At 41.1% G+C, this 132,426-nt stretch overlaps 3 protein-coding genes and 1 long non-coding RNA gene across 4 annotated transcripts; 2 read left to right on the forward strand and 2 right to left on the reverse strand.

The window, feature by feature from the left end:
• Positions 1–1,809: 1,809 nt before the first annotated feature.
• On the forward strand, positions 1,810–42,346 carry SUSD5 (sushi domain containing 5). The gene is made up of 5 exons (XM_064419351.1): positions 1,810–2,369; positions 10,388–10,565; positions 22,305–22,423; positions 30,634–30,822; positions 39,025–42,346. Exons 1-5 carry the CDS (start codon positions 2,276–2,278, stop codon positions 40,302–40,304), a joined length of 1,860 nt encoding a protein of 619 aa, XP_064275421.1. The 5' UTR covers positions 1,810–2,275; the 3' UTR covers positions 40,305–42,346.
• Positions 42,347–48,518: 6,172 nt separating this feature from the next.
• CRTAP (cartilage associated protein) lies at positions 48,519–69,320 on the reverse strand. The gene is made up of 7 exons (XM_064419355.1): positions 68,762–69,320; positions 65,269–65,418; positions 64,500–64,671; positions 61,919–62,047; positions 60,864–61,009; positions 58,775–58,858; positions 48,519–49,224 (listed from the first exon to the last, which is right to left on the reverse strand). Exons 1-7 carry the CDS (start codon positions 69,206–69,208, stop codon positions 49,165–49,167), a joined length of 1,188 nt encoding a protein of 395 aa, XP_064275425.1. The 5' UTR covers positions 69,209–69,320; the 3' UTR covers positions 48,519–49,164.
• Positions 69,321–72,655: 3,335 nt separating this feature from the next.
• On the reverse strand, positions 72,656–79,264 carry LOC135300129 (uncharacterized). Its single transcript, XR_010362016.1, has 3 exons — positions 78,973–79,264; positions 78,328–78,365; positions 72,656–72,837 (listed from the first exon to the last, which is right to left on the reverse strand). It is a non-coding gene; the product is annotated as an uncharacterized LOC135300129 (long non-coding RNA).
• A 13,037-nt stretch (positions 79,265–92,301) lies between these two features.
• PDIA4 (protein disulfide isomerase family A member 4) lies at positions 92,302–105,727 on the forward strand. Its single transcript, XM_064419356.1, has 10 exons — positions 92,302–92,460; positions 97,835–98,015; positions 99,785–99,990; positions 100,632–100,770; positions 101,278–101,483; positions 102,562–102,720; positions 103,623–103,774; positions 104,156–104,312; positions 104,407–104,640; positions 105,055–105,727. Exons 1-10 carry the CDS (start codon positions 92,358–92,360, stop codon positions 105,468–105,470), a joined length of 1,953 nt encoding a protein of 650 aa, XP_064275426.1. The 5' UTR covers positions 92,302–92,357; the 3' UTR covers positions 105,471–105,727.
• The last annotated feature ends 26,699 nt before the right edge of the window (positions 105,728–132,426 follow it).

The following is a 132,426-nucleotide window of genomic DNA, read 5'->3' on the forward strand; positions in this document are numbered from 1 at the left end:
TGGGATGGCAGGAAGAAGCCAGATCATTCTACAAACTGCTCATGTCTTCAAAAAGGAGCAGATCTTGTGGTCTTGTGGTAATTCTTTAAAATCAGTAAGATGTTCTACTCAAGAATACAAGCTGAGATTTTCCAAGACAGAAGCCAGAGTGGCAACATGCCTTTACTTATATCAACACAAGGAAATGAGCCAATTTTAGCAAAACTAACCCAATAGACCTTAGGAATTTTAGATGGAAATCCAGAAGATAATGCTGTTTACTCCACCTGCTTTGGCCAAACTCATTAGGACAGCAAAGGGCCAGCAAAGTCATCATCCCTATGACAAGTGTCAGGGAAACCTGGAGCTATTGCTGTGGTCATGGTAGGTCTCTGCTAATGTCTGTGAGTCTTGCTGTAATTGCTTACTCAATTTCATGGAATCTCTTTGCTGTCTCTCTAAAAGTGTCCACCACTTTTTAAAATGGTGGACAGAACAATTGGTGTATCAGAGGGTTAAAACTGCCATTAGCTACGTTGCTAGTAAAAGAAATATAAATTCAATGCATGTTACAATTTTCTGTTTCCCTTTCTGTTATGTTGTATGTTCATTCCTGTTACACAGAGCATGGAGTTTTAGTTGAAATGAAATGATTTTTTGTAGTTGTGTTATGCCAACCATCCTATGTTAAGGATGAAGTGAGAAAGAAACTTCTCATCCTTCCAGTTTTGGAGGGGAACCTTACAAGTTAGACTGGCAATGCAATGAAAAAAAACCCAAACCCTGTTACCCTTCCTATTCTCTGGATAAACAGAAAATTCAAAGCTACCTAAAACCTATCTGCAAGTTTTCAGCATGTAGATCCATATGCCAGTTATGGGTATACAGGAGAGGAAGAAGGCTACAATTCTTTTAAGGTCAACAGGATCAGAGCATCATCTTCCCAAATTCATCAAATGTGGGTGTTTTAAAAACTTCTACTGCTATGGTGTTACTTGCTTCCTTGAATATCTCATACAGGAGTTCCTGAGCTTGAGTCATTTATGTGAGACCAAAACCAACCCTGCACAAGTTCATCCTTCTCAGACCATGCCTACCAGCACCTTGCCTTGTAGGACACCAGGGCTGCTGGCAGTGAGAAGGGTCAGCTCCTTATTTCTGCTTCAGGTGGCTCATAGTTTCTTGCCAGACTGAAACATTTCTGCCCAGATTCAAATTTCTAAGGGAAAAAATTTTAAGAAGCTGAAATAAAAGCAAAATAGGATGGGAATATGAAAACAACATTTCTGAGCCCTGCTGAGTTCCAACAGCAACACAAAACTATTCCGTTTATATATTTAGCTAAATCAATCCTGGCATCACCACTAGTATGTTTCCTCTCATTGTGGGGGTTTCTTTTGACTTGTGTTGGGACAAATACAAGACGAATGAGAATGAGGGACAGATGTCAGTTCTGTAAGTGCCAGTGGGAACTGGAAACTCCTTTCATCAGCTGCTTTCAGAGTGTTCAAACCTGACCAAGACCATTTAGCTGGAGCAGGAGCACTGACAGAGACCAGCTGATGGACCCCAGCTTCAACTTGCAGCTCCTTGTGGCCGTCCCAAAGCTGGAATCTGAAATAGGAGGGTTAATCCATCCCAGTGCTTCTCTTCAGGGAGGCTTGGTCGCTGGGGTCCCATGCTTTTGCCATTTCTCCTCAGCCCTCACCGGAGCACCATGTAGCAGCCACTGACCTCAGTGCAGCAAGGCACTGCTGGCTGATTTTCTGCTGAGAGGAAAACGCTCCGCACGCCTGCACCATCCCTCCGGAGATGCACAGAACTCACCGTGTGCCAGCTCCAGCCATGGAGCTGCCCGGCTCCTCTCAGACAGGGATTGCTGCTGCCCGTCGCTCGCCCTTTCCCCCCTTCTCTCTCCCTCCCGGCTTTTGCATTTCCTCCACCGTGATCCATTAGGTATTTACCGGCGGGATAATGTGACTTTTCACACCGGTTCTCTGTGTGCGCTGCCCTGCAGACTGGGCTGGATAAAGCCTCTCCCCAACCCCAGCTGGCTGGACATCTCCCCCCACCTTCCCCTCCCCTTCACACTAGCCAAGCCAAGGATTCCTCTCTCCCTCCCTCTTTCTTTTTCCACCCCTCCCGCCTTCAGTGCAAACCCAAGACGCAGGATCCTGCCGAGAGAAAGTGCTCCTTGAAATCATCACCGCAGACCCCGCTACGAAAGTGCAGAGGAGGAGAAAGAAAAAGCCTCGGCAGCCAACCTCCTGCAGCTGAGGGCTTTGGAAGCAGGGCAATGGCTCCAGGCTCTCAGAGATTCTCTCTCACCTTTCTCCAGGGTGTGGGATCTGTGTTCTTCTTACTTCAGATCATCTCTGTTCAGGCTGATGGTGAGTCTCCCATTCAGTTTGGGCTGGGTTGCTATGGCTGGAATGAGGGCTGTATGTTGAAATGTGTTATTGGAAAAAGGAAAAAAACCCAAACCAACTTTTTTTTTTTCTTTTTTTTTTTTTTTTAATAAGAGGCTTAAATACACACCCCAGTTTGCATTAGGAAATCTCTGATTCAGAGCTTTTTGAGACTTTACAAATATCCTGAGGTTAAGCAGAGAAAGGAAATAAGATCCCAGAAGGCTAAGATTATTTTATTACAACAGAATGACAGGATAGTGAACTTTTCCAGAGGAAATAAGAATAATGAAACAAAGCCAGAACACAACTAAGAAGACTCAGCTATATTTTAGGAGACCTCTCCTTATAATTCAAAGTACCTTTTCTCCAAAGAACTTTCCCATCTCCCCACTTCAGATGTGCCACTTTATACGGGCAGGTACTTGAGGAAGGGAATCCAAGAAGTGAAAGACTTTGAGAATCTCTTCTGTTCAGTGCCACACACGCTGAAAATGACTGCTCACCTTTCTGCACGTGAGCTTCATCTGCACTTCACTGCTGAGGGATGTGATCAGGACCTGGATTTGGCTGAAGCACCAGCTACCAGTTACTCTGAAATGGGATTTTTTACTCACTGATGGTGATCCTGAAAAGCTGCATCACTTGAGAGTTTCCAGTAGCCTAACACCCTTTTAATGATTCAGCTTGTGATAATGATGACCAACTTGTCTAAACCAAAGCACTTACTTTTGAAAAAACTGTATGTTTTCCTGGGAGAGCAATGCTGAATGGTCACATTTTTCCACTTTCACAGCTGCGATAGATTTATGCCCAATCTCAGGATTTTTTAATTCCAATACCCTAATCCTTTACCATTGATGTTTGCTGCATTATTCCAGAGAACAGAACTTAAACATTATAAGGCAATAAAAATCTCTTCTTGTTTATTCTCACAGTATTTTTCCTGTTTAACTTAAATTTCTTTCAGTTGATGACAAAGTATGGCAAAGGAAAGGGAGAAAATGAATCTTGCCTGTATGTTTCTACAGCTTTGAGCAGAATGTATAAATGTATACCACTTATACAACAGAATCCTTTCTTGTAAAGTTTAAGGAGAGTTACATTTCATTAAGCATAAAGGAAAAGAAATATGTCAGACGACTACACTATGTTGCAGTAGGAAAAACTGTGATTCTGTTTGTAGGATGTACTCCTTCCTTAGCAAAATGCTTTCAAAATGAGAAGAGGAGGGGGAGAAGCATATCCATGAAAAAGGACTCTTCACAGAACTTAAGGACACAGGGCAGGAATAATAATTTTCCTTGCTAAGAATGCTTCACCTGAAGATCCCCTTTTTTTTTCAGGGGCACATTCCAATTTTTATTATTTTCATCAAATTAACAAAACTAACTTTTTGATTCCTAAACAGGCATCTTCTAAAAGAGAAAGGGAAAAAATGTCGGAGATCATTTTAAGGCACAGGTCATGACAGATTTTAATTGTCATTCAACAGTTCGTCAAATTTACTTCACGTGTGGTAAAACATTAATAGAATGAAAGGGCAGAATATCTAAAGTACTTTACAGTTGTCAAGAATTATTATAAAAATGTGGTTTGCAATTTTATTTAAATTCTAGGTAGCATTGTGAAAGATGTGTAAGTCTGCTATTAACTTGACCTTCAGTGGGTTCTCCTAATATTAATATTTGAGCACACAACTGTAACGCTGTCCTATAAGCCATCTGGGTTAAAACAGAAAAAACACTGTATGTCAGCTTTAAAATTTACTGCTATGTATTTAAGAAGACCTGAGAGTATGAAACAGGATTAATACTTTCTTTTATAGCAAATTCTTGTCTGATCCAGTCAGAAACCACCTTCTCATTTTTTAAGGTGTGGGTCAAAATGTAACGGTGCTAGTTTCTAGTACATGTAAATGTCACTTAAGTGCCAGTGGACCATTCGTAGTGACACATACATGTTTGTGTATCTGTCATTTTTAACTGAAGGTATCTGACTGTCTTGCAGAGTGCTAAAGGGATTTCGAATATGTCTTGTAAAAAACCTGTGAAATTCAGACTGGCCCCTGTTACAGTCAAACCTCAGAAACTGGTTGCAATGTATTTCCCTAAGGAAGAGTTTCACTTTATTATCTCACAGAAAAATAATGACAGAGAGTAGGCAATAAAATGATGGCCGTTGAGGTCTGGTGAAGGCGTAAAACTTTGGAGCTTAATTCATCTCTTTTGACCATTATTTACCATGGCACATATTGCTGTAGCACAAATAGGCTGCAGAAATACCCAGGCAAATGCAGAAATAAAATATAGCTCCATTTTGCTTTGCAGCTTTTTTTCCCAATTGAAATGTGCTTGCTCAAAGCTGTTCAGGTCCAGGTCAGATGGACAGAAGACTCTCCTAGGGCTTATTCATGCTCTGAGGTACCATGGTGTGCCACTGCCAGTGCAGTTACTGGAGAATAATATGTGTTATTGTGGCAGTTCTTAATTGTATCAGTGCAAATTCGGGGGGTTTAAATTGTTTCCCATTTGCACTGGAATAGGAGAACAAGGACGTGACTTTCTGAATCCTGCACAGGAGTTGCCTCCATTTTTTTTGCCTCCTTGTTTTGTTTTTCCAAGGCTCCTAAAATATCCACACATATGAACCGTAGTTTTCTGCAGAGTACTTGCTCTGAGACAGAGCATGTCAGGAGAGGGTGATGGCGATTAATCTACCGTACCGACACCCCTGAAATGAAAAATGTGCTAATTTCAAAGCAATACTAATTTTTGGCACAAATTGTGCCAAATTGGAGCTGGCCTGTTGGCTAAATGTGGATCACATGAAGCCCTGTTGGTCAAGCCAGTCATCAGCAATGCTCATGTATAGTCTGCAGAGGTTGCAGGTGAAAGGATCCAGAGTCCACAAAGCTGGGCACAGATAGGATCTGAGAGCCATACCTCTCACTAGAAACTGATGACGTCCAAATTGGGAAAACCCTCCTCCTAAAGTATTTCATTTGGCTTGTTTTGCATCTTTTTTTTTTTTTTTTGGTAAGTAAAGGAAAAAATGTATGTTCTTTTCTGCTCTCGACGCTCACATTTCTGTAGCAGGTGTCTACACATTTCATTCTCCTGCTTGCAAAATAACACACATTCATGTGTGAACAATTCCAACTATTTGATCCTAAAGTGTCCAGTAAAATCAAAATTTAGGCTCAAGCTGGGTTTAGCCGGTGGGGAGCTCAAAGATGACATCTTTATTTTGCTATTTTTCTGATGATGCAATATTTTTATTAATTGAATAAGACATCATTCACTATTGTTTCTCACAGAAATAAACTCCACATTTTTGAACACTAAGTAGAACAGGTAATTAGCCAAATCTCAGCCTGCAGTTGTAGAGTTACTGGATCTTCCACCTTTACACTCACAATCAAGATACATCGTTACACATATCCATAGAAATGAAAATTAAATTTCTCTTGAAGTATGGAAGAGACCTTTCTTTCCTCTGCTCTCTTTTACCTCAATTTGAAATTTTTAAAATTCAAGTAAAAATGTATTGGACTCCACATTTGCACATTTTTCACCAAATTTGTTCTGTTGAAACTGATTAAGTTTTATTCTTTGAAATGTCGTGAGGTCAGCACAGTGGGCATGCTTTTTAAAGTGCTTTAATTTTATATTATTTTTGAGAGACATTCTTACTTAAAGGTATATTTGACTATGTAGTTTTATGTTCCTTCTTCAAGCATGATGCAAATTCTGATGAAGACATGGAGAAATTTGAACTCATTTCAGTGGGCTTTGAACTGTGCCTATGCACCTCAGAAGAACTTCTTGTTGTACCTGTTACTGTAAAAAAATACATCAGCTCAACTCTTTTATTGATAACCAATATAATTCTGTTAAACCCATTGATTTTCTCTAAAATATGAAGAAACAGCTTTTGGAATGGTTTTATTTTTGAAGAACATCTTTTTTGCACTTCCATATATATGATTGTAGATGTCTCTTAAGTCCTGAAGCATTATGAGGATCAGTTGTTAGAAGCTGAGTTTAGCAAAATTTGGAGCTGGAAATAAGGTGGAGTAAGAGTAATGAACCATTGGAACAGTTTACTATAAACTGTGCTGTAAATTCTCCATTACTTGGAGGCATCAAATCATGACTGGATGCATGTTGAAAAGACATGCTCTAGTTCAACCATGAATTTTTGGACTTGATGGTGGAATTACAAGGGGAAATCTACAGTCTAGTAAGGCAGGAATTGAACAAGGTAATAAAAATTATTCCTACAAGCCCTGAGATCTACATCTCTGCGGGTATGTTTTTAATTAGAATACAGTGGGTTACTCTTAAGTAAAAACTATATTAATCTATTGCAAAAAGATAACTAAAACCTTCTCAATAAATCAAAATATAATCAATATTTTGTAACAATAGTGATCAGATAATGGCAGAGGTTAGCAATCTAATATAGGCTAGTTATCAAAGAGGAAATCTTTTTTGTTTCAAGCATGAATTTTTCATGTGAACTGTGAATCCCACTGACAAATAGAGGTTGGAAGAATGATGTCTTATTATTTATGCCTCATCATTGAAGTTAAAATCTTTATCACTTTTTTCAAATGGGAATCTAAAAGAATCTTACTGTGACAAGGATCGTTTTCATTCTTAACATGTTAAACTCAACATGTTCAGTAAGCATCCTGAGAAATACTACTTTTCATGGATTTTTAGCTTGATCTTTGAATCAAAGGGACTTGCTTTCTTTAGAAAAGCTTCAGCAAACTGTGTAGAGTTTTGGTAACAAATTTCCACACTCCTGTGGAGGTGGAAGCATTATGGGAAACAAATGTTACAGGGCAGAAAGGAAGTGACAGAGTTGAGAGGGAGCTGAGATATGGTGGCTGCTCAAAGGTACCACAACCAAAGGCATTCTACATTCTTCCTGTAGACATGATCCTTCATCCTGTGTCTTATGGAAATACAGAACAGTCTCACATTTAAAACAGAATGACGATCTCTTAATATTCTCTCAGAGATGAGTGATTTCAACCACTCCAATATAAAAAATGACTGCTATGTCATCAAGTATGAGAGACATTCCTTTTTTAAGAAACATTTAATTACAAGTAGGACCAATAAAAATGTCACAAATAATTCGCCAGGACCCTTAGCTTCCCCTAGACTGAAAATGATATCACTTTTGAGACTCAAAGTGAGAAAAATTCAATATATCCATATCTTGAGTATGTTAGCCATGATGCTGTAAGGTGCAGAATTTAATGTTGCTGTCTTTTTGTTTAAGGGGATTTCCTGTTTTCATGTGGGTTTGTGTTTTTCCTGTTGCTGTGCTATCCTGTGTTCTGTATTTTTGACCTGTCAATGCCCCTCAGTAATGGGACACATCTCAGGATATTGAAGATTCAGCTGTTCCATTGCTCAAGCATCTGATAAGTGAACTTTTCTTGCTATTATATTTTCAAAGTAAGAAATTGGACAAAATCAGAGAGCACATCTTGAAAACTGGGCAGATAGCCACAGAGCTTCTGAAACTTTGAAGAAAATTCACAGGTTGGTCTGGTAAACAGATTGGCCTTCTTTACCCACTTCTAATTAAATTCTGGCTAACCAGAATTTCCTATAAAGTAGTTCACTGTAACTTCCCAACCAGTAAGTCTTTCCTAGCTCACCTTATAATTCACTTGTTTATACAATTTGATCATCCCAGATACCTTTTCAAAGGACAAGACTCTGTGTTGACAGCATCTTCATAGTTTCTAGTAAAAAGTTAGTGTATCTTAAGTACTAGCAAACAACATAACAGTAGTCAAGGGAAGCTGTCTCAGCCTCTGTCTTGGATAGGCTAAAAATGTAACTCTTTAAACATGTAATTCTTGCATAATGGTAAAACAACTCTATTATTAACTAATTGTATCTAGATGGAACTCAAAGCTTGACCATCTTCACTTTTAAGGCTTCTAACTGAAATACTATTAGCTAGAAAATAAGGGTTATACCATGTCAAAGTAGCAGTCACAATTTATTAGATGTTATGCAAACGTGCCCTATATGTCTTTGATGATGCACCTCAATCCTAACAGTCTAATGGTGAAATGTAGAATGTGGACAAGCTTTGGGACAAAGCCTTGTAAATCATTACACTTAATCCCTGTTTTCCTTTAGGTGCAAAAGTTGTTTTGCCACTTAAGAATGGCTGTTCAAAATCATTGTCTCTCTATTTATACTGTCTCCCTCCCTAGGCCATGCACGCTTCACTCTGTCTGTTGAGGCTTTGGAAAAAGGAGCTTAATTAGTGTCACGTGCATTATTTGGGGCATGTTGCAAACAATCCTGATGTTTGTGTACTCAGGGATATAGAGTCTTGCTGCATTCACTACTTTGTGTAAAACCCCCCATTCTAATTACAGTTAATGTTTTTGATTACAGTGGAGAATCCAAAGATAATGTAACCTAGTGGTTATCACACTGACTAGTGTTTCTGGTTGTATTCCTTGGTCAGCTACTGTTAAATGCCTTAGGAAAATTGCTCTGGGTACTCTGAATTTCTGTTCCTTCTCATAGCTGCTTGTCCTGCCTATTTAAATTGCCATTTTCCCAAGTCAGGTTGGCTTCCTGCTGTGCACATGTAGAATTCCCACCAAGGTAGGAGTCTTCATTAGGACCTGTCTACCCTTGTTAGAAAGCTGTCGGGAGCAGACCTACCCTCTATATATTCCCTTCATTTAGGATTAAAATCAGATTTACCAATTTGTTGAAAGAGTATGTGGTGAGAGTGGCACTTGGTACAGAACCAGGCTGAATCAGTCTGAAGAATTCCAAATACTGGTCAGTATCTCATATGAGTGAGAAGCTAGCTACATATCAAACGCTTGGTATGTGCTGCATATAACCACTACCACAATGCATTCATATAACCACTACCACAAATCCCCTTTGGAAATAAGAGATAAATAAGAGTTTCCAGGCATTTAATGAATGAGTGGTGTTTAAAAATTTTCTTCCTGCAACTGCAAGCAATCTCAGCCTGTACCTTTGAAATCTAGAAGGTATTCTGAGGGATGTTATCATCAGAAAAAAAGATTGTTATGTCAACTTAAATGTCAGCTGCAAAGTGTCTCTTTGTTTATTTCTTTTACTGGAGCACTCAGCTAATATGTTTATTCCATAGCCCAGTAACTTCTCAAACTTCATTGCCAAAACCCCAACTGACCTGTTCCTAGTTGCCAAAACCTCTAACTTTCACCCTTTCAGCTTTCCTGGTATTAGATAAATTAAAGTAAAATAAACTGAACTGAAAATAAAAATAAAACCAAAAAAAGTTATGCTAAATATGTTCTCATGCTCATTCAAAAAAAAAAAAAATAAAAAGCCTTCCATTAATAAAAAATTCTGTCTTTCTTTCCAAAAAGACATGATAATGAAGCAGTCTGCATTTAGACACCAGATGTCATGGAATGACATAATTTTGATTTTAGAGAGAAAGTAGAAATCTATTTCTGGCATGGAAGACAGGGCTGCAATACTGGCTTTCAGTTATGGGCTTACATTATGGATGTAGCTGTTATAGAGTAACTATAAAATGTTTACTAATGGATTCCAGTACTAGTAGCCTACAGGAGCTGTTCTTTGAGATTTTGACTTTATGCATGCATATGAGAGAGTATCATGTTTTATCTCTCCAGATCTGAAGCACAGACCTACAGAGGTAAGACAAGGTTCCCCTCTGAGTTAGGAATGACTAGTGGCTTAGCCATTCTTGCTTTTCCTGTGGTGGACAAAATTAAAAGAAAAGCTAACACAAGGATACTTACAGTCCTGATTAAATGAGGCTGTCCAAAAAAAAAAAAAAAAAAAAGGTGGGCCAATAAAATAAACTTAGTAAAAGCATGAAGGCTTTATTTGGTGATAATTTGCAATATTTCTGTTGAATATGTATTGAGTACAATCCCATGATGGATGACATGTCCTTTCTTGGTGTTGCAGGGAAAGTGTTTGCACTCGAGTCCAAGAACAACTCTCAGGGCCTGGATTTAGCCGAAGCTGAGAAAGCTTGTGTTGACCTGAGTGCTCGCTTAGCAACTGCAGAAGAACTGAAAAGGGCTGTTCTGGACTGTTCTTTTGCTGGCTGCACCACAGGATGGCTCGCCAGCGGCTCTGCTGGGTAAGGACAACAGCATAACACTTTCTGGGAAGTATGAATGATGGTTGTCAAGCAAGTTTTCCACCTTGACTAAGGTTTGCTGAAAAACACTGGCCACAATTCAATCACCATGACATACAGCTAAATTGGCCACTCTCCCTCAATAATTAGTTTTTTTACAGCTAATATTGCAGGTACACAATTATTCATCAGTCTCACATTATGATTTCACAGATTTGATGCAATTTCCTCTTCTTCTTTCCCGCTGAATTACATCATTGTGGCTCCTGTTCCCCTGGCCTATAGTGGGGTACTGAGCCCTAAAGAGCCTTGCAGGACACATGTCCTTGCTGAGGACACAGTGCTGTAGTTGGTGTCATTGCTCCCACTGACCCTGTTCTCCAGTCCTTCAGAAGCTCAGCAAACAAAACTTCTCATGGGAACCACGTGTCTGTCTAGGATATCAATGCATGGCTGAGCAGAAAATAGGCATGTTCAAAAGGGCACAGGTGCACTTAGATATGATAACCCACATGTGCTAGAGAGTTTGTTGGGAAGGCCCACCAGGGAACTGGCATTGTCCCTCAATGTGTTTGAGGTAGTCGGGTGACTTGACGTGGCACTAGGCAGAGCTTTTCTTTGCACAAAGCAATGTTGTCTCTGTAGAGATTAATTTAAAGCAGGATTGTAAATGGAGGTGTTGAGGGAATGTCTGATGTCACTGAAGATGGGACCATACAGGAATTGCCCAGAAGGAGTATACAAAATCTATTTTCAATGCTCGATGGGGATAAACTTTTGTTTTATGAAAAAAATGTTTCCAAACTTTAGCATATTATTAGATTTTGGGACAGTTGCCAGTTTTTTAGGTAAGCATTAGTGTTTCTGTATTTTTAGTAATAAAATTTCCAAAGGACAGAAAATTACTACTATTAATGAAATATTATATTTAAACTATTTCAAGGAAAATAAAAACATTTTCTCTGATTATATTCTTTTCCAGGTGAAAAAAATTGTTTGAAAATTTATTTGTATGTACCAAAAAAAAAAAAAATCCAGAAATGACTCAGGATAAAAGATAATGATTAAAATCCCAAAAATCTTTTTCCTAAGGCAGTTGCTGAGATGTCTTGCAGGCTGATGAGCCAGGAAAACAATATAACTGTAAGAAGTCCATGGCAAAGTTGTTCTACAGGGTCTTTTATACAATCTCTATATTCTGGAAGTGAGGAATCATTATGTGCAGCTCATTTTATCTAAGCAATGCCACTAGTTAGTCCAGGGACATCCTCAATTAATTGCTATGGGCACTGGAGCTGTTACTATTAATAGATCAGCTGTGGACTGAATATCTTCAATACCAAAACTGTGATAAAAACAGTGTGATAAAAACATGTAAGCATGGGAAGAAAATGAAAACTTTTCATCCCTTCTAACCTGATGTACTCCTTTCCTCCAACAAACCTGTCCTTAGTATGGAAGTCTCTAAACTATTTCTCAGAAAGAACTTTTTGGGGGCATATCAGCCCACCATTGCTGTGCAGTCACCAGATCTGACCTTCACTGGAAAGATTTATCAGAGAGAAAAGTTCTTCAGAGATGGAATTTTATACCCTGGGGCTATTTTACCCATGGCTGGGCAAGCACCAGAAAGTATGTTGCTTGTTTCATTGAACTGGGTATTTATGGCTCTGGGGAAAAATAGGAATTGTATACCGCCTAAAAAGGCTAATCTGTTTTAACTGTAAGTTAATGCAGCTCTGAAGAAAGAATTGAGCTCTTGAGTGCAAAGTGTGCAAATGGGACAAAGTTGTTTAAGTTGAGCAAGTTCAGCTCCAATATAGAGATTTACAGAGAAATTTAGATGAAAGGGTAAAATGATGCCAAAAGGAGTTCAATGATAATACATGCAGGAGGAACATGCAATCTACTTGAAAATATCTTTTCAAGGTCTGATTTACCTCCCTCAGGCCAGGAAAGATATGAGGATGTATCTATGGACAGCACAAAGAAAACCTTTGTCAGACTGCAGCTGTAATAAAAACAAACAAACAAACATGCAAACAAACGTGCAAGCAAACAAAGAAGTTGCTAGAGTGTTCATGGAATGGGATGAAGAATATGAAAAAAAATATTTGTGTATGTCAGTGTAATAACCTCATTTGGAATATATATGTGCTGTTACTGCATCTTGGGAAAGGTACTAAAAATGTCTCCAAAAAGGACTCAAGAATTATTAAAGTAATGGAAAATCTATTAACAAGGGACTTCAATTATTTTACTAAATTAGTTATTTCTTTTTAAAAATTTTCTGATTCAAAACTTTGGGCATTTACTTGATAACTGGAAACATGACAGCGGGGATAAAGGATAGCTGGTACACAGAAAAACCTCTCCACATCAGTTTTTATAACCCAGGGAAGAGAAATCAGGCTTCACAGCATGTCCACTAGTTAGAGAAATATGGAAAATTATTTCCAAAAGAAAGGACTCTTTGCTGGGCACATCTTGTATATTTATCTTGATGAAGCTCCACATTTTTGAATGATAGGTGACCTCCCCACATCTGCCAGGTCCAGAACTGTTCAGGACTTTGTAAGTTGGATATAAAACCTTGGAATCCTCCCAGCAGCTAACTGGCATCCAATGCAGATCACAGAGCTTTAGTCAAAATCTCTCCCTTATCCTCTTGGACTATGTACATCAGAAAGGAGACAAATAGGAGGAAGCATAATAAAAGTTCCTAATTTCAGGAAGAATGAGGTTTGGTTTATTTACTAGGTGCCTGGAAGTTATCCCAATCTTTCCCCTGAAGAAAAATGGATTAGGCATTGGCAGTAGAAGTAAACACAAACAAATGATGTGATTGAAGTCATTACAGTGTTGCAGATTTTCTGACATGCTTCAGCCTTCCTTTCACCACTTAGATTTAAAACTGAACAGGAGCTCTAGCAGACATGTAAGGACTTTTTCACTGCTAGATCCATTCTCCAGGTTTTGCACAAGTCTGTGATTTGCTCACTTCTGATAGCTATTTATGGTTTTAGTGAGTAATTACAATTCCACTCCAGGTAAATATATCCATCACTGTTGATTATTTTGTCCTTATTGTTATTTTTACAGCCAAATCATAGCCTGGAAACCTGTGGGAGTTTCTCCTGTTGTGGCAGAGGCACGTCACTGAGTCAGTGTGAGCATGTTTATACTGCCTGCTCTCTGGTCTATACCTCTTCTACGGGCAAAGAGGAGCATTTGGACTAAAGAGCCAGCCCAGTCTGGGTGACTGTCAAATTTCTGATGAGTCTCATGTAAATGCATGTCATCCATATTTAAATATGCCCGCTTCAGTCCCTGCAAACTGGGCTAGCCCAAGCAGCAGGTCTTGATGAATATGAATCATTTCAACTGATGCAGAATGGAAATTGCTTAAACAAATAGATCCCTGCCAGTAAATCCAAAGGCACAATAAACTGGGTGGTTTTGTGGTTTGAGAGGCCTGAAACAGAACTTCTTTCACAGGAATAAGGGGATGTTCTTGTCTTTCCCTTGCAGTTGTTCAGGCCAACCCAATTCAGGGTTCAGGGCTCTTCACACAGACATGTCCCTGGCAGTCCAGGGCCTTGGGAACTTTTTGAGAAGAGCCACTGACAAGTAGGTAGGGATAACTTCTCCCAGCAAGCCAGAAGTAAGCCGTTTACAAGTCAGACCTGACATGTGTAACTTATAAAACATTACACATCGTTGCATTTCAGGAAATGAAACGTCGTTAGGCAAGTCTCATTTGTCAGATGAGCCCTAATAGCTATTTATACCAAAAATGACACTCTTATGACTTACTTGCATGTCAGACAAGTGAGTCAGTAAAACCATCAAGTGATCTGCCAGAATATAAATGAAAAAAAGGTGGCAGAGTTCTCTGAAAGGCTCTCACTGCTATCTTTTGAATTCAGATGTCATGCTGGAAGACTTTATGTTGAGTCTTCCAACACTGGGCAGCATGTCCTGTAGTGTCTTTTCTTCTCTTCGGAGGTTTTTGAAATTTAGGAAGTGAACATGACACAATTGGTATTCATATCAACCCTGTGCAAACAGCTATTTATTTTAGAAATTGTTAAACATCCTCAACACCTTGTATTAATATCCCCATAGCAAATTTACTCATTTCCAGTGCTTTTGTAGGATGGAAAAGCTGAAGCTGTCCTATTCCCTATCCTGTTCTTCATTTGCCTGCAAAGACATGGAGCCATGTATCTCTTCTGTAACAGCTTTGAAGCTCTGCATAGAATTTTTCTTCTATGACAGACTTCCTGCAGGGCTGTCAACCTGCTCCTTTATGTGAAATTGCCCTGGGCTGGCTCCTACCCAGCCCCTGGAGAATTTATTCCAGAGGGGATAAGTCTGGAGTGAGCAAGCAGAGTCAGCTAGAATAAGCTCTGCTGTGAGAGTCAGAAGACAGGGTTTCTTTTCTTGCCTGACCACAGACCAGGTGTTTGTTACTAGGAAAATTTTTTTTCTCTATTTTTTCTTCCTTTTGTTAGCTCTTTGGGTTTTGCACTGGCTGCTTTTGAACGTTTCTACAGTGTCAAACATAACAGGGCCTTCCCTGCAAATGACACCAGTGGGAAATGTAATAATAGGCCTCAAATATGACATTTCACAATACTACCTACTTCTTTTTCTGCCTACTGCGTGGGACTTGCCCAGTACCAGACAGTATGGCAATTAAAGTACATTTCCTGGGAAAGAAAAAAAGCAACATCCAAGGAATGAAATAAAGGGTCAGTTGCTAACCCTTGCCAGTCCTCTCATCTGTATTGGTAAAGCCTTGAGCTTGTGGGTCCCTTGAAATTCATCCAGGTGTGCATGCTAAAACAGGCCCACTAGCTCTTTGCAGAGAGGCAGCTCTGGTGATACATCACTTTGGCAAGATCTTGGTTTTATTTCAAGGCTGTGCTCTGCTGATTGGTGATAATGCTCATGAATTTGCTCCCAGATATGTATTTGAGGCAGGTCAAGTAATTCCCTTCAAGAGAAAAATCCAGACATAACTGACAGGACATGGTCCAATTCAAAATGCTGAAGTTGCTTATGAAATTGTCTGAGGAGGTCTTGGACTACAGAATGCCTTCATGTCACAAACTCCTGTCCCACAGCTCACGGCTCGTGTCATGACTTTGTCTTCTTGCTGCTTCTTGTCACTCTTCTCAGTAAGTCTCATGCAAGGTAAAAACAAAGTAATTGTGTTTCAGGAATAGGGATTTCGACATAAAGCTCAGTCAGGAAACTTGAATTTAGAAAACAGGGCATGGCCAGTTTAGTCCAAGGGATAATATCACTGAGAAATGTAGCCATGAAACACTTTCCATCAGCTTTGGGAGGAGAAGCAAATCTTTTCTTAGCACAACTTGGGACAGCAGCATGGACAAAGTATGACAGCTATGTTTCTTGTGAAAGAGACAGCCCAATAATTGCATAACTTTTTTAAAAAATGTATTTTTTGAGGAAAAGTACTGCACAAAAGAGAATGCGTATTTTTTAATGTATTTTCTAGGACAAGCATCCAAAGCACCATCTGCTGAACTGTTAACATCACAGTCCTCAAAGTTGCCATTTACTAAGTGAGATATGACTCTCACTTTTAAATTGTATTTTTACTGGAAGGTGTTTTGTAACGAACTCTAAGGGATTTAGCAAAACTTTAGCAAGCTTTGGCACAAAAGGCATGGGTTTGCTAGTGAAATTAATGAATGCCAGAAGGTTAGAAATCTTTCCTAAGACCAAGGAAAATCAGAATATTGAACAGGAAGGCAAGCCTGATGTTAGAGATGGAGTAACAGAAATGGGGTGCAATGCAACAGTATTTGATGAAGGCTAATAGGAATTTCTGTCTTAAACCAGCTAGAAAGGCACAGCAGGAGAATGAGCTGGGTCACGGAGCACAGGACAGCAGTGGGCTTGTTGTAAAGTGAAATAACTCATGTAAAATTTGTGAGAAAAATAAATGTGATAATCCTAAAAGACATCCAGCAGCAGTTCCAGAGGAGAGAGGGCAGTACTGAAGAGCTTGAATGAGGCACCAGTGAGACCCCACCTGCAATAGTCTAATGCAATTCTTTGCATCCAAGCTCAGGAGGTCTGGGCTCAGACTAGCATTAGACAAAGAAAGCACCACTCCTATCAAAAGGCAATTAAAGGTGATCATTCATTTCTCTGAACCAATGAAGACATAAATGGGATATACTTATTCTTTGCAAGAGGTGCTAATACCAGGATTGTAACTTATCAGACAGTTCTAATGAGGTTGATTTTGTACTTTTCAAAAGAAGTTCACATATTTTGCCTTTTTTTTTAGAATCACTGTAATGCTTTGTTGTATCTGAAAGCTGTGAGAATGGAGCTGTTTTGTAAATTAATAGCATTCATAAAATATTTTTTAACCCTTTGGTAACTAATCAGTAACCACTGTTATGAAAGCCATGGATTAAACAGGAGCCTGTAAAGCGAAATTGTGTAAAACCACCTTTCTAGTGATGCTTGACATGTCATTGAGCACCCAACTAACACCTGATCCAGGCCAGGAAGCAACATGATTCTCCTTTGCATGCACTCAGAATGCTCAAATTATATGTACCTAGTGATATTAGAGTAAAATGGCTACATAAAATCTTTCATACTAGGCTACAGTATGAAAGCCTGCATGAATGGGCCATATTTATTTAATGAACAGAGGCCTTACTATTTCAGTAGTCATATGTACAATTTTAAGCACAAAAGGCTGCATTTTGGTGTATATTTTTAAGAATCTAAAGGATATTGGTTCTGCCTTGGTGAGACCTCTTTTTTGACATTTCCAGTGGCAGTATTGCTGTTGGAATGTCTTCATGTCACACTTAGCAGCTGCTTTCTTTGGGACACATCCAGCCAAAATTAGCCTCTATAGTTCCCGGGCAATGGACTTTCCAAAGCCCACCTGTGCTCCCCTTCATGACTTTTCAAGGAAATTTTCTTCCCTTTGGTAATCATGAACATGTCATTTATATTTTATTCCTCATCAGAGCCAGCTTTGTAATTTACAGTTTCCCAAAATACAGAGGGGAAAGACTAAGAATAAAAATCCCTCGTTTGGCTCCCAGACTACTGTTGGTTTTTTCCTCTTACCTGGTTACTGAAACACAAACAGTAAATCTGACCCTTTTAAAAAAAATTAGAACAACATGTTAAAAGATTTTTATCTTGACTAAGAAAATGATGACGTTTTTAACTTTCTGATGAGGGGAAGGTTTCTTATAGTGTGTTATCAACCACACTTTCACAGTGCCTCAACAAACACATTGTTCCTGATGTTCTTCTGAGCTGAATATATTGCAAGCTCATACTACTATGAATCAATGTCATAAGACCATTCTGACTCAGTTCAGTGAATTTATTGACTAAGACTACAAAACCTAAAATCAACTGGTGGATAAAGTAGCAACTACAAAAAATGTCCCACCTACTGTTTTCTGTGCTGATGGATCACATTTTATCATATAAACTCAGCTGTCAAATCCATATGTTTTAACTTGGGCTCACTGAAACATTTTCAGTATTACAAAATTGCCTTGTAATTTTCTTACAAAGCAAAATTATCAATGGATACTACTATTTAAAAAATTATAATTTATATTAAAATAGTATGTCTTTATTAAAAATTAATTTATTATACATACATACATAAATACATAAAATTTATTACATTAACTATAATTACAACAGTTCAGGCCTACAATTATCATATATTTATTAATATGTATTGTATTGTGGCATATTATGACATATTGTAAAATAAGTACTATTCATGCCCGCTTTTCTGCTATTTCCATCTTTGAGAGTGGAGCAAAATATATCAGTTACTCATCCATTACATAATGCATCAGAAAAAGATTTAAGCAGCACAAGAGAAAGCAGAAGGCTTCTGGGAAGTCTGGTTCATACCTTACTGTGCCACATACCAGAATTTCTCCGTGTGTGTGCACATGATATCTGCAATATCTGAAGCATGGCACAGGAAAGCAATGATCAGATTGGCCAAGCTCTGATCTTTTTCCAAGGTGGGTACAGAAGAAGGACTGTTAATCATTCTTAGTTGGATGAATCGTGTTGCACAGCAGGAGTTAAGTTCAGGTTCGACACAGTGAAGAATCCCTGGTTTCCTGTTTTCTCTTTTGAGGGAGAAGAGGCATCATGAAGCAGTTTGTTCTTCCAAGCTGGGTAGCAGTAGACTAAGATTCTCAGTAGCTTGTCAAGGAAACAAAGGAGACACCTTTAGGCACCTTCCAATTTTTCATCAGAGAGCAGGGGCTGCTGTCAACACCACCAACCACATCTTTATCTTACTGGATGATATGTGGTACTTTCATGGTCTATGGTGATAGTGTTTCTGATTGATTTTTGTGCTGATATTGTGGGTTCACGGCCATGTAAGAGTAATTTTCAGGGATGCACAGATGTTTCAGACAGACGTGGACCACAGACAACTGTTATGGATGATATACTGTCAGTATGTTTCTTCTGAGCACGTCTGCCTTAATCAGAAATCTCCACAGAAGGAAAATGAAATCAAATCTGCTTCTTAACTAAAAGGCACAAAATCAAGCATTACACTGCTCTGAGCATCAGATGACATTGTATGCTGAGAAATGAGCTTAAGTTCAATTAATGCATGAAATTATCCATAAATAGAACTAAACATACATGACTACATTCTTCTGAATTGCTGTGTAGGTGGATGTATCCCTTAAAAAGTACAAAGTTTGTGACATTCTCTCAGCCATGATACATGCCCCAGGGCAATAGGTGAAAACAGTCAAGAAACAAACAAGGCAGCAACATCTCTCAGCAGGGTGGTGGGAAGATTAGAACTGCTGTACAATTTTTTTGGTCTCTTATTTTGACACAGCTGTGCTGCTGCTGAAGAAATTTTTGATATGATGAATTCTGAATTGGTAGCCATTTTTCAGTCATGAAAATTGTAACAAACTTAAAAGCTTCACCCTCTACCTTTTAGAACTGTGACAAAAGTGTACCTGTGTATTTAAGCTCTAATTATAGATTAAAAGCTAGCATTTTAGGATTTAGGGCAATCCTCAAGAACTCAGAAAATAGACTATTAATGTGCATTTTTAGTCATACCTGAAATCCTACTGACTGCAAAGAGACTATTTCTGTGCCATGGGCATTGCAGGTCTGATTGACTCGCTACTGAGAAGTGCTGAGCACTCTTGAAGTTCTAGTCATCAGCAGCAATAACAGCTTACTGAAGGTGTTTAAAGTTTGCAGGACTGAGCTTGAGGTGGGAAACCACTGTCAGAGAAGAAGAAATGAAAGGCATTAAATAGATATTTTCTTCCTTCAGTATTTTAGAATCACAGAATCATTAAGGTATGAAAACACATCTGACATAATCAAGTCCAATCATTGACCCAGCACTGTGTCTTATGTACAAGGCAAGATTTCTTTCATTTCAGAAGAATCGCATTAGGATGCTTACAGTTTTAATCAGATAAATTTTAATATTACAAAAATCCAAATTAAAGTCCTAAGTAGCAGATACTTGTAAATGCATGTAAAAGATCTTAATTTAAAGCTTTTCTTTATGTATAATGTAGAAACTGTATGCAAGGTACACCTTTGTAAGTTTGTCACACTGGATAGCACCTGAGACAGGTTCTTAAAATGAATTAGCTAATTGCTAAAATCTATCAATTACAAACTTGTAATTTATTGTACAATATTTGAAAACAAGGTGAGAAAACTAGAACTTTAAATATCAGATATTACTCATGAGCCAGGTAGCCTGTTTTGGTGATGACCCCATTGTAACAAGGATGTGGCACCCACAGACTACTTTGTAGCCTGATGAAGAAACTGATTTTTTTTTTTTTTTTTGAGACAGAGAGAGCCTGAAGCCTAAAGTACAAAATTACAGATGAAAAGCACATTTTTTGCAGTCATATCTGTCTACTTAGTGTTGCAAGACACAACTAATCCAGATATCTAAGCAACTGAGTAATTATTGGAAAGATTAAGGGTGATGAGTTAATTTGAGAAGGGAAGCATAAGTGTCTCATTCTCTTAGACCTTGTAAGACCCAGTGGAACAATATGAATATTATATACATATAGAAAATTTCTAATTGATGTCCTGATCCTCCCAGTCATCTGAACTCATTTTGGCAGATCAAGTTGCTTTGGTCTAAGTGCTTAATTACTGACTTAGAAGTCTCAGAATTTAAATCCATTAAATTCTGACAGAACTGGATTTAAAACTTGTGGGGACAATATTGTCCTTAAAAAGGGACTTTTTTGAAGGGATTTTTTTTTATCCCCTCAAAAAATCTAGTGGAACTTTCTTTACAAAGGAAACAAATTTGGTTTTAAATCGTAAAGGGGCTTTCAGCAGGGAATGACATCATGTTGTTTTCCAGAGGAGAAGTGTGGCAGGAACCATTATGTTGCATATGCGTGACCACCCCCATATGGCTCGTTTCATGTTGTTTGTGTTTGTTTATATTAAAAGAACATTAAAGTTAAATATGTAACTACTCAAAACCTAACACATGCCCAAATGAAAATAGTCTGTACAACTATAATTCAGCCTATTTCTGTAAATCGTTATATAGCATTTAAGTGCACTGAGTTTCCACTTGATCTTTTTCACCATCAATGAATGGAAATTTTATTTACTTTATTTTGGGGGTTTTTGTATTATTGGATTTTATATTATTTTATTCCTTAAATTTAGTGGAGGACTGATGTCACATTAGTTCAACCATTGCACAATACAAAATGATACATTTCCTGCACTGGAAGAATTCTTTCTGTGGAAAGTGTTTTTGTCTACCTTTCACTAGAATAGCTGACCATGTAACACTTTCTGTCCACAAAAATATAAACCCACACCATTAATATCCAGGTGTAAAAATTTGCGCTGAAGTGACTTTCCCAGCCTTTGTAACTTTCAGTCTAACAGTAAAACCAATGTTTTCTACAACAAACTCTCTTCCATTTGCTAGTTTTAAGCAACCAGTACAGCTGAGAAAAGAGATAGCTAGTAAACTTTTCATCATCACTATCTACAGGGTTGTAAAACCCAATACAGATCTAACACCTTTCTTAAGCCTATTGGGGCAACAGGATGGATTAGGTACTGCTCAGTATCAAACTTTTGAGTTTACTCAAAAGTGTGAAATTGCTATTAAAAAAAAAAAAGAAAAAAGAAAAGCTGTTTTTCTTCCAAGAACGCAAGCTGAATTTTCTAAGTTTGCCTGTGTTAGCTTTTGAGCAGTTAAATATACAACCTTAATGGTTCTTTAATGTAAATGCTAATTATTTTTAAAATTTCAGATCCAGTCTTGAGTTTTGTATTCATTTCTATCCAGGTGCCATTGCTGGGAATACATATTGCTGTGAGAGCAAAATATTGACTTAATTACTCTGGGTATAGGTCTGATATTTAGAGGTATTACAGAACATAATGAGATAAACATCCTTTATTGCTCCCTATGCCTTGAACTGATCTACAGCAAACATTTTTCTAATTATTTCTATTTCTCCCTTGGCTTTTTTTCATAGATCTTCCTACACTACTACTTTACGTGCCAATGCTGAAACAGCTAAGGCTAAAGTCTGACTACTCTGATAAAAAAATCTCCAAATTTCACCTGCATGTACAACTCCAGAAGATTTCTGATTATTGTTTTCTTCTTCTTCTTTATTTTAGGACAATTATATGCAGAAAGACGGGCAGCAAACAGCAGAGCGTGAAAGCCATTGATGTTAAAATTGAAACCGATCCCTTTGTGAATGACCAATATGATGCTTTTTGTGTAAAGGATGAAGGTCAGCACTGATATACTTCTAAAATAACACAGAGTTATCACTGTCTTGCAACATTAAAAGTTTTGCCTTCAATTTTTCTGCTGCTGAGAGAGAAAGGGGGAACATTAAAGGATAAATCTTTGTAGTAACTGCCCACTACAAGAGCTAACTGCTGCAAAGACATTGGTTGCAGCAAATAAATTGTATTTTCTTTTGTCTTTGCTGCAGTTTAGTGAGTTCAAACAGCACTACTGATCTGGCAGAACCCATTTTGGTGCTCACAGAGCATACTTTATGGAAAGGAATATATCTGGCACCAATCTAATGGAGATGGCTGAAGCATGTCCCTTACTCAGCACTGTAGCTGACTGTAGCTCAGCAAGCTGATTTCCAGCTGCAACACACCACCCTGTTGTATATCTATCAGTATACAACATTTGTATGCAAATAACTTCATTGCCTCCATTTTAGTTTAAATTTTATTTGGTTTTGGTGCTTTTTTAACAAGTGTAGACAAGGCTGCTAGGGACACTGATATATCGCAAATGATTCTGAAAATAAAATTATTTCCAATGTAGAATAGTGCTTAAATTTTTCAATATTTAAGTTATAAAAGTAAATAACTTTTAATAAAAAGTAAATTGTTATTGATAGGCAGGATTGCATAAAGAAATTTGGGAACCCCTAAAACAGATGTTGATATCCACAGTGAGTTTTTGTATCTGATTTCCAAGAAAAGTGAGGGTAAGGTGATGGCATTTACTGAGAAACAGTAAGTTCACAGCATGGGGGTCATTCTGATCAACTGTCAGTGGCAGGAGTGGGGATGAAAATATGGTTGAAGTAAAATGTGGCAGAGGTGATGCATTTTGATTTGACGTATACCAAATTGTTCTTAGAAAGAATGATTTTAGCAGAGTTTGACCATCTTCTCAAGTAACCCATGTCATATCAACTCCAGGCTCCGTGCTGCTGTGAGTGATGCCAGCTCTGTCACCCAGTTGCTAATGTGGTCACACAAGCACCTTTGTGCTTTCTCCATGCTGCTCCTCACACAGGACCAGCTCCCTGTAAACATCTGCAAAACTCTCTCATTGTCTTCCTTCAAATCTCTTTTGTCATCATCCCCCCCGCCCAGAAAAATCTTGCAGTGGGTTGGGACAGCTGTGAGATGCTGAAATCATTGCTCTGGTCACTATTGTTCCATTGTGCCCTTGTGCTCCCCTGTGTGTCCCCACCTGCTCTCCACCCGAGATGCTGCATCTTTAAAAGGAGCCAAATCTTTTGGGTTTGGCTACTGCTCACAGCAAAGGGGCAGGCAAGAACGTAATCAGACAAGGCTATGCTGGAAAAGACTACTACACGGGACTCAGAAACTGCTTTAAACTCTGGGGGAATTCAGATCATTTGCAAAGAATGCACAAGTTATGAAGAATTTGTTTTATACAAGGCAGGGAATTTTCTGATGACAGAAAGGGATAATCATCCCAATGCTCTCAAGTAGCCCTTACACACAGAAACATTTCTGGATGACTCTAAGGTTCCCTCTTCCTTAAATATATTAAAAAATTGGGATGCAGAGCTGATGTTTGAACAAAAAGACATAAGTGAAGTTGTGTGGCAGAGCCTGGTTTCTAGCTGGTATGAGAAGAGCAAAGTCGGGAAAGGAAATGGCCTTAACATTACAACAGTAACACACAAGCCAGCCCAGAGCTGTTGACTGATGAAAGAACATCCTCAGGGATGCCACTTCCAGTTTTAGCAAATATCCAGTAAGAAGCAGCAAGAGTAAACCCTGCACCACAACCTCACACACAGCACATCTGTTCTGATCTTATGTACATGTGGCTAATAACTACACATCTAAGTTTAGATTAAGTTGTTTCTTCTTAAACCTTCATGAATATTTTTTTAGTCTTAGAAAAGTGGACATTGCTTTTAATCTATACATTTGCAATTATTATTTAGTAATACATTATAGTTAAGTGCAAAAGGCAAGTTGTTTTGCCCTGCTGGAAGTGATAAATTCCAGGTTTCTTACACTGAGAGCTATATTCATTTCTTCAAGCCCTTTTCATTTCTTTAATATCCATCCAAATAATAATGACCAGACAGCAGCTTTCCTTCTTTGTCAGACTTGGCTGAGAAGAGCCAAAGGCTCAGACAGACTGGTAGGCTGAAAACAGACAGAGGGAACAGTCACATCAACCTCTACTGAGAAACCAAGCTGACATTAGTAACTCCTTGCAACTCTACCTTCAGTTCCTAGGACTGTGCAGAATGCATCTCGAAACACCATGAAAGTTCGAGTACAAACCAAATTGACTTCTTATCCCTTGATTTATAACTATTCTTCACTCAATTAACCTTTACCATGCAAATGAGTGGAATCAAATTCCTGAAGCACACATCTCAGCATGCCACTACACCAGAGCAAAAGTCAGATGCTAGCAAGAGCTCTGGGTGTGCTTACAGCATCAGGCTTTTGCAAACAGAAGTCCTGAAGAGAGAGACAGTTTTTTGGTCTGTTTCTGAAATGGATTTTGATCTGTACACACAGAAGGATCACAGTAATTGTTGAGACTTAGAGTTGTCTTTTACGGGAAATTGGTTCTAAGGGCTCTGTTTGACAAGGAAAGATGTAGCTGTAATGTTTATGAATGCTCTGAGTATAGCTGCAGTTTTCACAGTACAGAGAAATGTGTCTTCTCAGCTTCTCATAAACACATGTTTTATGCAGCCATTAGAGTCAGCAAGACAACTCTGTACCAGCTCAGGATCTGCTGAGATCAGAACGTTTCCCTTTTAGGCCCTGAGTGCCAAAAATATCTAAAAATACATTCGATTCTGCCAATTCTGAAAATGCAGTATCACACATAAGTTAGGTCTGGCACACAGGGTGTGTATCTCTATCAGAGTTCATAAAAAAATACCTTAAAAGTATAAAGTAGGTAAAGCAAGCAAACCAGAAAGCTGGAATTTTTCCTGCCTTATTTTTTGTAATAGACTATACTATTCAATTCCATATATATATATATAAAATCCTCTTGGCTTTCTTTCTTATTTTTTTATTGCAGCAAAGGAAAGATCTCTTTATTAATAACCCCCAGGTTTTACTGTTTCTTTCTTTCAGTGACTCACTGTTATTTACAGGCAACAAATAAGATCTGTTCCATAAGGCTTTGATTTGCTGCCACCACAGGAAAACTAAACAGGCAGCAACTTGTAGTAGAGTACAGCATAAATGCAAATCAAACTTTTTTAAACATGACTGCTGGCTCCAGATATCCATCAAAGCTTGATGGCTTATGTACATATTTTAGTTAGTCTTTTTAAGCAGTAAGAAAAAAATAAATCAGTGTATTCTTTACAGCAAATTTACTGAGTGTACTTTACAAGAGCAATCAAACTGCAGTTTGCTTGTTGTAATATTTGAACTATTTCTTTGTATTTGTCATGCTTTGTTGTAGATATAATTTTTTTAGTGCTACAGCTTTATTTTTCATGGCTTTGCATATAGCTGACAGTTAATTTCCACTTCTCTGGTGATGTCAATTAAACTAATAAAGTCCCATGAGCCTTGTCTGATGAAAGACGCATTGGCATCCTAGCACTGGTAGCTTACAAGCAACATTCACATTGGCTGTAGTTGAGTTTTGATTCTTCGTACTCAGTACTTCTATCCAAACAGAAAAATTCCATCTACTTTATGTTCTCTGCAATCAAGAAGCAAAATAAACATCCTCACTCATCTCATTCACAGGCCTGGGCGTTAAGAGTTGCATTTTCTAATTTCTTAATGACAATATGACACCCTAAAAATTCCAGTGGCCTCTCTGGAAAAACACTACTGAACTGGACTGTTGTAATTGGAGAGGTTTTATGTCAAAGTGAATGTCTCATGTCAGCTTTCAGAGTGTGGTGCATAGTTAAAGCAGAAGTTGTAGATAATCAGATTTCAGTAAATTCAGTAAATTCGGGTGGTGTGGAAGCTGAAGTCTGCATCTCCTTCATGTTGATTTTTTTTCATTGATCTTAGGCTATCCTTTCTGTAGACAGTGTTTTATCAAGACATCTCAAAAAAATCTTTACAGACTAGTGGGATGCTTATAGTTCAGATAAAGGAGATGCTTCTGGTGTAATCTGGACTGGGGACGAGAATTGCTGTGTTCTTAAAATAACATGTGCCAACTCTTTGCCAGAAATCACCTGTCACAAAATCCTTTCCACATGTGTTCTGGGGTTAAAGTTACTATTCTGAGGAGATATTTTTCCTAAAAGCCAATCATGACTGAATGTGCTAACTCAATTAACAGGACATCTCTTTAGTCCTATGTAAAAAATAGTTACTGAGTCTCTAAGAGGTCTGTAACCACAGCTGTCACTAGCCCTAACATATCTGTGCTCAACACCCATATATATATTTGCTGTGCGACTTATTCCCATGCATTTACCAGATGTTGACTCTGTTCTGATTTCTGCACGTTCATATTGAGATCTTGACTGTATTGGTGACTTTCACTCCAGAACACAATATGTGCCAAATTACTGACATGAGAATGTCCTGTGAACTTTAACAAACTTTCTTATATCTGTGCTATGCTGTCTTGATCTGAAACTTAATCCATCCTCTCTTACTGGAGGTCAATTATCAACATATGGACGCCTGTTATGTGTTTGACCTCAGTGTCAACATGTAGAAAATTCTGGAAGGGTCATGATGTCCAGAAACCAATTCCAAGTGTTCAGGTTTAAGATATGAACTTGGACATAAGCAGGCAGAGCATGGGACCTGCTTGATGTTCTGCTGGATGGCTCTTTAGTATCAAGCAGATCCAGCTTTTGTACTGGGAACCATGAGTTGGGCTAATTTTTCAACCAGTAGCAAGAAAATATGCAGGTTTATGGGAGGATAGATGAGGGAAAAATCAGTGCTCCAGATGGATGGAGGAGTCCAGCCCTCATCTACCCAACAGCACCACTGCAGGCAACCCCTGTGGTCACCTTAACAAAGAGCACTACTGTTCCTCCACATGACATGCTGCTGCCAACACACCCTCTGTCACGCTCCGTGGCCCAGATCTGCCTCCTCTCTTCCAGCAAGAAAATGGCCTGAATGCCAGCACTGAGCACAGACTGTTGTTCCAAATAAGCCCATGCTCCTCCAGCTCCTGGTACAAAGGCTGCACACAAAAACATGAAGCCTGTCCCCAGAAGTGGCTCAGTTTGATGAGTTGCTGTGCCAGTGTCACTTCTGTACGTGTGCCAGAAAGAACAGGTTTGGCAAAAGGCTGAGCAGGAATTGTCATAGCAACTGAGACTGCAGCAGGACGAGGAGCCATAAGATGCTGTAACATGAAAAATTCCTGTACATTTTTTGCAGGAGAGGACATCAACAAAATGGATGTAGGATCTTGAGTTTTTCTTTGCAGTGTATTTTCTTTCACTTACGCTTGTCCATGCTGTCACTCGGTATGTTCTGCAGCAAAGGCGTGACCTTACAAAATCTCATGTGAGAGGGTCAAGAGTTCCCCATACAGTGCCAGTCAATGTACATCTTTAAAATCTCTGCTTTTCTTTTTGCTCATGCATCAGCCAGATCACTCTTTCAGGGGTTCATAATTCTGTTACTGAGGCTGTTGTCAAATTTTACTGTAAAAATCCCTTCAGCTTTCTTCTTTCCTGGAAGGTTATAATGTGCTTTTTGAATGCATTTGCCATAGTGAACTAATGTGTTGTTTTTCTGCTTCCTCTGGCAACAGGATTAAGAAGCAAGGCTTTGTAGATAAGAATGCTCTCTGATGCATGATTGTTCCATACAGCCTTGGGATCAATACTTCCCTCAGAACAGATACACAGCTCCCATTTTATGGATGGAAGTAGCTACATAAATAAAGTACATGAAATGCAAGGCTCTGTAGCCTTCCTATGAGGCAATAAAATAATTTTTTTTACCTTTCATCCACATCAATCTCCATTTATCCGGCCAGTTCACAGGAAAATCATTAGCTGCTAACTGCTCCTCACTTCCTCGGATGTCAAACCTCCATAAGATTCTATATAAACTGAGCTTTGTGTAGCCTCAAAAGCTTGTTTTTTCTGTCAGTGTGTGTGTGTATAACTCCCACTAACTTCTGAAGGTGTTAGACAGTATATATATATATATATATATATATATATATATATATATATATATATATGTCTCTGTATGTGTACAGTACAGAGAACAGGCTTCAAAGTTTGACTTCAGTAGCATATCCCATACATTAGTGGCAGATATTTTTCAGCATACCCGGTTGAGAAGTGGTTAGTCAGGTCTATCAGACAATTTCCAAAAGTCTGAACTTTCACAGAGTGTGGATGTTTATCGTAGGATTTTCATTTCACTACAAGGTAAATGACTGGCAAAATAAATACATCATATTTCTAAATAAGCATGTGTTTACCTATGCCTGAGTCAGAAGTGGGTAGATGATGGGAAAAGCTGCAGCCTGAGACTCACAAGTGTTTTGCAGAATGTCCCTGGGCAAAAGCAGGAAAGCCTGAGTTTTTGCAGAAGGGAGATTGAAAAGGCTTTTCTGTCAAGCCTGTTGCCCATTGAAAAACCCAGACATGAACTAGTGTTAATGAAAATGTTGCTTGCTAGACCTTGTGGTGATGATGACAAGTAGACTCTAGCAAAATAGCAAGGGTGCTCTTTGAAGATGTTTCTCCTTCTGCATGTCTAGAAACGTAGTCTTGGAGTCTTTTCAGCTTCCAAACAAAAGTCTTTTCAAGGGACATCATCTTTGCTTACCAGCTTAGCAATCAAGTTTTTGTACCAAAGCAAATTATTTGAGCAGGAGAGATCCATACGAGAACATAGACCTAGGCCCATGTTTCCCTAATCTGATATAATTACCAGAACTCATGAGCCTTTTAATTTTGGTTGTTCTGTATCTGTACAAAAGAAGGTTTTGAATCTTCAGTTACCTTGGCAAGAGAAACAGCTGTTTTTTTCTAACACAGTCAATAATGGTTCTAGAACCACTGGAAAAAGTCACAGATTTGAGAAAGAATAGAGAAGTGATAATTTGTACCAACAGTGCAGTCTTTGCCCTTGGGTTTCTTGGTAAAATCCATCTTCTTCCATTCTATTTTTTCATTTGTTTTGTTTTTCTGTAACCAAGAGACACCTATTCCAAAAAGGACTGCAAAAAACATGGAGGAAAAAGGGACACAGCAAACCTTGTGAAGAGCTCTTTTCAGAGAGGAAGGTGTTTGAGGAAAGAGAATCCACAATGCTTGAAAGTTCTCTAGAAAATCTTGATCTACCTTGTTAGCAATGGCCAAGATCATTCAAACCTGAAAAAGAGAGTTAAAATTCAGTTTACACTGGTGGTGGCAGCCGTCAGCTGTCAGCCTGCCTCCTCTCCACACTTCTTTAATGCAACAAAAACCAGTTTTGATCTCGTTCATAATAATTTTTCTTCCTGGCTTCTAATGCTGTCAGCAAAAATACTATCAAACATCTTTTTGAATTTTATACCCTGCTACAAATTTAGGTCTTCAGATTCTCATAGACAGCAGAGCTATGTGTTGCCCATGGGTATTAAGCTGATGAGCCCAAGTCACTATTTATTTTAGGGTGTCTTTACCCTGAAAAGGGAGATTTGAATATCTGGGGACACCCCTGATTTGAGAAAGATTAGAAGATTAGAGATAGTCTGAAAACTGATTGGTGTTCACCTGGACCTCTTCTTTCTGCATGTGTGGACTGGACCATTGCTCAGCCTCTGCTGGCTCCCTACAGTGTAGAAGAGTTCAAAGTGCTAGTCTTAAACAATTCCACAAGCATTTCTGGAGTTAAGAAAAATGACTGTGTCCAAGTTGTTGGATTCCAGTCCCAACCTGCCCAAGCTCTTGTTAGCTTTTGCAGAATCAGGCAGGAAACACAGCTGTGATCTGGCATCCTGCCTTGTTTGAAACAAAGCCCTTCTTGATGCATGACTGTCAGACGTCAATAACATCACTGCAGTGGCATCACAGTTATAGCCCAATTTATACTTTCCAGCTGTAATGGGCAATTACAGCTGGAAATAATTGTGAAAGGACATAAGGGCATGAAACAGATGAGATGTACAGCTTCTGTGTATAAGTTTATCCCCAGGAAAACTCCTAGCACTGCTCTTAGCATTGTACTAAAAGACTATTATGAAGTTTATACAATGTCATCTCTTTTTTCCTCCCAGACAAGCCTTGTGGGGACCCGCCGTCCTTCCCCCACACCATCCTGCACGGCCACACTGGCTTTGAAATGGGGGACGAGCTGCTCTATGTCTGTGCCCCGGGCTTCGTCATGGGCAACAAGGAGACGGCGTTCACGCTGCTCTGCGACAGCTGCGGGGAGTGGTACGGCCAGGTCCAGGCCTGTGTCAAAGGTGAGCTCAGCCAAAAAACTCTATGATTTTTTAAAATTTGCTCCAATAAATAGCCAAACACTTTATATCTTGCACCGTGCCTTCAGGATTTTTGTCTGCAAACACGAGAGTAGTTGCCCAGATATTTACTCCATTAAAAAAAGTGAAAGTGGATTTTCTTACCAAATGACTTGACTCAAAAAAGATTTTTCAAAAAAAACCCCCAAACCACAAAACCCCCAAGCAAATTGTAAAATGACATTTCCTTAATTTAAACCCTCAATAAAAAACACCTTTATATGTTAGTTAAATTCTACAGCAGTCTTTTAACTTTCCCCTTGTTTAAACATAGGCTAAACAGTACCATGAGTTCAGATGTGGATACAATCTGAATTCTGCTTTCTCATGTTACTTTGCTCAATGCATAAACCCACCATTTTCCCCAGTATTTAAGAATGGTAATCAGAAAATTTTAGTATTTTTTTCGAGAAGGCTATCTCATCTTTAAAGTAAGGTTTCTGGTAAAACAGATAAATTTTAAGCAAAGGAATGAGCAGCTGTTGGGTATCTGAGCTATCTATATGGGCTGGAGTTAGTATATCCATTTCAGAACCTATATATTCCTTAATGTCTGGAGGCTTGCAAGGAGTTATTTTTACTTGTGAATATACCATCAGGCAGTGGATGAGAAAAGGTCAAACTTGTTCTTAGCAGAAATAGGTCATGTCTGCACACCAGGGAATGAGGTTCTCAAACCCATCCAACTGGTATAAAAAAAACCAAAGAATGAAAGCACCCACGTTTTTCTGAACTGTTTCAGCTCCTAAAACTGTTTTACAAACAGCAGTTCAGATGATTATTCAAAACAGTGCAGAGCATAAAGGAACAACGTGCAGGGAAAAAGGAGAAAAACAAGTATCTGCATCTGATCATAGAACAGTTTGGGTTGGAAAGAACCTTTAAGGTCATCTGATCCAACCCCCCTACAATAAGCAGGGACATCTTCAACTTACCCAATGGGTCTGAATCTCCTATAATTTGCACTAAATTGATAATTCTTTTTCCTTTACTGAGGTTAGTGGAAATGCTATCTTCATCACACACAGACATAAGGCTGTATTACACCAAAATAAGGAAGGAAAAGAATCAGGCCATTTAAGTTGTCTGTGTTTCACTGTTTTCTCTGGATAAATAGTCTATTTCTTCTGTTTTGCCCAAGCCTTTCACACAGCTGCAGGGGAGAGGAAAATATTTTTTCAAAAAATAGGAAAACATGGCTGTAAAATCACAAACATCAGCACTGAAACTTGGCAGCAGATGTGATATTGTGGATTATAATTTTTTAAATTATTTAAATGTAGACTTCATGCTGGGTGGCTTCCTCTGATTACTGTTTTTCAAATGCTTTAAGAAATGGGACAGAAAATACAATAATCGTTCAATTAATATTTTTGTATTTAATCCTCCTGATCATAATTCTTTAAGAAAGAAGACTTTACAGGATGATTAAAATGTGTGATACTAGGTTTCATTATTTTTTAAAAAGTAAGAATCCAGTGAAAAAGAAAACAAAACAAAAAAAAAAAAGATAATTTAATTAAAAGGAACATGATTTAGAGTTGACTGATATTTTGGGGTCATAGGAGACAGGAGAACAATTATTAAGTACTCCAGAAGTCAGCACACAGACTGATTTTTAAGTGCTTTGAGGCAAGAGAGCACCTTCCCTCTTATGAAGGTTAATGATGGGACATAATGATGGGAGAATTTATATTCCAGTTGGCAGACTGGAGCACTTCTGTCTTAACTGGCTGACATCAATGGAAAGATGTTTGTGCAGCCACTTCAGTGAACATTTAAGCGCTATGTTTAGAGCCTGGTAAGATGATACAGTGCCCTTGCTCTGCATCTGCGCTGGGTGAGCAACTGGGAAATGGTCCCAATGTTCTTACTCCAACAAAAGGGGGCCATGGGGACAAAGCCCTGGTCAGAGCATTGAGAGCTATAAGGCCTGTTCCTGTCTCTGAGCCTAGGGACAAGTCACTGCACTGCTCTTTGCTGCTTACTCCACCTCATCTGTGGAAGAGTGATGACATCTATCCAATTTCATAAAGCTTGCTGGGATTTGAGGATGTTGCACCTTGAGTACCATTGTTCTACTTGGTAAATGCCCCATTATAATACCCAGCTGTCCAGGCAGAACATCAGACTGAACAGCAATAATTACATGCTTTTCTTGTTGTGGAAAAGCATCAGACTGGCTTTACATTCCCAGTTGCTCACGCAGAGCAAGAATGGAGTCACAGAGCTATCATCATAGCAGTGTCTAAATATAGCAGTTAAATGTTCTTTGAAGTCTCTTTGTGATCATCTTTCCTCTCTGTTTTGATCCAGTAAGAAGAGATACAGTCCATTCTGGCACCTGGAATATAAGTGCACCTGGGATATAAATGTACAGCCATACAGTCAGTAGATTTGAAAATTGAAATTTAAAAAATACGTATATAATCAAATAGGCACACAATGCAAAATATATGGCAAAACCTGGTTATGGGCATAACTGAACAAAATAATTTTGGACTTACATTAAGCGGATTTCAGATGCAGTAGAGTATGATGGAAATTCAAGTGGATTCTGGATACAGTAAAGTATGATGGAAATTAGGGAAGCAGTACATTACAAATGGCTGCAATGTACATTGTGCACATCAGGTAATAGACAGTAATTTTTAATTAATATGCTTTTAAAGAAAAAAAGTGACTCTGTTTCCTGTAATTCCTTGTCATGAAAAGGCACTGTGTTCTAGTTGAAAGTACAGGGATATTTAGCCCAACAAAGCAACCTTAAGGAGAGAACAGGGAAATACATGGATTTTGCAATTTATTATTTTTTTATTTCTGTGGAGAGAATGCATTTGCTTCACAAAATATATCCAGAAGGACATTGTAGTAAGGTCTGAAAGCAGTTGCATATGTTCCATGCTGTGGCTGTCCTGCAAGCACAGAGACTAAACTGACAATTACTAAATGACATTTTGGGGTTTTTTCCCAAAATAAACTATGAGCTCAATATCAGAAGTATTAATACCAACACTTCAGTGGCAGGGGTCAGGGCTGGACTGCATTAGGCTGCATTCTCTACAGTTTGCTCCCTCAAAGAGAGGGCAGATGAGATGGCTGGGAAATCATGTTCCATCTCTGCCCTAAACTGGCTCAGAAGAATGTCATGTCTTTTCTCTTCCCTGGATTATTTGGGTTTTCCAGCTATATGCTTGTGGCAGTAGAGTCCATATCTTCTACACATCTAAGGAAGCTCTTCAATGACAGCACTTGGATGCACAACTACTGTGTTCCACGGTGAGGACCACCCTTCAGATGTCAGTGTAAGGAGGACTTGGCTGACTGTGACCACTCAATCTACAGCTACCAGGCTTGCTGCATGGCTCAACAATTCTCATTACTTCAAACATTACTTCCGGAGTTTTCAAAAAATATATTAGTTCACATTCATGTATGCACATTCTGTAAGCACGCCTAGCTAGCACCATTTCTTTTTGGTTTTTTATTTTTAATGTGGGGAATCAAACAAAATGTCTCTGGCTTTTGATCTTATTTGAGAATGCTTTTTTTCGTTCATTCTGTGAGTGCAAAGGGAGAGTTTTGACACACAAATATAATCAGCAGCAAATATGTCCATGGCCTGTCAAAACAATTGTTATGATAAACTTTGGTTCCCTTTTCAGGCAGGTCACTGAGGGGTTGTATTAGATTAATGTAAAGTATTGATCTGGCATGAATGGATTCTGCCAAATGGAATAAGTTGAAAAAAAATTGATGGGTTATTTATTCATATTAGCAGGCTTTCTGCTGGAATAAAAAATATCCTCTGTCTTATAGCTGTTGCAAAAGACAAAAGGTACAACATACTGTGGTCAGCTACAGAGAAATTTGTGTGCCTGATCCAAATTAAATGGATAATTCTTTGAGATGCTGTAGTTCACAAATATGACTTATCTTAAGCAAATCAGTCAACATGCTCTTTTCCTGCCCATCCTTAAAGACAGATGCTGTCTTGTTAATGTTTGCTGTAGCTACTTTGAGATTCTAAGGCTAAAGATGTTTTTATACAGTACAAATATTTATAATGATGGTCTATATAGAATCAGGTTTCAATTTCCTGTACTCCAAAAATACACCCATAAAATATGCACTGCGTTTTATGGTTGCCCAAAATAGCAACACTCAAAATAGAGCTTGGATGCCAATATACTATCTAGAAGAAAAATTAAACTGATCCCAGAGTGTGGAAGACCAGGCTCTTTGTTTTTGCCTGTCTTTATGTTTGGTTACTGTTTTCACATCAGGAACAAAAACTGAAGGAGATGCAAGCTCCATAGTACTGGAGTCTTCCCAAAAAGGATTAATTAATAATTAAAAGGATTTTACCTTTTAACTGAGCTTCACATCTTTGGTAGTGTGTCATTTCAGCATCTCTTGCTGTAAAGTGTTCATTTCAGACTCAGACAGTGAATTAAAACTCACTGATCCTTAAGTCTGCCAGAAGATATAACAACGACCAAATATAGAAAAATTCTGATCTTGGATAAATTAATTTCAGGGCTGGCTCTTCATAAAACCAGACCTGCCTAGGTACAAAGAAAGATGCAATCACTTTCAAATCAATTGCTAGCAGTTTTAAAAATATGTATAAATAATGGTTACAACTTCTTGGATAAGAGGTGGAGCTGAATCTAGTTTGGTTGTTGCTCGCTCATTTATAACAAGTACCAACACTAAAATTCAGGGAACTGGAAATTTCGGGAAAGTGCTGAGGAGGTGAGCAAAAAGGAGTGTAGAAATTGTGCAGTCTCTCCCCAGAAAATCATGGTGGACTTAAAAGATTGTCATGGTAACACAGAGTTACCAAATACTGAGTCCAAGCCCCATTTGAATGTCTGAGGCCCAGAAAGAAAGAATAGAGTATTATTACTGTGTAAGTCAATCCAGGATCGTATAAATCAAAGCTCCAGAGTAAGGGCGTCTGTATTTCCTTTGATGGTTAGAGAGCTCAATAGTTGCTTTCATTTTGGCACCCCATAAGCTAACATTAGTTATGTTGATAGTCTCTGCTATAAACTCTACAAATAGGGGAGATTGAATATGAAAATATGTTTGAGCAGCTTTACAACTTGGGCCACAATCTGATTGTGAGAGGGAACAAGACTCCCTTATGTGGTGACGAGCAGTGCATAATGAGGTCCAATCTCAGGATCTCTTTAGACTACAATGGGCTTTTTCTTCCCCCAGTTCTGCATTAAGAAAACACCAATTCATTTCTCTACAGGCAGGATCATGCCCAAAGGCAGCATGTTTGATGGAGACTCGATTGATGGCTCAACAAACCTCTAATATGTTCTGATAGACTGGGGGCTTGCACTTTCTTGTTTTTTCCTGATGTGCTTCCATAGGACCTTCTCCTAGAGGGCTGAAACCACAAGGCAGGAGAAACACTGAAGGGAAAGAGCTTCAAAATCTCTAAAAAGCTTGTTACTACAGTTGTTAAGCATTCACCAATGATCCACTCACACATAAGGTACTGGTCCATGGATGAATACTAGTTGCCCATTCATACTGCTAACTAAAAAACAGGTCTGGAGAAAACAACACAAGCATGTGGATGTAATTTTTGTTTGCAGAAGTGTGTGCCTGCTCACCACAACATAAAAATTACTGTTTGAACCTCAGCTCTATCACCGTATTGTGGAAAGTGAATGAGTGGCAAAAATAGAGGTTACAAGAGACACAGAGGTGAAGACAGACTGTTGTGATGATTCAATTAAAAAAATAAAACCATGATCATACTGGTAAACAGTAACTTCTCACATTGTGATGTTCCATTCATGTACATGCCACAGACACCTATAGGTTCTCCTCAGACACGTTGAACTTTAGTGAAGCAGGCATGCCAGATATCAGCTTCTAGCAGGAGTCTGGATGATCAGAGGATAAAATAGTTTGAGGCACAATTTCCATGTAAAGAGACTGCCAGCCAGGCAGAAAAATTCTAAAGTGAAAGCAAGAGAAGGGACGAAGTGAAGCTAATGTTTGACAGTAGAAGTGCTGCATTGTGATGGAGAGTGCCATGCAGAGCTTCATGAATATGTTGCTAAAGTGCTTTGGAATTCAGAGTTATCCTCCATACATTTGCAAAAGTCTGAAATACTATTGGAAAAGATTTTAGGATTAATTAGAAAAGTGAGAGTCCTACCAGGAAGATTTCCACTCTAAGAGTTTTATTCCCCTGACTGTTGAATCATCCTCGAACAAGACAGAAGTTTTTTCTTGCTTTGGAGAGGATGGGGAGGATCTAGAGGATTACACAAGCAGATGACAACACTGGGACCAGGAAGCAGAGAGGTCTATTGTTGGCACTTCTTGTGAGAGGAGAGGACCTGCTAAGAACATCCAGCTCTCCAGCATGATAGCTTTCACAGAGGCATTAACTCTCTGCAGGCTATTTGGGACACACATTTGGGTTTCCTTAGCATAACTGCTTTGGTTTCTGGTAGACCCAGATGCTATTCCAAGGAAAATACCTTTTGCTAATGCTCATTCTGTTTTGGCACCTGGCTTAAGCTGTTCTGGCAAAAAGTGAGCTGGTGTGAGCTGTATCACTGCTAAGTGGTTTTGGTCAGACTGGTTTGACAATATTTCTAATCTTTCTTAAGAGTAGACCAAATATGGCTCTGCCAGAAGTCTGGGAAGCAGTCTCCAAGGAGAATGTGACTCAGGCGGAAATTGAGGTGGGCCCCAGATGAAAATATAATTCAAAATTGGTTGACTGTAAAAAGGCAAAAAAGATAAGGATTTACAAATGCAGTGATCTGTAAAACAGGTTCTCCTATTAATCTCTTGTTTCCCATGTCATGCCAGGTCTATTGCTTCACTGTCTTCATAAAAGACTAAACACCCTCTTAAAAAGAAAAATTCTCACCATGATTCAGTTTATTTTCCATATCCCAAGGCACTATTTTTTATGACTTTTAATGCCAGCATAAATCTCAGAAATTACATCAACTTTCTATGGAATAAAACTTGTGTGAACTGAAAATCAACCACCCTGTCTAGTTTGGAAAATTTTTCACTGAGCTAAGGCTTTAGAATAGTGGAAGAAAGATTAAGTACAATGCACTATTCCATTCAAATTCCAGAACATTTAGCTTTGTGCTTTGAGTCAAGTCTATTTTGCTATCAGTGGTAGGTCTGTTGAGTATTTCTAAATCAAACTCAAGCTTTGTAATTAATCTACCGCTCTGCTGCACTCAGGGCTTTTTACCAATTTTGTTCTGTGTTCTTTTTTTTCTCTTTTCTCCGTGGCAACATTGAATTCCTTAAAATTGGAAGCCTGAGAGTTGATTACTGACAGATAGGATTATCTTGTTAACTAGGAGTTAAGCTTCAAGTGTTTGAGACAGAGTTTTCTAGCCTTTCAGGGTGCATCTTGCTTTCTTCCAATAAAAACAAGCAGAACTCAGTGTCAGCCTTGGTGGTAGAGTCTGCCTCAGTCAGCTCTGAAGAGCTCTTATGGAATAAGAAATATTGTTCTGGCCCCAGGCATTGTACCACTGTAACACCAATGTGCTTGAAGAAAAGCAGTATACTGATAAGAACATGCCTTGATGTCTTGAGCATAAGATACTGAACATAATTCTTTAAAATTATCTGGCTCAAAAGGGATGAAGTCGCTCTAAAACTTCTAGTTTTGTCTGGGGTATTTTTTTAAAATTACCAATTAGTAATTGATTAATTTTTTTTTGCTATATCTTTCTCTCCACACACATTTCTTGCTTGAATAGGATGAAATTTTTTCCTCAAATCTTGCAAAGAGTTATACTAGGGAAACAAATGGTTTGAGAAAACAATAAGCAAAAGTAGTCCTCTAACTGCAGACAGTGAGTTATTTATATTAATTTTTAAATCTGGAAAGGTAAGACTGGAGCAGTTAGCATTGACACCTATTGTGATTTTTAAAAAAACCCTTGAAACTGAGTATCAGCTCAAGGACCATGCTCTTTCCAAATAAACAATTACACAGAATGAAAAATACTGCCTAGAAGACACTTTGCATTGCACCTGTCTTCTTGGATTCTTGTAATAAATTAGCTCAGTGCTTTGACAGAGAATGAAATGTTGACTTATGAGGTTTTTTTTTAATTTTTCTAGATGAAACCGAGGCACACATTGACTATGAAGATAACTTTCCCGATGACAGATCAATACATGTTGCCGAGAATGACCATGGCAATGGCAAAGAGGAAACTGAGCAGGAACAAATACAGCTTTCCTTCAGTAAAACTCCAGAGGAAGGAAGAACTGGAAGTACCAATGGGGTTACTCAGCACACAGACATTTCTGAAAAAGGAAGCAAGGCACCAACTGAGTCCCCTGTGTCTCTCCTCAGCCAAAAAAACTTGTTTTGGTTTCCATCAGAAACTTTCAGTGAGCCCAAACCAGAGAAACAGACAGATGATTCCACTAAAGCACAGTTTTCTGAAGGTGATAACCACATTGGTGTGAAGACAGTCTATGATGAACCTGGTGCCAAAATGTTTTATGACAGTGAGGATTTCCCCATTGGACCAATTCTCACAACTAATGATACAAAGACAGCGATGGATGCAGTCGCCATCACTGATGAGTCGTGGTTAGATGGATATCCAGTAACACAAGAAGTGGTAGAGGATGATGAAGAGGGTGATAAAGTCGATGGTTCAATGGGAACAGAAGATGACATCATCCTCATGACTGACCAGCCAAATCACGTGGAAGTAAGAAAATTGGGAAATGGCAGCCCAGCTCCAGAGGAAGGTCAGACACAGATTGTGGCAGCAACAACAGCAGTAGATGAGGAAGGGGCTGAAGAGACAGTGGTGCCACTTACATCAGTGAGTGGTCTGGAGAACTTCAGTGTCAGCAGGGGTTATGGTGATGCTGTGTGGGAACATCCGGCTACATCTCTGGAAACTGTGACTCAGGAGCCCACTACAATGATGCTGTTTGACATCAGCAGCTTAAAAACATCCATGTCAGAAACCTCTGTGACCACCAGACCCTCTGATCACACTCCATACACAGAACCAAGAGACACAACCACCTACCCAGAACAAGTAGCAACCACTGCACCAGCTCCAGACATCATTACTGACACAGCGTCCCAGGAATTAGCTGAGCAAGAAAATCTCACCCAGGGCCTTGGAGAAAAGCCCGTCCCCACTTCTGAGCCATGCGAAGGAGAGGATTGTCCCAAGTCCAGTAAAGGTGCTATTATAGCAGTAATAGTGATTCTCCTCTGCTTGTTACTGGTTGCAGCTGTTCTGGCAGTGTGGTTTTTCAAAAAAAGGCAGCAGAAGAATTCTGTTTATAAACTAAATGGGAGGTGTCAGCCCAGACATCACTGTTACCACCACTACCACCACCAGCACATTGAAATGCAGAAAGTCTAACCAGGGGCCTTTTGGCAGAGATCAGAAGAAAAAACATACTGATGCTAGAAGAATCACTTGACTCATGGATGCTAAAATCCAGCAGTGCAGAAAGCAGAAGAAAAAAAAAATGCTAGAAGAACATAGAAGACAGAAAAGATTTCATCCTTTTGAAATTGCAGTCTAGCATATTCGACTTTTCAGAGCTAAAGAATCTGTACATTTTTATCACAACGGTCATTTGGAGACACCAGCAAGACACAGTGTGCTCAGTAGTACATCTTCAATTTGTTCCGCTTTTACATTTTGCTCCTATTAATAATAAATTAATTGATTAATTTCTGTGTTACCTGGTTATAATGTAATGGTAGGGCTGGTCAGGCCACTTTGGTCTGTTCTCTGTGGAAGTGAAAAAGAAGGAGGGAAGAATGGAAAAAGGATTTTTTTGGAGCAACCACACACTTGGTGTTTGTTCCTTTTTTAGAACCTGCCCAAACTGGTCAGGATAAACCACCATAACAAATTATTACCTGATGTGTCTTAAAAAGAAAAACTATTTGCTACCAGACTTTAATGGATACTATTGCAATGATTACTAAGGTCATTTTCTTCAATGTTGTGAATTTAACAAGCCACAAATGTTGGGTTGTTATGCTATTTTTCTGGAAGGTGTTCTTTTAGCCTTAGTGAAGAAATGCCATTCTTATAACTAATCTTCCTGTAGAAATGATGATGTTTCCTTGGAATTCAGAGAATACTGTAAGTGCCATTCTTCCTTGAGCATGAGCAGGAGAGGAGTCAGAGCACCTTTGAATGCAGGTGTTATGACGAGTAGCCTCTCATTACAGAGCCAAATACTGATAAAGCACTCTCCAGGGGAATGCTATAGAAAATCGGCTGCTTTCTGAACACGATGTTGACTGACCAAGATACTGAACTTTAATTCACAGCCACTAGTACCTCTGGCAACTGAAGCCATGTGTAATACTTTTGCCATGTGAACTCTGTGGAAGGACTGATTTTTCACCATTCTGCTCTTGCATTGGCTGGAGGGGTGGACATTGGCTTTGGGAGATGGGCTTATCATGGTTTGAAAGATAAAGCAGACCTGGGAAATAAATAAATTGCATCTAATTGATAAAATGCATTCAGCTTTTAGACTGGGTGTTGGTGTAAAGCACTGAGGCTTTTCCAACAGCACATTCCATCTCCAACAGTTCTTAAAATAAACAGGAAGAGAGGGGAACATGTTTTCTGGAATCCCTTAGCATAGTTCATGGGAGTTTAGTATGAGTTCTTCCTTACATTTCTGAATGAACAAGAGGAAGTCTGGCAACTGTGAATAATCTGCAGGTCAGAAATAAATTCATCTGCCATTCAGCCTTAGTCAAAGAGTAGGAAAAGGTGCCTGGGTGGTAATCGCCTCTAACTCCATGGAAGGTAGGCTTTATGAAATGGAGTGCAGAACTGGGCCCATCTCACATGCAGCCATCAATCTCAGGGCTGGTAAGCAAAAAAAAAAAAAAGCATTTTTAGACAATGGCTATGGGTTATCTTGGAGATTTTGACCTCAGAGGGGTAAGAGTTGAATCATGTTGCCTGGCAAGAGCCACAGTAAATAAAAATGACAGAAACTGTACAGATTTGTAAATATGTCTCTGACCTATGCATGACTTTATGCTTTTAATGCATTCTACACTATGAAATAACTCAAAATTTCTGTTGTAAACTACTTTTTTAAAAGCAGTTAAAAAAGAAAAACCCAACAATGGATTTCACACCAAGTAACTTTATGGAGACTGTTAACTCAACTAAAACATATCATCTGTAATCCCATGGAAATATGCTGAAAAATAAACACAGGAACATCCATTCAAAATATTGCTTAACTGAAAGGTACAAGTAGGTGTTACAGTTCTGTGTAGCATCATTCTAAATGAAAAGCCAATTCTATTTGTCCCAAGAACCAAATGTGTAAAGATGAGACTCAAAATATAATTACAAACACAAGTTGTAAGATCTTATTTGAGACTTAGAAACACCTGTTATTCATGAACCAGAAGAAAGTGTACATTAACATAATGCTTTGGAGGTATTTAAATAAAACTCAAGTTACAAAAACACCAGGAAAGGAAGTGTGTGCATGTGTTTTTGTGTAAGTTATCCAGTTTGCCCACAAGTTTATGGAGAAAAGATAGGCCTTGTTACTTTCACAATTCTTGTAGAAGACACCTTGATATTAAAAATATTAGCTAAAATGTGTTTAGCTTAGACTGGCAGCCCAGTTCTGCTTTAGAACATTTATCCTCCTTTGCAGCATCATCTGTTTGTATCCACAGTATTCAGTTTACCAGGGAGTTTGGGAAAACCAATAAACAGATGGGGATAAACAGCTCTTCAATTATACATTTGACTTAGACTTCCTTCTGTGTGTGAAACTTGGCTAATCACAGATAATGGAAATGGCAAGCAACATACACATTATACAATGAATACAAATCTTAACATGATAAGGTCAAAATAGAGTAGGAGATGAATTAATTAGAAATCAAAGCTGAAATTAGGAGAGGAAAAAAAGGGGGGGAATACCAGAAGTGCTTTTGTGATGGTGACATCCAGCCATTGATCTGTTACTCTGTGATAAACGTTACATATCATTCTCTTCTAGGGAAACCACATGTTACCACAGGCTGGTCAGAATTTTCCCACTGGGGTCAAGACTGGGATATCATCTCACTTTCCTCTCCTTTCCTTTGTTAATCTATTAACTTGGCCCCCATTTCATACAGACCTTGTGCTACGGTGTCTGGACAGACTGTACAAATTCTCTTCAGCAGGCTGAAAAGCGACACTATGGGGTGTGATATCACAGCTACTGGCAGTGTTTGCATGTTCAAACCCACACAACCAAAAGGAGATTGCTCCCCTTTGTACAGAAACACTGGGTTTCATACATTTTAGGTGTTTGCTAAGTTCTTGGGCTGAAATCCCCTCAATTTCTGTGCTTATACATGGTTATTGTGTTGTACTGCCTTATTGCTTACTGTACCTCAAAAGCTATTGTGCTGGAGATTTGTTGCCATGGGCATTGGATCCAGCATAGATTGATTATTTTCTTTAATGATTTACCTTTCTTTTATATCAAATAATTTGCAATGCAAAGATAAAACATAATACATATCTGTGAAAGATCACAATATGTGATGACCAATTTGAATGACCTTGTAAAAATTACCCTTAATAAGAAATTATTACACTATCATTAGACTTGGCAAACTACAGGGTTTCCACCAGCTCAGGATAACACTTAATTGTTTAATCCTTTTTCAGATAAGCAATAGTGAGAATGGGGCAAAGGCAGAAAGCCCCTTTTTTAAAATTTTCCTTTAAAGTTAACAGTCATATAAAATTACTTCTCTGACTCCCATATTTCCACTTGAAAGTAAGAAAGTTCCATTGCTTTGCAAATGAATCAGGAAAAAAACACATTTGTTACTTCAGGATGCTGAAAAGACCTACTTATGAGATATATCAATGGGAAGAAGAAGTTAAAAATAATCAAAGAAAGCTTAGAAAGTTTTTCTGCAGGAAAGGTTAGCATTTATAAACTTCAAAATTCAAACTCTCTACAGAATTTCATTTCCATATAACATCAGTACTTTAAGGAGAGAGAAGAGGGGAAGGAGAAGAGATGGATGGCTAAACCACTGAATATTTCCTTGCCAAAAATAAATAAATAAAAATGTATCTATTTATTTTAATATTTTTTCCTAGGCACTGAAGAGGACTTAAGATACAAACCCCTGATTTGCTGGGTTGTGCAACCCAACTTACTTTGGCTATTTCTTACTTAACTCCTTTTTTCTATAGAGCTTAAACTCTCCACACTAGGTCATTCAAGTCTTGAGTCACTGGGAAAAAGAAGTCGCTGTTTAAAGTATGGCAGACGACCAAAAGTTCAGACAGCTGCAATGAAGGATTAGTTGTGGGTTTTTCTCACTGCCTTGCTACAAACTGCATCACAGCTCTATGTTCAAACATTATTAAATGGGAATGTTTTCTCTGGCACTGACTACTCCTCCCCACAGTTTAAGTATTGAATTTTTTTAACTGAAGTAGCTTTGGTTTACAGCTCACATTAGAACTTAAAAACATATTTCCATAGAACCTGGCATATGCAGGCAACTGTTTATTCTCAGTACCAGCCATAATAAACACTTGTACTTTTATAATCCAACAAATCTTTGTCTAATCACAATTCTGTTTTCAGAGCTGTAAAATTTGCATGCTATTTAAACTATTTTTCATAAAGACTCTCTTGAAATGGAAAGATTTTCTAAGTGTGCCTCCATTATCAATACAGATCAATAATTCACTGTAAAGGATGTGAAGATAAATGGTGGGTATTGATGCTAATGGTTTACTGAGAAAGAACTTTGTGAAGCAGGACATGCTATCAGATTTTCAGGGGGATAATTTGCCTGGAAAGTATGGAGAAATGACACCTCGTTGGTTGGATGGGCTCTTTGGGTGAATTAAGAACAGCAACTGGCTGACTTTTGGGTTTATATTCTAGCATTCCAAAGCAGTAAAGCTCTGGAAAATGGAGCAATTTGAATTTGCTTTTGGCTCATGCCTTGTCAACAGAAGTAATGAAGGTCTGCTTGCAGGATTGCTACGGCAAATGAAAGGGCCCAGCAGGACATTTGTATTCCCTTTGAATTTGCCAGAACTGATCATTCTAAAAGTATTTGTTTTTCATAGTTGATTTTGTTGGCAATAGGAATTGCCGAGGCACAGAAATATGGAGCCTCAAATGCTCTTTTATTGGAGCAAAATTAAGCTTCGAGGAGAAAAATCACTACCATCCTTCTTCCTTTTTTTAATGGATGTTGCCATTTGTGAGGATGAATTTGCAAGGAGCCAGTAATAAAAAGAATTGCTATCAGCAAGAGTAGGCATTAATTTGACAAGGACTCTTAGCAGAGTCTTTGAAATGCGCTGATTTCCATCCTGTGCATGTCTTCCCTTACCCAAGCTTTAGTGCTTACATAAGAAACACTGTCCTGAAAGCCAGTGTTGTATTTTTCACCTAAACAAATATCCACCTCAATGTGACATTGTTTCTGACTCAGTTTAATCTTCAGCTTCCAAGCAGTTCCAGATCATGCAGGACCCCATTCAACATGAAAACAAGCTCAGAACTCCCATGCATGCAGACTGTGTACAACTCCCTGTGCTAGCAATCTGCCAGGAATGGACTTCACCCACCATTAACCTCTAAATGGTGATGGAACAACATGCAGATGGAATTATTGCAGACTTGCTTGTGAGCACTGACAGAGCATCAGAGGCCAACAGCAGCTACCAGGATAGCCAGCTTTGTTATTAGAAATGAGAGTAATTATTAAAAAGTGTTGCTGTACAGCTCTGCAACAGGCAATACTACCGCAAAGGTGGACAGAGACCCAGGACCAATGCTGCATTCAAACCTGTCACATGAACACAGTGTGTTCAGCAGGTGATGGTCCCATGAGCATCAGCATCACACTGTAAACCCTGCCAAAAGTGGAGACAAATCTAAATATCCCATCAGGTTAGGCAGAAGCTGCTAACATCTGAGGCAGACAACTCACAACTGCAGGAATTTGGGGTGGCAGATGGGAGGCAGGAATATTCCCACTGCCTCCCAAGAAGAGTTGGCAGGATCAGAGAAGTGGAAGGAGACACTAAGTTATTACAGTCACATGTAAATGTTGGCATTTAACAATAGCAGGAGGAAAAGAAAAATCAGTTAAAAGAACCTGAGAATGCTGAAAAAAGCCACAATAAATACTGAAGAACTGGAAGAGGAGCTATTTCTCATCAGAAAAGAACAAGGGTTTGAGAACTACTTGTACTTATTAAGATGGAACTGGCTTGGGACTATACATAGTGGAAATTAAGAAAGCCAGAAAAAAATCCACAGACACTTGAACAAAATGAAAAAGGGATCACAGTGCCATCTCACAAGGCTGCAAGAGCATCAGTTGCCTCCTCAAGTTAAGTCAAGTGGTAAAGGACATCAGACTTACTTTAAGTAGGCTTAAGAAAAATAAATAATTGGTTAATGGACATCTTAGTAAATCATGAAATCCCCACCTGAGAAGGCACAATGGGAGGGGAGTTTAGCTGCAAGATCAAGAGCTGAGGAAATGAGTGAACGTGAGAAAGGATTAGCAAAGGAAGTCTTGAAGACCAAATGACAAGCTTGCGAGAAAATTGATAATACTTGAGACTTGCAATAACCATTGAACACTGTTCAGTGAAGAGGAAAAATCAGGGTTCATAGGCACCAAATGTATTCCCACTGTAATCAGCTGAAGTCAAATGAATCACAAAGCAGGTAACTCTGGTGCTTAGTTTTTACTGGTGGAGTGAAAAAATGGCAGTATTTTACCATGTCCTTTGCTCTTTAAAAAACATAATAGGAATCTCAGATAATTAGTGCTAGAAAGGGGAATGGAGTTCTTTAACAAGAGAGAAATAATAACCAGCTCCACACCTTTTAATGGTGACATTTCTGAATTTGAATGCTAGAGTATCGAAGACTAAGCTATTGGCTGTCACAGAATGACAGGATCACACAATATTATGAGGTGAAAGGGACCACAAGGACCATGGAGTTCAACTCCATGTCCCTGCACAGGACACCAAGAGGGTCAGAGGCCCATGTGACAAGAGTCACACCATGTGCCTGAGAGCATTGTCCAAACACCTCTTGGGCTCTGTCAGGCTTGGTGCTGGGACCACTTCCCTGGGGAGCCTGTTCCAGTGCCCAACCACCCTCTGGGTGAAGAATCTTTTTTCTAATATCCAACCTTAATCTTCCCTGACACATCTTCAGGCTGTTCCCTCGGGTCCTGTCACTGGTCACCACAGAGATCAGCGCCTGTCCCTCCTGTTCCCCTCACAAGGAAGTTGTAGACTGCAATGAGGTCTCCCCTCATCACTGGCTGAGCTCCTGAGGACAAAATCTGGAGTTGTCCAAGCAGGCTGGAAGGCAGAAGGACAAAAGAGGACTCCAGAGCAGTAACCTCTCCTTTGAGCATACACATATCTCCAACAAGAGAAAACTAAGGATAAATTGGAGAAGCTACCCCAGTAGGATATTACATGTCTTTCATGGCGTGAAGTGATGGTTTAAAATCAACTGCTTGTAAAGAACTTTTAAAAGCAAATTTCAATTCTTAGATAAAATTACAATGAGCGGAGTGCCAATATTGTGTAGAACAAAACCGTGAGGAAATGTGATACATACAACCCTCTGTCAGTTCAAGGCACACAGCAAGCCAGATTCTGGTCTCCTTACCACAAGCCAAGCTGGGCAAATCTCCTAAAGTTAAAAGGCTCTGGATGGATTTTTATTTTGAGATTAAAACAGTCTGCCCATCAACTTTGGTGGATTAGTTGTGATTTATACTAAAGCAGTTAAAAAAGCCAATCTGATCTTCCAAACCTCTTTCACACTCAAATTCAAATGTTTCATTGCTGCCATATGCTGAAGGACACTGAAACCTCATCCTATGGATTCCCCTTCTTATTCCTTATAGACACTCAATAGTGTAGACTACTACAGCTTGTATAAAGTATAGGAGCAACTACTTTGCAAGCTAATGTAGATCATGCTTTGCCTTTTCAAAAACTCAAAGTAGATTCAGCTGAATTTCTTTTAGCTGAATTACAGTTCCATCATAGGAGGTGAATGCTCAATGGATGCTCATATGCACTGACTGCTCATCTCCCCTTGATGCAAGCAGGATGAAACCACTTGCAGGGCTTGATCCTTGAAAGCAAAAGAGGAAAGCACAGGATGAAATCCTGTATCCTTCTCTGAGTTCAAGGGGATTTTTGTTCTTCAGTAGACTTAGGCACTAATTCATTACTCTTCTCTATCATACCACATTTTGGTCTGTACCAATATTTCTGTATTGGACTCTGCTGTACAGTTAACAAAAAGGACAGAAATTCACATGTAAATATTTTTCATTATTCTACTGAAAATCACTTCAGTTTCCACCTGTACTTACCTTTGGATGAAAACTATGCACATAGCCCCACCAGGCTGAAAAAAACACACAAACTATTTTTTTACAGAAGAGAATACTAAATTCATCAACCATCAGTATTTCATACAAGAGTGGCCCCACCTCAACAGGGACCACAGGCTGTTTTTACAGAAAGAGTAAGAACAGATAGAAGAAACAATTATTTTTATTCTCAGTTTCACATTGTGGAATTTAATTTAGCTTTCAAGAAAGATCAACACTGATTTCAGAATTCTTTGAGTAATGTTTACAAGATCATTAGTTGTACTTTGTTAAACACCTTATTTCAGGTATTTAAATGTACCTTAATATCTTTCAGGTGCACTGGGATTCATTATCACTTTATTCACCATCACATAAAAAGACATATATAAATAATACAATTCATAGTTCAGAAAGAGGAACTGTTATGTCTTCCACAGTTCATAATCTGACGAAAGTTCTTGAGAATTTAGCCGTATACTGCTACACCTTAGCAGAACAGCACTGAAATGAGGAACCTTAGTGTCATCCCAGAAAACAGAAATACTCTGTTCTGTTGTGTTTGTGTAAGGGAGAGAAAGCTCAAGGGGGAAACTCATGTGCACCATTTCTGCACAGTGAAAAGCCATGCTCACAGAAGAGTCAGTGCAGCACGGAAGTGACCTTTCAGGAGTGGATCTTGGGACAAAAGGCGCAGCTTAAAGAAGCACCTCTGAGGTATATCTAACTGGAACTACAGGTGGTCAAAAATAATAGTAAGGAGCAATGGTGAGTCTTCACTTCTGTAAAATACTTTGTGTTGGTTTCATGCATCAGGATTCTTTCTTTTCCTCCACTTCTAACAGGTCATCAAGGAATTCCACAACTTCACCCTAGAAATGATTAAATTTAACAGAAAGAAATTAACCCCCAAAATTGGTGAGAAATTTCTGCTATTTTAATTTAAAAAATAAACTGTAATAATAGGTGTGCAAATATTTTTATCACCCTCCATGCAGACACTAATACAACAAACCTATAAAATGCAGGTAAATGGCCCATACCAGTGTAGCACAAGACTTGCAGTGACACAGACCTTAAAAGGAGAAAATGTTAAATACTTCACAGTAAATCCTCTCATACTTTTACAGGTACTTAAATAGACAATGAAATCCTCAAACTTAGAGACGCATAAATGTTTAAACCACCTGTTAAATTAGGAAGTTGTTAGAATACCATAAAACATTAAAAAATATAGAAAGCTTCAAAACTCGAAGCCAAAGAGTTGTCTAGAACCATAACTTTGACTTTGTACGTCTGCTCTAATCATTTATGTCCCTTGTCACACCCTTCAACACACACCTTCTCCATTTTCAACCACGGATCTTCAAAAGCCATGCTTCAATGCAGCAAAAATGTGAAGAACCAGAGATACTAGAATGTTTTGCAGGGCCTGCTACAGTTTTCCACACTGGAAACAAATACACTGGATTTAGATTGAGACCAGAAAATTTACAAGCTCCACTCTGCTAACACAATGCAGCAATCCAACTTTATTTAAACCACTCCTAACGTAGTTCTATGTCCTATACCTTAGTAAAATGTCTTCCTGCAGTCCAGCCCGAGTACTCTGAGATGATACAGCTCCACTGGCTGGAACTTAGTTTGTCAACTAAACTGCAGCAACTGAGCTAAAACCTTCTGTGATCACTTTCAGCACAAGGTAACACCTTCAGTGGTGGAAAGCAGGTGGTCAACAGCAACTGTGCAGCAGCATCCCAAACTACTCAAAACTGCCTGTAGCAGCCCATCTGCTGGCACCCTCGAAACACAAATATTTTCTGGTTTGCCTTCCATGCACAGTTCAGAAACACTGCCTGAGAGGGGAGACCCTGTGGGAATACCTGTGCCTATCTCACTTTTTGATACAACTTAAGGCAGAGGGATGCAGATGCTCAATGCTACATTTCCAACCTTTTACTCTAGTAACTACAATGTTCTGATAAACTCTGTTTTCTTTAAACCTTTCGGTCCTTTCTTTCTTGACAGAAACCTGTGATCTAAAAAAGTCTTAAGATATCATTTAGTTTTTTTCCAAAATAAATTGTCATTTTCTGCTGGAAAACCTGAACAGCTTGTACTCATTCTCATATTTAAATTAATGAGAACTTCTACCAATTCTGTTAAAAGCAAGTCATCCTTGTTTGGATGCTGATTTCCCCTTTGCTTTACTATCCATTCCCAGAACTGTACTGGGCTTCTGAGTCTGCTCAATTGATGCTTACAATCCAAATGACATTTTTAGCACATTTTTGTCTAAATAGGCATTCCTTCAAAAGACAGCATCTTCTAGACACATTCTGAGACTCAAACTTTTACTGTTTTCTATTCTGGTGAGAAAGGGCATTAAAACTTTGTCAATGAAAACAATAAGAGGAAATAGAGAAATTTTTTCTATTTTTAATACAATAATGGTATTATGGATATTGTGATTAAAAAGTATCAACATCACACTTTTAGGAACTATGACTAGTCAGGAGAGAAATAATGAAACTAAGCAAACAAAAATAAAAGCAGGAAAAAAGCTGGCTGAAATTACTGCTGTTCTGGTTCCTTGCTTCACAGTCCCATCTCAAAGATCACTGAGACTTTGAAACTAAGAAGTGATTTTAGCAAGTCTTGAAAGATGGCAATTTGTTGTGCTTTGAATTTGTTCAAAAGATTTATCCAACATATTATTGCCACACTCATCAAAAAGATTTTTTTTCAGAAGACACACAACATACAGACATAATTCAAGTTTTTGATTTCTGGTATGTTTTCAAATCCAGAAACATGTAAGAAATGAAAAACGATATTTAAGTGCAACAATATTAGGGAAAAAAATCCCCACACAAACCTGAAATCTGAAATCTCTGGTGTCTGAAACTGAGCTCTAAAGGAAAACATTGCAGAAGCTATTGTGGTCTAATTAGATGTACTGAGGAATAAGAGAGGTTGAAATATGGCAAAAATATAAAAACTGTTGCTGAAACAATATACATAAAATATGCTGCAATACAACTGACTAATTGCCTGGGTGTTGGTTATTTTTGAAAAGGCAAAACCTCCAGATTAAAGAGAAACAAAACCCCAGTTAAAACATTTTTGCTTGTGCCTTCACAATCAAAATGTAAAACATCTGCAAGCTGTCACTGGAGAGGTTGGCAGCCCAATGAAAAGGTGAGAACTCTGCCTCAGAGGAGGCAATTGCATTGTCACACTGGCAGCTGTGAGCAGGCCAGCACTGTCCTTGTCCCATCAGCACTCACTTCACACTGCACCAGACATCTAGCACAGCTGAGCTCAGTACATATTCCACAGATGCTCATTCCAGGGAAAGAAGCCTTCTGTCTGTTCATATCTAGTAACTCTGTGCTGATCTATGCCTGCAGACCTGGAATCTGAAATGAGTCTTTGATACCATTTACTCCCTCAGTGAGACAGAGTCCCTCCTCTCACCTGCTTGTGCTCTTTGGCTCCTCCCTACCTTTAAGGAAGAACATCCAATTTTCCATGCAAAGTCAGCTGCAAACTGCCATATTTTCTGAAAAATCTCTTTGCCTAGGATTCTTCTCCTGGAAAGCTGAGAAGCCTCAGAGAAAAATTAAAACAATAATTATCTTCTTTTGCTTCTCCTGTGTTTTGCTGCTTTGGAATGGGATCTGGAGATTGTTTACCAACAGGTGCATGTTTGACTGATTTCATATGAATTGTTTTTACTGAATGACCAGTCACGGTCAGGCTGTGTCGGGACTCTGGAAGGAGTCATGGGTTTTCATTATCATTCTTTGTAGCTTTCTGTCTGTATCCTTTCTCTATTCTTTAGTATAGTTTTAGGTATAGCATTCTTTAATATTATATAGATCATAAAATAATAAATTAGCCTTCTAAGAACATGGAGTCAGATTCATTCCTTCCTCTTCCATCTGGAAGGAGGAAAACTTCCACAGCAAACCCATAATTTCCATAGAAAACTACCGAAACTACCACAGCAAACCCATAATTCTTTCCACCGCCAGCTACCTGAGGGCACAAGGGGCACCAGCTGCAAGGCAGGTAATACAAGCACACCACTGCAGCCCAGTGCTGATGTCAGTGGTGCTGAGCAATCCACAGCCCAAAGGGCAATGCAGACCTCCGGCTGCTAGGTAGGACATCACAGGTGAAGTCTGCCTAGCTCAGGAAGAGAAGGTTTTGCTGCCAGACCAGTACAGGAGTGATAGTTAGGCAGCCCACAAGTGGGAAGTGCACACAGGTGGGCTGCTTGGCCAGCTGCAGGGAAGCATCTCCTCCCTACCCAGTCCTTGAGCCACAGTCGTGTCCTCCAGGTTGGCCAGGTACGGGTTGAGCAGCTATGTGGCACCCCACAACCTCCCTCCCTGTGCTTCCAACCTCTTCCCTCTCCTAATCCAGGGATGGTCAGTGGAAAGTGGGACTGACAGACCAAAGATGTATTGGACAAGATGGAGCAGGTATAGCCTGAAATATGAGAGGTGTGATATCAAGCAGAAAAAGGGGAATGTTCCCAGACTGGTGTGAGTGGCAGGAGGAATCAGAGAAGCTGATCTGCCCAACTGGAACCTGAAATTATCTGTTAGATATGCAAAGTGAGCACTCTTGGCATAGATTAACAACGGAACAGAGGCACAGACAGAAAGAACAAGTTTTGTGCCACAGTAATTAATTCAAGAAGGTTTTACAGAGGGTATGTGAGTAGGTGGATTATAATAAAAAAACAATTTTAAGACAGAGTTCTTGGTCAATTCTGAATAAGCTAAGCCAGGCTAGTGAGATTGGAGCACCATTTTACGAGAAGCTAGAGCACTGGAAAAAAAAAAAGACCTAAAAAGGAGAAGACTGCAAAACTCCTCACTTAGCACCTCAGTGTACTGAATGTCAAAGACCATGATATACATTGGGCCAGGCTCTTCCTTACGCAACATTAAATGTCACATTCACACTGAAAACACAGCTTTTTTTGGGAAACATCTGTACTTTGGGGACTCCTAGCCAACTATTAAAATAAAACAGCAAAAAGGAAGAGCTACAAGTACCTGGCTCTTCTATGGCACACTTGAGGCTGATGGTCCAGCACCAACTTTTCTTTCAACAGCATCATTTAAAAACAGTAGCAAGCAGCAGTTGCACTGTCTGTCAGTGCCACTGACAGACCCAGACATTTTGCCACTGCTTGCAATGATTGCCTTCTGCAAATGGAAACATTAATCCTTCATGGGTTCTTGCCTCCACCTATAATATGTTCTGACCTTTCTCAATGTGGACAGAAAAAGTTATGGGACATAATTAGCTTCCTTGTGACAACCCACACTTTCCAATGTAGATCTGCTGATGGCCTCTCCTATAGGGATGTCATATGTACTGGAGTGGGACATCCCATTCTTCAGGGAAGCAACAGAGAAGACAACAAAAGATAGTGCTCTAGAATGAATTATGATCCACAGAAAATTGTAATTCTGGACATGCTTTTACGTGTGATTACCAGTGATTGAATAGGAAATAGCTTTTATTCTAATTTGTCCAATAAACAGCCTTATGAGACAACACAGAGCAAGAAGAATTGGCTGGAACTTTGTTTCCTTATAATCTATGACCTAGAAGGAAAATATTTATCTCACAAAATGTCCCTCAGTTGCCCTTCAGAGCAAAAATTCAAATTTTGCTAAAGTTCAAAGACCTCAATGATTGGAAACTTGTTCAATAGTGACAGCCACAGATTTGATTCCCTCATGCACTGGGTGTAGGCGATCAGGTTGTGGTAGTGAGAAGGGTGGCCTCTAGGTGAGAAGCTAGCTGCCCTGTAATTAATCATTGTCCTGTAATTGCCCTAGTAAGTAATGGGAGTAGTCACAATGATCAGATTATGAAAACCAGCAGATTTTGTTCAAGAACAAATAATCACCTTGCAAGAGCGAAGACAAAGGTTTGATATGGATGACTGTGGAGGACATTTGCTCCATGGACCTGACAGAGCCTGCACATACACACACCACAAAGCCCACTAGCCAGCAATGTTTTGGAGAAGGAAAACATTATTTCAGGGTAAGAGTAAGGCATGTGTCAATGAGTGGCTCAGCCTGAAAGGTTTATTCAACCTTCGACCAAGAGAAAGTTTCTTGACCTAACCATTAGTTAAAATCTGAGAGTTAACTGCAACCACCTCAAAGCCCTGCCAGAACTTCCATGAGCTGTACAGTCCAGGCTGGACATTCTTCACATTCTAGCTGGGGAGAAAATAAGAAAATCTCTCAATTCTTTGTGCAGAAAAATTATTTGACCGTTATTTCTTTTTCAGATACTTAGTCCACAGTGTGACCAACTGCCACATGCTTATAGGGCTTTTTTTTTCAATATTAAGAGAGCTTAGTTGTTTTTTACATGAATATTAACTACTTTTTCAAATATTTTTCCATTTCATTTCAACGATATATTCGGAACCTTTAATTATTTTTTCCCATACACTATGGGAGATTACAGTACACTGCAGTGATTACAGTAGCATTTTACAGTTAACCAGTAAATGTGCTTTCCTTTTAACTTATTTATAGTGCCTATAAAACATGAGTCAACCCAATTTCAGAGGGACTTCAACATTGCTCCAATTGCACTGAAAGCAGAACCCTTCCAGCAGCTCTGTTTCTAAGCTCTACTTATGCTCTCTTGCCTGCTCTATGTTGCATGCAGAAGTATAAGAGAATCTGGGCAGTAGAAGTTCCTCCCAGGGCCAGTGCCTGCAGCTTGGAGCCATCCTGGCATTTGAACCCAACCACGCCGGCAGCTTCCCATGCAAAGTGACTTAAATGGGAGGAGGAACCCCTTTGACCAAGACACACATCCAACAGTGCAGAAGCAAGAGGAGAAAGCAGAAAGACCCAGCCATACAGAAACAATCTCCACTAGAAAATGATGATGGAAAAAATAAAACCAACCTCATATTCTTTTTTCTTTAAAAAAGTGTGTGTTGAACAGGGACCATAACACTGCCCATTAGCTGGCAACTCTCTCTGAAACAGCTGCCACCAGCTCTTCTCAGGGCAGCAGTGCTGCTGGAGCTGTGCTGGTCTGAGGTCACAGGCAGGGCAGAGTTTACAGCACTTAAAACTTGCTGTTACAAGCACACTCGTGTAAATCATTTGAACATATGCAAGAAGTGAGGTAATAAGGCTCAAAGTATGTTGTTAGCAATTCCCAAACAGAAAAATAGGCCGAATTCAGATTACTATTTGCTATCAGTACCCCACCGGGGCCCTTGTGTTTTGATGCTATTCCATATGTCCTCTTTCCAACAGTCACATTAGTTCAGTACTTTTCTTTCCATTACATGGACGTGATGAAACACAGAGCGTTTTAATTTCAGCCACTACACAAATGGAACACACACTTTATACAAATAAAGATGTCAGAACAAAAGTGGGTCAAAGCTGCCAACAGCTTTTCACCTACTGATTAAGTACTGAAAAAAAAATCACATTGTAGGCTCACCCCCGCCAAATATTTGTGGTTCTTATGTAATTTAGAACAGCTAAGTAGCTATCTCCCCCCAAAAAATTCCATAAGAACACTGATTTTATGGGCCAAAAACCTGTCTCATACAATTAGTGTGGTGCTGGAGTTACATCTACACTAGCTGAGTGCCTGGCTCTTAACAGCATTTCAGTTTGTCACTTAAATCTGTGCAGTACCAGGAGCTGTATCCATGATTGCCTTGATGCATTACACATCTGAACAGAAATCGAGAAGCCTGTCTACCCATGGCCAACCAAGATGACAACACTGTAATGTTCTTTTAACTTCCCTGTGGAAAACTGCAAGGATATTTAAGAATAATTACTTTTTCTTAAAAGTAATTTGTAGCTAGCTGGCACTAATATTCTGTCACCTCTACTGTGTTAAATGTTTAAATTAAGAGTTTTTCATTTCCTTGTGGAAAAACATTAATGGAGTAACACAAGCAGGACAGTATTTCTTGTAGAAACATATGCAAAAATCATTACTGCCTGTTCCAGCCTCTGCAATTACTACTATGTATTCCTGAAGAAGCCAAATGTTTTCACTCGCTTTGCTAAGGGGATTTAGAAAGACACATGGATGATCTGGGATACAGGAGCACTGAGAAGTCTGGATAAAATGAGATTCTCCACTTGAAAATAATGACACTCGCATAGGAAGTGATCCTCTTGCCACATCAATCCTTTCACTTCCATCAAGGGAAAAAGAGGTTTGTTTTTTTTTCTGCAGATTATCTTGCAGGCTATCTTACTGGTCCACAAGAAACTCCACAAACAGCAAACATGGACCACAGAAACTCACAGAAAGTATGGCTTATGGCCCAAGGAGCACATGGTTTAAATAAACAGAGTGCACATAGAAGAGAGCTTGCCTCCATCCTTAACAATTTTTAATAAAGTTTTTACTGTAATGCCTTATCTGGGGTTTTCATCTGCTTTCAACATTCCTATGGAACAAACTTTTCTATCCATGCCAGGAGAAATATTAAACAAAATTAAAAAAATCCACTTATACTACCAGTCCTGCCCATAGAGCAGAAACTGCAAGGTAGTGGTTTTACCTTTGTGCTATTCCTGCTCTGTCTGCACTCCCTGGAAGTCTCCTGCAGCCAAAGACAAGTTCTGGTAGCCAGGGATTTATGAGTTCACTACCAAAAGCCAGAGCCAAGCTGGAGGCATGGACAGCCTCCATCCCCCACAGATTTTTGGGCCCTAGCAAGGGAGGGCACAAAAGCCCTTCAGCTTTTCCCCTGAGAAGAAGAATGGTAACTTTCCTAAACAAAGAGAGTGTGAGGTAGGGGTATCTGTGGCATAAGCAGGCCCAGTAATTTTGGTTATTTAATGCAAACACATAACCCAGTGTAATGTGAGTTCCTTGTCAGCCCAAAAGTTTAACTGAGGTTTACACTGCACCACCCTCCTGCAGATTGCAGGGTCATTTGTAATTGCCCTGGTGACAGGGGCTACAGGAATGAACACCAGCAACTGAGTGCTTGTTTATTCCATGCACAAGTGCTGGAGACTGAAGATTGTTCTATAACTCCTTCTTCTAACAATATATGGGGAAAACCCTCACAAAGGACTTCTTCACCCCCCCTCCTTAATTACTCATCCCTGTGTTTTGAAGCAGCAGATATGAAAGAAGGAAAAAAGTACAAATTACATTGATGCCTAACTTAAGAAAACATCATGGACAAAGCACAAACCAACAAGGGAATGCTCAAGTATTTCACACCTTGATGAAAATCCATATAGACTGGTCCTCATCTAAGCTTAACCTTAAAACAAGCTTATTAAACTGTCTTTCAGGGGGTTTTATCACAATGGAAAGTCCTCCTGAAGTCTGGTAACCTCACAATGGATTTTACATAGAGTTGTTTTCAGATCACAAGAATACTGAAGGCAGAACAGACATTACTTTTCTGCTGTAAAAGATTATCACTCCCTATGTGTTGGATAACAAAGATTGCAAAGGTGTTTTCATTTTTTAACATAAACCATCTTCGTCTTTTCTAACTAGAAAAGACCTCAGCAGTGCTCATTACAGATACCTTTGCCTCATGCCACAACTGAGCACAGCTCTTTTTTTGTCAATGCCAGCAACATTTCATCGTTTGAAGATTTTTCTAAACCTCTAAATGAAAGGACCCAAAAACAAAGCAAAAGGCAATCCAAAACCTCCCATGAATTATACTTTAATTTCAGTTGCGGAAGGAAATGCCCTTTCAACAATTAAACTACTTTTCTTGCACGAAAATAAAAAAATCCCTCTTAGATATTTTCCAGTGTAAATAGTAGTCATTATATGTTATTTGACCATGAATTCCAACCATCTAAAAAGCATTACTGGGTGACCAAAATGCCACTGAGCAGAAAAAAATAACAGATAACAAGACTTCCTTTGGACAAAAACTACAGTTTAGGTGGTTACTTCTGGACAAAATCATAAGGACCTTTAAATCCAATTTAAATAACATTTCAGAAGAAGAAAAATCCACACCCCTCCCACCCCCCCCCCCCCCCCCCCAAAATACCAAACCCAGAAAAACATTTGGTTTAAATATGTATGCACCATTTCTCTGCCCCCTGGTGTTACAACTCGAAAACTGGGTTTCCTTTCTTTTCTGTGGGCTCAGTGCATTATATATTTACCTTTGTGTTAATTCTGTCCATGTTTTTTTTTTAAATGGTACATGATGTTCTTTGGGTTTGTTCTTATATTCCACTTACCAAACAAAAATTTATTATAAATTGGTGGTGGTTACAAGAAGATTTTTCCATATTAGTGAAATCCTGGAACTATAACCATGTATCATCTTCACTTTAAACGTGATTGCTGCTTTTTTGACTCTGATTTCATTTCTGGCAAACTCACCTCATCATCATCCATCAGATGTTCCTTCGCAAATTCATACATTTCCAGCTGGAGTGTGGTAATGTTGTGGTATCGAACTGCCTCCTACCAAAAAAACCCAAATTTCTGTTACTTTAGGGTAGCAAGACAGGTGAGTGTCATCACATGCCTCCTGAAACCATCCCAGTGAGGTCACACCCAGACCTAGCAAAAGCAGATCCCAGGCAGGGCTCACAGTGTTTGAGAAAGGAAGCAGCAAAACAGCAAACAGCATATTCCAAACTCTTCTGTGGATCTTCCTAAGCACAGGCTTCCTCACTGCAAGAACAAAGCACTCTCCTCTTTCTCATGTTTCAAAGCACTGGCGAGCCTGAGAATAAGGAATGAGGCTGCCAGGGCTGAGCAGCAGCCTGTGCCTGCATTCCAGTGGGCTTTGGACAGGAGAAAGCCTCTGTCTCCCTGTGCTGGCTATGGCAGCAGGCAGTTCTGGGAAAGAGACACACTGAGCTGTTTCGGATGATAATGACTCACCACCCAGCCTGAGCCTGGGCTAGGGAAACTCTGAAAGGTCACTCACCTGTACCTCCTCACTTCCCCACTGTGTGCCCGGACAGCACAGGGTAGCTCAGTCTCACACTCTCACATTTGTGAGTACCAACTGCCACCTACTTTGATTATTCCATTTAACTCCTCTTGGGGAAGAAAACAGCAGACTCCCTCTTTCACAAGAACATCTAAAGGTTAGTGCCAGAGCCAAATGTTGCTGTCGCCCCATTACCACTTTTTGAAAATAAACCAGAGGCATTATGGTTTTCGAGGCAAGTTACTAGGACAGCAAGCAACTTCTGTTTATAGCTACACAGATTAAAGTACAAGAAAATACAGCTGCGTGCATTTAATATTTTGTATTTTAAAATCAAATTATCTGTAGTCCCCAGCCCCAGAAGTTATCAATGAAACATTCAGAGTGCATGTGTAGGGCCCTTGTTCTGCCCTCTCTGCACTAGTATGCCAAAAGTGTCTGCGGTTTGCAGTTTCACACTGTTGCTACCCCTCACTCCCACCACCACCAAACATTGTCTCCAATATGGTTACAAAGCACCATTCTGTTCCCAAAAGCAGTGACAAAGGAGCAGTCCCCTTCCCTAGTGAGCTCAGACTTGCTGCTGCTGCCTGAAAGAACCAAATGCATTTTTGTTGCCTTTTGTCTCAGTTAGCCCTGCAGGGCAGGCCTGGGTTCCCACTGTGCCAATAAAGTGTGTGTTCTAAGAGGCATGACTAGAAGGCACTAAATTTAATTTGTGGAACATGTATTGCTAATGACTAACTAGTTGTACAGCCCATATGACTGATGCCTAAGCAGTCAGTGTCACAATTTAGCAGCATGACATAAATCTTGGTAACAAGAAACATTAGAAAATCCAATTTGATGTCACAGTCCAGGCTGTAAAATTTCTTTGGACATGGAAATTTAAGAACAGCATAGAAACCCATTTTTAAAATAGTTTTCCAAAGCCAGATGACAACTATTGCTGGATGGACTGGTGTCTTCTTTGCAGCAAGCATTTTAATTTAGATAATTAGATGAAATACAGTCCTGAGCCTCTTTCCATCCTCATCCACCCAACAGTGTTCTAAATGGAGTAAGTGGAAAGTCAGTTTAGCTGGAGTTACCATATTCAGACACATTCCAATGCCCACAGAACCTGAAATAACAAGCGAGTGGGCAACTATGTGTTGGCAAATAATGATTCACAAAAGCCTGAATGTCACTCACAGATTTCATCATGAGAGATTTCAGGGGCCAGCTGCTTTATTTATAAAGGTACATAAAGACATAAACATGCCTAAGTGTCAGAGAAGTACAAGCATGAGTTTACTTCTCATCGTATATTATATGCTATCTTAGTATATTTCAACGGAAAGGAAAGAGTTACAATGACATTCACTGTTCACATGACACACTACACCTCTGTGTACAACTTTCTATATGACTTTAATAAAACAGGACGTGTTAAACTCCCAAACCAGAAGATATCTCACATTTTCCCACTGAATTTCAGAGAAATATCTGAATGTGTCTAGAAGGCATTTTAGGTAATCCACCTACCGATCTGGGCTGAAAATCCTCCTCTTTAAGTCCCCATTTGTCTTTGTGGTACTGGTAATAGACCATGTTCTGTTTCATTACTTCATCTTTCTCATCAAACAGAAGGTAACTGGCAGCACAAGAAGCTGCATTCTTCATGTCATTCACTAATTAATAAACACACACACAAAAAAAAATCCAAGTAAGGTAAATGAACAAATTCCTGCTATTATCGAAGCCCTAGAAAACTCAAAACACAGCCCGTACTCTACCTCCTCACCAGCTGCATAGAGGAAAATAAATTGCTCCCCAGAAACTGTATGCTATTTTTGCTCTGAAACACATAAGGCCATGATTCAAATATCAACTTATCATCAACCTCTGATGGTTTTCTATCAAAATCCTAACCAAATATTCCTCACAGGTATCCCAGTATCAGCCCACAGCTTGGTAATACTCACTGGTGCATTTATTTAAAAAACAAAATAAAATATATTAAACCCCTTCCTACTTCTTTGTACTAGGACTGATAAAGAGGGAAGAGTCAGGGTGTAAAGTGTGTAGTCAAACAACACAAGCAAGAGTCATTAATGGCTTGATGCTACATGGCTGATGTGTCTTCCCTTTGATATTGGAGCCTGCAGGAACAGCTGAAAGGGTGTTCAAGCTCCTCAAGAAACCACAGCTTTCACTGATTAATTTACCTATCAAACATGTCATCACTGAGCACTGAATACTACAATTTCTTTTAAGTGGTCCCCTCTTTCTTCAAAATCTATTTAGCCGCATTCTAATAAGACTATAAGAATCCACTAGGAAAAAGCAAAAAAACCCAAATACTCTGTACATTTGACTGTGGAAGAAATTCTGCCCCACTTCTGTTAACTACAGCGACAACAGGGAACAAAAGACATCAGGAAACTTGGATTTTCTGTCCAAGAACAGTTTAAAATGCAGATTCTGGAGGGTACTGCTTACATTCAAAAGCATAAAATGAGAGGGAAAAGACTATGAATGGATTCTGTCCCACATCATCCAACATCAGTGTTATTTAAGCACAAAAATTTACTACTTACATTTATAATATGCAAACTGCAAGTAATGGTACATGGTGGCCACAAATTTTTCAACGACAAAGCCTCCTATAATGGGTGTCAGATTGCTCTCACACTGCACTTTGCATGCAAGGACTTCAATATAATGGTCTGGAAGGAAGAAAACAGCAACAGAGGATATGGACAGCACAGAGCAAATTGTTATAATCACTCCCACTAGTCACCCATTAAAATTTGGCCTTATAATGCTCTCCTGGTCCTGTGCATCTGGCTCTTGCTGCTTGGAAGTACTGAGAACCTACAACTCCATCTGAAGTATGAATCAAGTGTTGGTACTAGGCCCTTCTGTAAAAATCTGTGTGGCTGACTTTTAAGGCATCAGAGCTGGAATTCCAGAGAACTGAGCACTTAGGTTTCACTGACACCTAGAGGCAGCATGTGGTTGGTGGGTTTTACAGAGTATTGCATTATGTCCTAGCTGTAAACTTCACAATGCTTTCTTTCCTTTTCTAAATTTTGCAAACCATGCAATTACATGCAATTTGTGCAATTACATTATTGCACAAATAAGGTCCTCATGCTGCTGAGTACAGCTGTGTCACAGACAGATACAGCAGGTGACTGCAAAATAAACCTCCAGAGATGGCTGCATTATGGGCCCAGAGTTTGGTTGTTTTAAGGCAGAAGAAAGAGGAGAATATGCTGCTCACCACAGAAAAACTTTCAGCCAGGAACATGTAAGTTCACAAGCTTACCCAGTCTAAAAATTGCTATATATAATGCAATATAGGACTATAGCTGATTTTATCTTCAAGAAAATACATTTCAAGAAAACCTTTCAGTAAAAAGCTTCAAGCATTTTCTGGATATATCACATTCATCAACAGCATGGAAAAGAAATATTTTAAAGTCTTAGTCTCCCTGTTAGCCACATTTGACAGGTGAAAGCAAGTTAGCTAAGCTTGTGCAGCAAATTTCTGACCAAGACAAAAGAACACTTTTCATCCCTGAAAACTCCTAACATGAAGATCACTGAGGTTAACTAAATATAACTGCTGAAATGAGCTAGAAATAACTGGCCAAATGAAATTTCCAGTCCCACTTTTACAAGAGCAGTGGCATTTCTGTAAGCACAGTATTGCTCAATTCCAGCCAGCACTTACAGCCAGAGATGTGAGTCCCCCAGTGAAGTGATCCCATGCAATGAGGATAGCTGGCTTCCTGACACAACTCACTGCTCAGAGATAAATACATACCTAGTGCAAGACCCAAATACTTCTGGTTAACACTTACTGCTACATCTGCTTCCTGCAGACCCTTGGAGGCAGAATATCTCTCCCCGGAACACGAGCACGATTCAGCCCAGGCAGTGCAAATAAATTTGAATATTCTCTTATCTCAAGGGCGAAATACTTGAAATGCATGAACATGGCCATGGTGACATCATGCAGAATTCCTGCTTTTCCTTCCCATCACTACTACTGGGAATTGTCCTTCCCTTCCAAGGGGGAAGAGGGAGGGAGATAGTAAGTGTCAATCACAGTTAAGCATAGACACTACTCCTTACAGTGGCTTGAGGATTGTCCTGATGTCAGAACTCTGACACATTAGGAAAGCCTGTGTTTCTTGCTTTACCTCCTGTGATTTGTGCTTCACTCTGTCTTTGTTATCCTAGACCCCTGCATGTATTTCCCAAGAGCAAGTCAAGGCCTGAGAAACAGCCTGCAATAGCTGCTCCATGTCAGCTGTACTGGTGGATACCAGCTGCACACCATGAGAAACTGAAGCTGCTCATGTATAAACATACTTCACAGAAGCTTCCCCTCACCAAGACATGGTATGGCTTTAGAACAAAAAGTTGGAATCTTTTTCCTTAGGGCAACTAAAAACATAAAAAGCACAAGAAAATTTCTACGTTTATTGAGAAAACACACAGGTGTTCTCCACAAAAATACTGCCAACAACACTGAGCTGTCAGAGCACTGGAGAAATTGTTTCTTGCACTGCCAAAGAGCATAGGAAATGTGTATGTGCCATTTTGACAACAATCAAAAATGTTGGTATCCCCCTTTTCCTTTGCAAAGTAATGGATTTTTTTTTTTTTTTTTTTTCTACACACACAAAATACAGATTTTACCTACTAGTAAAACTCTAATGTGTGAAAGACTAAAAATAGCCAACAGAACCCCATCATACTTATGAGAAAAGAGATGCAGATCACTAGACCTACACAAAGCTGATTTCAAAGGCAGGCTGACTAACCACTGAACCTCAAAGGTGGCCAAACTGATACTGAAATTATGGTCAAGAGACCTGGCTGGATGACCACTGCTACCCAGATGGAGCAGTTGTTATTCACACATCTATGTTACTCTGACACAGAACTTCCATGTAATGTAAGATCTCTGTTCTGATTTCCTGATAGACCTCATTTATGTCACTGCCGAGAGCAAAAAAGTAAACCAGAATTCAAACAGTTTTCAGTGACTCTAATAAACCCCTATTGGCCTAAACTGAGGAACAGGACTTGGGGAACCAATCCTATGAATAAACTGAAATGCACTTTGGGGACATCTTTCTGTCACGTTTCATAACCACTCACCTGCAATGGAAAGATAGAAGTCTTTAAAATCCGTGATCTCTCGGGAGCCTTCGCAGGCTGCTATGCAGTCTTCGTAGGCTTTGAAGAAATCAGGAAGAGCCAGTTCCATGTCCGAGATGGATGTCCGCCAATTGTCACCGTTGTACGCTCTCACTGCCCTGACAAAGAGATTCTGAAAAATTGGCAGGAGTGAATCAGCAGTAACTGACCCGTGAGAAGTGTTGTGTAAAGTCAAATACAGTAAATGACGGCTCCACATTTCTGTACGAGCTGCTCTCCAGATGATGTGAGAACAAATACAGGAGACTAATGGATTTTAACAGGTATTTCCTAGAGAGCAGAGTATGACATTCCATTTCCAGTCAAAAGAAAAGCTTGCTGGAGAGAAGCAATAGTGTGACTCTGAAGCACAGGCTGTGACAGAGATTTTCAATGGAACCTTAAAGCCAAATGTCTGAGCTATTTTCAGCTGTGCCACTACAGCACTCATGAATTTGGATAACTAGGCACCTGCTTAGCTCCAGCAGTGTAGCAGCTTTCAGGTATGCCACTGTCTGATTTGCTGTGACTCATTTATGGAACAATGAAGTGCAGGAGAGGTGAGAATTACTGAATGCACCAAGAAGGCAGAACAAAAATGACTGAGAGGATAAAAAGAGGGAGATTACGAACTGAGAACACATAAGCAAATGAGATCCTGAATCTCACCCAGTAGGAAGAGTAATAGAACAGTTCCAAAAGAACAGACTCTCCTGAATAAAAAGCATACCTCATAAGGCTTTATCTCCAAGTCTTTAATATGCTCCTCAGCGTCAGGTATGCTCTTATAGTAGGCCATATTTCTTTGCATCATTTCATCATCTGGATGCTTCAGAAGAAATGTGTGAGCTGCTGCAATAGCTTTTGGAATATTATTAGCCTAAACAGGGATAGAGGAAAGAAGGTGTTAAAAAAAAAGATTAACTGGAGAAAAAAAAACAAACCAAAAAAAAAACCCAAAAAAAAAAAAACCAAACAAAAAAAAACAGTTCAAAGGTTCACAGTTTTCTCAATAATTTTTCACAAATTTTTTTTACTCCTAGCTGCATCACTGAGAACAATTTAACTTAGAAGTCTATCATTTTTGCAGATAGATGATTGTTGTAAATCAGCAAGATTAGGTTTTATCCCTTGCCCCTCCCCTGTTCACAGAGCTGACAAGGCAAAATACCAGGGCTCCTGGGAGGGTTTAATCTCACAAGTACTGATGCTAACCTACGGATAGTAGTCAGGAGTTTGTATGTGTTTATGTCACTTATTTGCCTAGCAGCACAGAGGACATTATTACAATAATATATTTTCCTGGTGGCATTACAAAGTTGGATTCTACTGCAGAGACTTGGTCAAAAACTGTGTCCTAAAGCAACTTTCTGTGCCCATTTTTAAACTAACTTTAATCCCTGTTAGACATACTTTGTGAAGTGTGCATTTCTCATTTACAACTGTATGTACCAAACACATACGTACTTCTGTGTGCATGCCATTTATGATTTCTTAAAATTTTATATATATATATACACACACATGCATAGTTTTATAAATTATATAGTATATATGCACATATTAGGAAGAGTGAGAGAGAAAGCAAAAGTCTGGGGTATTCGTGAACAGTTAAAACCTTTTTTCTAGGCTGTTCAGTGCATTGATGTACAGGCAATACAGAGCTCCACCTCACATGTAAAACATCTTCTGGCAGCAGATGTTTGAAACCATGAGCAAGAATCACAGTGTGCACATGCACCCTTCTGCTCACACCCATAAAAGGTGCCCTTTCATGTTGGAAAGGAACCTGAGAGACGGCTGCACAGGAGCAAAATTTCAACCCAGCCACTGCTGCTGTGCTGCTGGGAGTGTCCCAGCACTGGAGCTCTGCCAGCTGCCCTTCCTGGCTGTCCCAAAACTATGCGTTTCCAGTCCGCCCCAGCCGTGCTAAATGCAAAGGAAAATCTCAGCTGCACTTTCGTCAAATGCCTGGCAGAAGTGCTGTAGCTGTAAACCTGCTTCTTTGGGAGGCTGACAAGTCTCATTTTTACTTAGATCCATGATTCACTCTTGGTTTCAATTTTCACCTCTTAGGAAAAAAAAATGAAAAAAGGTTTTGTAGAAACACACTCCTAAGAGAACTCAGTGGCTCTGAGAAAGCTCCCTCCAGAGGAGCTAGCAGCAGTGCAGGAATAGCTACTCCCAGAATCTTACAACGTGGCAAATTTCTCTGTGGAGCCCACCTGAATACACACATCGTCACTCTAAAAAATCACATAAAGCATTTCCCTCCCGCTTCTTCCTCTACTATAAATATTGTTGGGAGGGGTGGAGGGGTGGGGGAAAGGACATTCCTTTCACAGAAACCACCAGCCAGGAAAAAGCCCTTTGGATGCAGCAGTTTGTAGCTCTAGAAAGCTCATTTAGAACTCCCCGAGAAAGATAAAGGCTCAGAGCTGAACTACAAATCCAGTATGAAACACAATATAAACAACCGAGACTAAAGGCAAAACCACCAAACTACTACTCAAACTTAATGCAAATGTGATTGAAAAAAAAGTTAAAGGGGAGGGGGAGGGACTCCTCCAATTTCCCTCTCACACTCCTACATGGCAGTTACTTGACTGTATTTGAAACTATATGAAAAAATTATATTTGGTGTTATCTGTACATTGCAAACTGTGTACATGCCACAAGGGGGGAATTAATAGTTAAGATAAGAAGAGGAAACATTTGTAATGATGTCATTTTGGTATCCATATATGGCTTTGAGAATTCGAGGAATTCCTGCCCTCTCTGTTAAAAGGCAGAGGCTAAAATGTATCACGTTCTTTTGTATGGTCTTAGGGAAGGCATTAGAACCAGCGTGACACTGTGCATGTGGATGCTGTTCTGGTTTCATGAGAACACATTTCCCTGTGAGTGTTTGGAAAAAACTGCTGAGGAAACAGCACTCCTAAAAACAGCAGAAGTTTGGAAGATGTGTGTTTTCAAGAAGCACTCTCAAAATAATGCACAAGCACACAACCCTGTGTAATGTATACTGGGATATGTTGGGAGTGAATCCCTAAATGAGAAAGTCTAACCAAAGAGCTCAGCTTTTTTCCTCCCCACAGAGAGGCCCTGTTTAATCTCAAATAACTGCAGTATCTGAGGGGATGGCAGGAGGGATGGACCTTGATATAGAGAACAGAAAGTGAAGATGAGAAGGGAGAAAACAATCAATTAGATCCTGGACAGAAGAATGACAAGAAGGTAGAAAAACAGGATGAAATCTGTTAAGAGAGAAGTGTGTCCCCAAGTCTTGGCTGACCCAAGAGCAAAAGATAAATACCATTCCAGGGATAGCATTACAGTGTCCCACTTCAGCAGCCAATTTTCACTTCATTCCTTCTTGCAGCTGTAATGATACTGGAGTTTTCCAGGCAGGAGGCTACCTGCAAGTCACAGGCTGGGGGCTGCTGTGCTTGAAAGAACTGGACCAGAAAGGAGCAAGTGAAGAAGGTGGACACGCTGAAGGAGAAGAAGTAGTGAAGATCGTTTGCAATAGCAGAGCTGTGACATGAAGAGTCTGAAAAAGGTCCCAGAGAAGGTTAGAAAGTAAGGCAGACGGAAAGATGAGAGGGGCAGGAATGACACAGCTACTGGACACTGAGACAGCATCCAGTGCCTAGACGTCTAGGAAGAACTGGAAGGGCTGATTCTAGGGGACATGCTGCATGAATTGTAAAAAACGGGTGAAGAACAAGCTGGATGGTATGTGGGTAAGCAGGGGCAAAGACAAGGCACATGCTAATCCCACTTTGGGCTACAGGAATAGGAGGAAACAACTGAAAGGTTTGTCAAGGAGAGGAAAACAAAGTGTACGGTTGGCAGCCTAGGGGGGCAAGGAAGAAATGGAGGTGAGCCAGATGAGAAGTGGTGTGGATGAGATGATGGGGAATGAGGCTGTGGCCCAGAGTAACCTGCTCCGAGGGCCAGGTGAGAGAGGTCGGCATGACAGGAGGTTTTTTTAGCATTGGGTGCACGAGGCATCTGGGGTCTGTCGAGGCTGTCCTGGGACACACCATGCTGTCCCCCTCCACCACGACACTGACAGGCGTGCCTGGAGGGCGGCACCTCACCAGGCGAGACTTTAAGGAGAAGAGCCTCCGACAGAGGCGGGGGTCGCGGAGGCAGGGCAGGGAGATGGGAGGAGAAAGGAGGAGGGCTCAAGGAGAAGCGGGCGGGGGGTGGCTCACCTTGAAGTAGGCGAACTGCAGGTACTTGTAGGGCTCGCGGCGCTGGAACTCCTCGAGCAGTTCGCGGCCGGGCTGCGCCTGTCGGAAGGCGGGCAGCCCCTGCTTGCAGCGCCGCAGGCACTGCGCCCGCCGCAGCACCCCGGAGAGGAGGCGCAGCTCCTGCAGCGCCGCGCTGGCGGGCGCGGCGGGCGCGGGGGGCGGCTGCCCGGCCGCGCTGCAGTTGCGGTGGCAGAACGCCTCGCTGTCCCGCAGCAGGCGGTACAGCCGCATGCTGACCTCCAGGTAGCTGACGCTCTCGGGCCAGTTCTCGGTGCTGTACTGGTCCAGCCCGTAGCGATAGGCCGACTCCAGCGGCATCAGCTCGTCCCGCGGGAAGCTGCGGAAGCTGTAGCGCTCGTACTGCGCCCCCGCCGCCGCCAGCAGCGCCGCCAGCGCCGCCACCCACATGGCTACGGCACGGCACGGCACGGCACGGCACGGCACGGCACCACGTCGCTGCCGCCGGCGGGGCCGGGAGAGGCGGCCCGGGGCCGGGAGGAGGGAAGGGAAAGCGGGCGGGCCGCGGCGAAGGCAGCGCAGAGGCGGGGCCGGGGCGGGGCGGAGGGAGAGGCGGCCCCGGGCAGGGAGCGCGGGGCGGGCGCAGCGCCGGCTCCTCCGGCCGCCCTCCCGCGGGGCTGCTGCCCGGCCGGAGCTGCTGCCAGCTGCAGGGGCGTCGGCAAGGAAACTTTTCCTTAATGTGCTTTCCCAGTGTCCATGAGAATAGCTTTTTTTGCCATCCACTATTTAGGGGGTTTGTTTGGAAAAGATATGTTCTGAATCAATCTCTCGTACCCTTCAATCTTTTTTTTTTTTTTTTTTTTTTTGTGTGTGTGTGTTTCTCTACAAAACCTGTGACATAGGTTCACGCATTCGTGTTGTGATGGTGAGCAATTTTTGGAAAAGCCCTAGAATTCTGGGCATTTTTTCCCTTGAAATTGCATTTTTAGATGTTGAAGGCGTTGAAGAATTGTAAGCACTATTTCTGCCTGTTTGATGTTTGGTTTCCTGAGGAAAAATAATGTGGAAGACCTATAAGGGAAGAGGTTTTGCATTTTTTGGATACTTGCCAGAAAAGTATACTCCAAATGTTAGCTACAGAGCTATAGAATGCCAACAGTGTATCCTCTACTGGTTCTGCACAGTGCTTTGGGACATTTTCTGATGTCCAGCTACATTAATTAATAATCATTAGTAGCTGGGAAAAGTGACTGTGGCTGTTGATCCAAAGAATTTGAAAGTTCCTAATGTAATCAAGAAGTTCTTTAGAATTGTTCTTTCAGTCTGACACATACAGATTATTTGCATTATGACGGCATGCAGCCTCCCAGATTGCACAATCAGGGTTGGACCAGCTGCTCTCTCTCCGCTGCTCTTGGGGACTCATCCACTGATCAGTGGTGATCTTGGGGCTGGAGAACCCTCCAGCTTGGACACACTTGTGTAGAGCCATTTAAAATGCTAGCATGGCTTTCAAACTAGACAAATAGTGAAGGCCCAGATCTTTGTCCTTTTTTATTTTTAAACGGAGATGTCACAGGTAATTAAAAATAAAACAAAAAAACACACCCCATAAAAATAAAAATTAAAAAAAAAAACCCACACACAAAAAAACCCCGAAACCTGAGCCCCTGACAGTTCCAGTACTTACCTTTCCTTAAAATGACATTTTACACTGTGCTTTCTGGACCTAGTAAGAACAGTTCTCTATCTCTTTGCTTTCTCAGGCTGAGTACCATTGCTTTTGTAGGTATGTGACCTCAATGACCAATCATGAAGAAAATTATTTCTTAGAAACACTTAATGCTTGGACTGTTTGTGTACATTTCTCAGCAGAGGCAGCCACAGGATGGAGGCTGATGAACTGCTCAAGGATTCTTCATTGCAGTGGTTACCCTTATAGCAGGGGTTCTCACCAGTTACTGAGCTGAGCCTGCCCTTCTGAGCCCAAAATCACCTGCAAGTGCTGGAAATGCTGTATCTAAGTAGTTGTTGTTATTTCACACTTCAGACTTGAATGGGTGAGAAACTTGGAACCCCAGATCCTCTTTCCTGTGGAAATACAAACACCAAAAGTCAAAACCAAACCAAAATAAACCATCAAAGGTTGCTGGGGTTTGATTCCTTTCCACAGGAGGGCTGAGCACTGTGTCCCCAGCCAGGCTTTCAACCTTGGCTTGCTGCCAGACTTTTGCTGTCAGCTCTGCCTGCCTGGACTCTGCATTTTGTCTTTGCATAGAATAGGGATGATTCTCCTGGTTTTCCTGGCACATGGCTGTAAACACTCTGAATCCCATTTTTAAGCCTTCTTGGGTAACAAAGATGCAGCTGGGAGCTTACACGCCACAGGAGGAGCCCCCAGGAGGAGGAAGAGCCTGAAAGTCTGGTTTGTGTGTGCATGTGGATGTTGCTCAATTTGCCAATATTCCTGCTGAGTGCCTGCTGTCCTGTTCCCACAGTCACTCCTGCTCTTGCTCACTGACAGTTTCTGGAGTTTTTCTGCCAGCTGATTCCCAGAGCCTTGCCAGTATGTTGCCAAAAACATGAAGATAAATGAAACTCTCTGACACTGTTTTTGTAGTATTAGGGAGTAGGCATTAGTTTATGCCACGCCAGGGTGCTCCACCTAGATGCACACAACTTCCAAAACTTTTCATTTATTTATACATTTTTAGCAAAGAAGTTAGTGTTCATTGGTTCTAAATGACATATTTTTTTCCATCAATTATTATTTTGTCTTCTACTAGTTATTGATTTCTCAATTCTCATACTAATTAGTCCACATCTGTTAGTTTTCTTATTATCTTTTTTCCCAGACAGAGAGCCTCCAGAATATGTTGAATCACCTTTGTTAGTCTCTTCTTTATCTTCTGGTTACTTCAACGTGTCCTTGGAGGGCTATTAATTCTGGATTCCAGGTGTCCAGCCTTTAACTCCCAAGGACTTTTTTCATTGAAGCTTATCAGGGTTAGTTCCTCATAGCTTAAAGTTTTTGTGGATCTAATCATCACACTCTAACAATAACAGTCAGTAAAAACAAAAACTTAGATACATGCTGGCTAAAATGGGAAATTACACTGCTAAAGACTAATAGACTACTTATAGTTTTTAAAGCAATAAGTTAATTAAAACCAACAATTAGGAAAGTTGTCTCATTTCCAACAAGTACAGGCTGGGAACCATGGATGGTGCAGTGGGATCTGGGGCTGACTTATTCTGTTTTACTGGACTAAAACCTGCTACTTGGCTTTGGAGCCTGAAACCTGAGTGCCATGTGCTGCTAGTCAGATTCCCAGGAGTGAGGGGAGCCACAAAAGCATGGGTTGCAGCACCACAGGGAGTACAGGGAGCAGCACAGGCTGATAAAATAAACAAGGCAACACCCTGGCATCCACTCCCAGGGAACCCCATGGCAAAAGGATTTGAAATAGCAAAATGAAGGAAACGTTTACATTTGGACTGGAAAGAAAAGGAGCTTCCATGCAACAGCAAGTTAAACATGGGTCAGTCCCCAGGCTTGAAGGGTTTGCAGTTTCAATCTTATGCTTCAGAATTCTTAGGAATAAATTATAAAATCCCACGTGTTGGAGGAAGAAGGATCCGTCTTCATACTCCCCACCCACCAAGTGAGGGACTCGCTTCTTTCCAAAGGGAGGAAAGTGAGTGCCTGGGATTTTTCCAAATCAATGCTGTGTTTGGAACATGAAGGAAGCGAACACATTTGGGTTTAACTAAAAACACATTATAAAACATAACCAAACCAAACCCTCTTACATTCATTATTCAAAACACAATTACATAAATTAAGTAGAAAAAAGAAAACAACCATTAAAAAAATAGGGCAGGTGACATCTGGAATGTGGCACATGACTACAAATTTATGACAAAAGCAGATAGTAAAGCTCATTCATTTCCCTATTCCATCTTTAAGTCCTGTTAGCCCCACAAATCTTCTTTAAGTCTTGGCAAAAGGCTCTTCCTTGTCCTGCAGGTGATGGCTTCTCACAGAACTGTTCCTTCCTCTCATTGTGGCAGTCATCCTGGAATTGAGAAAACAACCCAGGCATTTTCATTTCTTTATTTCTAATTCAATTGGTCAGTTCTACTTTTCTGAATTTCTGTCTGGTTTGAGTGTGAAATATTTTAATTTCATTATTTAATAGAGGCAAAAAGACCAAACAGAGCAACCCCTAAACTCTTACATTTACTAATCAACAACTCTTGCTAATAAACTAAGTAGAAAAGCAATCTCATGAGTATCCCTATCAAACTATTTCTACCCCCAGTAAACCCTCAAATTAAGTTTTAATCCTCCCACAGGCCATAGCTTCTTATGTACATGTTCCTTCTTCTTGTTGTGTCAAACACCCTGGAAATCAGAAAAAACAAACTTTCATTCTTAATTCCCTTAATTCCATAAATGCTGTTAAACCCAGAAGTGTTATTTTGACCTTTATGAAATATTGCCCATTGTGGGTTTGCCAAAATTTCCTTCTGATGGTTGAGGTTTCAATAAGACCTTTGGGCTGTGAGGGATAATCTTCCTACTGCCCTCAGCATCACACAGGTGGCTTTGGAAATTTAAATCTGTTTCAAGTCAAAAGCAGCAAGTTTCTAGCAGAAAGAGGAACAACTTTTATATGTCTCAAACATCCTGCAAAGAATCGAGGGGCATTCTTTGACCTCTCTATCTCCCTCTTTTCCTTCCTTGGAGGATGGCAGCTCCTCTTTAGGCTACAACAACCTGGAAATCAAAGAGTCTTTAATTATTTTTCCTTCTGTTCAGAAATGGGGAAGAACTAAAGGAAGAAAATAAGCTTGAAAACTCTCAACAGCCCAGGCAATTACAACATCCAACACAAACACAGATCAGCCCATGCCAACTGTCCAAACACTGAGCATTTGAGAAAGAATTTGGATTTGGCCACAAGGATGGGCTGTGAACACCAAGCCTGGAAGAAAATTTATACGCCTCTAATTTATACTGCAATAAGTGGCCAGATAAATAGATAAGATATAGATATACACCTGTATATAGTGTATAACTACTCACCTCCTCCCAGAGTGCAGCTCTGGCACTAGGTGGAGGAGTTCCTGGGCTCAGCTCCCAGAGCTGTGCTCACTGCTGCTATCTGGGACTGCCCTGGGAGCAGGCACAGCCTGCAGCTCACACCTGGGTGGCAGCAGGATCCCCCTGGAGCTCTCCCTGGACAGCTGCATCAGTCGTGGTGGGTGCAGAGTTTAGAGAGGCCGTGGCTTTCTCCCCATTGGGTACTGCTGCTCCCTAGTCAAGCTGGCAGAGCTTCAGTGCCCTTGCTGTGTGCACTTCTGCATGATCTGATGCTTTCCTGCCTTGGATGCTGGACCTCCCCAGGAGTGTCTTATGGGGCTGAGGGAACACACATTTGGTTCCCATTGCTCCTGAAACACCCAAGCACTGTCAGCCACTGTTGTGCCAGCTGCAGGCTCCTGGCACCTCTCTCAGCTTCCCCTGGGGATCCCCTGTTCAGGAAACCAGAGTAGCTCGCCTCAGCAGCCAGCTGAAAAATCAAGCCTGTTGTACTTTCCAGGAAATCCGGGACAATTAATTAATATTTAACTGCAAGTCTCCCAGGAGAGCAGACTGGTCACCAGTGGCACCATCACTCCCCTCTCTTTGGCACTTCTCTACACCTGCACAGACTCAAGTGGCCAGTCCCACCAGGCTGTGCATCCATGGCATGGCTACAATCCCCCTCAGGAGCAGCCCACAGCCAGTTTGGTTCTGATAGAGGATGAATGATCTGGTCCCAGGAATACGTAAGCATCCAGGGCTGGTCTGCTGCTGCTTGCTGCTACAGACTCCTTCTTCCAGGCTGCCAGTGCTGAGGCTGCTCTGTGCTCTGCCAGGGCTCTGCTGGGGCTCACTCTCATCTCACATTTCCATTGACAGCTTTGCATCAGACGGGTCCTTTCAGAGCACACTGACTGATCTCACTGCTTTTTCATTTGAGTAAGACTCTCATCCAGGTAAAGAGATTGATATTAGTTGTACAAATCCAGTGGCTGAGAGCTGAAACCCTCCAGAGCTACAGCTGAAATCCTGCATCTCCACATGATATTTTGTCTGCCACACTCTTTATTTGTGTCTGGTAGGAATGCAAATGTGCTGTCTTCCTTATCTAGGAGAACCATGACTGGGGGGAAAAAAAAAATCCAGTGGGCTGTATTCCATAAACAGTGCAGTCTTGAGTTTAGGAAAGAAAGAGAAGCTTCTCCAATCTCAAGCCATACCAAACCCCCCCCATAAATGGAACTTTGCATCTTTAAGAAACAAGTGACAATTAAAAAGTGAGTGTACCACTTTATCACAGGGTGAGAAGGAAAGGTATCTTCCAAGTGAATTAGGTTCTAAACAGTTTTCATACTGAGAGCCACTCATTGCTGGCACTGGACAAAGCAGTTCCGTCACTGTTTCATCTCCTGTCCTCCCTCATCTGCCTTGCCACAGTGATCAGAGGGATGAGCTGGAGAGCGGCTTGGCTGAGAGTAAAAATGGATGCTGCCCAAAGGAAAAGAAAACAAATGAACCACAACTTTCCAAACTCATTTTCTCATGGGCTCAAGTACTACTCCTCGAGATACCAGAAGGATGCAGAAATAGGTCTGAAGGAACAATCTGCACCTCCACCTTCATGCACCTTGCTAACACATGTCCAGTACCTGGAACACTTGGCCCGTAAGTCTATTAATCCATTTATCAAGATGTCTCCATCTTGATGCAATATTTTCCCTGCCAAGACTCTGGGAATACTGCTTGCAGTCCAGGAATTTTCCACTTTCAGGAAATACAAAATATTGACTTAGAGATCTTCTTTCTTGCAGGCATGGGCTATTCTAGTTGTCAAAAGAGATGAGGAGCATAAGCTGTTCTTCAAGAAACTAGAATACACCTAAAAAATGCTTATCCTAGTAGGATCTGGGCCCATGTGTTCATCTGAAGACCACTGAGGTTTTCAGCACCAAGAGCAGGGAGACAAGTGGTGGAGCACTGAAGGATTCAGTTCTGACTTGCAGGGAGAGCAGCATCTACCTTTGCATCCCCTGCACCTCCTATGCTGGCTGGCACCTTCACAGCAGGGACAGCCAAGTGGCACATTCTGCAGCTCCCAATCTGTCACAAAACCTGGCAGCAGCCCTGTAGCTGTTCTCATCTACTCAATTGTGCCAGGCAGCAAAAAGGAGTCCCGCTCAGTTGTCCCCGTTTTGATGTCAGAAACCTCTAAGAGAGGGGTAGGAGGGAAAAACTGAGGCCCTTCTGGTGCTCAAAGGGAGCCCACCAACAACCCCTTCCTTCCCACAGCCAAGTCTTGGACTGCTTGGCTGGGATGGCTTCAGTGGGCTCCTTTACCACCGGCACCATTTCAGGCCTCCATAGCTGGGATCATCCTACTGCAGTTCACTTGCCACCAGGGAAAACTGAATATGCTACCAAAACACAGAATGGGGCCACAGAAAAGATCAAAGAATGGAACACTTCTCCTGTGAGGAAAGGTTCAAATACCTGGAGAAGTTCAGCCTGGAGAAGGCTCTGGGGAGGTCTTACTGGCTTCAAGAAGGTCTTAAGAAAGATGGGGATGGGTTTTTTATCAGGGCCTGTGAGAAAGGGGAAATGCTTTCAGATCAAAAGAGGATCCATTCAGATTAGGTCTGAGAAAGAAACTGTTTATGAGGAGTGTGGGGAAACACTGAAACAGGTAATCCAGAGAGGTCCTAGGTGCCCCATCCCTGGAAACATTCAAGGTCAGGTCAGACAGGGCTCTGAGCAACCTAATCTACTTTCAGATATCCCCACTTATAATGGGGAAGCTGGACTACATGACCTTTAAAGGTCTCTTCCAACACAAACTATTCCATTATTCTACTCAGTGTTCTCTTGAAAACCACCCAGACTGGGCATTAATATGAGGGGAAGTTCATCTGATGCCTTTGAGTCTGGCTGATGAGAAAACCAATCGTTGCACAGCTGTTTCACTTGCAGCTGCCTCGGCTGTACCTGCAGGAGCCGCTCAGCAGACCATCAAGTGTGCTCATCGGTCTGCAAGCAGCAGGTCACAAAGTCCTGGAACACAGCAGGCAGATGCTCAGTGCTCTCCAGCTTCAGTATCCCTCTCCTAGCTCTGACATCCAGGGCTTAGAGAAAAAGAAAGCACGAGGCTCCACCTGTTCCTTTCATACCCTTAACTGCTCACATAGACCCCATTTTTTAAGCTCCAGCCTCCAGTGGCAGTTTCTTTCCCAGCAGAGGGTTAGAGATGATTTTTCTGCACCAACAAAATGACCCACAAAATTGCACCTACAGCTATTCCAACATGCAAATGATCTTGCCTTGACAGCTGATTTCATGGGCTGACCAAGTTAGTAGGAGTTACATCAGCCAAAAGCACATTTTACTGCCCTGAGGATTGACCTTACAGGCTTTGCAGGCCCTTTTAAAGAGTGAATTTGGTCTAACCACATTATTTCCAAGCATTGTTACATACAATTAATCTCTGCAGTGCTAACTTGTCTCTAAAGCATAGCTTCCATTAAAAAAAGGTGAAATTTTTTGCTCTCTTCCTCATAAAAATGATAACCAAATGCTGAAAAGGAAATCAATTATCAATAAATCCATCAATTTATTCCTTGCTTAAAGGAACAGAAATATTTGGAACCTCAGTTCAACACAGACACATTTAGTTACATCCACAAATATTTTTTGACAGAAATGCTGCTCAGGCAGACAGGAGCTACCTGCAACTCCGTCTTTCATCAGGCTCCAAATTCTCAATCAGCTTCACTTCCCATGGTCAAAGAAAAACTTTTAATTGTCTAATCAGAAAAAAAAAATATGGTCATTCTCTAGGTAATATCCCTATGGTAACTCTCTGCTAATTTTGATCCTCAAGTGAGTGCATTACTGAAGCTAATCCCTGTGCTAAAACATATTTTTAGAAAAGGATTTGGTAATGAATAATTAAGGCATTCCTAGAAGCAGAGGCACTTTCTGAAAGGCCCAGGTAAGTAATTGGCACTGATGTAAGACTGAAATGGGTTCTGTGCCTGCAGACACTGTTGAAATGTTTTTCATACAAATTCCCCAGTTCAAGAAACTTGCCACTGAACATTTCTTGTCATTCTGAGACACAGCTCAATAAGAGTTCAAAAAGTGCATGAGAAATTCAAAGCATCACAGAAGGTCAAAATGGAATATTTTTCAAGTGGAACGTGTCATTCCTCTTATGAGGTTCTCCCATTGAAGCAGCCAAAGCTACACCAGATGTTGATGTGCACCAAGGACAACTTTTGGTAGATGGGCCTTGGTTTAACCTACTTAAAAATGCTTCAAAACAAAATTACAAAACAGTCAGGGACCCCTTTTTTTGCTGATTCAAAGACACTGAAACTTTCTTTCAGGCTACAAGGCTGGGTCCTATTGCAGCAGGCAAAGTTCTTGGCTTGCTCCATGATTCTGAAATGCTTGGAACATCAGAGGTTACTTTGCCACTCACCGAAGCATGGGCTTTTCTGTATTCATGTGCAACTTCACCTGTAATGGGCAAGGGAAAATAACAAAGATGCTGTTAGAAAACTTCCTGTTGTGGAGAATCCCACAGAATGAGTCAACCCAAATAAAGAGCATTTTTCTTCCAGGATGTCCCTCCAGTAGCAATGACTCTTTTACATAGCAAGCAAGAAAGCAGCACAATATACTAGACAGTACTTTATCTCCAACCATTGTAAAGTCAGACTATCAAATCTTTTAATCACAGAATTTAGAAAATAAGTTGCTTTCCCTCAGTTCTGGAGATAACTGCAGAGTCTTTAGACAGCCTTCTCAGAAGCTCTGCCAGCCTGGCTTTTGGAAGTTGTCTTTGTTGAATCAGCAGCTGAAGAAATCACAGATCCCACTGCCACAGGCCAACCCATGCAGGGAAAAGAACTCCTGCAGGTTCAATCATAAAAGCTCCCCTTACACCATGAGAGACCAACAGACATTCCTTTTTTTGGCTGAAGCTGTTGACATGAGTTTTACCCGTGTTAGTATCTTAATGGCATTTTCATTTCAAAATCAACTCAGTTACTAAGGGATAGCATGAACAACGCTTTGATAAAAAAGCCAGATCAGATGCACCTAGGAAAAAACCTCTACTTACTTGCTAGGTGAGTCACCAGCCAGACTTTATCTGGGCAAAAATAGAAAGAATAGGCCAGTGGAAAAAAATTACTAACTGCATCAAAGATTTGCTTGAACATTTCTAGTGATGCCGAGCAGCAGTTTTGCAGACTGTGCACTGAAAAAGGAAAGTATGGGTCCCCCAGGGCCAAGGGGCAGCCTATCAGCTGAGAGCCCTTGGGTCAGGAGAACCCTCTTGCAACAAGAATATCAAAGGGGTGCTCTGGTCAGTCAGGCTTTCTGTGCACCACAGCAACATTCTGTTGGCAGAAGCACGGCGTGGCAACTTACTGCTGACATCACAGTAGCAGCCGTTCTCAGTTTGCAAATTTATGCAGTCTTCTGGAAAGCTAATGAAAAAAACCCATTTCTGAAAGGACTCCAGAATACAACACTCCAAACAAGTATGCCCTGGATGCCAATCTGAACTCTGAGAAGAACCAAGGACATGAAGGAACAAAAGTAAACATAACCTTTGATCACCAATTCTTCCAGCTGAGAATAGGAATGCTTCTCCCATCTCTGTTAGTTCTGAAAACAAGCCACAAAGAAAAGTCACCTTTTCACTCACATTTAGGGGCCAGAAGGAGATACAGAATTCATTTCAGGAGTGTTCCACAAGATGGAATGGTTTCAGGTTACTTCTTGCCCACTTTGATGTAGAACTTTGCTCTAACTATGGAGCCTGTCCATAGAATTCTGTCCATACAGAATTCATTTCAGGAGTGTTCCACAAGATGGAATGGTTTCAGGTTACTTCTTGCCCACTTTGATGTAGAACTTTGCTCTAACTATGGAGCCTGTCCTCCCTTTTTTGCAGCAAGATGAAACCCCTGACATAAAGCCCCCATGTTTCTGATTGCTAACTCATCCTTTGGAATTTTAACATTTGAGAGCATCCAAGACTTCCAGATTCTGCTCCAGTCTTGTTCTGCTGGAGCTCTGTAACAGCCTGGCCCACTGCCCCTAGAATGCCCTGCAGATGTCAAGCCCAAAGAAAGAGGGTTTAGAATAGTTAAAAGCTGCAGCCTCACAGATCAATACCAAGATCCCATGCTACCTTGTTAGATGATTTGCAGATGTTTTGGTCATCTGCTTCATGTCCAGACTGGCTGGAGAGCCACGAGTGTTTCCATGGGCAAGCAATGGCCCTGCAGAAAGCAGGAGCAGCAGGTAAAGGGAAACGGAATCCTCCCTTTGGTGATTCCTACTTTACAGGCACTGAAGTTTAAAGAGTTAGGATTCTTTCAAACTTACCTGTGATATACAGAGATGTGGAGTCACTTGCCCTTTATCCTGAAAATTCAGTGGACTAAAAGAGCAGGGTCCAGAATCCCAGTGCTGCTGAAGCCCTTTGAGTGGATGTTCCACAGTGGATATTCTTGATTAATTGTAGCATTGTGAATTATTGTGCTCTTTCTTTGGAATTATTGTGCTCTTTGGAATAACTGTATTATTTTGAAGGTGGCTGTGATTTCGAGTCATGTGTCTTACTCTATAGTGTCACTGTGATATTTTATGAAAAATCCCTTCGCCAGGATTTCTTCTTCTAGGAAGTTGAGAAGCCTCAGAGAAAAATGTAAATAATAATTAGCTGATTTGCTTCTCCCTGTTTTGCTGCTTTGGAATGTGGTCTGGACATTATTTATCAACAGGTGCTTGTTTGATTGGTTCCATGTGAATTGTTTTAATTTAATGACCAATCAAAGCCAGCTGTGAGTGACTCTGAGGAGTCACGGGTTTTATTATTCATTCTTTTCTAGCCTTCTGATGTACCCTTTTCTCTAGAATTTAGTATAGTTTTGGTATATAATTTCTTTAATTTAATATAATATGATAATATAATAAATCAGCCTTCTAAGAATATGGAGTCAGATTCATCTCTTCCCTCGTCCTGTGACCCTCACAAACACCTCACTATAGCTGTGAAATGTGAGTGGAAAATGTCTATTTGAACAGGAAGTGAGCTCAGTTTCATAAAAACAAATATCAGGACTAAGGATTCCTACTGTGGGCTCTCCCTGAATTCAGGAAAGAAAGTCTTCATAGTAGATCATATTATAATCATTATTTTATGTAGTCAACCACTTCCAAACTGCCTTAAGAGTCATTTGTAAAGAACTTTGAGCACCTCAGACAGCCTATGCTTAGTGATATCTCTCATCCCCTACTTTATGTAATGGTAAATGCTCTAATTGTTTAATATCTTTTTAACATCGTGGTGCCCAAAACTGTCCCCAGGACTCGAGGTAAGGCTGCCCCAGTGCAGAGCGGAAGGAGATAATCCCCTCTCTTGCCAGCTGGCAACGCTGTGCCCTCACATTCAACTGGCCATCAACCAGGAGCCCCAGGTCCCTTTCCACAGCACTTCTTTCCAGCCTCTCATCCCCCCAATTCATTTGTACATCCAGGGTTTCCCATTCCAGATACAGAATCTGGCACTTGTGTTTGTTATTTGTATTTTTTTTTTCTTGATACATTCTGTTTAAATGTTTTCTTTTTAAACATCATTGTTTTGGGGTTTTTTGGTTTGGGTTTGTTGTTTTTTTTTGGTTGGTTGGTGTTGCCTCTTTTTTTTTAAAATTTGTTTTGGTCAGGGGAGAGTTTTGTTGTATTTTTCATTTGTTTTTCATAGGAAAGAGGACCTGGTCTTCCAGGTCTCTTAGCTTTTCAAGACTGACACGTGAAATAATAACAACTATTATCTACAACATTTCAAACACTTGGGTGTTGATTATATTTCAGTTCTGTCATTTACATTCTGCTTTCCCAAACAAATCCTACAGAGTCACTCAGGACTGCCAGACAGCACCAAAAAAGATTGTTGGACAGTTCCTATGACTGCAGTTCAGTGCCATGTAGAGCAAACCTTGCATGTCATTTGTAAACCACCTGGGGATCCTTTGAGTTGAAAAGCAGGGTGTGAATTGAAAATATTTATTTTTATTATTATTGCTGTAAACAGACTGGACACGCATCCATTGTAACATTCACTCTGTTGACACCTAGACCAGCAGTTGTATTAATATTGTCCCTTTACTTTTCAGTGTGTATAAGACTTTGCATATTTTCAAGAAGCCTGTTTTTATCAAAGACTGAATCAAATTACACCAAATACCCACCCAGTCTGCCAATCTCCAACATACATGGAAGTTGTGAAAAAACAGGCACCTGTAACAAACAGATGTGCTCTTGTTGTTTCAGTTCCTAACACAATTAAATTTTACAGAAGCAGCAATGAATTTAGACTTCAGGCACCTGTATGCTTTTGTAAAACCTGTCAATGAACAAAACTAGGATCTTGAATTCTTGTCTTTTTGGAACAGTCTCAGTGCTCTAAATCAGCTGACAACCTGACTTGGAATATTAAAACCAAAAATATAGCCCTACCATGTCAGAACAAAGGTTCACTGAACTCTGTGTTCTATATCAAGCTCTGTATTGTACCCCCATCACTGCCCCAAACCAAATGTTAATAACATGCTAAAGAAGCTAAAAATGTTCCAGAAAGTAGGCTGTGATGATATTAGAGGCCCAGTTAGTCGGGGTATTAAATAGACTAGTTTTTGCATACACTGTGGTACCAGATTTTGGTTTGAGAGCTGCCATTAAGACTCTAAACCCTGGTGCAGCCCACTAGACAGAGATGTACGTGGATACTCAGCTTGATGCTAGACTTAATTATCAACAAAACAATGGCATCAATAATCAAAAGAGATCAAACCCTCAAAAAGTGGAACTAGAACTCATAGCCATTTCTTTTAAGGTTTAGTTGAATCTGACCTGAGGCTTGGCTGGTCCCTTAGCTTAAGTTTAGTCAGAAAAATTTCCTGTCAATGGAGCACACTAAAACAAGCAAGGTAAGCAAATGAAAAAGCCCCAACAAAACCAAAAGAAAGAAGCGGTGAAGTCAGAAACAGTCATGTAAATATTCTTGACTAACAACAACCAAAAAATAACCACATTCCTCTGAGAAATGCAGAGGGTCAGAAGACTGACACCCGGTAAGATCAAGGATTGACCCACTCCAAGAGACAGCGGTCAGTACCTCATACCTGCACTGGGCTGGTGAGCACATTAACGCTCAGCCCAGCACAGGGGGCTGGGGTTACTGTGCCTTGGCCAGCAGGAAGGGTCATTACCTTGGCCATAAACTCTGTATACTCCTGCTTTCCAGTGACTACACGTGGTTAAGGGTACACATTACAAGTGACTAAAAAGCTGAGGTTTTTAAACGCAAAGCATTCCTGCTCTCACACCTTTTACACCTTGCAAAACACACACATAGCTTGTTCCTACAAAACCCAGCTAACAGCCTCATTAAGCTCCTTGCTGATTCCAAGTAATGTTTCTGCTGCAATGGCTCCAGTTAGCACCACGCAACAGATTTGAAACAGGGCACAAAGAGCTTGACTTTTATTGTAAAAAAGCACTATTCTCAAACAAGCAAAGTCTACTTCATTTTTTTTTCTTTTTTTTGTGGGGAGAGGGGGGAGACGAGGGTAGGCAGGGGTGTGTGTGGTAGGGTGAGTGAGCAGAGAATGTGACCATTTAATTGCTGCAGCAAATAAAAAATTGTAATATGCGAGACCCCCAACAGTGCCACTACTTGGACTCGCTTCCAGGACACAGGTTGCAGCCTTGGATACACTTCAGTCCAAACTCTATACACTTCAGTCCAAACACTTTACATTTTAAAGCTGGACTTATGCCCCAGCTCCTTATCCAGGCTTGTGTGCATTGAACCGATATTCCAGCTACAAGCAACCAACGAGGCATTCCGACTACCAAGGCTTTACCAGCAGCCCGCGCAGACCTATCGCGGCCACCACCTCAGCACAAGCCAGCGGGCGGAATTCCTCATCATTCGCCTGCATAACAAAGACTAAACCTCTCCGTTTGCCGGATGCTCCCCGTCCACCTCCTTCCCTGGAAGCTTCAGCACCGCGGACAGCGGCGGAGGTCGCGGGGGTCCCGGCGGGGTCCTGGTGCCCGCCCGCCCCTGGGTGCGCCCCGGCCGGAGCAGGGTCGAGCTGGAGCCTGTAAGCAAACTGCAGCCTGACATCCTACTTTTCCTTCCTGTCTGGAAAGAATCCCCTCCTCTCCCAAGCCGTTCTGTTCCTCAGTGCTCTCTGCTTTGCTCTCCTTTGGTGATCCAGAAGTATTGCAAAGATGACTTCAAAAGCTGTGAACGGGAATTTACCTCTGTAATTGTTCAATTCTTTGTTGCTGTCTCTGTGTCTCTACCTGTATTTTCTTCTTGATTTTTCGTGCAGGGAAGTCAGTTTCAGCACAAACTAGCAAGTTAGGCTAAAAATGCCTCACTTTCCAGTGATGTTGCTTGATCAAGGAAGGACTTTCCGTAAACATGAGAAGGGGGGACTGGAAATAAAAAGTATTAACCTTCCTTATGGAACAACCTTGTCTCCCCATTTTCATCAGTTTCCATGTGTGGAAAGTTCTACTTAAATATTCATTTGTAAAAAGAGGATACTTAAAGTTGAAGGAGTAAAAGTATTAGTGAAGTACAGCATTGTAGGACTGACAAACAGGCACAAAATTTTAAGAAATGCAAGGCAATTTGATGCCCCAACATAAAGCCAAATTAGGCACAGGTACTATATTTGCATCTTTATTTGTATGGTCCTATGTGTGGTTCTTATTTCCTCATGGCATCACCAGCAGGCTCGAAATATGGGATTTCCACACAGTCCCTTCAGGCATCGACAGTCCCCTCTTACACAGACCCTGCTCAAACAGCCAAAGAATAATATAAAATTTGTTTCCAAGCTGGATCATCTCAGACTTTAAGCAGGCACATGTCAAATACTCAGATTTGGTGAACCACCAGTTAAAAGCTGCCTTACAATCACGAAGCCAATATAACAGCAGGTAATGCAATGCCAATACTATCACAGATGTTTGACTCTGGCTCATTCACTAAAACAGTGGGTTCCTCCCATAGATGCCAGGTGAGGTTAGGCTGGGGCTCCCTAACATGAGGCAGGCAGGATTTTGAAGAAATAATTGCTTTCAATAATAGTCAGAGAGTTGGAAGACCAAAAGAAAGAAGAAGATGTACTGCAGGACACTTTCTCTTTGAAGTGTAAATGCCTAACACTTCCAAGCCTACATATGACTGGTTTTAGACTCACCCACTCACCTCACCCATGCTCACCCACAATCCACCTGAGAATACTGATCACAAATTGGTAGCAGCTGCCACTCACAGAACGAGGTGAGAAAGCAGTATGATTTCTTATGGAAATAAGCATAAAAATGGCTTTGCTGCCTGTATTCACATACAGCCAAAGTGTGGCTGAAGTCTGTTGAATTACAGAGGATCTCTCCTACTGTACTGCTGTGGTGAGAGGCTCTGAAAAGGGAGAAGTGGAAATCACTGAGCAGCACTGAGTCACACAAATGTTGTGTACAGCTCTACAGGCTTGCAGGGGAAAATTCAGCCTTGCTTGTACTTCCAGTAGCTTTAAGCTGCAGGATGTTGAATCTGGATCAGGACAAATTGTAGAAGCCTTGCAAAGACTTCCACTCTGGCAGTTTCTTAACAGCTTTGTCACTGTTGGTACCCAAAGCAGTGAGCTTGGCTATGCCCATATGGGCTGGAACAGCAGCTCTGGATAGCAAGGAGGGAATTCTCAAGGCAATAATGTGACTCTTATTTTGGCAATCTGTACATATATGAGGAAAATGGATGTAAGCTAGCCAATGTAATTATTTAAGAATTTAAAATTTCAGGATAGTAAGTAGCATCTCTTGGTGCTTTTACTCCCAAAAAAGCTAGAGGCAACAGAGGAATGACACGGCTTTTAAATATATAATGCACAACAAACTGCAAATGCAAGCCTGTGCCTGGGAACAGAAATTGGAGAAAAATACACTACGTTGAGCCTTTAGAGCATAAGAAAGCAAGAGGATCTTGGAAAAAATGCAATGCTCATTAGAAAACAAATGCATCTCACAGTTCAAAGAAGTCTAGTTTTAATTTCTATAAATAGAAGGAATTTTTGATCTATAGTAGTATGTGTTTTATTACACAGCTTTAGTCAGCAGTGGAAGAGAGAGAATTGGGACTTCTACTCTTCCTCCATAACCCATTTGGAAGGTTTTTCATGAAGGAAGTACGGAGCATCTAATTGAATCTCAAGGAGACAACGTCCTAACTACAGCTCTGGAAAATGATGTTTCAGTAGAAACCATGAGTTATCCTGACATGTTTTTCTTTCTGGAAAACAGCTGCTTCCTGAAGTTCCTGGAAGTCCCAGGGAGGATGGGCCAAAATAATGGTTTTAATGAAGGCATTATAAGAGTGGGCTTCCCATGGCCCCCTGCTCCCCTGCTCTTGACTACCATGCAGCAGACTGAGGTGCAAAAACTGTGCCAAGCTGTGCTAGCTACACAGAGCAGTTTTTGTTAGGAAATTTTTCCTCTGGTGTAATCTGGAACAGACCATAGCAAGCCAGATCAGTCTTAAACCCCTAGTATCCTGATCCTGGATAAAAAAGTGGGCTCTTTACAGATGACAGCCCGGAAGGCCTGTGCTTTCACATGTCAGCTAAAAGCTGTATGCAGGATAATTACCTTTGCCTAGTGGAGTACTCTGCCACACAGGATAGATGTCCAAAGGGCAACAGCCTCCTCCTCCAGCCAGAATCTGTTCCTTCTCCTAATCCTATCTGCTTCTTGCTCTCACCTTACCTCAGAAGGAGCTCAGCTTTCTGCTGAGCCTTACGCACAAACCAAACCAAAACCACCCTGCAAAGAACCGGAAAGATTTCTCACCTGCACTATAGCCTCAAGCCCAGCAGTATTATAACAGTTTGCAATGCCAAGACCCAACACAGCAAATGTTCCCTGCAGTATTCCCACAATGGGGAACTGGGAGATCTCAGCTTCCCAGGCCCTTCACTCCAACTTGCTCTTTGACACTGACATCTTGTGACCAACTGTGCATATGACAACTCACTTACTCTGATGGAGATGGGACCCTTATTTCAAGGGGATTGCTCATCCCATTTTATATCCCCTTCTTTCTTTCCTGTAGGATCAGTGGATCTCTTCACAGGCCAAAGGACCAGAGTAAAGATAAATTAAGACCAGAGAAAAATCCACTCAGGCATTGAAGTGTAAACAGACTATGCTGAGAAATCTGTATTTCCATCTGTTTCCACTAACCCCCAAAATTGACACTGGTGCTCCCAGTGACTGGTGCACAGCACCATTAGCACAGCTGCTCCCCCACACGTCCCTCACCAACACCTTCACTGAGAAAAACACAGTTCTTCTTCTCTGCCACTTGTTTAAGATGTATCCTTCAATACTTGCCTCTCAGAGCCAGCCACTAGAGCCAGCAATGCACTGATCTTCACCATGTTTAATTGTCCTCTACAGGAGGCAGGACATTCTGTCGCCTTTACAAAAAGCAAAAAATGAGTTTTGAAAAAGTAAGGTAGTCTAGCAGTCACTGTCAAGGTTCTGTTACATCCCTCTGTTACATGAAAGCTATCAGCTCCCTGGAGGGTTGACACTGTTAAGACTGGGTTTGCACACAGAAAACACTAGAATGTGACTTTGCTGAAAGTTCTGAAGTTTATTCCATGTTCATTTACCAATGAACTCCATGGAAGTGTTCTATAGATATATATTTAACCTGAAGGAAAGAAAATATAGATATAAACTACAGTTTAGATATGAACTACTCTTACAGATCTGTACTGGATAGGTTGTCATCCAAATTTAGGATGTAACTTCACAGACAACTGAAGTAATCTCATTATCATTACAGTTCTTACAATATAGAACTCTAACAAAAATGCAGCCAGCATTTAGGGTCAGCATTTAGGCCACTTACCTCAGTGACTACATACTTTCCAGCGTGCTCTCTGCTATTCTTGGCACCCACTTACACATCACTGAACTGCCACACCTACACCAGTGAACTGGGCATGTCTGGGATATTCCTAGGCACCCAGGACAACCAATGTGGAGGTGCCTGTGCTAATAAATTCTCTCATTCTCCAAGCAGGCTGGCTGCACACAAACAGCTTCCAAGAATGTGCCAGCTGCAGAAGAATGTTTAGAAGTCCTTGGAAGTGCTCTGCTTGGCACAGGCCAGCATTGTGCCAGCCAGCAACTGTTTACTGACAATAAGTAATCACATTCCTTTGCCTGGGCCCTGGTTAACTTACAACCAAAAATGCTGCCCAAATCTCCCAGCATGGAGTGTCTAAGCATACTTGATATGCCAGGACAGGATGCTATCCAGAGGGATCTCCTTACTTTGCTGTGGTGGTTTCATCTGAAACACTGTGTCCAGCTCTGGAATCCTGCTCCTTTCTTGGGGCACAAGAAAGACATGGACCTGTGACAGCAACTCCAGAGGAGGGCAACAGGAATGATGACAGGAGTAAAACATCTCTCTTTTGAGGAAAGGCTGAGAAACTGGAATTTCTCAGGCTGGAGAAATCTCCAGGGTCACTCATTGCAGCCTTTTAACAGATGAAGTGGTCTTGTAAGAAAGATGGAGAGAGAATTTTTACCAAGGCTGGTAGTGACAGAACAAGGCGTAACAGAGAACCAAGAACTAAGAAGAAGGTCCCTGAAATAACAAAGAAAAGGAAAAAAAAAAAAAAAGTCATCCATACAGACACAAAATCATTGCAGCAAAACAAGAGAGCAATGCAGGAATCAAGAGTATATTACTGTCACTTACCATATTTCATTAACTTACAAGAATTTAGTAGTATTGAAGTGGAACATTTTCACATCAAACTTTTAACCATCTTTCTACAGTGATGACTGAAAATTATTGAAAGGCATAATAATAGATGAATCAACCACTGAGCAAAAAAATGATGAGTTCTAGAAGTGTCTTTCTTGCTCTAAATTGTTTTTAGATGTAGGTGAAATGCAAATCATTTAGGTGAAATGCAATCAGGATGGATATTTTAAGCATTGTTTTGAGGTTCACTGAAGTGATTTACATGAAGATTGTGTGCAAGGCATTTCAGCATCATGTGAAAGTTTAGCTATTATGCAAACAACATAACCGAGGTCGACAAGAAAACTACCAGAAAAATCATTCAAAACACTTGTGTGACACTGTGCCATTTTAAATATTACATTTTTAGCTCAAATTTACTCTTTATGTTCTTGCTGTGAGTTTGTGATTGTCCCAGCTGCCTGCCTGTGTCGATTTACAGCCGATGAAAGGCCAAGTAGGTCCACATTTACTTTTGAGATTGTAATACATTTTAACAACAGAAGTTAACCCTACATAGCTTAGTTTGACAAGTCTTACCATTTTCATTATTTTTGTGGAAGAACATTGGCTTTTTATTTTTTGATATTTACTGCTGAATTAGGCCTCTTCTAAGACTAACAGCTGTGCCCCACAGAATGTGCAAAATGAGGTATAGGATTAATAGGTTCTAGGCTATCTTTTAAAGGAGAAAAGTACAGTGTGATACAAGGAGAGATTTCCACAGTCCACCACTTAATGATGCTGGAGAACACAGATGCAATCTGCAAAGACTTTAAAGTAACCACTGGCAACTTAAACCAACAGGAAAGACACTTACTGAATGTTCTTGAGGGGAGGCATATTTAAGAACTACAATAATCTGCTTGTTCCTGGGGATGCAGGTCTGCCAGCAGTGATGCTGACCCCTTATCAGGATATGAAAGCACAGTATGCACAAAATGCAATCCGCTTTCAAATAACCAGAGTGCACTAATACCTGCATTTTTCTGCAGCGCAGCAGATCTTATCAGGTAGAAATGCCTTTTACCCAGAAACTACACCATAGGTGCTCTGTGAGGCCTCAAGCTTTCTGGACTCTCCAGAGTCCCATGGCTAGGGATTTGTATGGCCAGTTCCTCACAATCAGACAAGCTGCAGGAGACCTGTTCCATTCACTTTTCTATGCATCTAACCCATAGATGACCCTATACTGGGCAGGTGTTCCACCTGCCTTCTGCCCAGAGATCCTCCTGGCAAAGAGGAGAGTGTTCCTGTCATTAACTTGCATAAGGAATGAGCACTCAGCAAAAGGCAGCAGCCCTTTTACCAGTAGTGCTTAGCCCAGAGGATTTTCAGCTTCATGTGGTCAGTCCCACAGGTAGCCAGCCCTTTAGAGAGCAGGAAGGACTCCCCTGGAAGAGCTGCACAGCTGGCACATTTCCAGGTGCCCAGTAAATTTGACAAATGCATGGAGCTGGCACCCCAGCAGGTCTGGGATGAATCACTTGTCTGCCTGGTGTGTCATTTGCAGCTCTGTATTTGCTGTGCCATCCTGTGCAGCCCTAATCTAGGAAGACAGGCACAGCCCTGCTGGTTTGAAGACAGACCAGACCAGGTCCTTTGCCAAGGTCCTGTTTGTCTAGTGGGACGTGCCTAAGATCCATCGGGCTACAAGTGTTGTAACCACCCACACAGTGAACTGACAATTCAGCAAATTTCTCAGTCAGGCTGTCCTTGGCTGAACAGGGATCACAGGGGTTCTGCGTTCCAGGCTTTCCTCCTGCAGCTCAAATAAGTAGTAACAAACCCACCTCCCCTGTATTTGTACTATTTGCATTTCCTTTTCACTGTCTGGCAGGATGTTGGTATGTGGCACCTTTGACTGCCTAGCAAATTTACTGATCTCCTTTTTCAGTTGGTTAACCTGGGGTGACAGAAACCACAATAACCGTAAAACTCATCATGAAAGAAAAAGCATTTAATTCAGTATTTCACAGTCCAGCAGACAAAAGCAATGCTGACACTACTTCCTCATTTTACATGCTCACTTTTTCTGCAAGCTACTTTAACCAGTTTTGCAACGGCCTAGACAATGTCAGTCATGACGTATTAGTATTTCTCTATCTTGACAGGTCACTGTCAGTTGGAAAACCTCCAACATAAATCAGAAAAAAATTGATTACAACAGCCAATATCTCTCTTACAAACTCAGAGGATAAAGACAGTAAATATGTCACACGCCAAGACGAAATTTAAATCGAAGGTTGTGTTAAACAGTGAACAAGACTCTAAATAAAAAACTTCCATACTCTTAATCCTTCCCACTGAGAATATGGAGTGTACAATCTCATGACGTGCTATCATCAAACTACTGAATATCAACATTAATCAAATTAATATTTGCATCAGTAACAAAACCAGGCAGGATTAGGCTCACAATTTTGGCAGGATCCAGACAGCTTTAACTTGGTTCAGATCAGGTCCCACTCCATTCTAGTGATTTGCCAAGTAAGTTAGAAAACTGCTCCTGTATCAGCTGCTGTATTTTCAAGATACCTGGTGTGGCATCTGAGTTGAGGAAAGGCACTGACTTCTAGGCCATAACTTATGAATGTTGAACACAGAAGGCCTTTTAATATGGGTTTTTTTTTTTTTTTTTTTTTTTTTTTCCCAACCTACAGACCACTTACAAATGCCAAATGGCAACTGATGCAACAGCAGCCTTTCAGAGCACTCCAGTGTCTTCATCCTCTGAAATTGTGGAGTTTATATTTTAAAGCTTGCACTTCAAAACCTTGAAGATATCAATTTATCATAAGCTACTGCTACTCTTTTACAGTGTAACCGCTGCACACTGAAAAGCCCAGGTTTTGGACAGCCACGGACAGAAATGGTGCCGCGACACCTTCCCGTGCAATCACGGCGCTACCGTGGGCTCGCGGCGCCGCACTCTCCCTGGTCCCCGCGGGAGCACCCAAGGGCGGCGCCTGCATCCCACCTTTCCCGAAATTACCGAATGCCCCTCTCCCGCTGTGGGAATTCCGGAATTCCAGAATCCCCGGCGCTGCCCTCAGCCCGCCCTCAGCTGCCCCCGCCCCGCCGCACGCGGCGCGCCCTCACAGGCTGCCGCCCCTCGCTGGCCCCGCCCCCCGCCGCCGGCCCGCCAATCCCGAAGGGCGATGTGGCCGCACGCGCTCGGGGCGCTCCCGCCCCGTCCCTCCCGCCTCCCGCCCCCGGAGCGGCCGCGCGCTCCACGCGTGGCGGCCTGCGGTTGGCGGCGCCGCGGCGGCCAATGGCGGGGCGGCACCTCAGAGCGGCCGGGCGCTTCTGCGCGCGGCGGCGCCGCCGCTCTCCCGGCGCCGCCCCGCTCGATGGCGCCCGTGTCCCGCCGCGGCGCCGCGCCCGCTGCCGCCGGGGGTCCCCGGGGGCGCCGCGAAACCCGCGCACCCCGCGCCGCCGGCCCTCGTGACGATTGTTGATTGGCGACCGCGCCAAGCACGTGTTGAGGCGGCAGCCAATCATCGGGCGCGGCGTGCCGCGGGGGGCGGGGCGAGCGGCGGGAGCGCAGCGCAGGGAGCGGACGGACCGGGAGCCGCGGCGGGAGGATGAGGCTGCGCGGGCTGTGGGTGCTGCTGCTCCTGCTGGGGCTGGCTCAGATCGCACTCCTGGCGCGGAGCGCGGCGGCGCAGGAGGAGGATGGCGACGGAGGTGAGCGCGGGCAGGGGCTGGGCCGGCAGCGCACGCCGGGTCCCGGCGCTGGGCGCTGCGGGGAGCCCGGGCTGGCGGGGCGCGCCGGGGCCGGGGTGCTCCTCGCAGGCCTCTGTGCAGGGCGCTGAGCCCGCCCCGCCAAGGCGCTGAGGTCTGTGGGGCGGCTCTGCCTCGCCTCTGCCAAGCGCGGAGTTAACAGCTAGCTCACAATTAGCCGTGTTGGCAATCCCCGGGTTCTGAATCTCCGGAGAATTTGCGATTTCTTTATTCAGACTCCTGTCGGACAGATTGCGATTTCATTTTGCGGAGAGGGGCTCTTCATCAGGAGCTGTGGTGGTAAGACGAGAAGTAATGGGTGCAAATTGAAAGAGGAGGAATTTAGGTTCGATATGAGGCAGAAATGCTTCACTCTGGGTGTGGTGAGACACTGGAACAGGTTGCCCAGAGAGGTGGGGGTACCCCAGTGCCGGCAGTGCTCAAGAAGCAGTGGTCTAGTGGGAGGTGTCCCTTCCCATGGCCGGGGAGCTGGGACTGGGGGATCTTTAAGGTCCCGTCCAACCCTTATCATTCTATGGTTCTGTGGCTGAGCACTCGTTTCCTTACTCCTTTGTTCAGGGACTCTGTGCATTCTTCGTGTTTCAAACTAATTTTTTTTTTTCCCCTCACAGAAGGAAGGCCCATTGTTACCATCTTCTTGGTGTTTCTTCCTACCTTCTTTGGATTTCACTGACGTGTGTCTCCTCCTTTCCAAAATTAGCTGAAATAAAGCTGCTGAGGCTTAATGAGTATAGTGCTTGTATGTAGGAGGCAGACATTTGAAGGTGTTTCTTTTTTTGGTTTTAAGTTTCTTTCATGTGGATTTTGGTAAATTATTCATTGTCCATATTTCCTGCATGAACACTGCTGTATTTTAAATACTAGAGGGCTTTTAGAGAGACTGGATTATGGATTCTGAGCTCATGTCTCCCAACTTGTTGGCCTAACAGGCACTAAAACTTGCAGAAGTGCATTTAGATCAGTTACCCTATTTGTGTAACTAACTGTATGGTTTGTGGGATACGGGTAAAGAGATTTGTTTTGTATGGCATGGCATCTGCAGTAAGGAGATGGAGATACAGAACCTTCCTGTGGAGCTCTTTTCTTTGTTTCTGTTGCAAACCAGAATACAATTTTTATGCCTCTTTCTCTGCTTTTAGCTAGAACACGGCTATGGTTTCTTTGTAACATATGACAAAGCCTAGTACCGATTTCCCCTGCCACCTTCAAAGGGTGAAGTAACACCTGTGATGTTACAGTGTTACCTGTGGCTGGCAGCAGCGGCTCAGCTTCTTGTGGGCCTGGTTCTCATCAGTATTTCCTGTGCTTGCTGCTCTTCTCATCTTAGGAGTTCTCAGGATCAAAGGTACACAGTGATGGAAGTATCTCCTGCTGTGTGGAGCTGAACACTAATCCACTGCCCAGCTTTGAATAGTTTTCCAGGTTCTATTGTGTATCTTATCTTGAATTTGTGTGTAGATTGTGAGCTAGCCTTTGCCTTAAAAATGCACATAGTTGGGGGTTTCAGTTTTTGCCCTTGGAATGCACACTTGGGTGAAGTGAAATAAATTTACTTTGCAACAAGGAAGTAATCTTATGCACACTGATTGTTGGGGAGATGAAGAGCTCCGAGCGAACCCAGCTTGTTGCGCTGCAGGATTTGGGAAGCGAGGTTTCAGAAGGGCAGGGGGGCAAATATGCTGGAAGTGAGGTTAGCCTGAATCCTGACCACTACACCCTTAACATCCTGGTGATGGGAAAGGAGGGATCATGTAGAGGATCCATCACAAGAAAGATTGAAGGGGGCTGATACTATTGAAAACCTTGCAAATACCCTAGCAACACATGATGAGTCCCAAGTTCTGGGTTTCTGAAAACAGAGCTCATCCAATTAGGGAACAGTGTGCTCCTCAAAAGGAAACTTCCAGGCAGCATCCCAAAGTCATTGGATGCAGATTTTTTTGTACAGGATCTGCTTAGTTTAAGAAAATGTTACTAGGCTATATTTCTGATAAATGCTGAGTGTTCAGTGAAGTTACTGTAAGAATTAATTTCAGAGTAGCTGTCATCCTAAAGAAGGCCTGCTAGCCAGCATTGTGTACTTCAAGTCTCAAAGTACCTTCTTGATCATGTTTCTGGACTTGGGTAGTAATGTGTTGAAATTTGTGGATTCCTTTTGTGGGGAGTTTGGGAGTTTAGTTTTGTCTTTTAAATCTTTTGTGTGTGTTTTGGTTTTTTAGTATAAGGGGGTTATCCATATTTTACCAGAGGACAGGTTTTAGCCATAGCTGTCACAGCTGTTGGTTTGTCCACTGGCTTTACAAATCACTTTAAGAAACAAAGATATTTCAGTTTGGGGGCAGCTGTTTTATTCTCATGAGCTGATTTATGTAAGTATTTATTAGCTACTTCTGCCACTTCAGGTGTCACAGTTAGACTCGTTCTGTTCTCTTTAAATTGAAAATCTTCAATGCAGAGGAAAGTTTCTTGCTCATTATGGAGAAAGAAGAAAAGTCCTGCTTGCATCTTCTGGGGTTAGGTCCCTGAAACAGGTCTTTCAGTCCCAACAGTAAAGGGATGGCAGAGGTGGCTATGATAGCCCTGGGTGCTGGTGAAGCTGGAAGCTACAGAAAGTAAGTCTGCTCTCTTAAGGACCGATATCTAAGTGTGCTTAGCTTTCTTTTTAGTGCACGCCCTCCTTAAGCCGCTTGGGAAAAGGTGGAGCCCTGCTGCTCCAGTGCTATTGTCCTGCCTCCATCTCCAGGGAGGAGGAAGTGGGTGTGTGCAGTGCCCATGACAATGTGTCGCTGTCAGGGAAGTTTTACCTCCGCAGGCTGTAAGGCCGCTTGTAGGGAAAGATACAAAATTATTTCACTGAGGGATGGTGGATTTGATGGTTATATTTTCCACCAGTGCTGGATGTTTTTGCAGGTGATACCTTGTTCTTGCTGAAAAACAGGTGCCACTGTAGCCGCTGTGGTCTTTGTCTCCCTTGGGGGTGGGTGGTGAGCAGAGTGAGCAGGAACAAGGGTCACAGCCCAGTGGATAGTTCGACATGCAGGAGCAGAACTGGCCAGTTGGTTTTGCTCGCATTCCTTTGTGTCAGGAAAAATCATATCTGAAGCAATTTGTCTGGAAATCAAGGGCCGGGAATTCAGGCACAGGCCAGCCAGGAACAGCCTGTGGTGAAACATAGCCCTCAGAACTGCTGGGCACCCCTGTAAGGCACAAGTTTTGCCTCCTGGAGCCCCTGAAATCTAGCAGTTTCACTGGGGTAGTCCTGCAGGTATGTGAGGCATGGATTCACTCAAGGGTGAGCAAGTGCTGCAACACAGGAGGCATTGTCTGCTTGCAAACAGTGCTTTTAGCTGCCTCAAAGATAGGTGAAACACTAGGACTTGTTAAAGAAACCTAATCCAGCTGACTATGGTTGTGTGATAAATGATCTCCTCTGATCTCTCCCTTCATCAGAAGCTTTAGTATTTAGTGCTACATAAATTTGGCCTCTAACTAAAATCAACGTATTTTCTCCAAGAGCCTGTACTGTTTCCTGAGAGCATATAGGCTCGTTTTTGTATACTTTCTTTTAAAAGTATAGTAGCTCTTGTAATTTAATGTCATAATTTTATCCATGGTGAGGTTGTTCCTAAGGTCTGCTGTTAGTCTCACAAAAGTGGGTTTTGTTTTGTTAGCTTTTTCATATCTGGATAGTACATATTTATCATTCTTAACTTTCAACTTCCTGAAATCAGAATATTTTCAGAATACTGCTGCAGTAACTCCTCTCAGCTTAGTCAAAAGCAAGTTAAATAGAAAATAATTTTAAAGAAGAAACCCTCATCCCTTTTTTCTTTTTTGATTTTTTTTTTCCAATTCCTGGGAGTCCCACTGGTTAAAAGGGACTTAAGTTCATTGTTTTACAGTTTTCATTTGAGATGAGATATTTTCATTACTTGTTCTGTAACTGAAATTCTTTTAAAGTCCTTCAGGAAGGTCTGGTTTCCTTGAAAGATAGCAGTTTTGTTTTTTAAAAAAAAGTTTAAAGGAACATGTGAAAGGTCAGATATTGAAAAAAAATCTCAAATTCCAAGCCAACAAAGAATGAATGAGTAGAAATGTGCTGGCTTCAGCTTTCACATGCTAATTTTGCTTTGGTAATTTAACAAATCTGCTTTCTTCTTTAAAGGACTGTTCTGGACCAGTGGTTTTGGTCTTAATTCAAAGGCCTCCCCAAAAGTTCTTTGAAAGAAGAAGCTTTCACTCAGTTTTTGGTTACTTTTTTTTTTTTTTTTTTTTTTTAGAAGAGTACCTGGCATTTGCAGGTGCATAGGAGTGGGTTTTCGTGGGACTCCTGCAGTCATTTACTTGATTTTACACTCACTGCAGCCTGGTGCTGATCCAGAGCAGAGTGGTTGATGCTCCTGTGAGTTGAAAGACTCCTCAATGAATAGCAGACCTGAAACATTGCTGTAACTGAAAGCAAGAGTGGCAGAGGTGGATGGAGCAGTCAGGAAAGAAGCACAGTTTTGAAGTGCTGCCTCCAAACCACCTTAGTAGTAATGAAATTGTAACTTAATAGTAATGAAATTGTTACCACCTTGTAGTAATGAAATTTGTTACAATTTCATTACTACTAAGGTGGTTTGGAGCAAGTTTATTGCTCCAAACCACCTTAGTAGTAATGAAATTGTAACAAAGGAGCGTATTATAATGTTTACAACTTGTTGCGTTTATAGCAAGTGTGCCTTGCAGACAGGGAGCACATGGCTATTGTGGTGTTACAGGTCTCCTGATAGGGGTACAAGGGGAGCATTGGGAAACAGATACCACATGCTTTTTTGGTGTAAGACACTAGTTTTTCCAACTTCAAGTTTGCTACACTTAAAGGACAGCTACTCTGTTGCATGATGAAGGGGTTCTGTTTGAAGTTCAGGTATCATCTGTGTGCCCTTTTTGCCCAGCAAAACATGTCTCACTGCCCATGTTTCAACAAGATGTCTATCAAACCTTTGTGGCAACTGTTGCATAAATTTGCATTCTTTAATACTTCTTGTGTCCATTTTGTTAGTTCTCTCTGAAATGTGCAATACGTGTTGGTACTTTATGGAAATATTAATAGTGTTACCTGGTGTAATGTGGACAAAATTGAAATGGTCAAACATCTGAGTTCAGGCTCTTTTCAAACTGAGATAGCTGTCACCATGTGTGGAGCACAAACTAATTCATGTGGGTACTTTTCTTAACCACAGGAGTTGTCTAATCCATCTTCATTCTGGTACTGTCACTTTAATGTTAAACTGGACACAATCTAATCTGTGTCATATTCTTACCTTTCCAGAATCTGTTACAAAAGAAGCTGATGATGAAGGTGATGATGATGATGATGATGAAGAAGATGACGAAGAGGACGATGATTCTGTAGTTAAAGAAGAAAATGGTGTATTAGTCTTGAATGATGCAAACTTTGACACCTTCACTGCAGACAAGGACACTGTGCTGCTGGAGTTCTACGCACCATGGTGGGTTCACAGCAGCACCTCCATGGGTGCAGCATCAGAGCACTTCTCTGCCAGGGCAAGCTCCTAAGAAGTGAGCTTGGGTTGCCATTTTAAAGATGAGAAAGGAGTAACTTGTCTGCAGGAGATGCTCAGGACTCTGCTATAGTCCAGAAAAAGAGGTGATTCTGGTGGTGGGGAAGAAACTTTTTTCCCACCCCTGTACCATGGAGTAACTAGCAGCCTGCTTCCTGTTCCACAGATGTGGGTCATACTGAGGGATCCCATGCCAAGGGGAGAACAGGCCTGATTCTATCCCTGTTTTATGCCTGTCAGGGAAAAGAAATAGTCCCAGTGAGGCCCAGAAAAGTAATGCAGTGTGGTCTTGCAGCTTGCTATCATCCTGCCAGTGCTGGACCACTGAGAGAGAATATGTGTACTTGCTCATCTGCAATGAGAGTAATGGAGTAGATGGAGTAATGAAGGCTTCCCTAGCAGGGGAGTTGCCAGGTTTTCCTTTCCAAATTCACGTTTCTGCCCTTGACAGAAGGGTGTGGTGTGGTTAGGGACACAGCTTGTTTGTATTATCAATTTAAGCAGTGCCTCATACATCTACCTAACAATGGCAGTTCTGCTGGCATCCCAGGGTATCCAGCACCACTGGTCTGCTCAGGGAGCTACAGGGGATTTACCTGCATATAACCAAGACAAAGGATTTAACCCAGGATGTGTCTTTTGCATTCTTATGTTCAGAAACATTAGGGATGGTTAATGGGGGAAAACAAGAGTAGGAGATACTGTCAGTAGAGTTGCTGAGTTAGTGTTGCAGCCAGAACCTCTTTTCATTTGTGGCTCAGTGATACAAAAATGGTGGCACAAAAAACTCATTGGTCCTTCTCCAGCCTTTGAATAGAGGGGGAATATGATCTTGCTTGAGGTGGAGCTGCATTTTAACTTGTGCCATTCTTGTCACAGAGAATCCCATTCTTTCTTGGCTGTAGGCACTAATTCTGCAGCTGTAGTTTGCCTATATGAAAACTAAACATGAAGTTCACTTTATCTGAGCAGAAGGATGTGTATCATTATAGACTAAACACTTCTCCTATTTTTCTACTCTCCTTCCTGCCAGCTGAGATGCTAAGGAGCACAGGCTGTCTGCCACACACTTCTTTCTGTTTTCCTACATTTTTCTGGTTTCATCTTTAGCTTGTCAGGCTAAAGCATTTAGCATTTATTATGCTAAATGCTTGTTTAGCATTTATTTTGCTGGTATCCTCTGTCATGCCTGCTTTTGCAGCAGGAGCCTCTGTTCTTCCCAGAGAGTTCTGGTGTGGCCAAAGAGGGGGCAGATGCTGTGTTACCATGGTGGGTGGGAGATTTCATTAGGCCAACTTAACTGCTGGTTCATTTCCTCTTTCCTTCAATTTAGGGTGCTAGGGAGAGAAGATAAAACTTGGTTAAGGAGAAGCTGAAGTTAGGAAGAAAAGAAGGAGCGTATTATAACATTTACAACTTTTAGCAGATGTTGAATTTTTTTACAGTGGTTTTATAAAGCATATGGCAATACATTCCACATTGAATGAAAATTAAGAGAAATAAATGTTTTGATGTGAACATACAGTACATTAGCTACAGTTGCTCTCTATTTCTTCATGATCCAAACATGTAGCAAGACAAACATTTCTGTGCTGATAATGTGGATGTCTGTTAGAAGGCATCCTGGAATTGCAGAGCAGCAGAGCACCTCTGCATGTCTGTCATGCATTTACCTTATCTACCTTTTTCTCTGACAGGTGTGGGCACTGCAAACAGTTTGCTCCTGAGTATGAGAAGATAGCCAAAACTCTGAAGGAAAATGACCCTCCTATTCCAGTAGCCAAAATAGATGCTACTGCAGCCACTTCACTGTCAAGTCGTTTTGATGTCAGTGGCTACCCAACCATCAAAATCCTGAAAAAAGGCCAAGCTGTTGACTATGATGGGTCTCGGACAGAAGATGGTAAGCACCAGTCCTTTGCATTTCCCTGGAAGAAAACAAAATAGCCTATAATCTTGTTTCTTAATACGTGGCTGTTTTGAAGGACTCTGATCTCAATTGACTTCTCTTAAAACAAGTAATATTATGAATTCTGAAATTTTCCCTGTTTTCTCAACAGGATGCATGCTAGGGGACCATTTTGCAGGTAGTGGGTAGTGCCGTTATTGACACAAGGTTTCTAGAAATATGACTTGACTAGAAGAGAAGACAGTCTCATGTTTGCTGAAGGATCAGCCAATAAACATTTGGTCTCTGTATTGACTATACAGAAACCCACTTATATTTTGCTTAATTAATATGCCCAGCTCTAGTCAGAAGGCGGAAAATTACCTTTTTGTCTGAGATGGAATTCAGTGCTTCAAAGTACAGATCTGTGCTCTGCATAAGACACTCTATGGGGTGAAAAGAAGACCTTCTTGGTAATGCCAACAAGGAAATAAGGCATAAAGGAGCTTGATTAAGAAAGTGTTCTCATGGAAACTTGATGTGTAATCATTGGTCCAGCACAGTGCTTGCCCTCTGATTTCAAATTCATGCATTTGGCATGCTACTGGTATGATAAAATGCATGCTTACTAATTGGGTTATTGAACTGTGTTTCAGCTATTGTGGCCAAAGTCAAGGAGGTTTCTGACCCCAACTGGACCCCTCCACCCGAAGCTACTCTGGTATTGACCCAGGATAATTTTGATGAAGTTGTGAATGACGCTGACATAATCCTTGTAGAGTTCTATGCTCCATGGTAAGCAAGACCATGTATTGGTCTGTATTTGTCCAGCACAGATGGCCTGAACACACTTGGCAAACCTGTCTTCCATTGTAATGCCTCATTTACACATCTTTGTCTTGTGCAAAGCTCTGGTATACCTGATTTCTAATCTGCACCTGGGATCATGCTGCAAATCACTAGCACACTAGACTGGATCTATGTCTCAGCAAGGGGTGGTGTCCAAATCTTCACTGATGGTTCACAATATTTACTGATTTGACAACACACTGAGATACTGAAAACCAAAGAGAATTGGTCCTTAGCTTAGAAATGGCTTCTAAAAATGAAGCTACCTAAAGTAATGTGAGGCTAGGCACAGAGGCCAGCTTCAGGTTGCAGCGACACATTTTCCAAGGCTGAAGTGTCCTCTGTAGATTCAATGATCACATTTCTGCATGCTGGAAGACTTAACTCTTCCACTCCAGAGGCAGAAGGTACAAGGCAGGTTTGTAAGCAGTGCCCTCTGCTCTCCCTCCCTAGGTGTGGACACTGCAAGAGGCTTGCTCCAGAATATGAGAAGGCAGCCCAGGAGCTCAGCAAGCGCACGCCTCCCATCCCCCTGGCTAAAGTCGACGCCACGGCTGAGACGGAGCTTGCAAAGAAGTTTGATGTTACTGGCTACCCAACTCTCAAAATCTTCCGCAAGGGCAAACCTTACGACTACAGTGGTCCGCGGGAAAAATACGGTACTGCAGTTTAGGCTTTTTCTTGTGTTCTGAGGGCTTGTATTGTACTGGCAGGGACCCTTGTGGCAGGGAGGAATGATGAATCTGACTTCATATTCTCAGAAGGCTAATTTATTATTTTATTATACCATATTATATTAAAGAATACTATTCTTCAGTAAAGAATACAGAAAGGATACTTAATGCTAAAAAGATAATAATGAAAACTTGTGACTCTTTCCAGAGTCCTGACACAGCTTGGCCCTGATTGGCCAATGAGTCAAAACAACTCACGCCAGAATCCAATGACACAAGCACCTGTGTGTAAACAATCTCCAAACACATTCCACATGTGAGCACAACACAGGGGAAGCAAACGAGATAAGAATTGTTTTCCTTTCCTCTCAGCTTCCCAGGAGAAAGATCCTCAGTGAAGGGTTTTTTTCAGACAATGTGAATGCCGCAGGCTTGGCCTCAAATATTTTGACATATCTGTAGGACTTGCAGACTTTTTAATGTCATAGCAGCAGTAGCTGGGGGAAACTAAAAAATTCTGCTCTCATACATACACAGGATATTTAAATTTGTCTCTAGTCTTCATAACATCTTTTGATGGTAGTATCAGCTCCTTTCAATATCAAAGTAAGTTAAATACACATGGTGAAGCAGTGGCAGTATGGGTAAATGGGCAGGCTTTAATTATATTGGAATGTGCCTTGGGGGCTGGCAAAAATACCCAATATTAAGTTTTAATTAGACTTAAGACTATTCAAGTAACACTTTGGCTCATAACAGGTTCAGGAGAGTGAAGGGTCTGGAATTTCAGAAAGGAGCATTGCTTGCAAGTTCAACTGATATTCATGGATTGTGTGCTTGGTAACTTCTTCTGAAACCAACCTGAAAGGGAATATTCAGAACTGCAGCTTTAAAAACTTGGACTGAAATCTTGCTGATTTGGCCTTTAGGTTATTGTGGGAGGCTGCACTGCAGGAAAGGTGTTCATGGGACATGTGACAGTAAATGTTTTAGATGGAATGCCCAAATCTTTCAGTTCAGTAAATGTTCTAAGCAACTTTTCGGGGGCGGGTATCTCTCACAGGTATTGTCGACTACATGATTGAGCAGGCTGGTCCTCCATCCAAACAGATTCAGGCTACCAAGCAGGTACAAGAATTTCTGAGGGATGGGGATGATGTCATCATCATTGGTGTCTTTAGTGGAGAGAATGACAAAACCTATCAGCTGTATCAGGAAGCAGGTAAATAATGTTTTAAAATATTAAATATATGTTTTGTTGGGATTTTGCCTAGGACTTTGGGCATGCAGAAATCATTTATTTCTGCTCCTAGTATAGTAGGGAGGGTTGGAAAGGAGAAGTAGTAGGAGGAAGGGTGATCTTCTACTTGTACACAAAAAATAAGCTCACACCAGATTTTGAGGCTGTAACTGAAGTGTCAGCCAGTTATGGAATATACCTCTGCTTGGTAATTGTGTCCCTAAAAACATATGGACTAGAGAGGAGGGAAAAATTCTTTCCTGAGGGACAAACCACAATTTCTTGGCTTAAAGCCTAGGTGTGTTTGCTGTCTGTTACACTAGTTTCATATCTGGCAGCCCAGAGTCAGTTGTCACCAAACTCATTTGGGATGAGAGGCCTGCAGAAAGGACCATCATCCACTTCTGGGTCAGTTTAGTTAGACCATTCCTGGCAACCTGTCTATGTCTGATTCTGGGGCTGCTGTCATAGTTGGATTAGGAGCTCATTTGTTTGCTTCAGCATGGCAAGATACAGAACTGTTTCCCAGGCTGCCCCAAAGCAAATAGTTTGGTTAGCTGACCAGTTTGGGGGGAAGCCAAGAGGTAAGAGATTGACAAAAGAATGAGTGTTTTGCTCTATATGTTTTGGAAGCTGTTCAAGGTGTTTGAGTGTGTAGAATAACTCACCAAGTGGATGACTTGTTGAACAGCATTCAAATAGCGCTGCTGGAATTGGATGTATATTCACATGCTTCTCACCCCTGTTGTCTAAGATTGGGTTGTTCTGTGTCACTTGGAGAAAAGGAAGAGCGTTTCCTTGCAGTTACAGTCTCAAGATCTCAGTTACAGACTGTCAGTTCCCTTTCTAATAACTTTTCCTTCACCCTAACCTTAATTTTTCAGCTAATGGTTTGAGAGAAGATTATAAATTCCATCACACCTTCAGCAATGAGATTGCAAAATTATTGAAAGTTTCTCCAGGGAAACTGGTTGTCATGCAGCCCGAAAAATTTCAGTCGAAGCACGAGCCCAAGATGCACGTTCTGAATCTTAAAGTGAGTAGATGGTCCAGAGCTAAAATGTTTGTGTGTGGGATTGAAGGTTCTCTTTCTCTGTAATTATGATCAGTTGGCATCTTCCTGTTGGAAGTACTACCACTAGATAGTTGAGTCAACCTGTTTGTCCACTGAAACTGTATTTTTTTTTCTAGAGGACTTTATGAAATTAGTCCAGATGTTATGCTTTCAAATAATAATTTGTCCATACAATATTTGATGCTCAAATGTTTGAAGAAAATGTGGTGGCAGCCTTGTTTTTATAACACATCCTTTACTCTTTTGCATTCATGTGTGTCCCAATATTGGTTTTTTAGTAGTGTGCAGCAGAAATGCTGCTTAAATCTGTTTGCTTGAACTTTTTCCACTATTTCTTTACAGGACTCTAGAGATGGATCAGAGATTAAAGAGCACGTGCTAAAACATGCTTTGCCTCTAGTTGGTCATCGCAAGCCTTCCAACGATGGCAAGAGATACTCCAAGCGTCCTCTGGTGGTTGTCTACTACTCTGTGGACTTCAGTTTCGACTACCGTGTTGGTAGGTTTGCTACAATTACCCTTCCTTCACTTTGAGAGGAGGCAGGCACTAAATAACTAGAAATTACCAATTCTGTCCTGTTCTGGTTTTTCAGCTACTCAGTATTGGAGAAGCAAAGTCCTGGAAGTGGCTAAAGACTTCCCTGAATACGTGTTTGCTGTTTCTGATGAGGAAGATTATTCTTCTGAAATAAAAGATTTGGGCCTGCTTGAGAGTGGAGAGGATGTCAACGCTGCCATTCTGGATGAAGGTGGCAAGAAGTATGCCATGGAGCCCGAAGAGTTTGACTCTGATGTACTCAGGCAGTTTGTGGTGGCTTTCAAAAAAGGTACAGTTTCTAAAGTAGGATTCTCTAAGGTATTTTGTTTACACTTCCATGAGTTGTTTCCTGAGGCAATGGCTCCAGTAAACAGAGTCTGTGGTTTTAAAGTGTGGGCTGGTCATTCCTATTTGGGACTACTATATTAAATCATGGGTGGATGATTTACTTTGTGGATGGACAGCCATAAAAAGAGGAGAAGGGTTCTAGGGAATTGCAAAAAAATCTTTTGCCCATATTTCACGAGGTTATTGGGCCACAAGGTCACTAGTTAACTAGCCTGTGTTTCATGCTGAGGCAAGTTCATTTGCTGGTGCAGTGATTTTTCCCTGGCAGGAGCATGTACTTCTGCCCTTAGAGGAGATTGTAAGGGCTGCTCTTACCACATTCTAACCGTGTTGTGTGTGTTTTGCTTCCTTCTAGGAAAACTGAAGCCAATTGTGAAGTCCCAGCCAGTGCCAAAAAATAACAAAGGGCCTGTGAAAGTGGTAGTGGGTAAAACTTTTGATACCATAGTGATGGATCCAAAGAATGATGTTCTCATAGAGTTCTATGCCCCATGGTGTGGACACTGCAAGAAACTAGAACCAGTGTATAATGAGCTAGGCAAAAAATACAAGAATGAGAAAAATCTGATTATAGCCAAGATGGATGCTACTGCCAACGATGTGACGAATGACCGCTACAAAGTGGAGGGATTCCCCACCATCTACTTTGCTCCAAAGGACAAGAAGAACAACCCAATTAAATTTGAAGGCGGGGACAGAGATTTAGAGCATTTGAGCAAATTTATAGAGGAGCATGCAACAAAACTCTCCAGAACAAAAGAAGAGCTTTAGATAAGCTGAGGGTGGAGAAGAAAAGTTGTTTGTACAATGTAGTTAAAATCAAGTTACTGACAAAACTTGGTGAGAGAAGAATTAAGCAGTTTTGAGCAAAGAGATTCTTGAGCAGTAAAGCAATTTCAGTATCTTTTTTTTTATATGGCAGATGAGTTTTTTCCTGGACACTGAACTTAATACTCTAATATGAATGTCTTATGTTAGTTACGGTTTTGATCTTTGGAGAAAAATACATCCTTTATTTTTTGTGACTATCTCGAGCTTTGTTCTTTGACTCCAATGCAGCTGTTTTTAAGTTAAAAGATACTACCAAAAAGAGAGAAGCAGATCCCTCAGACAAACAGATTTCTCTTATTTGTTGTTATGGTTACTGGGGGGGCAGTCTTTTCAGCTAGTCTTTTCTGTTGTCTCTTTGTACCTATTCATGTGACTCTATCATTGTATTAGTAGCTGAGGATAAGAATGGAGGTTTTCTAAATTGTGGATGAATTATTTGGTCCTACTGAGATAAGACACAGGGACTTGCTAACTAAATGTGCTCTAGACCTGTTTTAGCCTCTCTGTAGTGAGAGTGATGCTAAAATAGCAAGCTTTTCTAATGTACCTCTCTTTACTAGTCCTTATTGGTTCATTTGCATCTTAGTCTTCCTGAATATATTTTGGAGTAATTGTAGTATGGCACAAAAAGAGCATCTAGTGGGTAGCAATGCTGGGATTCTGGTGTCAGATCTACGTGTTACTGTCTCCTTTCCTTTTGCAGAGAGGAAGGTTTGATAGTCATTCTTCTTTGGGCAAGCAGACTGAGACCTTCTAATGGCCTTTTTTCCTCTAGCAGGTACTGCAGGTGCAAAGAATAATCACATCCTCTCTGTGCTCCCCTTGGGAGTATATACATTTAAAAGTGGGGTTTTATCTTGAATGGCCCAGTTTAGATGTGTCCATAAATTTATGGGCCATGTTGAGGTTGCAGACTTATGCACGCTAGAAGCACTATCTGCCTCAGAGCTGTGATGCTGTGGTGTGTGTGACTTGAGTGTCCCTGAGGCAGTTTTGATTCACATTTCATTTTACAGGTAGTTCTCCTAGCAGCACTGTTTTCTGTCTTGCAAAATATGACCAGTCTTCCTTCAGTAATTGCTTGTTGTATTAGTTTTTAGATTTTTGGAGAGTGTGCAAATCTAAAACCAGTACCCAATCTTTTTTTTTTCTTCTGGGGAGATGCACTCTTCTGTGCAGCCAGGATAAATCCGTGTCCAGGAGGTGGCTGTTCAGGTAGAGTCTGAGGACCCAAACGGGACTGCAAGGGGGTACGTAGTCCTTATACCTTCCTACTGCACTTGGCATCCCTGTTGAAGGGGTGTCCTTCCCTTCTGCCTTAACAGGGGACTGTCCCCCACCGTTGACAACACACACAGCAAAGCATAACTATCAAATTATTCTTGCAGAGGTGTATGGGACTGCAGGAAGGCTTTCCCTTTGTTAATGGCTTAGCCAAAGATAGTGAACAAAGCTCACCAGCAGATTATGAGTGAGAGGGACAGTATCAAATCTCCTGAGAGTGCTGGGGTGTGCCTGAATGCTATTCAGCTCCTACTCTTTATCAGCAAAAGCTGGGAAATGCTAAGCAAGTAAGTGTTAAAGCAGTGTCATCATTTACCTCAGGCCCTGACATTGCCCATCTCCTCTTTTCACATTAGAGGGCTTTTCCTTCCACTGTCCTTAAGTGGACAGATGGCTGTTAAGCTTAGACAGTATTTCATCTACAAGACTCTTACCAGATAAAGTACATTATCTTCCCATCTACTGTCATTTCTCTTTGCAGCTCTTCTGTAGAGCTTTCAAAAGCTATAATCTATTCTAAATGTGTTGTGCAGGCAAAAGGAGTGAGATCAGACTTAGCTGAATAACAGAGGTGATTTTTTTTCAGCTTTAGAAAATACACATACAAGTCAGGACTGAGCTTGCTGCTTATCTGCCAGTGTTATTAATCAGTTCTTCAAAGAACTAGGCACAGGCTTTTAAAATCAGTTCTTAGTTCAGGTTCTATGCCTAAGCAAATACCTCACACAATGCTGTAGGGAACTAAATTGCTCCTTGTTAGTTGTTTGCAGACTTAAAGGGTTTTATTCCAAAACAGCTGCTGTCTAATTTACAGGGGAATATGGATAAATACAAACATGTAGAAGGGAGGGTGAAAGGTTCCTTATTGGTGGTGAAGGACTTTAGGGCTGAGGCACTATTCTCCTTGGGACAGTAAGGTTAAAGTTGAGCATGAGCATTTCTCACCTCTTTTCTGACAGGAGCTAAATTATTAACATTGTCATTGCCAATGCTGTCCTGTTCCTTTAAACTGCTTCCTCTCAGGAAGCAGGAGCCAGCCCCTCTCTGGGTTGAAACCTCTGCAGCCTCCAGGGAGCCCCTCTGGCAATAGAAGACACAAGGCCCAGGGGAGTGTCCTAGATGTGCTTGCTCAGTGCTCCTGCCACCTCTCTCTTCCTTGCCTCCACAGGTGCTGGAAGCCTGGTACACAGCTCCTTCAGTATGGTGCTGAAACACCTGACTCTTGTTCAGGAGCAGCAGTGCTGAAGTCAGAGCTGCATAGGAATACAGTAATTAGTACTGCTTACAGTTTCTTGACAACAGTGAACTGCAAGAGCAGGCAGTGTTACCCCAGGCAGGTTATAGGTTTAGGTTATGAGGCGCTAGAAGGAATGAGGATTTGTTCCATCCTTACACTGATGTTGTTTGGCCACGTTTCCTGTGAGTCCTCAGCTGTGCCACTCACCTTGGCTCTGCATGTCATAATAAATGCATTTTTAACTCCCCAGCAAGGTGAGGATACTGCTGCCTCTAAGCTTTGGGCAGAGTCATAGCGGAAAGCAAATTGCTTTCCTTAGTTCAAGTATCCTATCCTTTGCTGTGTGCACTGTCAACATCACATGAACCCTCTGAGAAACTCGCTGGGATGGATACACCATGAGGTCTGTTATCTCTGTACAGAAAGTGGATATTAATGTGATTGATGAATTCTAAAGAGAACAGGTCATACCATCTTTTGGAATTTGTTAAATGCATTATGCATGCCTGCTTTTTTCCTTCCTGAGGCATTAGGATGCTTTCCTAAACATCCTAAATTATTTTATTAAACAGTTACCTAAATGCTGCTGATTAGCCTTGTTGTTCCCTTCTTACAGAAGAAAAAAAAAAAAGAACAGTACTAGAGAATAAGTGAGCTCTCCTCACTTGCTCTTTGCCACAGCTGCATGAGCATATGACATAATTTCTGATTATGGTTCCAGTTGGAAGAGATCCTGCAGTTTATGCTTCAGCACAGGATTGATTTGTGTAGTATTAAAATCCATGGAGCCTGGCCTGGTGTATCTCCCACACGTGCCTCCTCTCGGAAAGAAACTTATTTCTGTAAACTGTAGTGCATCTTAAAGTAGTCAGACTTGGGACTTCTTCAGGGTCCACTCCTTTCTCTGAAGGGTTAAGAACTAAGGTAGGCAGCAACTGTAGCACAGCTGCTGATCCTTGAGGAACTAATTTGTCTGTACTGTATCTGTGACAGTAAATACTGGCCTGGCATCTTAATACTGCATTAAGAGATAGGGTTTTTTTAGTACAGGAAGAGATTTGTTAACAGCACAGGGTTTGCAGTCAAGGTTGTTACCTGGTTTCTACTCTCAGCAATTTTTTGTGTCCAGACTACTAATTATGGTAGTGCCTGGGTATGGCCCAGGATTTGGCTGGTGGCAAGCAAGAAAGGCACTGCAGAGCTGGTGCCGTGAAGTTTTCTCTGCCCTCTTGTGTGTGAGATTATATGCTGAGGAAACAGCTTTCTGGAAAGTAGAACATGAATAAATGATACAGGTCAAAGGCTTCTCAGAAAGTAGCATTTACTGTAGTGATAAGACTGCTGTCTTTTCTTTCTTGGTAGGTAAGAGAAGCCAGTGCAAACTGTTTGTGCTCCAAAAGGCTTTTTGCTGACAACCTGCATGGGTAATGGACACCGGTCAGAGGGCTGAGTGTTGCAGTTTTTGTGCTCAGCCCTTGATGTGGGTAGTGAGTAAGTCAAGCCCTGTGCAAACTCTGTAATCTGCCTTGTCAAACTGGTATAGACCCTTGTATTTGTTATGCAATTTGGCTTTGGTTTACTGTGCTTGAGTGGCAGAACTCCGTTTGTCAATGCAGATCAGGGATCTATGAGCAACCCTAGCAAAACTCAGTGCAGTAGCAATTGCCAGGCATTTCCAAGACTTCAGCACAGCTTGAAGTGTCACAGGAATCATTGCAATTCACTGCAGCACATTTGCCAGGGGAGGGCTCTGAGTTGCTGACTACAAAGGGCTCCCCTTCTTTTCCTGCCTGGACCCATGGTAGGTTGTGTGAAGCCATGCAACCATGGGCAGAAGAAATGTTCTTCTACCATGCATGACTTGTCTTCATATCTGCCCAGAATCCCACTCACAGGTCAATTGTTTTCATTCAACATCCTTGGAGGTTGCTCTGCACTTGAAGCCAGTTCCTTTAGACAGAGCTCTGCCTGCTCTCAGGCCACAGACTAATGTCATGTTAATGTTAGTGCTGGATTTTCTGTGTCAGGAGCAGCTGGTTTTATGTGAAGCCATTGTGCTGTAATATGTCCGAACAAGCTCTATATGTACCATGAAAACTAAATGATAATATCTTTGTAGAGGCTCGATGAGGCTGCTTGGGTCTGGAAGGACATGGCCACTCTCCAGTTTCATTTTTGCATTCAGAGAGAAAGGGGTCTGGTCTGTGAACTTCTCCAAATCCTTTCATTAGAAAGGTGTGAGTTTCAGTTTCAGAAATGCTGTTCACATCTCGAGCTGTGTATGACTTGGTTAACAGAAACATAAAAGAGATAAGCTGTATTAATCCAACCATGCAAATAAAACCCTTATCACAATCAGTAACCCAATCGTCTGAAGGATTTCCACAGGCTGGGGTTTTGAGCAGCTAGTTGTTTCTTCATAGTGAAAGCTGACACTCGACAGCCTGGCCTGCATTAATACCCTTCTACTTGCCTTTGTCTAAGTTATAGTGGCCTTCCTGAAATCTGGTATGTTTTGCCTTACAGTAGGAGAGAATTGTTCTGCAATACAGCCTGGTAAAATGCTGCTCAGAATGATAAAAAAGTAAAAATAAAAATAAAAAAATAAAAAAAAAAAAACAAACCCCAAAAAAAAACAGCAGAGGGTGGTTTCAGGGGAGGAGAAAAAGGTAATTTATAAATTTTCCCTGAAGTTTGAGAAATTGAGGCTAGACAGGGGCATTTACTCAGCTAATCTTGTTGGTTTATATATCAGACCACAAGTTCTCTGCTGTTTGCTTTCCATATTCAGCCTAATAACTTGCATTTAACCTATGGGCCTGTTCCAAGCAAAGTATGCAACAGAAACTAGGCTCCAGAGCTCTGCTGACTGCTCCTGCTGCACTAACACTCATTTCTGAACCACAGAATGCATTCAGGATACTGGGTGTGACACTAGAAATTGGTACTACTGCTTTGAGTAAGGAAGTTTGCATTCAGTTTTACATTCACTTTGCCATGTGAAATATTTCATATGTAACTTTTGCTGATGCCTTTGGACAGTGGACTTTAATGATGTATTTTCATGTGGGGGTTGGCACTTCTTTGGTGATTTTGAGTTGATTTTGGTCTTTTTCAGTCTCAAGATACCTACTAACATACAGGAAGTAAAACTCCACTAGTTTAATTGAGCTGTAGCTTTTCCCAGCCAGCAGATTGTCACAGAGGGCCTAGTGACAAGAGGGTTCAGCTTTGTATAAGCTCCTTTCCCTGAGCCTGAAGGAGCAGCACCTGACTTCAGCAGAAGCAAATTGAGAGAGCTCTTTACTGGTGTGCTAATGAGTCCATGGAAATGTTAGTGGCCTTACTATAATCTGCCTGCCTTTTTGTTTTTCTCAGAGATCACTCTTAATGTTCAATTTGGACAAACCAGCCAATCTTTCAATAGAAAAAAATCACATTTTAAATAAAAAAAGGGTCACGGTGGGTTTGTTTTTTTCATTCTTTCACTTCCAAAGTGCACCATAATTGTTAATGATCTCCTTGAAGCATGCTGTTTGCCATGGCTACACAGTGGGTATAAGGGTAGTGCTTGCTCATGCAGAAAAATGGCCAAAAGAACTGGAAAGAATCAAAAAGTCCTCCTTTGATCACAGTGCTGTGGTAACAGTTTCAGTGGTAGGATAAAATCAGTGTTTGTTTGGAGTTATTTTCCTAACAATGCAGCTTGTTTTGCTGAAAATTATAGGAATGGTCAAACTTCAGTGTCACAAGACATCCAGTACTTGAACACTTCAGCCTGAAGAGGAACTGTGCATACATAAGGAGCAAGTCATCCTCTTGTGCATGAAGCACTGCACTTTGAAAGGCCAGACCTAAGTCACTGATGGACGTAGGTACTGCTTGGAAAGGAAAGAGGAAAACAGGACAATGTGTGAAGATTACTACACATATGTAAATTAATCACAGGCAATACAGCCAATTACATGTATTTGCCACTAGTAACTACAGATCAATAACTATATGAGAGCTAAAAAACAAGAGAAAACATTTAGCCTGAGACATGCATCAGCTCAGATATAAAATAAGTAGAACTGTATAAAAGTGTTCTAGTGAGAATTGCAGATCTTGGGATACTGTTTGGAGGGGGGAAAATAACATTGCCACAAAACTCTTTTGGTTTGAAGCATTCCTTGCTTTCATCTGGTGACTGGCTGAAATCAATAACTAATTTAGACCATGCACTTTAATAGTGATTAAATAATGAACATTTTCTGACTCCACAGAGTCTAACAGCAAAATTTAGTTTGTTCAGACTCTTTGACTTCAGAGAATCTATCAAATGCATTAAAAAGTATCCTGCTATATTCGTTTGCCACAAGAAAGGAGTCATTACTATGTGGTTCTCTGCTGTCTATGACATTTCCTTTTTTCTAGGTCAACTTTTCTTCCTTCTACTAAATTTAATCCAGTGTTAATCTTTCAGAAAAAAACAATATCCATCCAGCACTATGGATGCAGCAAAATTTTCCTTGCCCCAAGCCACGATTCATTAATTCCAGTAAAAGATTCAGTATCAGAAGATTAGGTGACTGGCACCTGCACTGGAATGTAAAGCCTGAAGTTTGGTATCTGGCATGCACCTATGGGGTAAAAATCTCTCTGGAGGGAGAGAATCAGACAAAATCCAAAACAAACAGGGGGTGAGTAAAGCCCAATGAAGCTCCAGCCAGCAGAAAAGGGCCTGAAGGCCACTCCTCTTTCAGACCTAAGCACGTTTCTTGAGGTCACAGAACTGTGCTTGTAGTCTGTTGTGATCCTCAGCATAAAACTCCTTCCTGGAAAGCAGGTGCCTGACATGCTCCATCAAAGAATTTATTATTGAGCAGCAGGTGTGACCCTCCATGCTTTTACAACAGTGGTTAGACCTTCTGCCCAAGGCCAAGGAGATGCCTCTCTCTTCCCAAAAATGCTCACATGTGCATCTTTTCAGACAATACCTTAGGTCTCTACCCATCAGAGACAGCTAGGCTGTCCCTTCTGCCATCTCTGTTCTGCTGCACCTCTCTGACCAGATGTAGTTTCAAAAATGAGGTTCCTGTACTGCTTCTCAAAAATGCTTGGCAACACTTAACTCTGCTAAGTGGTGTGTATTTAAAAATGCTTGTAGCCAGTCCTATGGGACACCTCTGCTCAGAGCACCCTGCTGTGCTTCTGGCATGTCACCAGGTTAATCTAAATTAGCCAGGTTATGTTCAGTGCTTTGGAGGCTGCAGGCAACACCTGGCAGGCTGATCCACCTAGAATTTGGCTGGAAATGTGGATATTTCGATAGCAGGCACTGTTATAAATATTTTATAAAAGGGTGGTTTTCTTGGCTGGGGTGTGAGGCTGTGCTTTTCCTTGCACTAGAACTGAGTGAACATCACTGGTGGCAGTGATGACCAAACGCTGCGGGGGGGTCTGCTCTGTTTGGGGAGCAAAAGACTAGTCAAGTGCAGTAGTGGGAAGGGGGGAAAGAGAGAACGAGGAGATCAATCTGTAACTGACTGTGAACAATCAATTGAGATACCCCACTACCTTCGGACCAGCCGAAGGCTACAGCCTACCGCAGGGATATTTATACCTCCCTTGGAATCACAGCTCATAACTTATGGCTACTCACGAAACACTGTCCCTCTTTTTCCACTGCCCAGGCATTCGGGTCTCTGTTCCCGACAGCGCGGTGAAAGCCACGGCTGCAAAGACACGCTTTTAGGAACAGGAAATATCCTTTTCTTCCCGCTGGGAGACCCCGCCGCATTCTGGGAGCGCGCTATGGAAATCACGAGTCCCGCCCCTGCTCCCAGCGCCGCCTCCCACCGCCCTTCCCTGCGAGCGGCGCCGCTCCGGAGAGTTTCTCCGTGAGCCTCCGAAGAGCTGGCTTTTCCCCCCTGTATCTCTCTGCTGTATTTTCCGAAGATAGCTGAGCTTCCACTGGGTACAAACAATTACTGCTCGTTTGCATCTCCCTCCCTCGGTTTGTTTTAATGGCTTTAATCGGTGGAATGGCAAAACTAACCCATTTCCAGCAATTAAGGGAGAACGGGCTCCTAGGCACTCCGATGGAGAGGAGCTCTGCAGTTTCCAACCGAGGTGGCCTGTGGACAAGCCACAGTGGCTTAGTGTGTTTGTGCTTTGGGCCAATGCTGAAAGTTTGTATCAGCTCGCTAAGAAACTTGATGAGCACTAGAGGCAGCCCAAGGGGAGCAGTGGCAGCACGTTTAGGATAAGTTGGGAAATGAGAGCATCCTCACCTGCTAGAAGCAAGCTCAGCTGTGGAAAGGAACGTCATGTCTGAGAGTTTCCCCTTCAGCCTATTTTTCAGCTTCTTCTGCATGTAATGAATGCAGACATCAATAAGCACTGATTAATCTGATTTGTTTTCCTTTGGGATTCTCTCTCCTTCCTCAAGAGGGCTGCTTCTGTTATGGAATTCATAGTCTCTTCTGCCTAGTGGAACCCTAACCCGGGCACAGTGCCATTCTTTCCTTAGGTAATTAGCAGAAGGAACTGGTAGTTAATCTCTCTGATTGCTACTTTTTTCCATCCCCAAAGTCTTGTCATTACTGAAGGAAGCTAGATTTTCCTGGACTTGGAGGAATTCCTGGTTTTTCTCTCAAGGCCCGTGAGTACTTGTCTCCATGGCTGTTGGTGTAATTCTTCACTGGAAATGTTTCCAATGTAATTGACTTCAAGGAATGTTTTGCAGCTCAGTCTCTCTTCAAACTCTTGAAAATTTCCTTGGTGGCAAGATACATGCTGGGGAAAATCTGTCCTGGTCAAATAATGAGCAGGAGAACACAGAGTTTTATCCCCACAGTCCTGCTCTGGTGAGTGTATAGTGAAATGTAACATGCCCAAGCTGTGTGGGATTTTCATGCTCACCACAGAAAAGACAGGAGTATTTGCTTCTTTAGTTTCCAATACATGTGCAGGAGGAGACTATCTGTCTCTCACCCACTGCTGTGTTTCCATCTTGTCTCCTCCTTAACCCTTCCCAGAGATATGGCATCTGGTGCTCTTTTCCTTCTGTGGCCTTGCAAACTGCCACTGAAATTGCTACAGTGTGACCCATGGGGAGGAGCCCCAGTGACAGTGGTGAAATAGGTTGTGAACAAAACCGGTGGCTCCCTTGGATCTGGAGTGATGTGATTATGAAACCTGAGGCAGGTAAAACTGGCTATAACAGGAAGAAAATTCATTACTCTGTCACACAGATATCTTTCAGAATGGCTCTGTGTCACATAAAGAGTTATCAGCTGGATGAACTATCTCAGCAGCAGTAAAACCTGAAATACAGAATATGTAAAAGCAGAGAGAAATCCTCCAAGGGCTGGACTTGCTGTATTTTGCATGGAATCATATGATGTTCCCTGTATCTTCTCCTGAATGTTCATTTTTTTAACTCTGAAGATACCCATTTGTAAAGAGAAGTAGTGATAGGGTGGGGATTAACAAAGGATAGGTGTTTAAATATTTGAATGGATGGCTGGTAGCAAGGTTTTGACTTTTTTTTTAATTTTTTTTTTTTTTGACACAGAAACAGCAGCATAATTAGTTATCCAAAACTTAAAACCTTTTTATCTGATCTTTACTTTGTATTTTCAGAGCATGGGTAACAATTATGTATAGTCACACATGGTCACTGAGATGTTGAGTTCCTGCATGTGAATTTATTCTTTCTTCTTTCTATTCTTTATTATTTCTATTTTTCCATTAGATGATCATGGACTCAGATTTTTACCTGACCAGCTTTCTCTTTTGGAATCAATTACAGAAGCATAAATACAATCAGACTTGTGGCCTAGTCCTCCTGCTTAGAGTGAGAATTCTAGAACAGCAGGAAGTATTGAAATTTATTTGGAGGCCACAGTGCCATTCATTGTGGCTATAGAAATTTCCATGAAAGAAAAATTGTTTGCAAAATGGTTTATTTTATCCATAGTTTGGCTTCTCTGAAACTTGGGGATTTTTTTCAAGGGGATGTCCTAATGTACTGTAGCTGCTCTATTCTAGCTATCATGTATGATGAGTTTCCATTTTGTTTTATTTTTATGCTGCTGATAATTAGGTCCATGCCTTTAGTAAGTGTAAAAGAGTATTGCTTTATTAATATCAATTACTGTTAGTTCTTATTGGCACGGAAAGAGCACCCACATGCCTCAGCAAAACCAGCTCCCCTTCTGACAGATGACAGTACCAACAGCAGGCAAGAGACATTTCCCTGCAAGCTCCTTAAGGCATAGAATTAATGCATTCTGATTTACAGCAGCTCCAGTCCTTGGAGTATTCACAGAGCTAGGATAGTGACAGGGGATGATACACACTTATTGCAGCACATTCTGAAAGCACATCTCTTTTAGGTGTGTAACCTGACATTGTTATAAATTGGTGAGGAACAACTTCTTAAATTATAGATCTGTGTTTTCAAGACAGCAGAGAAAATTATTTCATGTGACACTGTTAGCAGCACTTCCTTCTGAGGCCAAGTGAGACATGGTTTTCCCCTTCTCAGGATATCAGTCCTAAGAAAGATAACCTGTATCACTGTGAAAATGTTTTGTGTTTTCTGGGGTGAAAAAAAACTGTGAAGTAGCTGAAATTACATACCATGTCTCTTTTTTTCCTTGCAGAACTTCCATACAATTTAGAGATTGGAAAGACTCTCTCACCCTTGGGAATTAATTAAAATGACTTTATTTAATCTCTGCAGACTATAGGTATTTATATATTCAGCCTTCTAACATCTTTCCCTAGGGAACACTTGCTAAAAAACAGCTCAACTTTTTCAGCAGAGGTAACAATGCTGCATATTTGCAATTATTATTTCTTACACTAAGCATCTAAGTTAATACTTCCAGAATTCAGTTTAAACAACAAAACAAACTTGTAGTGAAAGGATAACTTTGCCTAGAGAGAGGATACTTTCCCTAACTGTACTTTGAACTGTGCTCGCTTCAAAATGTTTGTTTTGCCTTTAGTGTTGCAAGGAAGATTATTTTTATGTATTTTATTTTGTCACTTTTGACTCTTGCAGGTTTATGGTGTAGATGTGACCAAATAGTTTGGTGTCGGAGCTGCGAAGGCAACAGTTTTCCTTTTGCAGCTTATTTTGGGGACAATCCTCTTCCCTCCTGCATGGGTGTAAACAAACTTTTGGCAGAAACATAGCGCTGTTTCTGTCACAGACTGTCCAGCTGAAGGTAAAGGTACTGTGCCAATTGCTGCAGGTGCCACACCTGTGTGGGAGGACAGGGATGCATGGAAAGCATCAGCTCTAGGTCTGAGGAGGCCATCACCCTGTACAAGGGCTTTTCCCAGTGAGTGACTGCCCCAGCAGGCAGAGTGGCTCTGCTGCAGTGTGGTGAGACTTTGGTGCTGCAGGAGGCAGGATATCTCCTCTTCTCCAGAGGGAAGGAGCTCTCTGACTTGCACCACTGGGGCTGATTGCTGTTGACTGGATTTTGTCTTCCCAGTGGAAATTTCATTGGTCTTAATTAAGTTATCTTAACCTTTCTTTCTTGGTCTGCTGAACTCGATGGGCCTGAGATGCGGAAAAACAGTGGCTCCATAAATAAGCTGCTCTGATCATAAAAAGAACTATGAGCCTGTGATTAAAAATCTCTAATGAAAATTCCACTTGGGTGATCAAACTAAGAGCAGATGATTGCTATCACTGTCACTGACCTTTCTGTCACATTCATTTATATGAGACTTGGCTGTTGCAGTTTATATCACAGTAATAAAAAGTTCACTAGAATTTCCTTTACAATGTTCTGGTAATTCTGTTAATTGATACCCTGGATGATTAATGAAACCAGCCTATAAAATTTTATTTGAAACCTAGCACCCAGATACAAACTTTGTAGGTTCAAGGTGGTATGAAGGCAAGGAATTTTTTAGAAAAAAAGTCATCACATATATACAAAAGCACTTGCTGTAATTTTTACTTCCTCACATTAAGTACAGTGTTTTAAAATGCCTTCAAACAAGAGTTGCTGACACATTCTTATTGGACTTCCAAATACTTCAAGTTAGAAAGTCTACTGCATCTTGCTTATTTAAAAGATTTCTTTTAAAATGGCTGTGCTTGCCTGGAGGATGCAGCAAGTGGTAGGAAGAAAAGAGAATCAAGATGCAGTTTCCAAAGCAGGAAAGAAAACTCCTCATGAAAGCAGAGCAGACTAGGATCATATAATGTAAAATAACAGAAAAATATAAATGTGTCTGGATGCAGTGATGAGCAATGGAGGTGCCTTTCCTGCAGGACCGTGGGGAGGCAGGCAGCACCTCAGCTTGGGACGGGCTCCAGCCAGGTCCAAATATATGGCTGAAAGCCGGGATGAGGCAGGAAAGAGAAAATGGCACTGAGGCCTGGCTGCCCAAGAGCAAAGGGGGCTGCCAGCAGGACAGCTGGGCTGGTGACACAAGGGAGGAGGCATGATGGCAAAAAAAGCCAATTCCAGAGCAGAGGTGGATGCTTCCTGCACCTCACAGAGAGGCCCCTCAGCTCCCGGCTGCCCTCACACGTGGCCGCTGGGCCATGGCTGCTGGCAGTGCCAGCTAAAGGAGCGGGGCCTGGAATGAGGGAGAAAAGGGGCTCTTCCCGGCATTTGCAGCCCTTCCTTCCCAAAAATGTCCTATGTTGGGTTTGGAACCAGCTTCATAACTTGTGCCCACTTGGCAAAACACCTTGCAGGACACCTGCTAAGCAAAGGTGGGTGTCTCAACGCTGAGGGAGCAGGCAGGCTCTCTGCTGGGATCCCAGCGGGAATCCGTGACAAATGGCTTGGCGGGGGGATGCCTCACATACCAATTCCCATCATTTAACCCGGCTCTCAGCATTATCCTGAGATAATATCCCTGGAGTGCATATCCCTTGAGATTTGGAAGGGCTGAGTCCCTGTGGTAGGGATGGGAGGGCTCATTCTGTGATTCAGGCAGAGCTGAGGGTTTGCAACCACCACACCCACTGAAAGGAAAGGGAGCACAATTAGGAAAGGAAAAGGGAGCACACTTATTACCACTGTGATTAACAGTGTTAAGTTAAATATTAATATGTGATAAAGGAGTGTTATTGGAAGATTATGTTTATCCCTCATTAGGAAAAAGCTTCTACACCCTTGGAGAAGGGTTGTAGTAGCATACCTGTAACAGGGAAATTTGGAATTGGTAAAGAAAATCCTGAAGGTGGAGAATGGGAAAAAAAAAAATTAAATTGATGACAGCATGCAGGTTTCTAGTATATTCAGGGATATTCATGTCATTTGGGTTTATGAAGAAGTAGATGGCTCTCGATTTCCAGAGCTGTGCCTGCAGATCTTGTGGTGCTGTCACAGTGTGAGAGCACAGGAGAGCTGTCAGTGCCTTGGCATGTTCAGCCTGTGGGCATGGTTGGAGGCAGGTTGTGGAGGTGGTGATAGGAGCACACGGTGCAACTTCGCAGCTCAGTCCACAAAAGGACTTTTGTTTGCAAGCTATGCATTTTTGGGGTTGTAAGGCATTTATGAGGTGTCTGTAGCTGGAAGGAAGGCAGTGGAAAAAAACCAAAGAGGAATGGAAGAGAAAGGTCAACAGGAACAATAGCATTTTAGTCAGGAAGATTTAATAATTAAACAATAAATGCAGATTTCAAATCAATGATAAATTCTGATTAGAGAACCTACAGGAAGTAGTGGCTGAGCATATATTCCTCTCAGCAATTAATATCTTGCAGCTGACTTAAAAAAATCCCTTGCATATTTCCCCCAGTGTAGAAAGTAGGGCCCAAGATGGCTCAAGGAAATGAGCTTTGAGCCACCACCTGTGGGAGTGATCATTAAGGAAATATTTCAGGCTCAAAACAACTAAAAATTAAGCAGCTTTCTGCACAAAACAGGGACCTCTGCCTTGTTCAGTTGCTGTATTCTCAGGAAGTCAAATGGCATGTTGGTCTGAAGCACCTAGAGCAGAAATTCTTGTGTTTTTTAGGTGAAAGGTTTAGGCAGTCATCATATATTTCTGCTATTTATCCCTTTGACTATTTCAGTAATCACTGAAAAGCATGCTGTGTATCAGAAATGAAAACCACATAATTAAAGCAGAATCTCCTCTTTCCTCCTCTGTCCCCAGCAGTAACACTTTCAGCTGTGGTTGCACAAATGCCTTTGAAGCACAGTGCCTGTGTTGTGAACAATGGCAAAAATCAAGTAGCAGGTACTGGCTGTTCCATGAGGAATTAAGATTAAAATACTTTTAAAATGCCGTACTTGATCCTCATTTATTCCAGAAAATCAGAGGTTACAAAAAAGACTGAGACTGTCAAAAGAGACTGCCAGCTTGCAAATTAGAGGGAATTTAAAAAAAAAAAAATAAAAAAAAAAAATAAAAGTGGACATTCAGGAAGAAAAGACTAGTCAAATGCAGCAGTGGGTGTGGAGAAAGAACAAAGAAATCTGTAACTGACTGCGATCAATTATAAATACCACTGCCATCGGACCAGCCAAGGTACAGTGTAGCAAGATAAGTATTTATAGCTCCGAGAACGATGTACTATCATTGTTATGATGGTGTTGCTAATATTCTGGTCTGACAAAACCAAATGGTTGTGGGTTTCTCTTTCGCAAACAACATGCTGTTGTCTCTTCTAAAGCCCCACACGCGTTAAATTTCGTGTGGGAACTCTCCTGGAAGCATCCCCGGGCACCGCTGCCTGCTGGGTAAGCGCTATGCAGATGATCCATGGAATACGCGAGGCTGCTGGGGGAGGAGGCTGCGCCGTGGCTCTTCCTCCCGGCATCCGGGCCATCCCTGATGGCAACAAAAAGGCTGCTCGCAGAGAGTCTCTAACCGGAGAAGCGTTACTGTGTGAGTTTACTGCGTGGGCAGACACAAACAAGCCGTCTCCCGATATATCTGAGCTGCTGTATTCTTTCAGCCGCGTCTGCTGGAGCGAGTAGCAAAGAGCACGCACCTCTCTCCGTTCGGGAGGGGATGCCGGAGCCGTGGCTCCCTGCTCCGCGCCAGGGGAGATCCGGATCTCAACAGCTACTAAGAAACTGTTGCTGCAAAATAGAACTTTTATGTTAGGAGTAAAATAAACACATTTTTAAAAAAAAGGTCGTGGTGAGTTTTTTCGTTGTGGTTGGTTGGGTTTAGTTTGTCGGTTTCTTAGTTTGGTTTTGTTTTTTTTTTTTTTTCTTTTCTGGCAATATTAGAGTCAAAGGGCCCCCGTGAAAAAAGCAAACCCAAAAGGCAGAGTTTCAGTGAAATGCTCTCCAAGCAGACAAAATCACCCGAAGATGACTCTTCCTCCTGGCCCAGGCATTCCCACTTCCACCTGCCCCTCAGCAGCTACTTCTGCAGCAAACCCTCGTGCCCTGGGAGAAAGCGGTCTCAGTTTTGCAAAGCAAAAACCCCATGTAATATGTGGAGGGTCCTGGTTAGTGCAGACCAGCTCAGCCACACAGTTTAAAGTCCAAAAGAGCCCAACTGCCAGGGCAATGCACTGGGTGTAAAGGTTTGGATTGGGATTGGGTTGATTTTCTTCCTGGCAGCTGGTACAACGCTGTGGTTTGGGTTTAGTGTGAGAGTAACACTGAGAGCACACTGATGTTTTAGTTGTGGCTGTCCAGTGCTTACCCTAAGTCAAGGACTTCTCAGCTTCCCATGCTCCACCAGGGAGCAGAGGCACAAAATTCTGGTAGGGAGCACGGCCAGGACAACTGACCTGAGCTGGGCAAAGGGATGTTCCACAGGATAGAATGCCATGCCAGCACATTAACTGGGGGCAGTTGACAGAGAGCCACTGACCACTGCTGGGGGATGGGCTGGATATCAGTCAGTGGACTTCTTTATCCTCTGTCTCTCTTCTTTTCCTTGTCATTAACTTTATTAACTTTTTCAATTATTAAGTGGTTCTTACCTCAACCTATGTGGGGTTTTTTTTCCCATTCTCCCCATCCCAGGGGAGGGGTGGAAGGGTGGGGAGTGAGCAAGTGGCTGTGTGGTTCTTGGTTGTCATCTGGGGTTAAACCACAGCACTGGGACAGAAGTTCTTCCATCTTCCAAAATCAGCACTGGTGTTTCATTGTGCTGCAGTTCTTTTCACTGACCCCCTTCTGCTCACCTCAGAAAGGTGAAAGCTGCTTTTGAGCAGCTCTGCAGCCTCTTCTGCTGACCTGCCTCAGGTCCTACCTCTCAGGTCCTACTTCTGAGGTCACACCTTTGGTTCCCGATTTCCCACCTGCAATCCCACCATCCCCCTTGTTTTGGCACAGGTAATTGTGGAAAGTGATACAGTGACAAATAGCAGATCAAATGTTACCTTTTCAGCCCAAGAGTGCACACAGCAGCGGGGAGGAAAGAAGGAATTGCCCTGGAAAATCTCCAGGAGCCTGATTTTAGATTGTCTTCAAATTGCTGTGTGCACTCACTGTCTCATCTCAGGAGTAGGTTTAAGAATCCTAAAGAGAGTAAACATCACACCTAGTGATTTCAGAGAGACTGGCTTTAAATATTCCAGAGACTCAATTCAGCTTGAGGTCTGTGATCTATCACGCTCCTTTGGGCTATAAAAAGTGAAAATACAGTCATTCTTTGCTCCAAAATGAGAATAGAAAATTGAGTTATTTTCAAAAATTTGGAATAATGTCTGAATTTCAAAATTTGGGCTATTCTGCCTCCGTATTTATAGCATTAATGTGGAACCAGAAGAAAAAGTTTTAGGTTGGTTTTTTTTTTGTAGAATACTGGTATCCTGATGGCATCATGATTTATGGATGAATTTCTTCAGAACAGTGCTGCAATTTCATTCCAATACCCATTGAGTGCCAGAATTTTTGTATTCTGAAACCAGATAAACCAGGAAGTGAAGAGTCAAAGCTTCATCCAATTTGTTCTTTTTGAAGGCATAGCATTCTGTTGTGCTTGAGACCCAGAAGGTTCAACCTGGGTCTGAGAAAGCTTAAAATAAAACAAGTTGGGGGCACCAAAGCAGTGTCTCTTTCATGGGAATGTAGTTTCCAGACAGCAACAACAGCCAAATCTCTTGTCTTTGGTCTTCCTTCTTATACTGAAGACATTATTACCTTTCCTGATTTATCAGAAAATCAGAAGTGGTAGGGTCCTGGTTGGTTTGGTTTTGGTTTGAGTTTTTTGTTTTTTGGTTATTTTTTTTGTTTGTTTGGGTTTTTTTTTGGTGGGTTTTTTTGTTTGGTTGGTTTTTTGGTTTGTTTGTTGTTTTTTTTTTTTTGTTTTGTTTTGGTTTTTGTTTTGGTTTTGGGGTTTTTTGGTTTGGTTTGGGGTTTTTTTTTGGGTTGATTTTTGGTTTCCTCTTTTTTTTTTTTAAGTGTTGCAGAGTTCTTTTTGGCTGCATAAACCTACTGAGCATGAAGGCAGGCAGGAAAAGAAAAAGCATGTCACTGTAGAAAATTAGTCAAAATGCAGTGCATGGGATGCACATACCATTTGGAATGATTCCTGAGATTATTTGCTACCTCTCATTTTTGTCAAATACTTTGGTAATGCTGCAAATATGTTTGGTTAGGGATTTGTTTATTCAACTCAGTCTGTTTGCACATGTTTTACATCAGTAACATTGTATCCAGGCTTCTTTAAACAAGTTCCTAATTTGACAACAAGTTTTTGGACTTTATCACAGTTGGAATCCATGTTACTTGCTATTACTTCAAAATCTGTGTAGGTTTTTTTTTGGAACTAATTTTCTTCAATAAAGTTGCAAAATTGGACCACTCTCAGCTGCCTTTCAATGCTTTTTTGCCATTGTTACAGTGGGTCCAGCCAGTGAATATAATTGGAAGTTATCTTTTTTCCCCTTAAGAAGAATTGTGTATTTTCCCTGAGTTTTCATACCCCTTTTTTCATGTGTATTGTATTACCACAAGGCCCTACTTCACAGACACATATTTTACCTATTGCAGAGATTCACAAGGGATGAAATCCTTGAATCTAATAATCATGGAAAAACCCTGAAATGTTTGTAAACCCTGGCAGAAAACAGGAACCTTAAATCAGCCACAGGGTTGTTCTGAGGGTTTAATCTTTGTCCTCCTTCCAGCCACATCCCTCAGGTATCAAATTTGGTATTATTTTATCACACAGCAGCATGAGCTGGGCTTCAGGGAAAAATTCTGGGGTATGTATCATCTTCTATATTACCTTTTTGAATGTACATTTGAAAATATGGGCAAGAGCCTTGCTACGTGTTCCAGAAGAGCCCCTGTAGAGTGGAGACCCCCTCTGGATGTAATAAGACAGGTTTTTTGATAAGAGCTCAAGAGGATTTCTTTATGTGGCTTGTGTTCATTTGCTTGCTGCGAACAACTGCTCTTCTGACTGGCCCTGTTGAATGCTGTCTTCTCCTCTCTTGTGACCCACTCTCTCTGTGTTTAGCTGTGTCTTTGGAGACTAAACACACTGCCAAAATATTTGGCATGTTAAGTCAGAGGGTTAATGTTTCTACAGGAACCTTTAGGAGTACTTCTGTAAGGTTACTTTTAATTAATTTTTACAAACTGAAAGGAAGGTGACAAAGATTCTAAAATGTGCTTCAAATGCAGTGTGCTACACAGCACCTAAAAATCTAATGTTAGTGATGGGGGTACAGGCATTATAAAATAACCTCATTTGACACTTCAATATGCATTGCAAGCAACATTCCTAGGAGTGTTTGAGGAGTGCAAGAAGACATATAATTCCATGAGCATCTTCACATCACCCTTACGCCTGCCAATATAAAGAATGAGAGGTGCCTCCTTCCACTGTGTAGGAAGGGAAAAGTAATTTACATTAGTCAAAGCATTTTCCTCAATGAAAGTAGATGCTTGAGAAGTAATGCTTGATGAATATTGCTGATTTTAGCAAACAATAGTGTAGCTGGTGTCTCAGAAAGGAATTTTATTTAATCAGGATGCTCATTCAAAGTACTGAGAAGTAAAACTTCCTCAATTTCCATACAGCTCTAATCTATTTTAAGAAAATAAAGGAGTCAAATGACCCCACTTGATTTTTATTCTGGATTTTTCCAAGTGAACTAATCAGGCAATAGGGTTGCACTGAGTGGAAATAAGGTCCCAAAACCATCTCTTTTTTCCTTTACCTTATAATTCCTAACAGAAATATGGTGTGGTTTGTAGGTGGGGTTTTTTTGGTTGGTTGGTTGGTTTTTGTTTGTTTGTTTTTTTCCTGAATGTCCTTGGATTCATAACATTTTAAAAGGCATCATAAGTGTAGCCAAGAAGCAGTAGTAAAACAAGTGTTTGGGGATACAAATTTCCCACTGATGACTGGGCTTCCTGGTTGAAATCAACTAAATATTACAGTATGGCACTCATTTTCTTTAAAATAACTTCTTTTTGTTCTCTGTAACATAAGCTCTCTAATTCACTGCAGACTTGCAAATGTCCACTGAAGTCAAAGAGATTTACTGAATAACTTAATTTTTGCTTCCTCCGTCCCAGGAGATTTAATGAGACCACAACACTACAGAATCATCAGAAGCCACTTGTAGCAGCACAACAACTGCTCTGCTCTTCTGCTTTTGCTTTGTGTCTATAAATGCAGTAAAATGAAGGATATTTCAGAGACTGAAGGAGTGATCAGACAGGGACATGATGAGTTATGGGGGCAGGGAGTCTTTGTTATTTCACCTAAGGGAAAAAACCTATTAATTGGCATTTATATAATTAGAAATTTGAATACTACTTTTCAAGCTTTTTCAGACATGGGGAAAAATTATTTTCTAATTTCTCTCTTTGTATTTTAAAGGTACAGCATCATTTAGCAAGGTGAGTAAACTAAATGTTACAGTTTATTAAGAGTATTAAATGGAGCAACAAGTTTTTCCACCTCTACAGGCAAGAGATCACAAGCAAAATACTTAAAGGCTTGTGATGTTCATGATTAATAGCTACTTGAAAATTATTTTCTCAAGGATTAAACCTAATCTTATTTGCTTCTGTCCACACAACTTTAGGAAATGTCACCTGAAAATTGATTTCTATCAGTTTCAAACAGGAAAATGATTTTGCTCTTTATTTTATTCTGACAGCCCTGGCCAAATCCACTCAGAAATTTTTATTGCAGTTTAAACTGCCTACCAAGAAGTCTCTTGACAGTCTCTGTACTTCATCTTTCTAATCCAACTTGTTCTTCCAAAGCTAAATTGATATTGCAATTTCCTAATTTATTATGTCATGTCATCTTATTCAGGAACCTACAGATGCTGAAATCTTAATGCAGTAGTAATGTTATGCCCTGTATAAACTGATACATCAATTACATTTGCCATTTGGAACATCTCAGCTGAATTGCTTTGAGTGGGCCTGATCAGGGAATAAGACTGTTGTGGTGAGAATAGGAATTTAAATACAAAAATATAATTGATTGGCAGGGATACTGATAAAATCATGTTTCAAAATATCTCTATTCCAGCTAATAAAAGTTTAGGGCTGTCTTAGAGAAGTGCTTAGTATATAATGGTTTTAAATTAATGTTTCAAATAATTTCCACTATTAGTACTTGGCACTCAGCTGGCTTTCAATTAAAAAACAAATGGATGCCTCCTTGCATTATTATTTATTTATGTATTTGCTGTTTTATTTACAGTGCATGTTCCTATTAAAGTTGCCACCTTTTACTGTGGCAACTACCTTTTATTTACAGGCAGTTCATGACCATATGAGAACCATTCAATGGTTTATGGTAAAGCATTGCTTAATGAAATCTCATTTGGCAACAGTGCCAACTGAAGTCAGCAAAATATTTAAATATTACCAGTACTGTAAGCATGCAGCTTCCCTTTCAGTTTTGAAAATATTGTGCATGAGCTTAATCCTGAATCAAGGCCTAATAATGTTTCCTCTGTGCTGGTTACTGATGTTTTCCTGCGAAGGCTTTGTCATGTTGCATATTTGTACCACAAGTGGAAACCAGTTCTCCTCTTGCTGTTTTCACAGCATCTCTCCCCAGAACCATTGTGTTAGAAAAGACTGAGGCTTAGAGACACAAGAAAATTACGATAATTCAGTCCTTAGGAGGCAGATGTGGAGTCCCTCCTAAATTTTGTGTGCTAAATGTCTCTGCAAAAGTGGGCCCCAGTGTTTTCCTGAGTGGCTGTAAAGTAAACAAAACAAAAATAACTGTTATTTCGCCTTTTCTCTTATTTCACCCTTTCACCTTACCTAAACCCTTAAGTCTAATGTTGACATCAAAAATAAGACATCCAGTATTATAGAAACCTAAATAATAGCTACTTTCTACACTTCAAGAATGTACTATGGAATATGAAAACAATTTATTCTGACAGACTGCACTAGCAAGGAAGGATTCAAATTTTTGTAAGATACTAATGTCTTTTTGTATCAGGGGAAAAATAATAACAAGCAGTATTTTACCCTTAAAACAGCAGCTTCATTTAAAAAGTTTTTATTCTAAGGAGTCAGTCAAGGCTAATGAGGAAATTTAGTATTTGTTGAAGGTCCCTGAGAAAGATAAAAGTTTTGTGATCCTCTCGAATGTACTTTAGTAAAGCATTGAACGGCATTGAGCAGGCACACACACACACACATTACTGCATATATTTAAGCACAAGTAATGTTTATAGTGCTACAACACTCAGGAATGACCTAAGGAGGCCTCATTTGGATTCAGTTTACTTTTGTAGTAATGTAGACTGTTATGCAAGGTTGAGCCAGAGATCTTTATTCTGCTTTTCCTTCCAGACTTCTTTCCTTGTACTGTAAATATTTTTTTTCCAGATAAGTTACATCAAATAGAATGAGAAATTGAAGTTCCTTCTGAGTTTCACGATTGTGATTTCTGCTGTCTTGCACCACTGCTGCAAAGGGGGAAAAAAAAGTCCCCAAAACTTTGAGATATTCATATGTTTTAGACTACTAACCACAAATAATTTTCTTTTATGTGTTTGTATTTCATTTCCCCCCCTACCTAGCAAATACTACCTGACAATCAACTGCTGTGAGGACAACCAGGTTAACGAAATAAATATACTCACCTCATTCTAGGGACAGTTGGAAGTTTTCATCAATTTTACATAGTGGTCCCTGAATCTTCCCAAAATCTGGAGAACCATGTTAGGAATTCTTACACACTTACACTTTGAGGAATCTTTCAGATAAAAATTACAGGAAAAAAAAATCAAAATGTGTCTAAGAAAACAAATATATTGAGAAACAAGCAAAATCTTTCTCAGAGATCTGCAGAGAACATTTATCTGGTATGATAACTCATACCAGGCGAACAATCTAGAGACCAGTTCCTACAGAAGCAGGCAAGAATTTCTAATCAATAAAAAGATTTTTTTCCCAAGCCTCAGCTTTTTGTAATTGTATTAAAACAAAACAAAATCAAAAACCTTCTGTGCAAGATAATTACCCACTTAAATGCCAGATCAGTGTCATACTCCTAATTCTCCTTTGGTCACAAAGCCAGATTTATCATCTCTGTTTTTAGGCAGTCTCCTTTATTGACTATTATGGGCCAAGTACCTAACATGATGGTGTATTTACTTCTGCCAAAAAAACCATAAACACTTGGAAATCAGTGCTTCTTGCACCATACTATAACTATTATTATTTTTTTGTTGCAGAGGTGAACGTGGTACCACATAGTGAATTTTTTGGTTCAGTGAGTATCACAATAGGTAATGAAAATTGACATTGGCAGCACAGAATTTACCAAAAGTTCCTCAATCTCAGTATAACTACAGATAAGTAATTAAACCCAGCAGCTGCCAACGTGCAGGGCACAGCTGCTGTCTCAAAGGCTTTGAAAAGACCAGTCAAGGTTAGCAGTGGGGTGGAATATAGAAAGGTTAGTATAACTAACAGTGATAATTTCTGCGTACCCACTACCATCGGACCAGCCGGTGGTGTGCTTTCACAGATGTTTATATAACTCTCTCAAATCGCTGTTCCTCTCTGGTTAGGGTGACCCAGGCAGAGTACTATGAGCAAAGACGATGGTTAATGGAGAGCCTATACTTTGTGTCCTGGGCACCGCCAAACCGTGTCCCTGTCCCCTCTCCACGTTTCTTTGGCAGTTCAGAGAGCAGAACTGCTTTTTGGCTCGCAACAAATTTGCATGATGGGAAATATAAGCAAATGACCGAGTTGTAAACTCTGCTGTCTGTGCTGGGGGGACAGCGCAGAGTTGGGCGAGGATCGAGAGGGAGATTTAGTCAGCGGGTTAAAAAGGATCCAGGCTGCTTTGAAACTGCTGCCGAGAGGCGGATTCTGTGGGGCTCCTTCTACTTTGGGAGCTCTTCCGTGTATGGTTATGGAAAAACCCACTCCAGGAGCCTGCTGGTGAAATGCAGCAGATGGCAGCAATGTACAAAGGAAACACGGCCCTCGGCTTATCTCAGGATTACTCTGAGCACGCAGATTTCACCCTTCCTCACACCGACCGCCTGGCCCTAGAGCTGCTAAATGTCTCCATTGTACTGCTCTGGATTTCAGCTCGCTCCAGTCTATTTGTCAGCAAGTGTTCTAAATCAAGAGTCAGACAGGAAGATTCAAAGCTGAATGCCTTCACAAGCTGGAAAGAACATCACTGAGAAGATGTCATTATAAATAAATAACCTGAAAAAAAAGAGTTGCTGATATTAAGACACACCTACTCAGAAAAAGAATGCCATCTAGACTTTATTTTTGATATTTTTAAAGCACCTGGGCCAGCAATTAAAAGGGTGAAGCAGATAAATTCAATTTTATGGCATTTAAAACGCAGAATGTCATGGATTCATGCCTATTTGAAAAAGACCAGTACAGCTCTCTTCTATGCTGTCAGTTACAGAATTTCATCACATATTTCCTGCAAAAAAGCATAATAATATTCAGCAAAATAGGGCAAGTCTTACAGAGAAACAGTAAGTATTAATTACATGTGTTGGGGAGATTATGACATAATTTTTAGAAATATTTGACTAAAAATGAAGGGAAAAAAAGAAATTCTCCTTTTGATGCCACTCAGAAGACCTTCAGCATGGAGGCATCCAAAGGCATTCCCACTCCCAGTTTCCATGCTATCCCTGCTCATTCTGTATTCTGTCAGATTAATAACTCTGGGCTCCACCTCACAGCTTTCACTGGAGCAGTACAAAGACTCAGCTTTATGTTACAGACAGGTTTAGAAGAGCTATCTGAATGGTGCTGCATCTGATTTTCAGCCACTGCTGAAATACATATTGAACCTGAGATCAGTGATGCTCTGTGTTTAAATGTTGGGCTGTGACAAGGGGGTTGTGGCCACCCTGGTGATTTGGCTGTGGAGGGGAGAGAGCCAGCATTGCCAGAGGTGATGGGTTGCAAGGTTGCTTGGACATGACTTGTCAGGAATCATGAATTATGGGCTTATGTGTGCTCAGATTTCAGCCCCTCTGTAGCTGCCTTTCCAACTGGCTGTGATTTACACCCTGGCAAATCTCACAGCACCACTGTGATCTCATTGCACTGGGAGCCATTTGCCATCAGCACAGCGGTGCCCAAAATTCCCCATAGAGGAGTCCCTGTGGCCTGTCCCAGAAATCAATCATCACCTATCTGTCTCCAAAAAAAAAGCACAAACATGGCTTTGAAATCAGGAGTCAGGAAGGAAAGGGGTTAACTGTATATACTGCATATATTTCTGACCTCTTTGGCTGCATGATGTTATCTGTGTTAAGGATGGAAACAAACTGTTGTGAGTTGGCAAAGCCCAGGCAGCACCTATTGCAGAGTACTGAAGCTCCCTTGCTTCTCGCCAATGAATCTGCCCTTCATTTTAACCAAGAGGTCAAGAAATGAGCTTTAAAAAATTAGGTAGATGAGGTTCACTGTTAATCACAGCTGTCATTAAAAAACACCCATAAGGAGTTAATTTTCTCTCCCTGCCTCTCTTCAGTGTTCCTGTGGCCCATCTGCAGGGTTTCTTTGACTTTCTTCTCTTGGCAATGCCATCAGCTACCACCGTTTGAGTAAAGTGCCTTAACACCTGGAACTGAAACCAGTTTTGGTCACTGACTTTCTTGAGCAGATATTTAATTTTTTAAGGAACACTGATTCATCCTTCTCTTTTATCAGTGGTCAGGAAAGTAAATTAATAGAAAACAAATGAACAGTAAATAAATACTACGTTTCTTTTTAAAATTACATCCAGAAATTTTTGACTCAACCAGCCAACTCCACTGCAAAATTGATGAACTAATTAAAATCACTAGATGGTAACATTCATCTCCTGCAACCCAGTAGTGACTAAGATATGCTAACAGAAACTATTCTGCAGGTAAAACTTATGACTATAGAGCCCATTTTCATTTGGTCTATCAACGCTAGTAGGTGCAATACTTACAATTAAGTTTAAGCAAAAATGCTTTGATGAAGAGAAGTTGATCTGGAATAGTCCTGCAGAATTCAATGCTTTTCAGAAGGGAACCAAGCAGAGCCCAGTCCCAGAAAGTCCAGCACAGAAAACTGTGTGTCTTTTCTGTCTGTCTGGCATCAGCTCCACTGAACACTGACAGTTCAGCTCATTGTGGAGTGTGGACACTTTCCTTGTCACAATAAAATCAAAAAGTGTTCTTAAAATGAGTCTTATTTTTCATGTATCTACATATTGGTTGCAACTCATCAGAAAAGCAATTTCTGGAACAAACTAGTCAATGAAAATGAAAGTAATTATTTCATGACTCTAACAATAACCTGGAGGCCAGCCTGTTGGCATCCCATCTAATTACTTCATATAGCCTCTTTTATTCTTTGGAGGTTATTTGCTTTAAAATTTCACTGTAATGTTATTTACACTTATAGAGAAGCAAAGCTCTAATTTCTGCCACTGTTGTGATGGTTGTAAAGCAATACTACTGGCTGTGAAATAAATTAATTGAAATTATGTACAACCCTGTCTTGTTTGGAGCTGTATTCAGAATGAATATCGAAGCATTTATGTGAAATCATCCACAGGCTTCACAGTAACTAAACCAGCAGCTCTTTAGCCTTTACAAGAAAGATGTTACTATATCATGTATCAAACAAACACAGAGAAGATATGAAGATTACTCACATATCTCTGCTATCTTGGATATGTCCTTAACATAAAATTTAATCTTCCCATTTTTCCTAGCCAGCGAGGCATATAGAGCACGATCTTCTGCTGCTGGGCAGAATGCTGAGGTACATCTGTGTTAAGAGAAAATGCTCTTCCCATATCTTCAGGATTTTAATTTCAAGTTATGCATGTCACTTAACTTTAGTGTCCTTTTATGGTCTATTTTTATTTTTATGAGGGATATTACACTATGTTTTCTCAAAACCCCAACGAATTATATTCAAAGAGGTATCTGAGACAAATTCATAG

Source organism: Passer domesticus, chromosome 1 (genome assembly GCF_036417665.1).
Source record: "Passer domesticus isolate bPasDom1 chromosome 1, bPasDom1.hap1, whole genome shotgun sequence".
Classification (NCBI taxonomy): domain Eukaryota; kingdom Metazoa; phylum Chordata; class Aves; order Passeriformes; family Passeridae; genus Passer; species Passer domesticus.

Coding starts and splice junctions, on each gene's coding strand:
- CRTAP (XM_064419355.1), bottom strand. CDS start 69,208: ATGTGGGTGGCGGCGCTGGCGGCGCTGCTGGCGGCGGCGGGGGCGCAG. Junction 64,672..65,268: donor TGGAGATAAAGCCTTATGAG/GTATGCTTTTTA, acceptor CCAATTTTTCAG/AATCTCTTTGTCAGGGCAGT. Junction 62,048..64,499: donor CTTCTATCTTTCCATTGCAG/GTGAGTGGTTAT, acceptor TCTTCCTTCCAG/ACCATTATATTGAAGTCCTT.
- PDIA4 (XM_064419356.1), top strand. CDS start 92,358: ATGAGGCTGCGCGGGCTGTGGGTGCTGCTGCTCCTGCTGGGGCTGGCT. Junction 104,313..104,406: donor CAGTTTCGACTACCGTGTTG/GTAGGTTTGCTA, acceptor CTGGTTTTTCAG/CTACTCAGTATTGGAGAAGC. Junction 104,641..105,054: donor TGTGGTGGCTTTCAAAAAAG/GTACAGTTTCTA, acceptor GCTTCCTTCTAG/GAAAACTGAAGCCAATTGTG.
- SUSD5 (XM_064419351.1), top strand. CDS start 2,276: ATGGCTCCAGGCTCTCAGAGATTCTCTCTCACCTTTCTCCAGGGTGTG. Junction 2,370..10,387: donor CATCTCTGTTCAGGCTGATG/GTGAGTCTCCCA, acceptor TTGGTGTTGCAG/GGAAAGTGTTTGCACTCGAG. Junction 10,566..22,304: donor CTCGCCAGCGGCTCTGCTGG/GTAAGGACAACA, acceptor TCTTTATTTTAG/GACAATTATATGCAGAAAGA.